Raw genomic sequence first — 144,179 nt, 5'->3', positions numbered from 1 at the left:
CAATATTTTAGTGTAAGCGGCGTTAGTTTGTCATAATTTTTTGTTTCAACGCATTCAAGTTGTGAAAGAAACGATAAAAAGTAAAATGTTTCGCCACTTCTATCAGCCCTCCTGCCTAAACATGGAAGCGCACTTGTATACTGAAGGAGGAAGGGAAAACTGAGCCGAGCCGCCATTTTAAATCCTCATTCAAGGCTGTAATGCAAATTGCTTCCTCTTCAATAAAGTGCACTTCCATGGCAGGGAAAAACACTACGTTTTGCCGCCTATGTAGTCCCCTATTTATACAAATAGGAGTCATTCAGGATTCAGCCATGTTTTTACTCGGTGTTTTTGCTCGACCCAAGTTCTACAGTAGGCTAGGCCGTCTGCTTTTAATGGAAGTAGCCTGGCCTAGGACGTTAAACCATATTTTCACGTTATTTCTTGATAAGGTGTTTTCACGTTATTACATGAAAATATCATGAAATAACGTGATGTTATGTTAAATATATTGTAAAAACGTGATAACTTTGTTAAAATCAATACTACGTTAAAACATTAGCTGAAATTTTAGTTCTAACAGCCACAGAAAACAGCACAGCAGGGTCACAGGGAGTCTCTTGACTCTGAAAAAAAGGGTGTTTTTCTTTCTATGTTAGACTTGCTGGGTAATCATAACCCCATCATTAAAAAAAGACTTGAACAATAAGCTAAAAATGCAAAATACACAAGTAAAACAATACAGAATGAAATACTTGAGTGCTTGGCTGCAATGGTCAAAGAGGAAATCATCCAGGAAGTTAAAACGAGCAAGCAGTTTTCAGTTATTGTTGATGAAACTAAAGATGTTCAGAAAAAAGAGCAAATGCCATTTGTTCTGAGATATTTTTTACAACGGTGTGGTTCATGAAAGCTTTCTGGAGTTTGAAGTGGCAGAACACCTGGATGCCACCGCCTTAAGTGACAAGATTATATGCTGCCTTGAGAAACATGGGCTGGAGTACAAGAAAAACCTTGTGGGACAGGGCTACGATGGCGCAGCAGTGAGGCGTGGGGCACATGCAGGGGTTACCGGTAGTTTGTCACCTTTTTCAACCCTCATGAGTTTGCAGGTATGCTCTTAACATGGATGGCACTTTACTGCAAACACAGCATAAGGAAGCAGGTGAATTGGACGAGCATGATCAGTGGCAATCTCCACATGGAACTACTCGGGTGAACTATGAACTGGGCGCTTACATGGACGGACAGTAGAGTATGTCCGAATGTAAAACATTCGCACGGAGGTGCGCTGTCATCGCAGCATGGGGATAACGAGAGAAAATTAAACAAAAGACCACATTTTTAAGTTTGTCAAGTCTTTTTTATTAGTGAGCGGTAACTTTTACAGACGTGTCGGCAATATTGTGGGCATAGCGGTAAGGAAACATTGCATATTGGACCGATATGCTGAAAAGGCCTAGTTAGAACCCTGAGATATATATGTGAATGTCAGTAATGGCGTTGTGAGTCAAAACTCTAACAGAACTACAAACATGGCTTCCCAAGACTACAACGGCCAAAGTTCACAGTGCCCCCTGTCTCCCTCTTAAGTGCAGCTGACTATCGTTAACTGTTAATCAGCAGTGCTACTTAAGCCTCTCCCTCACACACCTTTAGTGTGAAGCATTGTTGTGTGTTTACCCAGTCATACCGAGCCCTGCAGGCACGCACCTTTTCTACGTTTACCCGTTTAACTCTTTAGTCTGCTCTCTACCATTTCTGTTTGCCTATCAACCTACCCCTGCCTGCTTTCTATGAGTTTGCTTACTGATTTGACTATGCTTCCTGTTTGCATCCCTGCTCTCCCTTGCACTTACATCTGTGAGTGCCTGCAATCTGACAGGATACTTTGCCTTGTTATGGATGTAGTAGAGATGGCAAAGCAAACGGCTTTATATGGTCAGGGACACCTCTTAGGAGAACATCAGCAGATGCTCACTGACCTCAACATTGGCACAGTTAACTACTGTGATGCTGCAGGCCCTCCTAATGTGTTCTGATGCCTCTTTCAACTCACGTGCAGCTTCTCCCAACTCCCAAGAAATATGCCGGTAATGCCCTTAACTGTAGGGGATTTCTGCTTCAGTGCTCCTTGTACTTTGCTACCATGCCAAACCTCTCTGATGAATGTAAGATTGCAAAGTTTCTCTCTTTTCTCACTGGTACAGTGCTACAGGGGGCTAGTGTGGTATGGAAGAATGGAGAGGAGCATACCACTTCATATGAGCGTTTTCTAGAACTATTCAAACGAGTGTTAGATCACGAACCTGAAGGGATAGAAGTTGGCGAAAGTCTACTCACCATCACTCAAGGGGCAAGAGGAGTAGCCAAGTATATGCTGGATTTCCAATCTCTTGCAGCCACTAGTGGATGGAATGAGCCAGCTCTGAAAGCAGTGTTTCGCCAAGGTCTTCATCCCGAAATATTGAGTGAACTGGCTTGTAGAGATGAACATCTCACTTTGGACTCCCTCATACACCTTGCTATTTGACTGGATCATCTACTTTCCAGCCAACCCTCTCTCAAGGAGGACACCAGACCAGCTCAGTCAGCTGATGCATCCACACCCATGGAGGTTTTTCAAACTAGGCTGAAACACTCTGAATGAGAGAGAGAAGGTGATGCGAGGGGCTATGCTTCTATTGTGGGAGTTCCAACCATCATATAACACAGTGTCCAGTCTGCCCTACTTGCAACAACTCTGAGCCTGCTCCTGATATGGTGAGTCTGGTGAGAAACTTTAATTCACAATCATTGAAAGTACCTGTGTTGTTGAAACTGCCAGCCTTGACACATGTTATCTGCATTTGTTGACTCAGGGCAGAGGGGAACCTCCTCAACAGTTCAATCATCCAGGAGTTCAATCTGTCCACAACTCCTCTGCAGAGTCCACTCAGCATCAGGACCATCAACGGAGGACCTATAGGAGATGGTCTCGTCACAACTAGAACCACTCCAGTTCACAACCAAGTAGGAGCTCTCCATTCTCACTTCACTTCTACGGTTAACCACGACATCATCCTGGGTTACCCATGGTTACAGCTCCATGACCGTCTGATAAATTGGCAAAATGTGGAAATCCTCCGATGGTCCCCTACATGCTTTCAGAACTGTTTTTTGCGCCCCCAGCTATTCGTTTTGTCTACTTCTGTTGAAAGTCCTCAACCGGATTCACTGGACAACGTACCAGAATGTTATTCTGACCTGAAGGAGATTTTTAGTAAAGGTAAGCCTACCACCACATCGCCCTTACAATTGTGCTATTGATCTCCTCCCAGGCGCGTTACCTCCATGCAGCCGAATCTACCCACTTTCCCAGAAGGAACAGGCTGCAATGGAGGAGTACATTCAGGAAGCGCTCAACCAGGGTTACATTTGTCCCTCCAAGTCACCTGCCTCTGCAGGATTCTTCTTTGTGGAGAAGAATGGGTGAGGCCTTCAACCTTGTATAGACTTCAGCAGACTAAACCAAATATCTGTAAAGTACCCACATTGGTGAAAGAGCTTCAATGTTTTCTTGGTTTTGCTAACTTCTACTAATGCTTTATCAGAGGTTTCAGCACCATCACGGCTCCCTTAACCACCCTGCTAAAGGAAGGTCCCAAACATCTCTGGAACCCTGCAGCTGAGGATGCCTTCGGCAGACTTAAGACTGCATTCACCTCAGCCCCCATTCTGCAGCATCCTGACCCAACCAAGCATCTCACAGTTGAGGTGGATGCCTCAGAGACTGGAGTGGGAGGGGTGCTATCCCAGCCACAGACTGTGGCTTTCTTTTCTAACAAGCTCTCATCAGCTGAGAGGAACTATGATGTCAGGAATTGTGAACTACTAGCCATTAAGCTCACCCTTGAGGAATCGAGACACTGGTTAGAGGGAGCTACACACCCCTTCGTGATACTAACCGACCACAAAAACTTGGAGTATCTCAAGAAAGTAAAGAGATTGAACCCACGTCAGGCCCGATGGGCTCTCTTCATTCTGTCCTGGGCATAAGAACACTAAGGCTGATGCTCTGTCCTGAACTTTCAGTCCAGCACCGCATAACCCAGAACCTCATCCCATTCTTGCACCAGAATGCTTTGTTCAATCACTTGGGAATTGGATAAGGAGATACAGTAAGAGCCTCCCAACCCTGAAGGCACCCAGAGGACTGCCCACCTGACTTGCTATACGTCCCCAAACAACTTTGAAGTAAACTCATCACATGGGCACATGCATCTCCTGCCACAGGTCACCCTAGTAGTCAAAGAACTTACCAAATGCTAAGGAGTAAGTACTGGTGGAAGAAGATGCCAACCAAAATTAACCACTTCATCACTTCCTGCTCCGAATGCGCTCAAGCAAAGGTTCCACAAACCCTGCCCTCTGGCAAGCTGTGTCCCCTCCCTGTACCTCAGAGACCATGGTCCCACCTGGCCATTGACTTCATCACAGACCTACCACCATCTCAGGGTAACACAGCCATCATGGTGACTGTGGACCGATTTTCAAAGGCTGAGACTTATTCTCTTACCAGGCATTCCTACTGCATTTCAGACAGCAGAACTGCTGTGTCAAAATGTATTCAGGTATTTTGGTATCCCTGAGGATATTGTCAGCAACCGTGGTCCCCAGTTCATATCACGGCTATGACTTGTTTCATGGAATGTCTTGGAGTCTCAGTAAGCCTCACGTCTGGATATCATCCAGTCCAATGACCAGGTGTAACAGGCCAACCAGGAGATTGGTTGTTGTTGTTTTTTTTGAGAATCTTCTGCATGAGGAATCAGGGGGACTGGTCTTGTTTCATCTCATGGGCTGAGTAAGCACAAAATGCACTCAGCTACACAGTTAACACCTTTCCAGTGCATACTCAGCTACCAACCACCCTTATTCCCATGGGATGACTCACCAGCACAGGTACAGGTGGTGGAGGACTGGTTCTCCAGAAGGCAAGCAGTATGGGAAGAGGTTCACCAGCGCATTGAGGTGGTGAACGCCAAGTACAAGGAGTATGCCGCCAAACACTGAGGTAACAATCCAGAATTTTCACCAGGCAAGAGAGTATGGGTGTCCACACATGACCTAAGGGAACCCAGTTCATGTAGAAAATTTCAGGCATGCTACATCGACCCATACAAGGTGCTACGTTGCATCAATGAGGTCTCCTACAGACTAGAGCTCCCACTGCACAGTCACATTGCTCCTACATTCCATGTGTCATGTCTGAAACCTGCTATCCAAGGTCCACTTGCTGAAAATGCTCTCGTCCAGGAACATCAGCCTCTGAGTCTTGAGGGAGAACTCATCTATCAGGTAAACAAAATCCTTGACTTCAGAAGGAGAAGAGGACAGTTAGAATACCTGGTAGAGTGGGAAGGCTATGGACCAGAAGAACATAGCTGAGTAGAAGCTAAGGACATTCTAGACCCCCTGTTGACACAGGTATTCCACACCCAGCACCCTGACAAACCTGCATCAAGGGGGAGAGGACGTCCTAAGAAGAGTATGGCTCTAAGAGGGAGCTCCTCAGGGGGGTTCTGTCAGTAATGGCGTTGAGTTGAAACTCTAACCAAACTACAAACATGGCTTACCAAGACTACAACGCCCAAAGTTCATAGTGCCCCCTGTCTCCCTCTTAAGTGCAGCTGACTATCATTAACTGTTAATCAGCAGTGCTACTTAAGCCTCTCCCTCACACACCTTCAGTGTGAAGTATCGGTCTGTGTTTACCCAGTCATCTAGAGCCTTTCTTGTCTGTCTCTAGTTTCCTGAACCTTTGCTACGTTTACCCATTTAACTCTTTAGTCTGCCCTCTACCATTCTGTTTGTCTATCGACTGACCCCTGCCTACTTTCTGACAATGAGTTTGCTTACTGATTTAACTATGCTTCCTGTTAGCATGTCACTTACATCCATGAGTGCCTGCACTCTGACACACACATATACGTATGTGTGTGTGTGTGTGTGTGTGTAAAATTAGAGAAAGAGTTGCCCAGTTGCGCAAGGATATTAAATTTATGTTTGAGTGGTGAATATATTCACGAGTGAGCAACATGAATGAGTGAAAACATTTTCAACAGGAGAAGATAATGTTCATATCTTCATGCCATATGTTCTTTATATTATATGGATACATCCACATACAAAAAATATGCAAGTTAATCAAAAGAATTTTAATTTTGAACCGGTTCGCCATTTTGACAATGTCTAGTCAACGGGAAAACACTAGGAGTGACGTCATTGAAGTGAAATATCGGAAAATATATCACTCAGATCCACGATGTATTTTGGCTCAAAAATGCAAGTTTTTCAAAACGAGAAGATGAACTTCATATCACCATGCCAATTTTTTTTATTATATAGACACATTCACTAACAAAAAGTACCCAAATTTATCAAAACAATTCATCAGTTTCCTCATGAGTGACACAGAGATTTATCACAGTTTTGAATTTCCATGGTTGTAGCTCATATGAAAAATTAAGAGTGGTGTATTTCCCTTGAAAACACTCATGTCCTATAATTTTTTGTCTTGAAACAGTGAGAAATATCAGAAGATACAGGAGGAGAAGAATACAGAGCAGGTAATGACATGCTGTTTTAACATGGTTTATAGTGATCATATACAACCCTGATTCCAAAAAAGTTGGGACAAAGTACAAATTGTAAATAAAAATGGAATGCAATGATGTGGAAGTTTCAAAATTCCATATTTTATTCAGAATAGAACATAGATGACATATCAAATTTTTAAACTGGGAAAATGTATCATTTAAAGAGAAATTAGGTAATTTTTAAATTTCATGACAACACATCTCAAAAAAGTTGGGACAAGGCCATGTTTACCACTGTGAGACATCCCCTTTTCTCTTTACAACAGTCTGTAAAGGTCTGGGGACTGAGGAGACAAGTTGCTCAAGTTTAGGGATAGGAATGTTAACCCATTCTTGTCTAATGTAGGATTCTAGTTGCTCAACTGTCTTAGGTCTTTTTTTTGTCGTATCTTCCGTTCTATGATGCGCCAAATGTTTTCTATGGGTGAAAGATCTGGACTGCAGGCTGGCCAGTTCAGTACCCGGACCCTTCTTCTACGCAGCCATGATGCTGTAATTGATGCAGTATGTGGTTTGGCATTGTCATGTTGGAAAATGCAAGGTCTTCCCTGAAAGAAACGTCGTCTGGATGGGAGCATATGTTGCTCTAGAACCTGGATATACCTGTCAGCATTGATGGTGTCTTTCCAGATGTGTAAGCTGCCCATGCCACACACACTAATGCAACCCCATACTGTACCATCAGAGATGCAGGCTTCTGAACTGAATGCTGATAACAACTTGGATCGTCCTTCTCCTCTTTAGTCCGAATGACACGGCGTCCCTGATTTCCATAAAGAAGTTCAAATTTTGATTCATCTGACCACAGAACAGTTTTCCACTTTGCCACAGTCCATTTTAAATGAGCTTTGGGCCAGAGAAGACGTCTGCGCTTCTGGATCATGTTTAGATATGGCTTCTTCTTTGAACTATAGAGTTTTAGCTGGCAACGGCAGATGGCACGGTGAATTGTGTTCACAGATAATGTTCTCTGGAAATATTCCTGAGCCCATTTTGTGATTTCCAATACAGAAGCATGCCTGTATGTGATGCAGTGCTGTCTAAGGGCCCGAAGATCACGGGCACCCAGTATGGTTTTCCGGCCTTGACCATTACGCACAGAGATTCTTCCAGATTCTCTGAATCTTTTGATGATGATATGCACTGTAGATGATATGTTCAAACTCTTTGCAATTTTACACTGTTGAACTCCTTTCTGATATTGCTCCACTATTTGTCGGCGCAGAATTAGGGGGATTGGTGATCCTCTTCCCATCTTTACTTCTGAGAGCCGCTGCCACTCCAAGATGCTCTTTTTATACCCAGTCATGTTAATGACCTATTGCCAATTGACCTAATGAGTTGCAATTTGGTCCTCCAGCTGTTCCTTTTTTGTACCTTTAACTTTTCCAGCCTCTTATTGCCCCTGTCCCAACTTTTTTGAGATGTGTTGCTGTCATGAAATTTCAAATAAGCCAATATTTGGCGTGAAATTTCAAAATGTCTCACTTTCGACATTTGATATGTTGTCTATGTTCTATTGTGAATACAATATCAGTTTTTGAGATTTGTAAATTATTGCATTCCATTTTTATTTACAATTTGTACTTTGTCCCAACTTTTTTGGAATCGGGGTTGTACTCTCGCTACCCAGGCTGAGAGAAACTCTGCTGAGATATGATTTATAGAAAAGTGAGCAAGTATCAGAAATAGATTATATTCATGGATGCCATATAACTAAAGTAGGTATGTTTTTTATTTTTGATGAATATAATGATGGGGTTATACACTAATAACAGTAATCTTTGCACTCTGCTTTGCAAAACAAAGAGATGATGAGTATTGTTTTCTGTGGATTAATCTTGGTGCAGCCGATTTTCATGTTGGGCCATTGTTCTTAGTACAGCTATTTAAATGTTTGGTTTGATTTTCTAAGAAGATACAATTAAACCCTACAACCACAGTTTTAGTCTTTGCTGAGATGTAGAACTAATTAGGTGAGATGTTACTGATTGCTTTAGGAAGATGAACCTCTGGGTTTTCCTTTAGTTTGTCAGCTCAGATTATTTAGTTGATTACAGATGACTGCAGCTATGAACAAGCAGGATACTCTGCTTTTGAAGAAATTTCAGGGCCTTGTACATCAGCTCTGATGCAGAATTAATTTCATTTAAAAGTGAGGGTGACACGGTGGTGTAGTGGTTTACACTGTTTCCTCACAGCAAGAAGGTTTTGGGTTTGAGCCCAGTGGCCAACAGGGCCTTTCTGTGTGGAGTTTGTACGGTATGTTCTCCCCATGTCTACGTGGGTTTCCTCTGGGTGCTCAGATTTCCCCCACAGTCCAAAGACATGCAGGTTAGGTTAATTAATGGCTCTAAATTGACTGTAGGTATGAGTGTGAATGGTTTTGTCTGTGTGTCAACCCTGCGATGATCTGGAGACTTGTCCAGGGTGTACCCCACCTCTTGCCCATAGTCAGCTGGAATAGGCTCCAGCTTGCCTGCAACCCTGCACAGGATGAGCAGTTACAGATGGACTCCCATCAGTCCATCACAGAGCTTCATGCACACAGTCACACTTGTAGGCAATTTAGCGTCAGCAATCCCCTTTCAGTGTGTTTTTATAGGAGGAGGGAGAAAACTGAACAACCCAGAAGAAATTCATGCAGATATGAGGGGATTGTTCCCTGAGCTCAGGATCTAGCCTGGATCTGGAGCCATCACAAAGATTAGCATTTTCTGATGTTGTGCATTATCCCTATATTAGCTAGGCTCTGAAATAAATGCACCTAAACAGTATATAGAACTGTCAAGGTGGGTAGATCTACAATGTGGCATGGTTTTAGAGAAAGTGGAGATACAAAATATGCATAGTTAAAGGAAAATATGCATAATAAGCATCAATGTGAATTGGTATAAAGTGTTAAGAATCCATGCATTACAGTGTGAAATCAAATATTCATCAAATTGAAATTGATTCATGAAAATTCATCAGATTCAGTTCTTCCATATCCTTCATTCACATGTTTTTCCTCTCAGCAGAGCCCTTCTAGCTCCAAGTCATCCTGCCAAACAACACCCAGCTCTACCCTTCTTTTGTCTTCTCACACAGGGGATGGTAAAGACCTATTGTGTGTGTGTGTGTGTGTGTGTGTGTGTGTGTGTGTGTGTGTGTGTGTGTGTGTGTGTGTGTGAGAGATTTATTGTTTACAGTTTTGTTGTAACCTGTGTTTTAACCCTTTAGGCTCCAGACCTTCTGATATCACTTCAATGGACACTCCTGTCCCTTCTACTCCTAAAAGGTACTCATATCACTCCCTCTGTCTCATTCACCTTCACAATAACATGGCATGAAGCACACCTGAATGATTTTGGTTCTCCTTAATTTCAGGAAGAGATCCCTGGACCCAAATCAAAAGAACCAAAATCAGAAGAAAGCTAGACAGACGCCAGATAGTCCAACATCCACAGTCTCAGTTGGGACTGACAAGAACACAGTGAAGGAGGAGAGCAATGAAATCACACACACCAATTCTGAAGACCAGCAAAACTATGAAGCTCAGGACCTGCAGGCCAATGAGATGATAAAGCATCTCCAAAATAAGGTGAGAGAGCAAGAAAAATAACAAGAATAGTTAAATGGAAAAGTGAACGTTATAAATATTAGAGGGGAAAATGCAACCTAAATAACCTATAAGTCAAAATAAAATGCATTACCAGTGAGGTGAGTTTGTCATGTCCTGTTCCTGCAATTCTTATCTTGTCTTTCCCTCACACACAGGTTGACAGTCTAGAAGAGGAGAAGAGCACATTGTTGACCTGCTATGAGATCCTGCAGAAAGATTTGGAGGAGATAAAGAAAGACCTTGATAAGGTCAAGGTAAGTGTAGAAGATCAAGGGGTCCAGACAGATTTTCCTATTTTCTCCCATGAAGAAAGTGCAGCAACTTCAGCAGAAGCCTCCAACTCAGAAAGAGGAAGAAACTTTGGGACACAGGACCAACCAGAGATCAGACAAGAAAACAATAACATCCAGTAAGATCTCTCCTGGATATTTCTAGACATTGTACAGTACAATACCAATGAAATCTGTATGATATATCCGTATGATGATACAGTTTGTGCAGTTCAAAGTGTTGTTAAACTGTAGATTATCTGGTGTTTGAGACAGAAGCATAGCTCTGACATATAGCATAATAATTCAAAAAGACTTTCTCTTCTCCTTCACCTCAGATTAAGACAACTCAGACAAAGAGTAGCTCGTCTCCTTGTCGCCCATGTCCCTGTGCTGGACCTTCAGCAGGTGAACTACGATTGCGAAGTCATTGATGAGATTCTCACTCAGGTTATAGATGAAATCTCCCCTACAGAGGCAACCTCTACATAGAAACGTTGATGACCAGAAGAACACAATCTTTTAAAATACATTAATAATTTGGTTGTGTAATGCAAAATTACCTAACACAAGTTCTTAATATGCCTGGCTCTTACATATACTGTTTTGAATTATTTTATTTTTTTCTTGACTAAACATGCATGTTTTCAATAATATTGGGTAACCAGAAAAACAGAGTGAGATTTAGGCAACTACTGCTTCTTATTTATTGTGTTTTTGTTGTTTTTACTTCTTGTATTTAAAATAAATATATTTGTGTTTTAGATGAATGTGCAAATTATGGTTTTAGATGGTGGAAACATATTAAGCTCATGTGTAGGCTTTCAGGCTTCCGTTTTTTTTCTATTTTGATTTTCTTTTGGGGGTGGCATGGTGATGTAGTGGTTAGCGCCGTTGCCTCGCAGCAAGAAGGTCCAGGTTCGAGGGCCTCTCTGTGCGGAGTTTGCATGTTCTCCCCATGTCCGCGTGGGTTTCCTCCAGGTGCTCCGGTTTCCCCCACAGTCCAAAGACATGCAGGCTAGGTTAACTGGTGACCTCTAAATTGACCGTAGGTGTGAAATGTGAGTATGAATGGTTGTCTGTGTCTATGTGTCAGCCCTGTGATGACCTGGCGACTTGTCCAGGGTGAACCCCGCCTTTCGCCCGTAATCAGCTGGGATAGGCTCCAGCTTACCTGCGACCCTGTAGAACAGGATAAAGGGGTTAGAGATAATGAGATGAGAACTTTACCATGTATTTTGAGGATACCAAAACAAAAGTTTGAGAGAAAAAAAATTCATAAAATATTAAGGGAATGGGCTTACTCAATTTTACTGTTTTACTATTTAGCCTTTGGTTGCATTACTTTCCTCATGTAATCACTGTTACTAGAGTAATTTTCAGTCTTTTTAAATCATTTTAACAATGTTGACTTGATCGATTTGCATTTTGAATCAGCCTGCTAACTAAGGCAAACCTATGAAACAGAGGTGGTATGTTATGTTAAAGACATAATCTTCCATTAACTCTTGTTGGAAAATCAGTGTGTACACTTTTTGGTAAGTTTTTACACAAGCAAGCCTTTTGTATATCAGTCTGTGTAGAACACAACAATAAACTGTTCTATATGCTCTTTTTTTGTTGTTGCTGGTTTTTTGTAACTCGGTGCAACTTTGGTTCTTTGATTGTTTACTGTCAAGATGTTTTCCACAAATTAAATAAATGAAATACAAATTAAACGAGTGTCTTCCAAAAAAAATGAGCATCTTACAAAACAAATGCTCTTTAACTGTCTGACAGTAAAGTATAAATAACATTTTTAATAAGAACAGGTAATGTATTTATTTCAAAAACTGTTTTAATAATCTGTATTTCATCATGTTCTTTTCATTTCTGAATTTTCAAAGTTTACAGCTTTTTTTTTTCAGATGGATTTATTTTACAGCATTAAAACAAACAAAAACAGCAGTGACATAGGCTACAAGAAAAGACATGCTGCCCTTAAGCAGAAAAGTGAGGACAGAGAATTTCATGCCTAATCACGTGGCTGCCGAAGGGACATTATTCAAGCGGATTTCTTTTCTTTAAGAGTATATTATCTAAATACACTATTAGCAAACCCGTGCACTGTTTAAAGGCATGATAAAGGGTGGATCAAAAGTGTGTGTGCAGTGTGTGATGAGTTGAGATGTTGGACTTATACATTTGTATTTGATAATTCTGAATATTTTGGAAATTTATCAGGAAGGCAAGCATAAATTAAACACTTTTGGAGGTGTTAGATTAGTGTTACTCTACATATATTTTGAAACTGGACATTTTCTTTAAATGCTTTCTGCATTCATCTGGGAGAGAGAAAAAGTTTTAAAGTGCATATCATGGGTAAATTCAGGAGCAAGATCAATGTAATTCTATTTTATGTTAAACTTTGGTCAAATATCTGTCACATTTTGCATTTTTTTTTTTTTTACCTTGCACAATACCAGAAAAATTCAGTTGAAATCAAGCCATTTGAGGCGAATTTGTCTGCCTCTGAAAAAACTTGGCAGTTGCATTTCCCGGCAAACATTGATTTTCGTGATGTCACGTGCAGGACGCCTCCCTCTGAATCCTACGTCAGCGCTGGTTTGTTTATGAGAAAACGACCTGGTGGTTTTCTGCAAATTTCTTCAACGTTATCAAGTAATTATTAAAATGGTACAACCGCGCTGAACCGTGCTGGCTGGAAGTGGGTGGACACATTGGGTGGAGTTAGCGAAAGTGGGTGGACGTCACGTGATGTCGTTAAGCAGCGCAAACAGTGACATCAGTGAGCTTTTAAGCGGTAGTCTCACGACCCGAATAGTAAACAATAAACATGGAGGACATGGAGTTGTTAGTGTTGCTGGTCTTGGTGCTGTGGCTTGTTGTCACCGACAACGCCAACAGATACTGGCAAGAGCGTATAGATGAGGCGAGGCGCATAAGGCTTCAGAAATTCTCGTAATTCGTAATTATTCTTCTTCCGGGTTTGCGGTGTTTACAGATCCCAGCGTGCTCGCGGGGCGTGTGTGGGCATGTGAGGACACTCCTCCTCACCAATCAGTGCACAGGGGAGTGTCTGCTCATGCCCCCAGCCTCACTCGGCTCGCTTTGGCTCGCTTCGGCTCGCTTCAGCCCCACTCCAAAACAGTGCGAGTTTTAGGGGCTGAGCAGGGCTGAAGCAAGCTGAGTCATGCTGTTTTTTGGTAGTCGAAACGCGAGCCGTGTCGAGCTGAAGCGAGCTGAAGTGAGCTGAAAAAGGGTAGTGGAAAAGGGCCATTAGATTAGATTAGATAGAACTTTACTGATCCCTTTGGGAGGGTTCCCTCAGGGAAATTAAAAAGATACAGTCCACAGCCTGGTAAAAAGCAGCCAAAGTAGAGTCCAAAGTAGCATGTTTAAAGTCTCCAGAAATGATGATAAATGCCTCAGGGTGCTGTGTCTGCAGCCTTGCTGTGACAGAGTGAATCCTCTCACATGCAGCGGCTGCGTCTACCCTCGGAGGGATGTAAACACAGATGGTGATGCTAGCAGCTCCAAGTCCGGGCAACGTAAGGCTGTCTTTATGGAGAAATGTCCCGGGTTACACTGGCGGTTGTTCACGTAAATGATGAGTCCCCCACCTTTGCCTTTCCCGCATGCTTTAGTGTCTCTGTCGGCTCTCACAGCGGTGAATCCCCGCAGGTCCACGTTAGCATCCGGTACAAGGAGTGTTAGCCATGTCACCGTAAAAATAAATAAGCTGCTCTCCCGGTAAATCCACTGGTTGTTCAGTGCGGATAGCTCGTCAACCTTATTTGGCAGTGAGTTCACATTCCTCATAATAACGGAGGGAATGGATGGTTTGTAGCGCCGCCGGTTGTCCGCTAGCCTAGCTTTTAGCTTAGCCCCGGTGTCACGGTCTGATCGTGCACTGGTATAAATTTACCATGTGCATGCGCAGACCGATTTTTTCCCCCTGGTCAACTTCCGGGAAGTAGGGGTGGGCGAGACTGGGAACTTGGGTATCGATCCGATACCAAGTAAATACAGGGCTAGTATCGCCGATACCAATACTTTTTACTTGAAATGTGATGATCATTGAATAATTTTGTGATTTTGCCTTTTTTAGTTATGAGTATGATAAAACAGGACAAAGATTTTAGGCAAATAAAAATGTTTTTTATTAACTAACTACAACAATATAAAACAATGTAACAGTATATTAATAATAAAATAATTCCCTTATTACCTTCTGCTACACAAAATTGTTTAAGAAAAAAGTCACTAGTGCAAAATAACAAAAAAGCAACAATGTAACAAAAATATAAATATAACAATGTAACAAAAATATAAATAAAATGTCAACAACCCCACAAAAAATACCTTCCACTGCACGCAAATATTTGTGAAAAATAAAGTCAGTAATAAAGTAACAAAGTCAGTAGTGCAAAATAAGTAAACAAAAGCAACAATGTAATAAATATAACAATATAAACAGCACAACAAAAAAATACCTTCCATTGCACGCAAATATGTGTGAAAAATAAAGTCAGTAGTGCAAATCAGGTGTAAACTACAAGTGGCTCGTAACCTTTGGCTCTTCGCTCACAAAGCCCTCCAAGGAAGTATCCCTTGAGGTGCTCTTTTGGCTCTGTTCCCATGTTAATAACAGATTTAAAGGTTTTTGTTCAGGAACATGTTTACATTCTTCCCTTTTATTGCACTTTTTCTCTGAGTTATTAACTGTCCTGCCTTAGAGAAAATCCTTTCTGCAGGTACGGATGTTGCAATTACTCCCCGATGTTTTTTTGCAATCTTGCTCAGAGAGGGAAATGTAGGTTCATTCATTTTCCACCAAAGAAGTGGGTCTCCATCCCATGGAATTGGCTTCTCTTCTGTGCACTGGCACATTTCAATAGTCGCATTAGTGCCAGCTGTGCGATGTTGCTGCGATTCCAGGATTTGAGTGTCAAACTCTGTCCATATCCCGCCTTTTGCTGCAGCTGGGGATGGAGAAGCTCCTGCAGGGTAGTATGAGGTAGTTGCAGGAGCCATTGCTGAGGCAGTGCTGGTGGCAGAGCTTGTGCTAGGTTGAGGATCTGATTCTGAATAGACTGGGGACTGGCTCAGTGACTGCATTTCAGCAACAAGTTTTTTTTTCACATTTGCCATGTCCCGGAACCCAAAGTTTTTAAATCTTGTGTCCAGGTAGATGCTGGTACTGAGACCATAGTGGGTTTCAATATTCCTGAAACGGTGCTGGCACTGTGCTGACAGCACAGCAGCTAGCTTGCTGCCTTGGGCCTCATGAGATGCAGCTGATCTACAGTGGTGCTTGAAAGTTTGTGAACCCTTTAGAATTTTATATATTTCTGCATAAATATGACCTAAAACATCATCAGATTTTCACACAAGTCCTAAAAGTAGATAAAGAGAACCCAGTTAAACAAATGAGACAAAAATATTATCCTTGGTCATTTATTTATTGAGGAAAATGATCCAATATTACATATCTGTGAGTGGCAAAAGTATGTGAACCTTTAGGATTAGCAGTTGATTTGAAGGTGAAATTAGAGTCAGGTGTTTTCAATCAATGGGATGACAATCAGGTGTGAGTGGGCACCCTGTTTTATTTAAAGAACAGGGATCTATCAAAGTCTGATCTTCACAACACATGTTTGTGGAAGTGTATCATGGCATGAACAAAGGAGATTTCTGAGGACCTCAGTAAAAGCGTTGTTGATGCTCATCAGGCTGGAAAAGGTTACAAAACCATCTCTAAAGAGTTTGGACTCCACCAATCCACAGTCAGACAGATTGTGTACAAATGGAAGAAATTCAAGACCATTATTACCCTCCCCAGGAGTGGTCGACCAACAAAGATCACTCCAAGAGCAAGGCGTGTAATAGTCAGCGAGGTCACAAAGGACTCCAGGGTAACTTCTAAGCAACCGAAGGTCTCTCTCACATTGGTTAATATTAATGTTCATGAGGTCACCATCAGGAGAACACTGAACAACAATGGTGTGCAAGGCAAGTTTGGAAGGAGAAAGCCACTGCTGTCCAAAAAGAATATTACTGCTTGTCTGCAGTTTGATAAAGATCACTTGGACAAGCCAGAAGGCTATTGGAAAAATGTTTTGTGGACGGATGAGACCAAAATAGAACTTTTTGGTTTAAATGAGAAGCATTATGTTTGGAGAAAGGAAAACACTGCATTCCAGCAAAAGAACCTTATCCCATCTGTGAAACATGGTGGTGGTAGTATCATGGTTTGGGCCTGTTTTGCTGCATCTGGGCCAGGACGGCTTGCCATCATTGATGGAACAATGAATTCTGAATTATACCAGCGAATTCTAAAGGAAAATGTCAGGACATCTGTCCATGAACTGAATCTCAAGAGAAGGTGAGCCATGCAGCAAGACAACGACCCCAAGCACACAAGTCGTTCTACCAAAGAATGGTTAAAGAAGAATAAAGTTAATGTTTTGGAATGGCCAAGTCAAAGTCCTGACCTTAATCCAATGGAAATGTTGTGGAAGGACCTGAAGCGAGCAGTTCATGTGAGGAAACCCACCAACATCCCAGAGTTGAAGCTGTTCTGTACGAAGGAATGGGCTAAAATTCCTCCAAGCCGGTGTGCAGGACTGATCAACAGTTACTGGAAACATTTAGTTGCAGTCATTGCTGCACAAGGGGGTCACACCAGATACTGAAAGCAAAGGTTCACATACTTTTGCCACTCACAGATATGTAATATTGGATCATTTTCCTCAATAAATAAATGACCAAGTGTAATATTTTAGTCTTATTTGTTTAACTGGGTTCTCTTTATCTACTTTTAGGACTTGTGTGAAAATCTGATGATGTTTTAGGTCATATTTATGCAGAAATATAGAAAATTCTATAGGGTTCACAAACTTTCGAGCACCACTGTAAGAAGTAATGTTAACAGCAGGATCACCTTTGAAACTGACACGTGTTTTTCAGATGATATTTCCCTCGTGACTTCTTCAAATGGTCTCAAGGCATCAAGGGAGAGACGAACCATGGACCAATCCTCTTCACTCAAGCACAGTCAGTACGTTTACATGCACATCCAAATCGAGCTGCTGTCGGTAATCGAGCAAAGGGTCCCAGCAGGGGTGCCAGAGAAATCCAATCCTACATGCACAAGTGAAATCGGGCTATTGTGCAAGGTGCATTGTGCACCCGAGCCACACGTGGCGCTACATGCCCCATCGTGTTGGTACACTTCCGGTTGTCATCATGACGAAGAGCTATCCGCCAAAATGCACTTAAAACCCCCCAATCTGGCAACACTGGCAGTTCCGTGTTCAAGCTGTTAGGCTTGCTCTAACAGACTGTATGGCTACAAACTGTCCGGCGCAGACCACTGTTTTATAAGACAACTTATTTTGCACAATAATATTTTTCTAAAGTACATTTTTTGCTTACAAAAAATATTTTTTTTTTGCTTACAATTTAACTTATGTCTTAATAAACACACAAAAAGTTCAATTGTTTTGTTTTTATTTATATTCTTCAGATGTTGGACATATATATATATATATATATATATATATATATATATATACACACACACACACACACACACACAAATACAATGACTTATGTACACAATTCACAGCTATGCAACAGCTGTACAGATGTATTTGGTGATACAGTAAGTGAGCTAAATTTTTACAGTGCAAACAATGCCACAAAAAGAAAAGATTCATGCCGTTGTCATGATTCGTTGTCATGCTGACTGAGGCTGTTGTTTTTCCCGCTTTTGGTCTCGTCACTTCCGGAAGGGGCAGCGCTGAAGTAAGCGGCTCGACTCCGTAGCTCGATAGGGTATACATGACTAAGTAGCTCGGCTACCATAGGCGGTCTTTCCATTGGGCAAAGTCAGGCAATTGCCCTGAGCCTCGTCCAATCAGGGGCCTCATTGTCGCGTTACGGTATTCCTGTTTTCCTGCATGCTATACATCATCATTTACTATGTAATAATTCATTGTGATTATACATATTTTCCACTCGACATGAACCACATTGCTACGAAAATAATAAAAGCAATAAAGCATGATTCACGTGTAATCCTACAGCTAGATTCACAAGCAAAACCACCAGTATGTGACGTGATGTCACGCACAGCTATCTGGCTTCGCTCTTTCTCAGAGCCGTAGTGTCTGAAGTAACCTAGGCAACGATGCGAGCGGGCTGAATACATGCACCAGCATCATCTAGCTCTAGCTGCAGAGCCCTCGTAAAATTTTTTGTTAAAGTAAAATCAGAATGAAACGATTTCTAAGTGGCAGTGAGAAAAGGAAGAGGAAAAAGGATAGCAAGCAGTTTGTTGAAAAGCTACCGAAATTAACAACCTTCTTCCACACAAGTTCTTCCACCGAAGAAGAACCCAGGGCCAGCACATCTAATGAGCTGGGTTTTGCCAACAGCAATGCTAGTTGCAGTGGTAGTCGTACAGATATCGATATTATACCACCAGCATCACAAATTAACTCGTCTCGCAACGAGCATGAACCAGACTGACAGATGGGCACACTGACAGCAGCGCACATAGACAGACAGGCAGACACACACACACACACTCTCCTCTACTGACACACACACACACACACACACACACACACACACACACACACACACACACACAGAGCTTATATTCAGATATTCAGTTATCTTTATTGTTTTTTTTCAATCATTTCCATGTGTTCACAATAAATATTGTTCATCAGTACGTATGATTCATCATCTCATTATTATTACAGATGTATGGGTTGGGGTTGAGGGGGGGCCTTCAAATTGTCCTTTGCCCAGAGCCTCAGATTTCCTAAAACCGCCCCTGTCGGCTACAGTCGCATAATCTAGGTCATGTAGCTCGATTGCGAGAAATCAAGTTCGGTTCAATTTCAGCCTAGCTAAGGTGTTTACATGCCATTTAGAGCTTCGATTTCAGTCGAGCAACGGCAGAAATTCGATTTTCTCTATGTGCATGTAAACGCACTGAGTGAGCTCTTGCCAAAAAGGCAAAGTACGGTGGTCACTGCTTCCTTTTGCTCACAAAGTCTCTCAAACATGTAAAATACAGAGTTCTAGCGTGTTTCAACTGATTGGATCAGTTTGTGCTCTGGAAACTTCAATTGTTTCTGTATTTCTTTGAGCTTCTCTGTTGCTTTTGTGCTGTGATGGAAAAAAAAAACTACAATAGTACTGCATCTGTGTTGGATGTCGAGAAGCTCAGGGAGGGTCTTAATGGAGTCTTTCACTACCAGATTAAGGGTGTGTGCAAAACATGGATAATGTGCCCAACCTGCTTTGTGTACAGTAGCAACCACATTGGCAGCATTATCCGTGACCACAGCCTGAATTTTGGCAGTTATGCCCCATTCATCTGTGATTCTTTTTAATTCTGAGCAAATATTATCAGCACTGTGCTTTCCTGAGAAACTACTCGTTTCTAGCACATATGCTTGCATTTGCCAGTTTTCATCAATAATATGGCAAGTAACAGTTAAATAAGCCTCTGTGGCTCTTGATGTCCACATATCAGTGGTCAATACAGCACTGTCAGCAGCATCCAGACATTTTCTTATTTTTGAGCGACACTCTTCATACATTGAAGGTATTTTCTCTCCCGTGAAAAATTTCCTACTTGGAATTCTGTAGCGGGGATCAAGTGTCTTGATTAAACTCTTAAAACCCTCCTGTTCAACCACAGAGAGGGGTTGTCGGTCCTTCACGATCATCTCGGCAATGCTCTTCGTGATAGCCATGGCTCTTTGTGAATTATCTAGGTGACATAAAATGATTAAGATAATTAATTCTGTAACTGTAATCTGCGTGTAGCCTAAATAGGAATACTATTTTTCCTTCAACAGTTAACACAAAAGGGCTTTTATATTCAGCCATATTCATATTTCCGTTTTGAGACATATATCTTTATATAAGTGCATATTTTTTTAGTTTCAGTAAAACAACTAATTTTTTTCAACTGGCTGAATATATGATAATAGTTTAATTAGTCTGCTGAAATTGCATCTCTGATCACCAATTATGCTGTGAAAATATTACTTTATGCTGGAGATTACCTGGATATTCCTGAGTTTTGGGTTGAAGAGTGTCTTCCAGAGACTTCTGTCTCTGTGTCGGAGGTCTGGCCTGAGTTTGGGGAGGTCTGGCCTGGGTTTGGGGATCTCCCCCTTACTCAACTTTTTTTGCAGTTCAGTGTTCTCTCTGGGGTGAACTGCTTAAATATGTTTAAATAAATTGGTGGTGTTACCACAGTAGCGAATAACTTTTCTGCACACATCACATGTGGCATTGTCTTTGTCAACTGCAGTGAATAATGTCCACACAGCGCTCCTCTTTCTCTCCGCCATCACGGCCTGCTCTCAGTCAGTGCTCTGACTCTCCGCTCTCCGACACAGCAGGGAGGGGGAGGGGCAAGGTGTGAGCGGCAGAGAGAGAGAGAGAGAGAGAGAGAGAGAGAGGTGTGCTGCTTACACAGACAGATTTCGAGAGAAACTACGCTCGCATGAACTCTGAGTAAATACGAGTAATTTACTGGACGTATTGCAGAGAAACTGCGACGAAAGTATCGATCTCATCACGCTAGTATCGATTCGATTCCGATACTCACCTTGGTATCGATACTCAGATCGATATGCCCACCCCTACCGGGAAGTCTAAATTTACCATTTCTTGCTGCGATTTTGTACCGAGCATTTCAACACATTTATGGACTAATAGAACGCGAATTGTGACTACAATTGTGAGATTTGATTATCAGTAGACAAGAATGGTTTGGATTGAATTTTATTAGTATATGTGTAAATGAAGTTAATAAAGTTGTTCAAAACACTTTACATTCTGACTTCGTTCTTTCATATATACTTAAACAAATCAATATTCATGAAGATAAAGTTCATCATTCCTGGCTGCTGGCTGGTCCTGATCAGCCTACTTAGTGCATAAACTGGAACTAAAACATGGGTCATTCATTCATTCATCAAGATAAAGTGAAAATAATTTATTTGTGGATCAAGTATAATCATAAATCTCCTATCATACTGGGCTGGTAAATTCTGACTAGGCCCAATGACAGCAGTCTAATTATGCCAAGTTGGTAAATTTGAGAGAATGACTAAATTATTATAATCATGAGGAGTCTTACTTAAACAAATCAATATTCATCAAGATAAAGTGTAAATAATTCAAGTATGAGCATAAATCTCATATTAGGCTGGTAAATTCAGACTAGGCCAAATTATACCAAGTTGGTAAATTTATACTGTGGTAAATTCAGACCGTGGCTGCTACAGTTTAAATTTACCTGGTAAATTCAGACCGGTGGTAAATTCAGACCGTGACACCGGCTTTGCAGCCCCTGGATTTCCTCCTCAGCTCCACCGGGATGGGGTGTCGTATCCCGGCTCATCCCATTGTTTTTAGGGATAGCAGCTCCTCTCTTGAGTAAGCAAGAAAACTGACTCCTGGTTGCGTGTTAAAGTTAAAAATATCCATGGGTTATGAAGAAAAACACACTGTCTTCGTAAGAAGAGCAGAAAAGTAAAAAGGTGGAAAAAAGAGGTTTAAAGAGCTAAAAACTACTAGAGAGGCAGCCGTCTCACACACCGCCCAAGGTCACATTTTCTTTACATTTTACTTCACATGTATCAAGGGATATACGTGTCAGGGCTTGAGATCTTGGGACCTGTCAAACACATTAAATGTATATACAACCCTGCTTAGCCGATTCCATGTGTGTAGCTCAGGGCTTTTCAAAGTGTGGGGCGCGCCCCCCCTGGGGGGCGCCAGAGTTCTTCAGGGGGGGCGCAACGTGAGAGACAAAATGGATCGATTTTTAGTACCTAAAGCTACAGGGAGGGGGCGGCACGGTGGTGTAGTGGTTAGCGCTGTCGCCTCACAGCAAGAAGGTCCTGGGTTCGAGCCCCGGGGCCAGCGAGGGCCTTTCTGTGTGAAGTTTGCATGTTCTCCCCGTGTCCGCGTGGGTTTCCTCCAGGTGCTCCGGTTTCCCCCACAGTCCAAAGACATGCAGGTTAGGTTAACTGGTGACTCTAAATTGACCGTAGGTGTGAATGTGAGTGTGAATGGCTGTCTGTGTCTATGTGTCCGCCCTGTGATGACCTGGCGACTTGTCCAGGGTGTACCCTGCCTTTCGCCCGTAGTCAGCTGGGATAGGCTCCAGCTTGCCTGCGACCCTGTAGAACAGGATAAAGCGGCTAGAGATAATGAGATGAGATGAGACAATATATGCAAAGCTTCATGACAATACAATATTTTAACATATTTTAAACACTTTCTATTTAATTGTTTTTTTTGGTAAAAAATGAACACCATGTGACCTCATCAACTGGATTTAGCAACGACTAATGCCTATATCAGGGATGCGCGCTGCAAAAAAGCTCTTCGTAATGTTGCTATGAAGACTCCTTCTGATGAGTGAGTTTGGGAAAACCACGTACAGAGACAACGTTCGTTGCTTAACAGAGTCTCTCAGTTTTCTCTTTTGAATTTTTTTTTCCCTAAAGGGCAATGTTATCAGGAAATCGACCTCAGTGCTAGTGTAGATCTACTCTACTTATACACACACACACACCTAAACCAGGGTTCGAATTATGAATTCATGTTCATGGGGGTCTGTTGAAAAAAAGTGTGGGGGGGGGGGGGGCAACATTGCATGGATGCGGCGAGTAAATATATCAATAAATAGCCTAACCGGTGCACTTTCCATGAGTGAGAGGCTACATGGTTTGTTAGACTATACTTGCATACACACAGAGTAGTCTTTTTTTTTTTTTACATAGTTTTTGTTATTTTCCTATAGCCTACACTTTAAACAGAAGGAGAATGCATTCTGCTAGTACCGAAACATGTCAGGGCTGAGTATGATGTCAACACCAGAAGTGGCTTTTTTTTTTTTTCAGTGGCATGGTCACCAGTAGTCTCTAATTTATTGATCTTTTTCTTGAAAACTTAACCAACGAATGAAACCAAGGTCAAGTGGTTGTTCTTCTGAAAGGATCAATGTGTGTGTGTGTGTGTGTGTGTGTGTGTTAACGTTTGGGAACTCTCAAAAGGATAGTTTGCGCACATAGTGGCATGGTGGTGCTGCATTCACGAGAGTATGCACCGAGCTGTAATGCGTTCTTTTGGAAAGCATGTTTCTTCTTATCATTATTTAAGGCTATTTGTTTATCTTTAACGTATATATTACTCCATATATTGAAGGAAAATGAGCTTTATTTTTGATTAAAATATAATGATGCGACATTTTAACAGACCCCCACAGATATATGATTTTACTGCATTTATTTTCCTCACTCTATGGGAGCTCAGCTCCCACTGGCTCCCATGTAATTCGAACCATAACCTGAAGGCTAAAATAAAATATTTTCCCACTGTTCAAGCCTGTGTTTGTCATTGTTTTCAAGCATTTTCAACACTCAGGAGTAATGGAGTATGTGTACAATAAAATGCACCATCTGTCTGCCAGATTGCTTTATTTTCACGGTGTCCTAGAGAAGAATGCATTTATTTAGGTCTCAGTATTATTTTAAAATCTTTTCAGCATTGTAAAGTCCCACAAAGAAATACTGCATTAATACCACTTCCGGTTTCTGGAGATTCCCTGATCTACGTCACAAAGTGCTGCAGTTCGTGCTGCTTGATCGTGCCGTTTTTTCCCCACTTTTTTTTTTTTTTTTAATTATAAAGTTTTGTGATTTGCAATCGCATTGTGGATGAAAATTATCATAACTATATTTTCCCTGAATCATCGGAAAGAGTGAATTTATTTAGGTATTACTTTAAGTCGACTACGTAGGTTGCCAGATCCGTATAAACCCCAAATATACCTGTTCCTACAAACATGCATTCATGAACAATAAGTATTACTTAAGGGAAATACCACAATCAGGGTTTTCAGATAGCTTGTCCCAGACTCTCTGGATAACCAAGAAGTCCACAGTAAACTTTATGTAAGAAAATAAGAATGAACAATTAAGACCCCAAATACTAATCAGTGTGTAGATAAATTGCACACATTTGGGAACATATTGTTTTACAAAGAATACCTGAAAGTGTGAGGAAGCATGTAAATGAAGCATTTGCATGTAGCTAGCCTGATTTGGATTTCAAAATAAACTACCAGAAGAAACTGAAAATTTCCGTGCACACTGATGATAATTGATGAGACACCAAAAAAGAAAGGAGGAAAAAAATAGCTGGGTATAATTGGGTGAATAGGGATTAGCTGATCCTGTCTTTCAGAGATTAAAAAAAAATCCATAAAATTGTTTCAATTTTGCTCTCCACCTGAAATTATGTGTTTACAAATTATTTGTAATATATTATGGTGGATTATTTTGGAGTTTTGTGGGACCAAATGCAACAGCACCACCAGCAGTCATAAGAATATTACACAGAATGGTATGACGAAACGAGGCTGGGACTGATTTCTTTCTAGACCAGACAGTAGATTCATCCTGGCTGTCATGTACTAATTAACATGTAGACAAATTGCACCCACAGTTTGTTAAAGTATTGATTTATGAAAAATAAATACATGAACGATGTCACATACAAAGTAATCTAAGGAAACATGCAAATGAGACTTCTGCATGTACGATTCATCCTCAGAAGCCATGGCAAGTTTGGTCAAAGAAAATCCCTTAAGAGTAATCTGAACAGTAAAATTTTCCACAAATGTGAATTTGATGATAAATATCAGAAAATTCATCAAAATACAATATTAAAGTAGATTAAGGGCATACAACATGATTGTGGGTTTTGCAAGAGCTGAATACCCAGGGACAAAGTGTTGATTGAATTTTAACATTCCAAGAAAGCATTTCATGCATTTTTCAGATGGGGTTACTCCAGCGGCCTTTATGAAGTCAATCTGATATGCTCTCAACTTGACTTGGATGTGTAAAAACTCCATGCTCATCAGTGATGTGGCCAAAGAATTTGATAAACTTCCTCAAAAAGTAGCATTTCTTGGGAGCCAATTTAAGTTATGTTCACAAAGTCTACTGAAGTCCATTTCTAAGTGAGCTAGTGCAGTGCTTTCATTTGGAGCAAACACCACAATGTCATCCGAGTCACATAAACTGAAGAAATTTTCATCTCATCTCATTATCTGTAGCCGCTTTATCCTGTTCTACAGGGTCGCAGGCAAGCTGGAGCCTATCCCAGCTGACTACGGGCGAAAGGCGGGGTACACCCTGGACAAGTCGCCAGGTCATCACAGGGCTGACACATAGACACAGACAACCATTCACACTCATAGTCAATTTAGAGTCACCAGTTAACCTAACCTGCATGTCTTTGGACTGTGGGGGAAACCAGAGCACCCGGAGGAAACCCATGCGGACATGGGGAGAACATGCAAACTCCGCACAGAAAGGCCCTCACTGGCCACAGGGCTCGAACCCAGACCTTCTTGCTGTGAGGCGACAGTGCTAACCACTACACCACTGTGCCGCCTGAAGAAATTTTGATCACATTAAAAATATGAAAACTAACCAATCACTGAATGCTCATTTAGCATCCTTGTCTATGGTGGGCACCAAGGGGAGGAATTTGTGTTGGAGGAGTCAGTATAAAAGTCAATGCATCATCAAAACTGTACAAGAGTTTCCTGCTCCTTCTTCATACGAAGCTAATTTTGGATTTAAAAAGAGCAATTTTGAACAAAAATGCTGTCACTAACAAATAGAAGAATAGCTTTAAGCTCAGTAAATACTTAATGACACTCACTGGCCACTTTATTAGGTACACCCATACCCCTGCTTTATTATGCAGTTATCTAATCAGCCAATCCCTTGACAGCAGCACAATGCATAAAACCATGCAGATACAAATTAAGAGCTTCAGTTAATGCTCACTTCAAACATCTCATCTCATCTCATCTCATTATCTCTAGCCGCTTTATCCTTCTACAGGGTCGCAGGCAAGCTGGAGCCTATCCCAGCTGACTATGGGCGAAAGGCGGGGTACACCCTGGACAAGTCGCCAGGTCATCACAGGGCTGACACATAGACACAGACAACCATTCACACTCATAGTCAATTTAGAGTCACCAGTTAACCTAACCTGCATGTCTTTGGACTGTGGGGGAAACCAGAGCACCCGGAGGAAACCCATGCGGACATGGGGAGAACATGCAAACTCCGCACAGAAAGGCCCTCACTGGCCACAGGGCTCGAACCCAGACCTTCTTGCTGTGAGGCGACAGTGCTAACCACTACACCACTGTGCCGCCTGAAGAAATTTTGATCACATTAAAAATATGAAAACTAACCAATCACTGAATGCTCATTTAGCATCCTTGTCTATGGTGGGCACCAAGGGGAGGAATTTGTGTTGGAGGAGTCAGTATAAAAGTCAATGCATCATCAAAACTGTACAAGAGTTTCCTGCTCCTTCTTCATACGAAGCTAATTTTGGATTTAAAAAGAGCAATTTTGAACAAAAATGCTGTCACTAACAAATAGAAGAATAGCTTTAAGCTCAGTAAATACTTAATGACACTCACTGGCCACTTTATTAGGTACACCCATACCCCTGCTTTATTATGCAGTTATCTAATCAGCCAATCCCTTGACAGCAGCACAATGCATAAAACCATGCAGATACAAATTAAGAGCTTCAGTTAATGCTCACTTCAAACATCAGAATAGAAAAAATTGTGATCTCTGTGACTTTCACTGTGGCATGGGTGTTGGTGCCAGATGGACTGGTTTGAGTATTTCAGAAACTGCTGATCGCCTGGTGTTTTCACACACACAACAGTCTGTAGACTGCTCACTTCAGGTCCTTCCACAACATATCGATTGGATTAAGGTCAGGACTTTGACTTGGCCATTCCAGAACATTAACTTTATTCTTCTTTAACCATTCTTTGGTAGAACGACTTGTGTGCTTAGGGTCGCTGTCTTGCTGCATGATCCACCTTATCTTGAGAATCAATTCATGGACAGATGTCCTGACATTTTCCTTTAGAATTCACTGGTATAATTCAGAATTCATTGTTCTATCAATGATGGCAAGTCGTCCTGGTCCAGATGCAGCAAAACGGGCCCAAATAATACCAGGGGCACAGATACGTTTTTTGAACTGGGGGGGACAAAGCTGCCAGCAAACTAACCCCAACCCCACCCCCAACATGTGTTGTGCGAGGAATATACTCTGATGCTCTCAGGGCAGCGACATTACTCAGCTAAGACAAAAAAAACATCACTCCTTCATCCCTGCAACCGTTAGCTTAGGCCTACTAATAAATAAAGAGTCTCTACTCCGTATGATTTTACTTTCACTATGACATTACTTTGAACAGACTATCAAAAAATTGCAAGGTGATATGATAAAGTAAGGCACAGTTTACTTACAGTCGTTGTTTTTTGAAAAAAACGATGCAATCGTTTTCTGCCTTTTCAGTTTGGCACCCTTCATCATGCCGTGTTGGGGTCCTGAACTAGGAGCTGTCCCTGATATGCCTGTCAAACTTGTTGTGGGTAACCATAGCAACCAAGCTCGAGCTCGCAGCCTGTGCAGTCTGCGCAGCTCAACCAACCGAATATCAGTCTTTGTTTTGTTTTATGTGAGTTGTTGCAACTATGTATGTACTGCTGTGCACCTCAATAAACCGAATAGTAATTAGTCTTTTGATTTTTCTGTGAGGTTTGCCTTATGCAAAGAAAGACAGCATAGACGTTTTTTCCTCCCTATAAGTGGGGGGGACCGAACGAGGTGAATTTAAATCTGGGTGGGACGAATCCCACCCGTCCCACCCTCTATCTGTGCCCGTGATCTTGACTAATACATCATTCTATCATGTTATTTCCCAGCACTGTTTGTTATTTCAACTAATAGTCATACTTCATTTCACAGTGAAAAATTATTTTATTTAAAAAAATATGAAGTGATTGATGGAGCACTCCCTATCCACACAGTAAAATCATGACCTTTTAGCTAAATTTGTCACAAGTTGCCCATTTCAGAGCAAAAAACTCCAATCGATGGGCTGGACAGTTTTTCTGTGACCAAATCAAGCACTTATTAGCTAATGCTATCAGCCTAACTACTGTATCACCCTCCTGTACTTGAAACAAAACAGCCCCAAGACCATCCAAGGAAGTATCGCTTGACAAGAAGCATTGACCAAAGTCTGGGTGAGCCAAGACAGATGAATTAATGAAGGGTTTTTTTGAGCTCAGCAAAAGCATGATCATGATCAGCAGTCCAATCAGTTCACCCAATCCATTACAATCCACTACAGCACATACACCACACAAGGGGTGGAGTTTCTCCACAGTCAACATAAAAGTTGATATATCTTTCCTGTATTTTGTAATAGTGCCCAATCCAATGTTCAAAATGTTGATTAAATATGAAATCAATGTGTTAAATTAAGATAACAGTTAGGGTTGGATATGAACTGTGCAATAGCTGTGTACAGGGAAAGTTGGGAACTACTTCCAGAAATGAAATATACTGTCATCATAGATCTGACTGAAGGCTGCCATCTACTGTGCAGAAACCTACACAAACTGGTACGGAACACTGTATGCATCAAAAACCAAATCACTGAACGTAGAATTACTATCCACTCTCCATGGTGAGTCACAAGGGGTGGAGTTTCTCCACAGTCAGCATAAAAGTTGATGCATCTTTCCTGAGTTTCAAAACAGTAGTAGAGTCTCCTGTTCCTTCAGAAGCATAAAGATGGCAGCACTAACAAAAAGAGGAATTCCTTTATGCTCAGTAAGTACTTACAGGCTATAACTCAACTAAAAGAAGAATAATTATTTGTATAGTGTAGCAATAAATGTTAAATTCATGTTAATAAATAAATGTTAATTCATACAAAATTATAGTCACAAATGTAGTTCTTTATGTCAATGGATTTTTAATTCACTGCATTGCATATTTAATTTGAGATGTGTGAACTTCAACACTATGGCATCAAGATAAATAATTGACTTAATTAATAATAAATAAGTTAATATTTATCAAGTAAAATTATTTGAGGGTGGCACGGTGGTGTAGTGGTTAGCGCTGTCACCTCACAGCAAGAAGGTCTGGGTTCGAGCCCCGTGGCCGGCGAGGGCCTTTCTGTGTGGAGTTTGCATGTTCTCCCCGTGGGTTTCCTCCGGGTGCTCCGGTTTCCCCCACAGTCCAAAGACATGCAGGTTAGGTTAACTGGTGACTCTAAATTGGCCGTGAGTGTGAATGGTTGTCTGTGTCTATGTGTCAGCCCTGTGATGACCTGGTGACTTGTCCAGGGTGTACCCCGCCTTTCACCTGTAGTCAGCTGGGATAAGCTCTAGCTTGCCTGTGACCCTGTAGAACAGGATAAAGTGGCTAGAGATTTTTTGAATTGAACAACTGAAGCATACCTTTCAGTTTCCTTTTCTCAGAATTTTACTTCCTTGTGTTTGGTATGATAATTTTTATTTCTTCATTACTGTACTCAGGCGGTGTGATTGTTCAGGTAGGAACAAGTCTATACTGTGTGCTTGATTAGCTGAAATGAGACGGCTGTGAATCATCAGTACTCCGGTGAACTTGTGTGTTGTTGGGATCTGTAGTCTGTGTTGTCTGGTTTGTAAGCTGTTTGGATTCATGGGAAATTGTGTCCTGAACAGATTTCAGTGCAGATGTAACAACAATCGGCAATAGTTGCGTGGTGAGCTTTTCAAGTCTAGAAGCAGTAGGCATACAAAGCATATCTTCTATCTCAAAGTGTTCCAGTTCATTTAAAGCTTTAAAAACCAACAAACAAATCCATCTACTCAATCTTACTATTAATTGGAGATAATGAATGGAAGGCAAAACTGGGGTAATGCGATTCTTCTTCTTTGCACGTGAATGCAATTCAGATACAGAATTTTGAACTAGTAGATGTGCAACAGATGGCTGGCTGGTCTCACCATATGTTTTCTTGCTCATGTGAGGAACGATATGGTGATTGTTCTGAGCTGAAGCTGCTTTTAACAACTTTTCAAATTTTGTCTCTTTAAATTTAACTGTTAAAAATGACCCTAGGGTTTACTCCCAAGTGGCACAACACAAAAGTGTTTGCCCTGTTATTCAGAAAATGTGAGTTTGAATCCTGATGATGCTATTGTCATCTATGGCTGGAAAAGCCTCTCCCCTATCTAGCATAGTGACACTAGCTATTCATGGGCATCTGTGAGCTCATGTTTGCAGAAGAGGGCAGACAGCACTTTCTTGTCACAATTTTTCAAAGTAATGTTTAAAGAATCTTCAGGCTCCAAGAACTTGAACAGCCAAGTTTTTGAGATCTTAAACGGCACTTGCAGCCTGTCTTCCTTCCACCGATGATCAGCCCTCCTACAAAAAGGGAGTCAATTAGACTGGTAGGAACAAAGAATCAACATGCTTTTGCCACAATTTTGTGAGTCTTTTTTAAATTATAATTTATTTATTTATTTTTTAAGCAATTATATTGGTGCTCCCCAGTATTATCGGTGAGTGCAGCTTCATACTGAAGAGAATATGTTGATACATCAACCTGATTTTTGATGGCTTTTGTGACCACATGACATCCATACGTACATATGTGCATCCAAACGATGTATGTATAACACCAAAGGGGACCCAGTCATAAATGCAAGGCAATGTATTTCAAACACTTGACCACGAGACAATGAAATTTGTATCTTTATTTACACAAGATTAGATTATTTCTAACTTGCTTTTGAAAAAAATAATATGGGGTTATTTACTAACACATTTTCCCCTCCTTCTGTATCATGGCTGAAGTGCCCTTGAGCAAGACACCTAACCCCCAACTGCTACCTGGGTGCTGTAGCATAGCTGTCCACTGCTCTGTGTATGTGTGTGTGCTCATTGCTCACTTGTGTGTGCATGAGTGTGTTCACTGCTTCAGATGCAGGGGCGTCACTAGGAATTAAGCTTTACTGGGGCACTGTCGTCCCCCCCCGACACACACACAAAATGCCCCCCTCCGCACAATGCACCTTAACGTTCCTGATATAGACCCTTTTCAGTCACGTGACCTTCGTAAATGCGACCACCATTTTGGACATGTAGCGGACTTCGGCTCGAATTGGTTTGAATGCGAGGAAGGTGACAAACGGAGAACATACAAGAAAAAGGAGCGAGATGCAGAAAACACCTTCGCTATCCAGCGACGTAGGGCATTTACAGGGCGAGCAGAGGGAGAAATAACAACAGTAACGACACATTAGCAACGCCGTACAGAAATAACGGTTTATGGCACAGACCCTTTCGGTTCTCGCTCATCTAGCTGCTACAATGACTGCTTAGACTGCAACAATAATACCTAACGCACATTTAAGTATCCGTCGTAAAGACGTGAAACTCGTCGAGTGACGAGTGTGTTCAATGATAAGCTAACACAATCTAAAAGTAGACATACCATCACACTGCCCTGGCGCTGTGTACAGTTTACCTTCTATGGTTTGTGCACTCACTATTTGCCATTACTTTCTCCAACCGTTGTTAGAGATTACAGGGAACGGCCTGGATTTAAGAGACAAATACATGTTCCTCTTATTTTGAACACTTAGCCCATGTTTACATTAGACCGTATCAGCGGATCATCAGATTAACGTTTTTAAAAGCGATTAGTGTGCACACAGCAACACCAATACACGATTCGTCTGCACACAGCAACACCAATACACGGATACGCTCGGCTCCGCAGGCATCCTGCGCTCCAAATCACTCCGCCCTGAACAGCGAGTGCCCTCTGGAGGGTGCGCACTCCGGCCCTGCGCAGCTCACACAGCGCGCGAGTGAAGTGCACGAGCCACGATTCGGGACTGAGCCGCTGTGTGTGTGATCCCAGCGCACATCACTTACCACTCGCAAGTGGAAGGATGGCAAGCCTAAAGACAATCTTTTTTTTTTTTTTGTTACATAGTCAAGAGAGGTGTCGGATCACTGGATCCAGTGTAAATAGCTGCCGGAGCCAACGCCCGAGGTTCCGGAGCGCGCTCTGGCTTGCTCTCCCTCAAATTAAGCGCTGTTTGTAGAACACTGCCTCTGATCTGTCCTACAGTCTACCAACAGCAAAGGAACACAACGCTAACTAATGTCATTAGCTAATAGCTACTACAGAAGAACAAAGAGGTTACAATGGGTTATTTTAGCCTATTTGGTTACACACTCGCCGCCACAGAATGTTAACAGCAATGTAATGCCTTTTCTGGCTAATTTTATTCGTCTTACCTCCAACAAAGTGGTCACTACACAAGCACTGGTATGCCAAGGGCTGCCAATCTGTTAATGGCCGCTATCCATCTTCTCCGTCGGGATCTGATAAAATGATAACCCTTGCCTTGTTTGTTGATGGTTACTACATCCAGGTGCACAACAATATAGTGGCATGATGGAAGTCTTGCTGAAAATAAACACTTTCTTTGCTGCCGTTCCTCAATGCTGGCTGTGGTAAACTACTGGTAGTACATGTCCAAAATGGCGGCCGCGTTTGTCGTGACGTCACGTGAAAAGGGTCCATACATTTACTGGTAAAGTTAAAAAGGGAGAGTCTGTTCAAGAATGCAGTAAGATGTTTATTTAAACATACTCTATTGTCTTTCATATGCAGTAAACCTGCCAAACATTTCATGGAACAGCTGAATAACCTAACTAATTTTGTTATGTATTTGATTCAAGTTTTCTATTATGCATTTGTATTACATTCCACAAGAGTAAAGAAGCAATTTAGGGGAAAAAGTTAACCAAGGAACATTTCAACTTGTCACTTCATTTCATTTTCATTTTTTATATTGTCTGTTTGAGTGTTTAGTCTGTGTGTAGTTCTTATCTAGTGTTTACACTGTTTATATTGTCTGAGTGTTTAGTCTATGTCTAGTTCCTATCTAGAGTGTTTATACTGTTTATATTGGTTTTTTTTTTCAATTATTCTATTTTTATTTATTGCATTGCCTGTTTGCACCGTGGGTCAGAGAGGACTGATATTTCATCTGTGCTGTATGTCGAGCATGTATAGCACATTTGACAATAAAGTTGACTTGACTTGACTTGACTAAACAGTATAGTGTAGACTAATGCTTGTTTTTTTCAATCTTTTTTCAATCATTATGCAGCTGGTTAGTTATGACTGACTAGCACATAGCCTACAACCTTAATCTTACTTCTCTCACCCTCCTCCTCATCTGTCACTGTTTCCCTGCCCCTGTGTCTGTTTCGTGAGAAGAATTGTCTGATATCCATCTGGAAAAGTAATTTAATATCATTTAATTCAATGTAGTTTAATGGGTTTGTTAGAATATGGTTTGCTTAGTTTTGTTGCAAAAACTTTGCGCCACAGTAACTCATCCAGAGCCCGTTCTCTGACTCATCCAAAGAGTAGACTCATCTCTCCAGTAGGCTAAATGGACTCATGGCACGCCGCACGCACGCTATGTTTACAGTGAGAATCTCCCAGACCAATCAGAAAATTAGTTAGAAAGAAGAGGTGATAGAAGTTTGAAACACACTCTGTCCTACAACTTACAGTAGATAAATGATCTGCCAAAGAAACTAGTTTGTTACGAAAATCTTTCAACATTTTCTTACTGGGGCACAGCTGATTTTTACTGGGGCACGTGCCCCAGTAAAAAGGCCTAGTGACGCCCCTGTTCAGATGGTTGAAATGCAGAGGAGGAATTTTGTTGTGCTTGAGTACATATGACAAATAAAGGCCTCTTCTTCTTCTCCTTTACGGAAAATATTCACAACAGTTTAATATAAAACTAGTTCAAGCAGTTTTATTAATCTACTAGCTTGTTGGACAATTGACAGTCATAACTAGACACCTGTTTGACATCAACCTTAAAATATCAAGATTGCAGCTCTCACCCTTGGAGTTCGTACATTGCATTCAGTTAAGGAGTATGTTTTCTAGTAGCCCCCCCCCCCCCCCCCCCCCCCCAAAAAAAAAGGTTTTTATCCTACTGTTTTATTTATAACAGGCAACATATATTTGCAGTGTATGCTTTTGTACCTGAACAATTCCTTACTTTGCACTCTCATGGAAACATAATTATTGTATAGTTCAATAGCAATTATGAGCATCTTTCCTTAGTTTTAGATAATCTAAAATCTGATAATATTTGATTGTAACCATATAGTAAAGATGAAAATGTAAAGTGAAAGTGGTGGTTCACTGTTGTCCACCAGGCACCTAGCAGAGTCACACTATAATAAATGGTGTGGTGTTGTTTCTGGCGCATGGCATGCAGGTGTCAAAGAAAGGAATAAATATGTATTCATAAATGCCATGCATATCTCATTATTGGTCTCACTGTCACAAGACAATGCAGCAATTTATTGATGCGAAATACACAACCCTACGCAATTCAGTGGTTCATATGCTATAATATTATTCTATTCAGGTTGATTTTGTGCCCTTGAAAATATTTTCCTCAAACACTCATCGGGAGTTCCACTTTTAGGCAGTGCCTTTATATATATATATATATATATATATATATATATATATATATATATATATATACAACCCCGATTCCAAAAAAGTTGGGACCAAGTACAAATTGTAAATAAAAACAGAATGCAATAATTTACAAATCTCAAGCTGATATTGTATTCACAATAGAACATAGACAACATATCAAATGTTGAAAGTGAGACATTTTGAAATTTCATGCCAAATATTGGCTCATTTGAAATTTCATGACAGCAACACATCTCAAAAAAGTTGGGACAGGGGCAATAAGAGGCTGGAAAAGTTAAAGGTACCAAAAAGGAACAGCTGGAGGACCAAATTGCAACTCATTAGGTCAATTGGCAATAGGTCATTAACAAGACTGGGTATAAAAAGAGCATCTTGGAGTGGCAGCGGCTCTCAGAAGTAAAGACGGGAAGAGGATCACCAATCCCCCTAATTCTGCGCCGACAAATAGTGGAGCAATATCAGAAAGGAGTTCAACAGTGTAAAATTGCAAAGAGTTTGAACATATCATCATCTACAGTGCATATCATCATCAAAAGATTCAGAGAATCTGGAAGAATCTCTGTGCGTAAGGGTCAAGGCCGGAAAACCATACTGGGTGCCCGTGATCTTCAGGCCCTTAGACGGCACTGCGTCACATACAGGCATGCTTCTGTATTGGAAATCACAAAATGGGCTCAGGAATATTTCCAGAGAACATTATCTGTGAACACAATTCACCGTGCCGTCCACCGTTGCCAGCTAAAACTCTATAGTTCAAAGAAGAAGCCATATCTAAACATGATCCAGAAGCGCAGACGTCTTCTCTGGGCCAAGGCTCATTTAAAATGGACTGTGGCAAAGTGTAAACTGTTCTGTGGTCAGACGAATCAAAATTTGAAGTTCTTTATGGAAATCAGGGACGAGGGAAGAGGAGAAGGACGACCCGAGTTGTTATCAGCGCTCAGTTCAGAAGCCTGCATCTCTGATGGTATGGAGTTGCATTAGTGCGTGTGGCATGGGCAGCTTACACATCTGGAAAGACACCATCAATGCTGAAAGGTATATCCAGGTTCTAGAGCAACATATGCTCCCATCCAGACGACGTTTCTTTCAGGGAAGACCTTGCATTTTCCAGCATGACAATGCCAAACCACATACTGCATCAATTACAGCATCATGGCTGTGTAGAAGAAGGGTCCAGGTACTGAACTGGCCAGCCTGCAGTCCAGATCTTTCACCCATAGAAAACATTTGGCGCATCATAAAACGGAAGATACGACAAAAAAGACCTAAGACAGTTGAGCAACTAGAATCCTACATTAGAAAAGAATGGGTTAACCTTCCTATCCCTAAACTTGAGCAACTTGTCTCCTCAGTCCCCAGACGTTTACAGACTGTTGTAAAGAGAAAAGGGGATGTCTCACAGTGGTAAACATGGCCTTGTCCCAACTTTTTTGAGATGTGTTGTTGTCATGAAATTTAAAATCACCTAATTTTTCTCTTTAAATGATACATTTTCTCAGTTTAAACATTTGATATGTCATCTATGTTCTATTCTGAATAAAATATGGAATTTTGAAACTTCCACATCATTGCATTCCATTTTTATTTACAATTTGTACTTTGTCCCAACTTTTTTGGAATCGGGGTTGTGTGTATATATATATATATATATATATATATATATATATAATGTATGTGTGTGTGTATGTATGTCTTCGGACTGGGACTGTTTTGGCCTCTAGAGGCCGCTGTTATTTCCATCTTGTCATGTTTGTTTTGGCCTCTAGAGGCCGCCACTGTGTTTTTGTGTTTGTCTTCATTGCCTGTTTCCTGCCCCACCCTGTTCCTTAATTAGTGTGTGTATAAATACCCCTCTGTTTGTTCCCTTGTCATGGAGTCTTTTTCCTATGCTATGCTGTTAGTGCTAGTTCCCTCTGTCCCATGTACCTTGCCTGTGTCTTTGTATTCTTGGTTTTTGCTTCTTTCTTTTGGACTTTGTGGATTTTGTTTTGACCTTTTGATCTTCTGAGCGTTTGAGTTTTTGCCTCTTCTTTTCTTAGTTGGATTTTGGACTTTGACCCTTTGGATATTTTTGTTTTTTGTACATCTGAGCTTTTGGATTATCCTTTTGTTTTTTCCTTTGGACTGTATATAGTGTAAATAAATTGTTTTTGATACTCTACTTTTGCCTCAGGGAGTCATCCCCCTGGTGGCCTAGTGGGGGTTTGCTGGATTATCACGCCAGTGACCCGGGTTCGAATCCCAGCAAAACCCCAACAGAAAGACTCTGTCATGACCAACTCAGCTGCTTCAACTGTCTACCTGGCCAACCTTCAGGGAATTATGGTAGCTTTGACACGCTTCGGAGCGACCATGGACACTCATGGACGAACGCTCACAAGCCAACGTGAGGCCCTTGCTCGCCACGAGGTACTGCTTCAGCAAATTTGTAAAACGCTGACACCTCTGCCTGCATATCCAGCTCCTGTTCCTCCCACCACACAGTCTCCTTCACCTCGCGAACCCAGCCTTCCTGCACCACAGAGGTATGACGGCAAGCACGGTGAGTGCCGGGAGTTCCTTACCCAGTGCCAACTCACCTTTGAGCTCCAGCCTACCACCTACACTATGGATCCCCACAAGATCGCCTTTGTGATAACCTTGTTAGCTTGGGCAACAGCTATCTGGCAGAGACGGGGACCCGAGTGCTCTGATTTTGAACTGTTTACTGAAGAGATGCTTCGGGTCTTCGACCAGGCAGACATCAGTACCGACGCAGCCAGAAAGCTCATGTCCATCCGGCAAGGAGGAAGCGTCGCAGACTACGCCATATTGTTCCGGACGCTCGCAGCAGTCAGCGGATGGAATGAGGCTGCCCTGGTTTCAGCCTTTCACCATGGTTTGTCTGACCCCATCAAAGACGGCCTGGCCTCTATTGGATGCCCAAGTGACCTCGAAACTCTGATCTCACATGCTATTCATCTGGACAACAGGATTAGAGAACGCCGCCAAGTCCTGAGTCTCCCTGGCCTCACTGCCTCTACATGGAGCCCATCTACCTCCTCCAGTGACTGTCCAGAGCCCATGCAAGTTGGCCGTACTCGTCTCTCCATAGCCGAGAGGGAGCGCAGAAGGAGGGACAAGTGCTGCATCTACTGTGGCAAGTCTGGTCACTTCCGAGCATCATGTCCCGAGCTCTTGGGAAAAGGACTGGCCTGTCCAGCCGAGGGAGGGTTGTGATGGGGCCTACCCTCTCTCCCGGACTCCCTGGCCAAGGAATCTACATCCCGGTCTCCATCTCCTGGGGTGAGTCCGTCCACTCTTGTCAAGCCTTGTTAGACTCAGGGGCAGCTGGAAACTTTATGGATATCCACTTCGCCCAAAGCATCAATGTCCCGACTGCACCTCTTGAAGTCCCACTGTCTGTGTCTGCCCTCGATGGCCAAGCATTAGGTGATGGAAGAGTCACCCAAGTTACTTCTCCAGTCTTCCTCCAGTCTCAAGGTCACAAGGAAGACATATCCCTGCACCTGATTCCTTCACCTGAGTTCCCAGTTATTCTAGGTCTTCCTTGGCTTACCCGCCACAACCCTCATATAGACTGGGTCACTAGCCAGGTTGTGGAATGGGGCCCTGCGTGCCATGCCTCTTGTCTGCTCTCTAGCTCTCCTGTGTCTCCTGCCGAGCCCCCTGATCTCACCGAGCTATCTCAAGTTCCCACAGAGTACTGGGATCTCAAGGAGGTATTCTGCAAGAGCAGGGCCGCCGTTCTTCCTCTGCACCGGGCCTACGACTGTGCCATCGACTTGCTCCCTGGGACTACCCCTCCTCGTGGCAGACTGTTTTCCCTCTCTCAGCCAGAACGCAAGGCCATGGAGGAATACCTCAAAGACGCCCTGGTCTCTGGGTTCATTCGACCCTCCACCTCACCTGCTGGTGCCGGCTTCTTCTTTGTCGGCAAGAAGGATGGGGGGCTCCGACCATGTATTGACTACAGGGGCCTGAACAAGATCACTGTGTGCAACCGATATCCCCTTCCACTGATGTCCACAGCATTCGACCTGCTCCAAGGCGCCACCGTCTTCACCAAGCTGGACCTACGGAATGCATACCACCTCATCCATATCCGACAGGGAGACGAGTGGAAGACTGCCTTTAACACCCCGTCTGGGCACTACGAATACCAGGTGATGCCCTTCGGACTCACCAATGCACCAGCTGTTTTTCAGGCCCTAATCAACGACGTCTTGAGGGACATGATTAACCTGTACGTTTTTGTCTACCTCGACGACATCCTTATCTTTTCCAAGACCATGCAGGAGCACCGCCACCATGTCCGCCAGGTTCTCCAGAGGCTGCTACAGAACAATCTGTTCGCCAAGGCCCAGAAATGCGAATTTCATGTTCCCGAGGTCTCCTTTCTGGGTTTTATTGTATGGACAGGCCAACTCCAAATGGACCCAGCCAAGACCCTGGCCATCCGGGACTGGCCCACTCCCAAGTCCGTCAAAGAGGTTCAGCGGTTCTTAGGATTTGCTAACTTCTACCGCAAGTTTATCAGGAACTTTAGTTCTGTAGCAGCACCCATGTCGGACCTCACCAAAGGGACAGGTGGATCTTATGTCTGGTCTCCTCAGGCGGAAAAGGCGTTCAAAGACCTCAAGCACCACTTCTGCACGGCACCCATTCTGGTCCTCCCGGACAACTCCCAACCATTCATCGTGGAGGTGGATGCCTCGGACAGTGGGGTCGGCACGGTGCTCTCTCAACGTTCGGAAGGAAAGCTGCACCCCTGCGCTTACTTCTCCCACCGCCTGAGTCCTGCGGAGTCCCGGTATGATGTGGGGGATCGAGAACTGCTAGCGGTCAAACTGGCCCTTGAGGAGTGGAGGCACTGGCTGGAGGGAGTGCAACATCCATTCCTGGTTTGGACGGACCACAAGAACCTGGAGTACCTCCAGCAAGCCAAGAGACTGAACCCACGACAGGCTAGGTGGGCCCTGTTTTTCAGTTGGTTTGACTTCACCCTCTCGTACCGCCCCGGCTCCAAGAACATCAAACCTGATGCACTGTCCAGGCTGTTCTCTGCCACTAACAGGGAGAGTGAAGTCGGGCCTATTATCCCTGTGTCCCGGATTGTGGCCCCTGTCCGCTGGGGTATTGAGGAGGCCGTCCGACGAGCCCAATGCCAGGACCCCGGTCGTGGGACGGGACCACCGGGCCTCTTGTGCATTCCACCTCAAGCCCGGGCCAAGGTTCTCCAGTGGGGTCACTCTTCCCCTCTCACCGCCCACCCGGGAGCTCGGAGGACCCTGGACTTCCTGAAAAGACGCTTCTGGTGGCCTAACATGGAGAAGGAAGTAAGGTCATTTGTCCTGTCCTGTGAGGTCTGCACCAGAACCAAGAACCCGCGACAGCGTCCCCAGGGTCTCCTGCATCCTCTGACCATTCCCCGGCGTCCCTGGTCCCACGTGGCAGTCGACTTCATCACGGGTCTCCCTGAGTCACAAGGTAACACTGTCATATTGGTCATAGTTGACAGATTCTCCAAGGCCTGCCGCTTTTTACCACTGTGCAAGCTCCCTTCTGCTCTTGAAACTGCTAAACTATTATTCACTCATGTCTTCTGAGTCTTTGGTCTCCCGCAGGACATCGTTTCAGGCCGAGGGCCCCAGTTCTCCTCCCGAGTGTGGCACGGGTTCTGCAAGGTCATCGGAGCCACTGCCAGCCTCTCCTCTGGGTTTCACCCACAGTCCAATGGCCAGACGGAGAGGCTCAACCAGGACCTGGAAACCACCCTGCGAGGCCTGGCTATGGATAACCTGACATCGTGGAGCACCTGGCTGCCATGGGCAGAGTATGCCCACAACACCCTGCAGTCATCGGCCACCAAGCTGTCGCCATTCCAGTGCCAATTCGGGTTCCAGCCACCTCTGTTCCCGGACCAGGAGGAGGACGCGGGGGTGCCCTCGGTCAACCAATATGTGAGACGGTGTCGCAAGACCTGGAGCAAGGTCAGGAAGACCCTCATCCAGACCTCCAGAACCAACCAGACTCAGGCCAACCGCCATAGAAGACCTGCCCATGCTTTCCGCCCTGGGCAGCGGGTTTGGCTGTCCACTAAGGACCTTCCACTGCAGGTGGAGAACCGCAAGCTTGCTCCTCGCTACATTGGCCCCTTCAAGGTGGTGCGCAGGGTGAACCCTGTCGCCTACCGGCTCCAGTTGCCCCGGACTCTGAGGATCAACCCCACATTCCATGTTTCCCTGTTGCGGCCCGTACTGATGTCCACGTATGCCCCTGCCCCTAGGAACCCCCCCACCCCCCCACATCTTCCAGGGTCAGACTGTGTTCACCGTGCATCGCCTGCTTGACTCCCGCCAGGTCCGCGGCGGGCTTCAATATCTAGTAGATTGGGAGGGCTATGGCCCTGAGGAACGCTGTTGGGTCCCTGCCCGGGACATTCTAGATAAAGGACTATCCCGGGACTTCCATTCGGCCCATCCGGATCGCCCTGGGAACGTCAGGAGACGCTCCTAGAGGTGGGGTCCTGTTAGGACTGGGACTGTTTTGGCCTCTAGAGGCCGCTGTTATTTCCATCTTGTCATGTTTGTTTTGGCCTCTAGAGGCCGCCACTGTGTTTTTGTGTTTGTCTTCATTGCCTGTTTCCTGCCCCACCCTGTTCCTTAATTAGTGTGTGTATAAATACCCCTCTGTTTGTTCCCTTGTCATGGAGTCTTTTTCCTATGCTATGCTGTTAGTGCTAGTTCCCTCTGTCCTATGTACCTTGCCTGTGTCTTTGTATTCTTGGTTTTTGCTTCTTTCTTTTGGACTTTGTGGATTTTGTTTTGACCTTTTGATCTTCTGAGCGTTTGAGTTTTTGCCTCTTCTTTTCTTAGTTGGATTTTGGACTTTGACCCTTTGGATATTTTTGTTTTTTGTACATCTGAGCTTTTGGATTATCCTTTTGTTTTTTCCTTTAGACTGTATATAGTGTAAATAAATTGTTTTTGATACTCTACTTTCACCTCACGCCTCTGCACTTGAGTCATCCCCCCTGGTGGCCTAGTGGGGGTTTGCTGGATTATCATACCAGCGACCTGGGTTCGAATCTCAGCAAAACCCCAACAGTATGTGTGTGTATGCTCTTCTCAAAACAGTGTAAGGCTTTGCAAGGGACATACTGTTATAGTTAAATAAAAATGAATCTTGAAAAATTATTCCTACTTCAGGATGTGATAATATCCATAGCTTGGTGCTATTAAATATCATTTCATAGCAGTGTAAATCTGGAGAGCTGAGGTAGTATTGGAATATTTATCGATCTTTTATTGCAGCATTATGTGTCAAGGTAATTAATTATATGTTTTCTTCCTAAAGATCAGTCCACAGTATCTGCACTCAAACTCCACAAGCCACACCTGGCCCTTTGGTGCCATAGCAGAACTGATTGGTGAGTCAAAACGGCTTCTTTATTATTTTCTTCATTCCTTCATCCAACTGGTTACTGGACTGTTTTTCATAAACAGTTGAAACCCTCCACATTCTGAACTATAGGCAATAATCTGTTTAGTTGACAAGGGCAGTACTAGAGATTAACCCTTAGGAATCACGCACCTCCTACACACAGCCCTGAGACATCTGGATACCAGGAAGGGAAAATATGTGAAAATGCTGGGTTTTTTTTTTGTTTGTTTGTTTGTTTTAAACTAAAATCCAGCATTCATCACTAATTCCCTCCAAACTTTCCACCATTTTGGAGGACCTGAAACTTACTGTAGCCTGTCCCTGTGTCAGTGGATTATCAAGTTCATGACAGAAATCACAAGCAGAATGGTTGGGCAAACATGTCTCACCCTCAGCACTGGAGCCCTCAGGATTGTGTCCTGAGACCCTGCTGTCCTCATTGTACAATTATGACTGTGTGGCCACTTCCAACTCTACCAAAATTGTCAAGTTTGCTGACAACACTATTGTGGTAGGCCTGATCTCTGATAATGATGAGAAGGCCAACTTGAAGGAAATTAAAAGCCTGGAGAACTGGTGCCAGGAGAACAACCTTGTCTTGAATGTCAGCAAGACAAAAGAGTTGATAGTGGACTTCAGCACAAAGCAGGAGAGGAGCTACCAGCCCCCCCCCCCCTTTTTTTGTATGTAATTTGCACATGTGAACAATAGCCCAGCAGAGCAACAAATGCCCCTTTTCCACCAAAGCAGTTCCAGGGCTGGTTCGGGGTCAGTGCTTAGTTTGGAACCGGGTTTTCTGTTTCCACTGACAAAGAACTGGCTCTGGGGCCAGAAAAACTGGTTCCAGGCTAGCACCAACTCTTTGCTGGGCCAGAGAAAAGAACTGCTTATGTCAGTGGGGGGGGGGGGTGGAGTTGTTAAGACCAACAACAATAGCAAGACCACGAAAGGTCGCCATTTTTAAGCGACGAGAAGTAGCTGTACAAATGCAAAGTCATCCATTGTTGTTGCTGCTGCTTCTTTTCCGTGTTGTTGTTGCTTCGATGTTTGAGCCAAAGTTTATGCAAACGCAGCGAAGTAACTGACGTATACAGCGATGTAATGATGTGGCTCCCCTTAGCACCCTGAGCTATGGAAAAGCAAACTGGTTCTCAGCTGGCTCGCAAGTTGAACAAGTTGTGAACCAGCACCAGCATTGGCCCCGAACCAGCCCTGGAACTGATTTGGTGGAAAAGGGGTAAAAGAGGTTTCCCACTGGGCCAATCAAATGGTTCACTGCAGCTCCAGAAACACAAGAAAAGAAAATAATTCAATATGCTAAAATAAAAAATAAACAATAATGACTTAAGGTCTATTTAGGAGAAATCCATGTGCACATCCTTTAAAGGAGTCAAGGACAGATATAGATATCTTGTCAACAATGTGATCAGGAAGACTGTTCCAGACACGCACAGTTGAGTGGATGAAGCCTCTGTCCAGTCAGTTGGTTCTCGCATCCGGTATGGTGAGTGCATGGTCTGGCATTGAGGTACTAGACCTTGTCACATGTCTTTTCAGTGGAGGAGGGAGTACATGCGAAGATCTGTTGGACAGTGCCTGGTATAATACTGATAATGCAGTGACTTGGCGTCTGTGGGACAGGCTAGGAATGGAAAATTGGGTGTGGGCAGTGGCTTCATCTATACCTATGATCTTCAGATGTTGTCTAATAAGGATAGAGTAGCTGAGGAAGCACACATCCAGCTCAAACATGCATATTCCATTATGCTGTGAACCTGTGCTTTATATACTGTTGCTCTGCCTCTTGGATCAAGCTTGTTGGCAACTTTTCTCAGGGTGCCAAGCTTCTGTCCAGCTCTGGTAGCAATGTATGATATGTGCTTTGACCATGAATGTTTACTGTCAATAATAATGGCAAGGATTTCAAGTTCTTCTTGGACTGCTAACTGACAGTCACCAAAGTACAGCCTTATGGTAGGTGGAGTTCTCCTTCTTGACACTATCCTTGACTTACACTTTGCTGGCTCAATGTGACCTTCCACTTGTCAGCCCAGGCCTTCATCCTTTCAAGGTCTCTGTTGAGGCTGGCTGCTACATAGTTGCTGTCCTCAGGTGAATATATTGGAGCATAAAAATTTGAGTTATCAGCATACAAGAAAATTTTTTTCTCAGAAACATCTACAAGGTCATCAGTGAAGACAGAGAACAGAAATGCCCCAAGAATGGACCCCTGGGGCACAGAAGTGTTGATGGGAGATGCTTCAGAACTCTGGCCTGATAACACGACTGTCATTGACCTTTCACTCAGGTAGCTCTGCAGCCGTTTCAGCAGCATTCCTAATACTCCTTTTGACTTTAACTTGGTTAGAAGCCCATTATGCCACACCTTGTCAAAAGCTCCTTTTATGTCTATAGCTATCGCACATATTACCTCTCCCTTGTCCAAGGAGGTGTTCCATGTCTGTGAAAGAATGATGAGAAGTAGTGAAATAGGACCCATTTGGATGGGTCAGATTTGGAGCCCTTCTTGTGCATGGGAATAACTGTGGCAGTTTTTCACTGACTTGGGAATACTCTGTGTGCGAAGCAGAGATGAAAGAGGCGACACAGGACTAGCAAGTTCTGCACTGCACTCTTTGAGAACTCTAGCTGGTATATGGGCAGGACCAGTTGCTTTGTCTAGAACAAGTTGTTTCAACAAGCATTTGATGACCTTAGGCTTGAAGATGATGCTGCAACATTTTGTTTGCCCACCTGTGGGGAGGAAGCATCTCCATCGGAAAGGTGACACTTCTCTGCAAATGTCTTACAAAATACTTCAGCTTTTCCCTTGGCAGTGATGTGGGCAACACATCTTGTACAATAACTGGTATGTCAGATTGAGCAGCCCTGCTGGCAAGATAATTAATGACTCCCCACCATTTCTTGCTGCTGAAATTGTTGTCAGTTAGGTCCTCTTTAAGTTTGGCATCATGCTTCCTTTTTGCCTCTTTCTCAGCTTTACTGCAGTCTTGTCTTGCTTTCTTGAATTTCTTCTTACTGGAGTCATTCTGTTCCTTCAGCTTGAGGAAGAGTCTACGTTTCTTTCTAGAGGCTGTCCTGCATTTTCATTGAACCATGCTTTGTCTCCTGTTTTCTTAGTAATTGTTTTATTAGGAATGTACATCAGTGGGACCCCAGTGGAGAGAGTGGACAGTTTCCAGTACCTTCATCTTCACATCATGCGAGACCTGTCATATGAACACCCTGGTGAAGAAGGTCCGTCAGTGTCTTTACCACCATCAATGCTTAAGAGACTTTAAAGGTGCTAAGGAAATTCTACAGTTGCACCATTGAGAGCATCCTGACAGGAAGCATCACAGCCTGGTTTGGGAACAGCACCAAGCAGGATAGGTGAACTCTCCAGAGAGTGGGGCGATCAGCTGAGTATTCCATCCACAATGTCCTGCAGTCTGTCTACAGCAAGTGGTGCTGGAGCAAGACCAGAAAGATAATAAAGGGCATCAGAAAAATGGACTCTTCTCTCTGTTGTGGTCAGGGATGTGCTTCTGCTCCCTGAAGACCAACACAGAAGGAATGAGGAGGAGCTTCTTCCCACAGGCCATTCAGGCTCTCAACCAGGAAAACAACTAGGATTACACCTTGGACTTGTTTGCACAACACCCACACCCCCTGTATCCCTGTTAATATACCCATATTACCCCATATGTTTTAAATAAACTCTAATCAGTAAACTCTAAGCAGTATGGACAGTGCATTTGCTTTTAATACATTTATCAGACCAGTAGGTCTAGTTCTTAATTTAAATATCTGCTTATTTTCTCACCTGCCCAAAACAACACAACCTTGGTTTCCCCCTGAAGTAGTCTTGCCACCGCACAGCAGGAGAGTCCTGTGTGTGTGTGTGTGTGTGTGTGAGGGAGAGAGAGATATGTAATGTTTACAGTATAGATTACTGAAGATGAAATTAAGTGTTTGTTTTTTTTCAAGGTTAACTTAGGTTTATGATTTTTAGAGCTGGTTAAGAACATCAACACTCCTGAGAACACATGAAACAGTGTTTTCCCCCCTATTGACAGACAATGCTTATGACCCAGATGTCAGTGCAAAAAAAATCTGGATTAATAAAACAGAGGTCAAAGGTCTGGACTGCCTCACCTTCACAGACAATGGAAAAGGCATGGACTATGAAAAGATGCACAAAATGCTCAGGTATGATTGTATTCATGAAGACTGCCTTATCCTTCAGAGTGCAATTACATCATCCAGCAATTCATTTTAACAATGGAGACTAGATACTAACTGTAAACAGTATACTGTTTCTCTTTTACTGACCGAGTGCTTGCTCTCTCTCTCTCTCTCTCTTTCTCTCTCTCTTTCTCTCTCTCAGTTTTGGCTTCAGTCATAAGGAGGCAGTAAAAGGTCATGTTTCCGTGGGTCTTTATGGTAATGGTTTTAAGTCGGGCTCCATGCGCTTGGGGAAGGATGCCATAGTGTTCTCAAAGAATGGCGAAACCATGTGTGTGGGGCTCCTGTCACAGACTTATCTCGAGGAGATAGGAGCACAGGATATTATGGTGCCTATTGTCATGTTTACCCGCACAAAACAGACTGATATCCTTTACCTAGAAACAGATGGATCAATTTCATATGAATGTTGGACAGAAATATTGAATATAAAATTTGCATTGCAGGAACATTTATAACTGCAAGAGATAACATGGTTAAAAGTGATAAAACCAGTTATAGCCAACTACCTAACCACTTAAACTGCAAAATTGTTCTTCAGTTTATTGATTTTATATTATAGCATATTACACAGTAATTACTATAAATTAGTTGTATGAGTAAAAGTAATATGAAATATATGTAGCTACAGTGGTGCTTGAAAGTTTGTGAAACCTTTAGAATTTTCTAGATTTCTGCATAAATATGACCTAAAACATTATCAGATTTTCACATAAGTCTTAAAAGTAGATAAAGAGAACCCAATTAAACAAATGAGACAAAAATATGATACTTGATCATTTATTTATTGAGGAAAAGGATCCAATATCACATATCTGTGAGTGGCAAAAGTATGTGAACCTTTGCTTTCAGTAGCTGGTGTGACCCCCTTGTGCAGCAATAACTGCAACTAAAGATTTCTAGTAACTGTTGATCAGTCCTGCACACCAGCTTGGAGGAATTTTAGCTCATTCCTCCATACAGAAGAGCTTCAACTCTGGGACGTTGGTGGGTTTCCTCACATGAACTGCTCGCTTCAGGTCCTTCCACAACATTTTGATTGGATTAAGGTCAGTACTTGGCCATTCTTTGACATTTTCCTTTAGAATTTGCTGATATAATTCAGAATTCATTGTTCCATCAATGATGGCAAGCCGTCCTGGCCCAGATGCAGCAAAACAGGCCCAAACCATGATACTACCACCACCATGTTTCATAGATGGGATAAGGTTCTTATGCTGGAATGCAGTGTTTTCCTTTCTCCAAACATAATGCTTCTCATTTAAACCAGAAAGTTCTATTTTGGTCTCATCTGTCCACAAAACATTTTTCCAATAGCCTTCTGGCTTGTCCACGTGATCTTTAGGAAACTGCAGATGAGTAGCAATGTTCTTTTTGGAGAGCAGTGGCTTTCTCCTTGCAACCCTGCCATGCACACCATTGTTGTTCAGTGTTCTTCTGATGGTGGACTCATGAACATTCACATTAGCCAATGTGAGAGAGGCCTTCAGTTGCTTAGAAGTTACCCTGGGGTCCTTTGTGACGTCGCCGACTATTACACGCCTTGCTCTTGGAGTGATCTTTGTTGGTCGACCACTCCTGGGGAGGGTAACAATGGTCTTGAATTTCCTCCATTTGTGCACAATCTGTCTGACTGTGGATTGGTGGAGTCCAAACTCTTTCGAGATGGTTTTGTAACCTTTTCCAGCCTGATGAGCATCAACAATGCTTTTTCTGAGGTCCTCAGAAATCTCCTTTGTTCATGCCATGATATCTTCACAACACATTTGTGGAAGTGTCAGACTTTGATAGATCCCTGTTCTTTAAATAAAACAGGGTGCCCACTCACACCTGATTGTCATCCCATTGATTGAAAACACCTAACTCTAATTTCACCTTCAAATTAACTGCTAATCCTAGAGGTTCGCATACTTTTGCCACTCACAGATATGTAATATTGGATCATTTTCCTCAATAAATAAATGACCAAGTATAATATTTTTGTCTTATTTGTTTAACTGGGTTCTCTTTATCTACTTTTAGGACTTGTGTGAAAATTTGATGTTTTAGGTCATATTTATGCAGGAATATAAAAAATTCTAAAGGTTTCACAAACTTTCAAGCACCACTGTATAAGGTGAGGAATGTGCTGCGTGTATTGGACCTGCCAGTGGGATGGGAGGTTAAGTTTATAAAGGTAGAAAGCTAAATACATTTTTCCTGAGAGATTACCTCTGTACAGTTTGGTCTTTAACCTCACTGTTCACTCAGTCCTGCACCGGAGCATGTAGAGAGTCTCTCTGATATCCTGAAACATTCTCTCTTTAACACCAGTGAAGAACTGCTCTCTCAGTTCAGAATCATTGACAGGTTGTACCCCAACTCAAGTGGAACCCATATCATCATCTGGAACCTACGCAGGTGAACATGCAGAGAATCTGATTTGCTCTACTATAGTTTTATCAGAGAGACCTGTTTAGATTAAAGATGTGTTGGAATACTGGTATGGCATTTTATTGTACTCTAATATCGTTTTACTATATTAGTAGAACTAGTTTTGAGTAATTTGAAATGTGGTGCAAATATTTTTTATACATGGCCGCATACCTTATTAAGTTAAACTGCTTAGGGCCAAGAGCAATATTTTGGTTTGTAAGAAATTTGACCATAATTTTTGTTTCCACTTCTATTTATTCTGCTGCAGAAGATCTTCAGGAGAATTAGAATTTGACTTCAAGAAGAACCCCTATGATATCAAGATCCCTGTTGATGTGTACACGAAAAACAGGGAGACGCCAAAGCGGGAGGCAGCAGGTGGTGTTTTAGTGCCTGAGAGTGAATATTCACTGCGGGTGAGAATTTAACAACTATATTACTATTGAGCTGTTGGAGTTCACTGAGGTTAAAGGGGTCATTTCAGAAAGCAGGGTTTCAGCCTTGCTAGCGTTTACATCTGTATTCAGCGTGGAATACTTGTGTCCAGGTTGGACACATGGATCTAAGTGCAAATTGTTTATTAGCAAACTGTGATCAAACAGAGTAGGAACATCAGACAAACAGATAAAAGCAGCTTAATCAAGTGAAGGAGAAATTAGATATCCAAAAATAGAGATCATCAGCAGGGAAACGATGCTCAAATGCACGCAGGGATGCTGTCACAAAGAGTGCTGGAGAGAGATCAAGTATAGTGGATATAAAAATTCTACACACCCCTGTTAAAATTGCAGGTTTTTATGATGTAAAAAAAATAAAAATCAAGATGAATGATGTCAGACCAATTAATGTGACCAACAAAATTTCAGTGAAAAAGAAATAGAAAAGTTTACGGGGGAAAAAAATTATGTAATTGTCAAAGTTGCATAAGTGTGCACTTTTATTGATTTTCAATAAATCTCACATATAAATCATATAATTGTCATCAATCTGTACATACAGAATCATAACATCTGTCAAATATGGTGTTACAAATCACAAATCTCCCCATCCCTCCCTCCCACCCACCTTCCCTATCACCCAGTATAGGACTACAGATTGTAGAATATATCCACAAAACAAGACTAAACAATAATAAAAAAGGGGAAGAAGAAAGAAGAGAGAAAAAAGGAAAAGAGAGAAATGTGGTGTGTGTGTGTGTGGGGGGGGGGTGCTCTCTGCTGCATTCTCTGAATAAGAAAAATGGGGAGGGGGCAGTGTTGCATTACTCTACATCAAGAGGTTCTTGTAGAGAGTCATAGTAGTTCCAAAAAGGTCTCCAAGCTCGATTAAAAGTTTGTGAAGACCCTTTGAGTGTGTATTTAATTTGCTCCAACTTCAAAAAATACAACACATCTTTGATCCACTTTGAAAAGGATGGGGGAGCCTGTTGCTTCCATTTTAAAAGAATCAGATGCCTTGCAAGAAGTGTTGTGAAAGCTATGACCACATAGGCTTTATTTGGTAAAAGATCTTGGGATTCCACTGGTATTAGTCCAAAGAGGGCACAGATAGGGTCAGGGTCAAATTGTATTCCAAACATCTCACTAAAAGCTTTAAAAATATCTAGCCAAAAGAAGGAGAGGTTTGGGCATAACCAAAACATATGTATTAAATCTGCTGGCTGACCTCTACATCTAGGGCATGATGGTTCAACGTTCGGATAAATTCTTGCCAATCTAGCATTGGTTAAATGAACCCTATGTACTACTTTCAATTGTAATAAACCATGTAGGGCAGATGTAGATGATGTATGTACTAGGTCTAAGATTGACTCCCATTGGTCCTCTGTCAGGACTACTCCCAGATCATTGTCCCAGGCCATTTTTAAATGTTCAGTTGAATGTGGATTAATGTTACTAATAGACTCATAAATTTATGATATCAGTCCTTTCCAGTTTGAATTCAGCTCAAGAATAGAATCATACTGTGTCTTTAGTGGTTTCTCTGGGAATGAGGTGAATGTCTTCTTCACAACTTGTAATCTGAAGGTAACAAAAGAAGTGTGTTTTGGGTAAATCATAGGTTTGGGACAGTTGAGAAAAAGATGCAAATACATCTATATATAGGCTATGGATTGCTTTAATCCCTTTGTTAAACCATAAATTAAATGCAGGGTCTATACATGAGGGGGTGGACATATGGTTTAATGTGATAGGAGAGAGGGTGGAAGCTCCTTGGAGCCCAAAATGTCTTCTGAATTGTACCCAAATTCGTATTGAGTTGTTAACTATTACATTTGGACTCCAATTACTGCTAAGCAGAGGTAAACTTAAACACACTAGTGAGGTGAGTGTGGGACATGATGCAAATTCAAGTTGCACCCAATCTGCCTTTTTAGTGATGGATGCATCTTCCACCCAATGAATCAACTTCTGAATATTACATGCCCAGTAATAAAAAAGAAAGTTAGGTTACGCCAGACCTTCAGTGCGCTTTGATCTCTGGAGCATGGTCTTGCTGATTTGGCTTGATTTATTCCCCCAAATAAAAGGGATAATAGTTTTATCTAGTGTTTTGAAAAAATATTTTTTTAATTAAGATGGGGATATTTCGGAAAAGGGGCGGCACGGTGGTGTAGTGGGTAGCGCTGTCGCCTCACAGCAAGAAGGTCCTGGGTTCGAGCCCCGGGGCCGGCGAGGGCCTTTCTGTGTGGAGTTTGCATGTTCTCCCCGTGTCCGCGTGGGTTTCCTCCGGGTGCTCCGGTTTCCCCCACAGTCCAAAGACATGCAGGTTAGGTTGACTGGTGACTCTAAATTGACCGTAGGTGTGAATGTGAGTGTGAATGGTTGTCTGTGTCTATGTGTCAGCCCTGTGATGACCTGGCGACTTGTCCAGGGTGTACCCCGCCTTTCGCCCGTAGTCAGCTGGGATAGGCTCCAGCTTGCCTGCGACCCTGTAGAAGGATAAAGCGGCTAGAGATAATGAGATGAGATGAGATATTTCGGAAAAGATATAAAAACTTTGGCAGTATCATCATTTTAATCAGACTGACTTGCCCCGCTAATGATAATGATAATGAGGCCCAGCGGGTCATATCCTGTTTACACTTTTTTAAAAGGGCAGTGAAATTCCTTGTGAAGGTAGTTGAAAGACTGAGAGTGACCTCAACACCTAGATATTGGAAGCCCTCTTGGACTGTTTTAAAGGGGAAAAGGTCAGAGGGGAGCGCAGCTGCTATTGAGTTGAGAGGCAAAAGTTCACTCTTTTGAAGATTTATTTTATATCCAGATATTTTCCCAAATCGATTCAGGATATCTAAAATATAAGGAAGTGATAAGGCTGGATTAGATACATATAAAAGCAAATCATCCGCATATAGAGAAACTTTAAACTCTTGCCCCCTCCGCTGCACACCTTTAAAGTCCTTGCAGAGTCGAAGAGCTATCGCTAGGGGCTCAATAGCCAGTGCAAATAGGAGTGGGGAAAGGGGGCATCCTTGTCTCGTCCCTCTTCCTAGTGAAAAGTAACAAGACTGCGTGCTATTGGAAACAACAGATGCTAACGGTGAAGAATAAAGCAGCTTAATCCAGGATATAAAACTGTCCCCAAAGCCAAACCTTTTGAGCGTGAAGAATAGGTATCCCCACTCAACTCGGTCAAAGGCCTTCTCGCCATCAAGAGAAGTTACTACCTCTGGGCACTTTGACCCAGTTGAATGGATGATATTAAATAGCTTTCTTAAATTTGAGTACAAATGTCTGCCCTGAACAAAGCCTGTTTGGTCGGGTGAAACAACGTCTGGGACCACATTCTCCAAGCACTTTGCTTAAACTTTGAATAGCACTTTGAAATCAACATTTAGCAAAGAGATAGGTCAGTACTTTGAAATCAACATTTAGCAAAGAGATAGGTCAGTAGGACATGCACAGTAATGGATCTTTATCCTTTTTTGCCAACAGTGTAATAGAGGCCTGCCTCAGTGTCATAGGCAGGCTGCTTGAGGAAAGTGCCTCTTTAAACATTGCTTGCAGAATTGGGGCCAATTGATGGGGAAAGCTTTTTATAGAATTCAACTGTGTATCCATCAGGTCCGGGGGACTTGTTATTTTGCATTGATTTAATGGCTGTAATTATCTCAGAAGTCGAAATGTCTTCGCTCGGATTACTATTTTGTTCCTCTGACACAGTTGGGACAGTAAGATTTTCAAAGAACGTACATAGAAGTTCATCATTCCTACATTCTGATGTGTAAAGGTTCACATAAAAGTCTTGAAATGCTTTATGTCGTTATGATCTGTCAGAATCTTTCCTGTGTGTGACTGGATCTTTGTGATGGAGTGGGAGGCAGCTGCTTGTCTTGCTTGCCATACTAATAATCTACTCGCTTTGTCCCCATGTTCGTAGACATTATGTCTGGATTTCAAAATAAGATGTGTAGCCTCATCAGTAGAAAGAAGGTTGAATTCAGATTGTAGCCTCAAACGTTCCTTGTAAAGATCCGGGTCTGGGGAGTGAGCATATTTTGAGTCAATATCAAGGGTTCATTGTGAGATCTCTGTCAATTTTAAACTTTTTTCTTTTTTGACTTTAGATGAATGTTATAATTTGCCCTCGTATATATACTTTAAGCGTTTCCCACAATGTTGCATGTGAGATCTCTGGGGAGGTGTTTGTTTCTAGGAAAAACTGAATCTGGTTTGAAATTAGTTCTACAAATGTGTCATCTGATAATAGTAGAGAGTTCAATCTCCAAATCCTGTTAACGGGTGGTCGGTTTGGAATGTCCAAGTCAAGCACAATGGCACTATGAACAGAAATAACAATACTATTATATGAAATGGCCTTGACTTTAGATAACAGTTTATCAAATAGAAAGTAATCAATGCGGGTGTAGGTGTGGTGTACATTAGAGAAAAATGAATAAGCTTTGGTGTGGGGAAACTGAAACCTCCACACATCTGAGAGGCCACACTGATTCATGAAATCCTTCACCACTCCCGCAGATCTAGAAAGATTTTGGGAAGTGTTGGACGACCTATCCAACGTAACATCCAGTACAAGGTTGAAATCCCCTCCTATTAAAAGAAAATTATTGTCCAAATTAGGTATTAAAGAAAATATTTTCTCAAAAAACTGTCATCAAAGTTAGGTGCATATATTATGTTAACCAGAATCACATGATTGGCAAAGAGTTGTCCAACTACTATAGTGTATTGTCCATTAGGATCATTATCTCTTTGGACTCAAAAAATATGTTTTTATTCATTAAAATGGCTGGACCTCTTGCTTTTGCATTAAATGTAGAGTGGAACACCTGACCAACCCAGTGTTGTTTCAGACCAGCAATATTATTATTACAAAGATGGGTTTCTTGTAAAAACGCTATGTCCACCTTCAACTGTTGGAGATGAGACATGACTCTCCGTCTTTTAATTGGGTTATTGACCCCTTTTACATTCCAAGATATGAACTTAATGGGGTTGCCCATGATCTTGGTAGATCTACTTAAAGGGGGATAATAAGAGAAGCAGAGGCAGAGCTGGAAGACAGAGGGGAGGAAAAGATAGAAAAGACAAAGGAAAAGAGAAGAAAGAGAGAGGGAGGGGAAATAAGGAGAATAAACAATGTACCTGTGAGCCCCATCCCATCCCAGTTACCCTTATGCACTTGTGCTTACTTCTAGTTTGCACTTTTTACACTTTTAACCCTGTCTATATGAAAAAAAGGGGAACATGCTGTTTATAGTAAACCATTACCCTGTAGGTCTCAAAATAGCAGTGACATGAACATTACCTTGTCATATACGCTAGGCTATCTATGTTGTATATCAAACCAGTTAAGATGTATATCTCCAACAGTCAGCAGTTCACTGAATGAACTATTAGTCTAATGTGAGCTAAACTTAATATTAGTTGAGGAGGTAAATGAAAATAAATAAATAAATAAATAAATAAAATATTTATATTATTTCATTCATACAAAATGCATGATAAGGCAGTTTGAATAGCATTGAGTGCAACCAAGTTGTGGCCTATCACTCAGAAGCAGGCTTCTGCTAGTGGATATCAGTTAAGTGCTAATATCAAAGGTTAACATAGAGTAAAGATACAGTCCAGTTCCATAATGTAGCGGTAACAACTTTAAGAAAGCTATAACGGTAACCAAGTCCAAAATGGATGAAGCTTTCTTAATAATTTCAAACCAATTTCAACAAACTTTCACAACAAAATTCTTGAACTCTTGGCAGTGGCTACAATGCAGCATGAGGAAAAAAATATATATAATTATATATAGTAGTCTAGGCAAGTGCCTTTGCGCACTCACCGGACAGTCCAGCAGACCTGGATTAACTTTATTAGTAATCTTGGTGGTAGTAGTGTCATTCCTGTTGTGGCGGTTGTCTAGTTTCCAAAAGGGCAGCGGCTTCGGTTGGTGTATTGAACTCATGCTTGGCACCGTTGATGTTCACCCGGAGTTTAACAGGGAAGAGTAGACTGAAGCATAACCTAGCTTTTTTCAACTGGGCTTTTATCGGGGTGAAGGCGGCTCGCTTTGTTGCTACCTCTGCACTGTAGTCTCCAAAGATGTGGACCTCCGACCCCTTGTAATCCAGGGAGTCCCTCTCCCGGGCAAGCTGCATTATTTGTTGCTTCATCTGGAAGTGATGTATGCATGCTATGAAGGGACGTGGTGCGCCCTCTTGTCTTCTCCGGATGGCTAGTCTATGTGCTCTATTAACGACCATGGGACGGGGGAAGGCGCCAGCCCCGAATATTTCTTGCAGACAGGATTCGATAAAAGAGGTGGGTTTTGCCCCTTGTTCTCCTTCTGGTATGCCCGTAATACATATGTTGCATCTTCTGGATCTATTCTCGAGGTCCTCTAGTTTTAGCTTTAGGTGTTCGTTCTCCTTTGAAAGATAGCCAACAGTGGATTCCAGTGTAGTTATTTTGTCCTGAAAGTCATTCATTGAAGTCTCGATGCACTGGATTGCCTGGCCGTGTTTAGCGATATTTGCATGGTTGGAAGAAATTTGTGCTGTCAGATCTGTAATAATTCGCTCTTCCATGCCTGCAAGTAGTTTCTGTATGTTGACTAGAGACACAGGGCTGCTGTCTCCATCATCATTGCTAGTCAAGTTCAATGCTAGCTCACTACTTTCACCTTCAGGTTTTTTGCCTTGTTGTTTGCCCGATTTTACCATATTTGCAGTAAATATAGCAGGTATCAAGTTAGAAACCTGTACGGGCGGCTCCATGAATCCAAAAGCACTGATTTAGTCTGAAAATGTCAAATAAATGTTGAATGCAGGCAGAGCTGTTCCAAGTAGCTGCTTAACTGCCATTTTCTCTCCCAGCTCTCTGCACACACTTTTTTTTATAAGGGGGCATGTGACCGTGCCTGACAATTCACCAATCACATTCCAACTCATGCTTAAAAGTAATTATAATATGATACACCTGTCATCAATTAAATGATTCTCAATAACTCCAAATAATAGATCAGCTGTTTTCTATCTGATTTTCTTGACCTTTTTTGGTTTTATCTGCCTGCTGAAGATAGGATTCACAAAGAGCTTACAAAGCAGCTAGAGGATCTGATTGTGAAAAGATACTGATTAGGAGAGGAGTATAAAAGAATTTCCAAAACATTAACTGTATCATGAAACACTGTGAATATATTATCAACAAGTGGAGAAAATGGGGCACCACAGTGACATTACCAAGAACAGGATGTCCTGTCCAAACTCAGGGAGGCTGCCAAAATTCCCTCAACAACACTGAAGGAGCTAGAGAAGCATCTGGAAAATACTGGTCACTCCCTGCATGTGCCTGTCTGTGGGGTAGGGTGGCTAGATGATCCTCCCTCACTCACTCACTCACTCACTCACTCACTCACTCACTCACTCAATCAATGCCCAAATATGTTCTGCACTGTAAAAAATGATTTGTTGTTTTAATTTAAAAAAGTTAGTGCAAGGGTTGCCTTAAGGGCTGCCTTAAAATTTTGAGTTCACTGAAATTAATATAGTAAGTTCACAACAATTTAACTTACTATGTGAATTCCAGTGAACTCAAAATTTTAAGGCAGCCCTTGCACTAACTTTTTTAAGTTAAAACAACAAATTTTTTTTTACAGTGTGGTCTAATTCGGACAAGGTAGAACTTTTAGGGATTAATTCTATGAATGAATGAATGAATGAATGAATGAATGAATGAATTTATTTATTTCGAACATGTATAAAAATGTATGTAACTATTTGTACATACAAAAGAAAGAAAATGAAGTGACAAAAAAGAATAAATAAAATAACAAAGAGCTAAGACATTACAATACACCGCACATTGTTCGAAAAAGGAGTGGGAAGAAGTACAATACTTTTTTTAATTTCCCACCCCTTTTTAACTACCCCGAAATCCAAACTACATTAATACACCAATAAAAATTATACCATATATACACTTCATGATTATCCATATAAATATATAATTACAAAAATAAATATATACTACATACCATATATATATATATATATACATACACACACACATAGTATATATATATACACACACATATATACATATATACACACACACACACAGACACACATACATACACACACACACACTTCATAAATATCTATATAAATGTTTAGTTACAAAATTAAATATATACTTCATTCCATATATATACTTCATAAATATCTATATAAATATATAATTACAAAAATATATATATACTTTATACCATATATACACTTCATAAATATCTATATAAATATATAATTACAAAAATAAATATCTACTACATACCTATCCCTGTAAATATGAAGATATCTATCCCCATAAATAAATATATACCATATACTAAGTTAGTTCTAATATAACAATCCACCCTATTCTATTTATCCCTCATCATCCTCCGTTAACATACTTCCTCTTCAATATACTTATTTAAAAATATTTTTTGTACCTTTTTTTAAACAGATTTATATTTGCACTTTGTTTTATTTCTGTCTCCAGTCTGTTCCATAAAGTCACCCCACAGCTCGATACGCACATGCTTTTCATATTTGTTCGAACCTTTGGTTTTTTAAAATTTAGGTCTCCCCTTAGATTATATCCCCCCTCTCTCTCACTAAACATTCCTTGTATATTTTTCGGCAATAGATTATTTCTTGGTTTGTACATTATTTGTGCTGTTCTGAATTTGACCAGATCCATAAATTTCAACATGTGTGATTTTATGAATAGTGAGTTTGTATGTTCTCTGTATCCTGTTTTGTTTATTGTCCTTATTGCTCTTTTCTGTATTGTACATATCAGCTGCAGAGTGGTTTTGTAGGTGTTTCCCCAGACTTCGACACAATAAGTCAGATATGGCAAAAATAATGAGTAATATAGAGTATGCAAAGATTTACAATCAAGAATATCTTTTGTTTTCCACAGAATTGCTGAGCACTTTGCCAGTTTTGCTCATACATATCCTACATGAGGTTTCCAGCAGACTTTAGGATCCAAAATCACACCAAGAAATTTAATTTCCTGTACCATTTCTATCTTAGTATTGTCTATTATCAGTTCTACATTACAATCTATTTTGTGTCTCCCAAACAACATCATCTTTGTTTTGCTTAGATTTAATGATAATTTATTTTTGTCAAACCATAGTTTTAGTTTATTTATTTCAGTTGTGATTATCTCTAAAGTCTGCTGCAAATTCTCACCGGAACAAAAAATATTGGTGTCATCTGCAAACAGAACAAATTTCAGTACTTGCGAAACTGTACATATGTCATTGATATATATTATGAATAATTTCGGACCTAATATTGACCCCTGTGGTACCCCGCATGTAATGTTCATGAAATCAGATTTATGGTCACCCATCTGCACAAACTGTTGCCTGTTTCTTAGATAGCTCGACAGCCAACTCCACCCAACTCCCCTAACACCACACTTTTCTAGTTTACTTAATAATATACTATGATCAATAATATCAAATGCTTTTTTTAGGTCCACAAATACTCCAATTGCTATTTTTTTATTGTCTATACATTTTGTGATTTCCTCTATTAGTTCCATTAGTGCCATCGATGTTGATCTGTCCGTTCTGAATCCATATTGACTGTCCATAAGGAGGTTGTGTTTTTCAATGAATTTGTCCAATCTATCTGAAAAAAGTTTTTCGAGTATTTTGGAGAATTGGGGGAGTAAAGAAACAGGCCTGTAGTTTGTGAAATGGTGTCTATCTCCATTTTTAAACAATGGTATCGCTTTTGCAATTTTCATTTTGTCTGGAAATGTACCTGATTGAAAAGATAAATTGCAGATGTGGGTGAGTGGTTTCACAATTCCCTCAATAACTGTCTTTACTGTTAACATGTCTATATCATTCCAGTCTGTAGAGGTTTTGTTTTTACATTTTCTTACAATTTGGATAATTTCTTCCTCATCAGTTGCAGTTAGAAAAATTGTACTTGGATTTCTGTCCCCCATATCTTCTATGTCCCCACATTGTGTTGTCTCGGGTTCCTTTATTTTTGCCGCTAAATCTGGTCCCACATTTACAAAGAATTGATTAAAACCATTCACCACATCCTCCATAATATTTATGGTCTTATCATTTTCAGTGTAATACTCCGGGTAATTTGTAGTTTTGGATCCATTTCTCACAATACCATTTAGTACAGTCCATATACCTTTAATATTGTTTTTATTTTTCTCCACTAATTTATTATAATAGTCTTTCTTACATATCCTTATAATATTAGTTAATTTATTTTTATATTTTTTATATTTTTCCTCTGCCTCTATAGTTCGATGCTTTAAGAATTGTCTGTATAATATATTTTTCTTTTTGCAGGCATTTTGTAGCCCCTTGGTGACCCACGGACTATTTGTATATTTATGTATATTACTGTATTTCTTTATAGGACAATTTTTATTATATAGTTCATTGAATATTATTAAAAATTCCTCATATGCTTTATCAACATCTTTTCCTTTATAAACTACATTCCAGTCCTGTATTATTAAATCATTTTTTAGTGCAATCATGGTTTCTTCAGTTTTCACTCTTATATATTTATAATTTTTAGTATCCTTTTTCTTGCTATAATTACAGTAATATACATTAAAAATAGGTAGGTGGTCACTGATGTCTGTTAATAGTAGTCCACTCTCTATATTATTTTCCAGGATATTAGTAAATATATTATCTATTAAATTCTAAATTTAGATTAATTCTTAAAGATGTCTTGTGGAAAAACAAGAAAGCTTATTAGCTACCAAACCCTACCCATGGTGAAGCATGGTGGTGGCAGGATCATGTTTCTCTTCCACTGGGATCAGAGCTGTAACCAAAATAGAGGGACTCATTGATAGTTCCAAATACTAATCTTTTCTGGCACAAAACATACAAACAAAAAACAACCCTGCAGGCCTCTGCTAGACAACTTAAGATAAAGAAAGTCACCTTCCACCCAATAATGACCCAAAGGACAAATCAAAGTCAACAAGTGAATATCCTCAGAACAACTTGATGGACATTTTGCAGTAGCCCAGTCAGACCCCAGATCTAGATCCAATCAAAAATCTGTGGAATGACTTGAAGAGGGCTGTGCACAAAAAAAGAAGAAAAAACTCCACAATTTGATAGATCAGAAACAGTTTTGGATGGAACAGTGGAATAAAATTGCCAGATCAAGTTGGTAGACTTTTACCCAAAAAGACTGAGTGCTGTATCACAAGCAAAAGGTGCTTTAACAAAGTATTAGTTTAGGGGTGTGCATACCAGTGGTGATTGCTTTAAGATTACACAGGAAGCCTGGCTTCCCCTAAAATTTCATTAAAATGTAGCAATAAAATGTTTACCAAAGTGTCCATTATTTGTTAATCTTGCTGTCATTCAATATTATCGCAAATCAAATGATCAAATATCTTCCTGAAATATGACACTTCGTTCATTAAACTAAAACTCTTTTCTGGTGAAGAGCACATCTCCTTTGAAGCCCCTGTCACAGTGCTAACAGAGACCCAGTAAAGCTGATGCATCAATTAGTGTCTGTTAGGTGTTTGCGTACTTAATGTTTAATGGGAAGAAAGATAAAGGCTCATTGGACAGCAAGCTTTTAAGGCATCATTTTAAGTCCCAACCGGATGCACAGCTTCAAAGGGAGTGAATGGAGTGTGGGCAAGTATATTTTGTTCACTAAAAACAAACAAAAAAACCTCAACCTTTATGTATTGGACAATGCACCCTTCATTTGTCCTGCCTGGACGCACAGTTTCTGATTATGATGATCAGTAGACCTCTCAAAGGGATGGTGTTCTGATTTTTTTTCCCCTGCCTAACGTTTTCATACCTGTAGTTTAAATTTATAACCATATTCTCTTATTTTGCCCGACCTTGAGAGAATATCCTACCAAGTAAATCTGTGCTTCTCTTTGTGTTGTACTCCATTATTATAGATAAGACACACCATAAACCAGAGTTTTGTCAGAACCACTTTTGTCAAAGAACATTATTGACATTGCAATATTTGCAGCAAGTTGTATTTGGCAGGAGCTCTGTTCTGGGACCTTCCTACCCTTCCATGTGCATTATGTGGGAGAGCACACCTCCCTGCCCTACCATGTGCCTACATGGAAAGGCTAAAGCAGGGAGAACTGCAGCACCCCCCCCCCCCCCCCCCATAGGGTACAGAGCAGGCATCAATAAAAACAGATGACATTGATTAAGGTTGGAATATGGGACCTCCCTGCCCTTCTGCGTGCCTATGTGGAAAGCCTTGAGGCAGGGAGAGCACCTCCCTGCCCTTCCATCTGCCTGCGTGGAACGGCTAAAGCAGGGAGGGTGGCAGCAGCGGAAATGGCATGGATTAAATGACCTTCCTGCTCTTCCACATTCCTACATGGAAAGCCTTGGGGCAGGGAGAGCACCTCCCTGCCCTTCCATGTGCCTGCATGGAATGGCTAAAGCAGGAAGGGTGGCCAAATGCAATGATTAGATGACTGGGTCAACACCTCTCCAAAATTGTAGGTCATGGGGGTATGCAGTAATTATCATCTATCAGAAAGTGGTCCAAGGAAGGATAGTAAGCGAACTACAGAAGAGCACCTGAAGAAATTAATGCTGGCTATAACAGAAAGTGTTCGAGCACACAGTGCATCACATCTTGCTTGTATGGGCTGAGGAACTGTACATTGGTCAGGGTACTCATGCTGACTCATTTCCACCAAGGGAAGTGCCTACAATAGACATGTGAGCATCAGAACTGAACAATGGAGCAATGGAAGAAGGTGGCCTGGACTGGGTTGTGAGCTGGCATCAATGATACAAAAAGTACATTGATTAGAGTCAGACAGCATGAAAGGGGAAGAGTTGGAGTGGAGGTGTGTTGCAAAAAAGCTTGCAGAGGAAGCAGCAAAGGTAGGCAGGATAAAGCAGCTTAAATAAGGTGCTCTCTGAGAGATTTGCCAATAGAATGCATAGAAGGGAATCAGCTGAGCTGACAGCTGACATGGGCTGGCTTGAGATCAGCTGCAGTGCTGGGATTGAGGGCTGAGCTTGACTTTGTGGCCTGCCAGAACTACGCTACGCTCGATTTTATGGTCAGGTTAGGAGAAATATTCTTTACTTCTTTTATTCACATATTTGATACACTTAGAAAATGGCTCTGGATACTTAGTTTTGTGACAATATCCTCTTTGCAGCTAGAGGTTGCATGCTTGGATACCACATAGCAACACCATATTGAAGAGTAAGCTTTCAGGTAAACAAAACCCATGACAAAGGTCAAGCACATCTTGTCAAGAGCAAAAGTTTCAGCAGTTTATAACGCTTAACATCTTTCCTTTTCTAGAAGAAGTGTCAAAGTAGTTTACGAAATTTAGTTTAGGCTCATTTTTACAGGAAAAAATTTTTATCGTGAAGGTATTGACATTTAATGGAAAACATCTGGATCTTCATGGGCAAACATGGTGACTTCGCAAAGTATGTACACCAAAATAACCTTGTAAAAGCACTTATTTTAATTCTAACAGCTCAAAGCAGTTCCATAATAAGTTTCCAAGGTATATAGTTGTTTTTGTAAGGTTTGACTACATCTTGAAGATATAAATGGACAATTTACTGCGATACTACATACTTCTTACAGCACATTGATGGCTTTATACTGAAGTTGTTGTACTTAATACTTCTCTGTTTCACATTAAAAAATACTGTTGAAGAAAGATCAAGAACATTTTCCAGCCTAGGAGCCATCACCCACCTTTGCTGATATCTACAATACATGGCGTGGTTTTCTTCATTGAATGGTAGCTTACTTTAGCAGCATCTGTCAAATAGGTCACTGCCGAAAAAGAGAAAAAATGGTGGTTTTAGTTCAGAGCAAGGTGATAATTTAGGATATAGCTCAAAAATACCTTTTATGTCCTGCAAAATAAAGCTTCAGCCATGAACTTGTATGCTTTTGTTGTACTTGTGCACCCAGAGTTGTCTTTTGCGTATTTCCCATTGTCATCAAATGTTAAAGTAGGAAAACGAGAGATGCCTTGCATATCTCAATCAACTGGGTCTAGCAATTCAAAAAGAAATATCTTATTAAGTTTATATCCTTTACAAAGCTGTAATACAACTTGATGCACTGTAATAAGTACGTGCTATCATCACAGTAAATTGTTTGTTCTTATCTTTAAGATGTAGTCAAACCTTACAAAAACATCGACATACCTTGAAAACTTTTATTATGGAGCTGCTTTGAGCTGTTAGAATTAAAATAAGTACTTTTTACAAGGTTTTTTTGGTGTACATACCTTACGAAATCACCATGTTTGGCCGCGAAAATCCAAACGCTGTCCGTTAAAATTCAATGCCTTCATGATAAAATAATGTTTTCCTGTCAAAATGAGCCTAAACTAAACTTAGAAAACTACTTTGACAATTCTTCTTGAAAAGAAAATATTTTAAGCGCTATAAACTGCCAAAACTTTTGTTCTTGACCAGACATGCTTGACCTTTTGTCAAGGGTTTTGTTTACTTGAAAGCTTACTCTTCAATATGGCAGTGCTATGTGGTATCCAAGCATGTGGCCTCTAGCTGCAAAGAGGATATTACCTTGATAATTTTAGGGCCGCAGTTTTCATGAATAGTTTTGCACTCAAAAATTGTAAAGTTGTTTTTTATTGGTAAATCTCAAAAGGTGTTGATAATTATGGAATGTCTATAATTGTAGCCACCACTCTAGTGGCCTTTTTTTTCAGTGGCATGGTAGCCAGTAGTCTCGAACTTATTTATCTTTTTCTTGAAAACTTAACCAATGAATGAAACCAAGGTCAAATGGTTCTTCTTCTGAAAGGAGTAGTGTGTGTGTGTGTGTGTGTGTGTGTAAAACATTCGCAAGCTCTTGAACTTTCTTGTCAGACTTATTTGATAAGGAATGGCGTTATTTGCGCGCCATTTGGTTGCTGAGGCTGTGTACATGTGACTAGATAAAAGGTGGGAACCGATTGGCTAACCCTTCTTATACCGTTCAATCGTTTAGCATGTATTAAATTATAGCATATCATGTGGTTGTTAGGACTAGGACTGTTTTGGCCTCTAGAGGCCGCTGTTATTTCCTTTTCATGTCGTGTTTATTTTGGCCTCTAGAGGCCGCCACTGTTCCTGTGTTTTGTGTTTGTGTTAATTGCCTAATTATCTTCACCTGTGTCCTTAATTAGTTTGTCTATTTATACCCCTGAGTTCAGTCCTCTTGTCACGGAGTCTTTGTGCTGTTATGTTTATCTCCAGTTTCCTTTGTACTGTGTTTTTGATCTTCTTAGCTTTTGAATTTTTGCACTTTGCTTTTCTTTTGGATTTACTCTTTGGTTTTTTTTGTCTTTTGTTTTGCCCTGTATATAGTGTATATAGTTTAAATAAACCATTTGATTCTTTTTCTACTTCCGCCTCATGCCTCTGCATTTGAGTCATCCCCCTGGTGGCCTAGTGGGGGTTTGCTGGATTATCACACCAACGAACCAGGTTCGAATCCCAGCAAAACCCTAACAGAAAGACTCCGTCATGACCGACTCAGCAGAGGCTGCTTCAACTGTCTACCCGGCCAACCTTCAGGGAATTACGGCAGCTTTGACACGCTTCGGAGCAACCATGGACGCTCATGGACGTACGCTCACCAGCCAACGTGAGGCCCTTGCTCGCCACGAGGAACTGCTTCAGCAAATCGGGAAAACCCTGGCACAGCTGACATCTCTGCCTGCATCTCCTGATCCAGCTCCCGCTCCTTCTCCTGTGCCTCCTGCCATGCTGCCTTCTTCACCTTGCGAACCCAGCCTTCCTGCACCACAGAGGTACGACGGCAAGCACAGTGAGTGCCGAGAGTTCCTTACCCAGTGTCAACTCACCTTTGAGCTTCAGCCTACCACCTACACTACGGATCGCCGCAAGATTGCCTTTGTGATCACCTTATTAGCTGGTAAGGCGCGAGCCTGGGCTACTGCTATCTGGCAAAGACAGGGACCCGAGTGCCTTGATTTCCAGCTGTTCTCTGAAGAGATGCTTCGGGTCTTCGATCAGGCGGACATCAGGACGCAGCCCGAAAGCTCATGTCCATCCGGCAAGGAGGAAGCGTCGCAGATTACGCCATCTCGTTCCGAATGCTCGCAGCAGTAAGTGGATGGAACGAGACTGCCCTGGTGTCAGCCTTCCACCATGGTCTGTCTGACCCCATCAAGGATGGTCTGGCCTCTATTGGATGCCCAAGTGACCTTGAAAACCTCATCTCACATGCTATTCGTCTGGACAACAGGATGAGAGAACGCCACCAAGCCTTGAGCCCCCCCAGCCTCCCTACCTCTACCTGGAGACCGTCTACCTCCTTCAGTGACTGTCCAGAACCCATGCAAGTGGGTCGTACTCGCCTCTCCGCATCTGAGAGGGAGCGCAGAAGGAGGGACAGGTGCTGCATCTACTGTGGCAAGCCTGGTCACTTCCAAGCATCATGTCCCGAACTCTTGGGAAAAGGACCGCCCCGTCCAGCCGAGGGAGGGTTGTGATGGGGCCTACCCTCTCTCCCGGACTCCCTGGCCAAGGAATCTACATCCCGGTCTCCATCTCCTGGGGTGAGTCTGTCCACTCTTGTCAAGCTTTGTTAGACTCAGGGGCGGCTGGGAACTTTATGGATATTCACTTCGCCCAAACTATCAATGTTCCGACTGCACCTCTTGAAGTCCCACTGTCTGTGTCTGCCCTCGATGGCCAAGCGTTAGGTGATGGAAGAGTCACCCAAGTTACTTCTCCAGTTTTCCTCCAGTCTCAAGGTCACAAGGAAGAAATATCCCTGCACCTGATTCCTTCACCTGAGTTCCCAGTTATTCTAGGCCTTCCTTGGCTTACTCGCCACAACCCTCGCATAGACTGGGTAACAAGCCAGGTTGTGGAATGGGGCCCTGCATGCCATGCCTCTTGTCTGCTCTCTAGCTCTCCTGTGTCTCCTGCCGAGCCCCCTGATCTCACCGAGTTATCTCAAGTTCCCACAGAGTACTGGGATCTCAAGGAGGTATTCAGCAAGAGCAGGGCCGCCGTTCTTCCTCCGCACCGGGCCTACGACTGTGCCATCGACTTGCTCCCTGGGACTACCCCTCCTCGTGGCAGACTGTTTTCACTCTCTCAGCCAGAACGCAAGGCCATGGAGGAATACCTCAAAGATGCCCTGGTCTCTGGGTTCATTCGACCCTCCACCTCACCTGCTGGTGCCGGCTTCTTCTTTGTCGGCAAGAAGGATGGGGGGCTCCGACCATGTATTGACTACAGGGGCCTGAACAAGATCACTGTGCGCAACCGATATCCCCTTCCACTGATGTCCACTGCTTTCAACCTGCTCCAAGGCGCCACCGTCTTCACCAAGTTGGACCTACGGAACGCATACCACCTCATCCGTATCCGACAGGGAGATGAGTGGAAGACTGCCTTTAACACCCCGTCTGGGCACTATGAATACCAGGTGATGCCCTTCGGACTCACCAACGCACCAGCTGTTTTTCAGGCCCTAATCAACGACGTCTTAAGGGACATGATTAACCTATACGTTTTTGTCTACCTCGACGACATCCTTATCTTCTCCAAGACCGTGCAGGAGCACCGCCACCATGTCCACCAGGTTCTCCAGAGGCTGCTACAGAACAATCTGTTCGCCAAGGCCCAGAAATGCGAATTTCATGTTCCCGAGGTCTCCTTTCTGGGATTTATTGTACGGACAGGCCAACTCCAAATGGACCCTGCCAAGACCCTGGCCGTCCGGGATTGGCCTACTCCCAAGTCCGTTAAGGAGGTTCAGCGGTTCTTAGGATTCGCTAACTTCTACCGCAAGTTCATCAGGAACTTCAGTTCTGTGGCAGCACCCATGTCAGACCTCACCAAAGGGACAGGTGGATCTTATGGCTGGTCTCCTCAGGCAGAAAAGGCGTTCAAAGACCTCAAGGACCGCTTCTGCACGGCACCCATTCTGGTTCTCCCGGACACCTCCCAACCATTCATCGTGGAGGTGGACGCCTCGGACAGTGGTGTCGGCGCGGTGCTCTCTCAACGTTCGGAAGGAAAGCTGCACCCCTGCGCTTACTTCTCCCACCGCCTGAGTCCTGCTGAGTCCCGGTACGATGTGGGGGATCGAGAACTGCTAGCGGTCAAACTGGCCCTTGAGGAGTGGAGGCACTGGCTGGAGGGAGCACAACATCCATTCCTGGTTTGGACTGACCACAAGAACCTGGAGTACCTCCAGCAAGCCAAGAGACTGAACCCTCGACAGGCTAGGTGGGCCCTGTTTTTCAGTCGGTTTGACTTCACCCTCTCATACCGCCCCGGCTCCAAGAACACCAAACCTGACGCACTGTCCAGACTGTTCTCTGCCACTAACAGGGAGAATGAAGTCGGGCCTATTATCCCTGTGTCCCGGATTGTGGCCCCTGTCCGCTGGGGTATTGAGGAGGCTGTCCGACGAGCCCAACGCCAGGACCCCGGTCCTGGGACGGGGCCACCAGGCCTCTTGTACGTCCCACATCAAGCCCGGGCCAAGGTTCTCCAGTGGGGTCACTCTTCCCCTCTCACCGCCCACCCGGGAGCTCGGAGGACCCTGGACTTCCTGAAAAGACGCTTCTGGTGGCCTAACATGGAGAAGGAAGTAAGGTCATTTGTCCTGTCCTGTGAGGTTTGCACCAGAACCAAGAACCCACGACAGCGTCCCCAGGGTCTCCTGCATCCTCTGACCATTCCCCGGCGTCCCTGGTCCCACGTGGCAGTCGACTTTATCACGGGTCTCCCTGAGTCACAAGGTAACACGGTCATTTTGGTCTTAGTTGACAGATTCTCCAAGGCCTGCCGCTTCATACCACTGTGCAAACTCCCCTCTGCTCTTGAAACTGCGAAACTTTTGTTTAATCATGTCTTCCGAGTCTTTGGTCTTCCACAGGACATCGTCTCAGACCGAGGGCCCCAGTTCTCCTCCCGAGTGTGGCACGGGTTCTGCAAGGTCATCGGAGCCACTGCCAGCCTCTCCTCTGGGTTTCACCCACAGTCCAATGGTCAGACAGAGAGGCTCAACCAGGACCTGGAAACCACCCTGCGAGGCCTGGCTATGGATAACCCGACATCGTGGAGCACCTGGCTGCCATGGGCGGAGTACGCCCACAACACCCTGCAGTCATCGGCCACCAAGCTGTCGCCATTCCAGTGCCAATTCGGGTTCCAGCCACCTCTGTTCCCGGACCAGGAGGAGGACGCGGGGGTGCCCTCGGTCAACCAATATGTGAGACGGTGTCGCAAGACCTGGAGCATGGTCAGGAAGACCCTCATACAGACCTCCAGAACCAACCAGACTCAGGCCAACCGCCATAGGAGACCTGCACACGCTTTCCGCCCTGGGCAGCGTGTTTGGCTGTCCACTAAGGACCTTCCACTGCGGGTGGAGAACCGCAAGCTTGCTCCTCGCTACATTGGCCCCTTCAAGGTGGTGCGCAGGGTGAACCCTGTCTCCTACCGGCTCCAGTTGCCCCGGACTCTGAGGATCAACCCCACTTTCCATGTTTCCCTGTTACGGCCCGTACTGACGTCTACGTATGCCCCTGCCCCTAGGAACCCCCCACCCCCCCGCATCTTCCAGGGGCAGACTGTGTTCACTGTGAATCGCCTGCTTGACTCCCGCCGGGTCCGCGGCGGGTTGCAATATCTGGTGGACTGGGAGGGCTATGGTCCTGAGGAGCGCTGCTGGGTTCCTGCTCGGGATGTCCTTGATAAAGAACTATGTCGGGACTTCCATTCGGCCCATCCGGATCGCCCTGGGAACGTCAGGAGACGCTCCTAGAGGGGGGGGTCCTGTTAGGACTAGGACTGTTTTGGCCTCTAGAGGCCGCTGTTATTTCCTTTTCATGTCGTGTTTATTTTGGCCTCTAGAGGCCGCCACTGTTCCTGTGTTTTGTGTTTGTGTTAATTGCCTAATTATCTTCACCTGTGTCCTTAATTAGTTTGTCTATTTATACCCCTGAGTTCAGTCCTCTTGTCACGGAGTCTTTGTGCTGTTATGTTTATCTCCAGTTTCCTTTGTACTGTGTTTTTGATCTTCTTAGCTTTTGAATTTTTGCACTTTGCTTTTCTTTTGGATTTACTCTTTGGTTTTTTTTGTCTTTTGTTTTGCCCTGTATATAGTGTATATAGTTTAAATAAACCATTTGATTCTTTTTCTACTTCCGCCTCACGCCTCTGCATTTGAGTCATCCCCCTGGTGGCCTAGTGGGGGTTTGCTGGATTATCACACCAACGAACCAGGTTCGAATCCCAGCAAAACCCTAACAGTGGTTCCCACATGGTAAGATGGCAACCCTATCCTGTATGGTATAGTGTGATGGTGACCACAAAAAAATGAAAGCGAACGCTGTTCAATTTCGGCTTCGCAGAAAAAAATGGTAAGTCTCGCAGAAAATGCCCAGCAGTGTTCTCCCCGGGCGCTTTTAAAGTGGTGCACCACCACGTTATAATTCTGGCCCGCCACCCTTCCCTTGGCCAAAAAACCCCAAACAAACAAAAAAAATAAACAATGTAACATCATTAGTATACACCAAATAAATCAAAGTATTCACTTTATTATAATTTTGTAACTATTTAACACGCAGAAGACCATTAAACAAATGCATACGGGGCTACCTGAAGTAGCCAAAATAACTAGCCAGCAGCTAAATAACTTTGCGGGTGTTTGTAGCGTTATTGTGCAACGGTTATGCTTATGTATCATCTTTTCTGACCATACATAGTTACAGTAATCATATAACAACACACACATTAGTTAAGTTTAGGTCTTTTTTTTTATGTATCTGTGATTGTGTAGGCGAGAGCTGCATTTTCCCACTGCTTCAGTGTTTGTTTACTGCAGGACTTCTGGGCTCCTGGGTCAAAGGACCCGAACTACGGAGGCCGGGGTGGCTTTGTAGTGCCAGTCTTGGGCACATGCACCAGTTCGTGCATGGATTGGAGTGGTTTCACCCAATTAACATTATGTGTACTGTAAAAAATGTATGCATTTATTGTAATTGGGTATTTTATTTATGCATGGAAGTTCATTTATTTTTCACACAGAAAAAAATATAATTAATTCAGGGATGCACAACAGGCTCATCAGTCTCAACTGAAATGTCAAATGAGTCTCACATTGACAAAAATGAAATGTACAGTAAGAATGTGTGTTTTTTTTTGTAAAATGATTTTAACAATGATTTAGCATTTCAATTTATTGGCCTGTTTCACTGTCAAAAAAGCCCAAAGTCTGTCAGCTTCAGGGGGACTTCGTCCCCCTGGCCCCCACCACTTCCTTTTATTTTTGAAAAGTGGAGAACCCTGCCCAGTTTACATTTTAAAAGTTATTGCTATTTTGCATGTTTGTTGTTATACATTCGATTTCTTCGTTCTGCAAGCGTTCATGTTATGTTCTGATTTCCCAAATCTTGATTAGGCTTTGTGGCATACGAACTGTAATTGCCATGAGACCCAGGAATGACTGTTGAATTTCTATTTCAGATGGACCATGGAGAGCTAATGATTGGCTGTTAGAAATTGCGAAATTTGTTTTCGGCCTGGTGGCTTCGCCCCCCGGTTCCCCCACCCGGACATTGCCCTGGACCCACATGGGGGCCTAGGCAGTCCCCATGACCCATGGCCGAATCCGTTACTTTTCACATTTCATCTGTAGTTTTCCATACTCATGAAAACCCTGACATTCATGTACGGGCCCCAGGAATAATGTCCCTGGGGGGCACAACATCCACCCACCCCCTCTCTCAATGCCTTTCATGTTACATTTATCAACACAAACTCCCTACAGATCTTCACTAAACTTGGCACGTACTGTAGGTACAGGAGATAGCCACAATTCGGCAGAACTCAGAAATTCCATATTTGTGCCCAGGGGGTCCCCGGTGAGCCCCTGGGTGGTGGATGTTTGGATTTTTGTTTCTCTTGGGTTAACATAATTTCTCAATGGATGTTCGCCAAATTTGACATGGAAATCTGGGGGCAACCCAGAATTTTGCAAAGCCTAGGCAACGTTGGGTAGCCTGCTAGTTATGAATAAAAGAGCTTCACTATTGAAAGCTGTTTGATTCATAAAATGTCGTGGAAACTGAGTTCAGCTCTGAATCAGAAAAAAACTAAATAGACACAAGGAGTTGCAGTTTTAGGCTTTTATTATGTGATAATAATAAAAGTGTATTATATTATGTAAGTAGCAAACAGCCGTGCTTGTCTGCAGAGATGCCACTGTTTTACTTTTACACAGACACTATATACTTTTCAGCCAGGATCAGTACCATCCTTCATGTAAATAACCAACACCTTTTGGCAGTTTGCCACTTTTGTCTGTATCACTTAGCTCCACCCGAAGGCATGATCTTATGCCTTTAAATGTCTGTTGTTCCTTAAACTCAGTCCAATGATGTGTTCCAACTCCACTGGCTATTTGCCACTGTGTCTGTTTTGCAGGCTCAGCACCAAAGGCGTGGCATACATTCACAACCTATTTTCAGACCTTTGGTGTGTAAAAAAAAAAATGAGTGTAACATATTTTGTCCCATTCAGTGCTCATTACATATTTTCATTTAAATATGTGCATTTGTGTTGTGTTAATCACAAGTGTATGGTACCATATAATTTCACATTGTGCTTTTTTTTTCTACTCATACACTTGAAATGCATGAGGTAATACCAATTGCATATTCAGATGTTCATAGTGCCCATAATTCTTCATGTGGCAGTGATCACACAGTTTAAACACCACCATAAAAACGGTGACATTATCACCACACTATTGAAAAATGTAGTTAAACTAGTAACACTGCTACTTGTAGCAAAGCTACTGCTCAGCCTTGTGAGCTAGTGTGACTCACTGAGGAAATGGGGACTCATTGTTCACTAGGAATTGTGTGGCACACAAACCCTCACTTCACACAAACAAGCAGCTCTGTCTCTCTCACACACACAAAACTATCGCATGTGTGCTACTCAGAGGTGGACAGTAACAAAGTACATTTACTTGAGTACTGTACTTAAGTACACTTTTTGAGTATCTGTACTTTACTTGAGTATTTTTTTTTGGAAACTTATGACTTTAACTTGACTACATTTGAAAGGCAAATATTGTACTTTTGACTCCACTACATTTCTATCAAGGTCCTTGTTACTCGTTACTATGAAGCAATTTTGAAAGAGGATGTTTTTTTCTTTTCTTTTCTAAAACGTGACTGGTTTTTTTGCAGGTGACACCGAGACAGCCTATTAGTAATCACTAGGGTCCCGTCCCGTCCACAGACTGTATAAAATCAAGATAAATGATTTCTCAGCAGCATTATTTGAACACGATCAGTCAATGGCAGAATGGAAGGAGGTGGTTCTTCTGGGGAATGCACACACACCCAAAGCCATACCTTGAACCCATGTTTCAGTTTTCTAAAAGGAATAAAGATTTATTTCGTTTTAAATGTTTGCTTTGTTTGCCAAAAACGAACCACATTACAGCCTACAAAAACTCACCGTCTGACCTGCGGAAGCATATTGAGGGATATAAACGTTTTATTCCAAGAGAAAACTTGCAATGAAGTTGTCTGTGCTTTTACAGTTAGTGATAATGTTGCAATAGCTATGCAGTCTGGTTAGTCAAATTACTTTCTATGGATTTTCCCGCCAAGTTGCCATAGCCTTGTCCACGGCTAACGTTAACACACAGCTAGTTAACTTGGACACTGTTAGTTAGCATGTAAAAACGGAGTTACACTAACATGAATAATGTTAACTTATCTGAAGTCCTTTCAGAAATATGTTTTAGCATAATCTTGCCAAATAAACAGAATGTAGAAATCTTTCTTTTCTAGTAGCATTAGCTACCCAATATGATTTTGAGTTTGAAAAGTTTGCTAGCATGTCAGGTGGAGCTTCACTAACCAGCTAGCTTAATATTAAACCACCATGAGCATGATGGCACAGCATGTGTTTATTTTGTGAATTCACATTTCTGTCTTTGGTAATGGTGTTAGGTTTTGTAAGCGTTGTGGCAATAATACAAGGATGTGTTGACAGAAAATGTACTTTAATACTTAAGTATTTTAAAAGCAAGTACTTCAGTACTTTAACTTAAGTAAAAATTTGACTGTACAACTTTCACTTGTATTGGAGTAACATTTGACCAGTGGGATCTGTACTTTGACTTAAGTAATGAAGTTGGGTACTTTGTCCACCTCTGGTGCTACTGCGCTAAATTCATTCATCACACAGACGGATTTTTTTTTTTTCTGAGCACATCGCACTGTATAGCCTGGAATACTGCAAATATATTGGCATAAAGTTATATTACTTGCATTCATTTCTGAAATTTGTTGTAAACAAGTCTAACTAGCCAGTTGACACTTCCTTCAGCTTTTTGGCATGAAATGGCAGACTGTGCTAATGTTGATCTGGTTTTTGAAAAGACTTTTGATGCTCATACTTCAGGAGAGGAAAATGGGCAAATTTCCCATTTTACTGTGTGCCGGTCAATCCAATGAGTGCTGTAAACAAACCCTTTTTATGAAGCCACAGAGAAGCTACCAGCTGTAGTCAATCATGATCACTAGCAGGAAGTTAAGAGACCTCGGCCTTGGCAAGATAAAAGACGTTTTGGAAGTTTCAGCACCTCTGAATTAATAATCTAAGTGAGTGTATGTAAATTTTTGACCCTGTATATAATTTTGACCCTGTGTCAATTTCAGAAAACCCAAAGAAAATTAACTTGTGCACCAAATTCTAGTGTTTTTTTATTAAAGATGTATGCTGTACATTCTGCCACAGAAAAAGAACAGTTCAAAGAAATTACTGAAAGCCCAAATATTGCCATGACATTCATATCAAAGATGACATTCATGTCACTGTATGTAAGCTTCTGACCACAACTGTGTGTGTGTGTGTGTGAGTAATATATATATATATATATATATATATATATATATATATATATATATATATATATATGAGAGAGAGGATATTACACAGTAGCACGAAGATACTGTATGAAGTTTATTTCTGAATGGTAAATAGATTCGTGAGTGAACCGAACGAATGAAAATATTTTCAACATGAGAAGATAAACTTCATATCTTCGCACCACCGTATAGTGTTCTTTATATTATATAGACACATACAGTACATTAAAAAATACGCAAGTTAATCAAAAGTATTTTAATTTTGAACCGGTTCACCATTTTGACAATGCACATCTAGTCAGCAGTAAAACACGGAGCATGACGTCATCAGATTGAAATATTAAGAAACGTGTCACTCAGATCCACGATGTATTTTGTATGAAAATAATAAAAAGTACACAAATTTATCAAAACAATTAATCAAGTTAATGCTGACACCTTTCTATTTTAGTCAGCATTAACTTTTTCAGCAGTTTGTGCTACATTTAGCTCTTCTGTGGGATTGGACCATATGGGCTAGCTTTTGTGCCTCATGTAAATCAGTGAGCCTTCAACACCTATGACCCTGTCACCAGTTCACCGGTTGTCCTTCCCTGGACCACTTTTGCTTCGTAAGTTGTGGTATTATACAGTAATAACCACCCCATCACCCACCACTGGTATACACACAATCAAAACATTTCTATTTCATCTAAAGTTTGTTAGTCGCTATGTCATGTTAAAGGTAGAAAAAGCTCTAAGATGATTTATTTTAGCTTCTGTGATTTCACCAGATGTGTGTAGACTTTTCATATCCACTGTATATGGTAGCAATACACACATGCATGATTCGATATGCAGGTGAGTGAGAATGTGCTAATGTCTGAAATGAATTGAACTGAGGTTTTGCAGCAGCTTCTCCTCAAATCTGCAGGTGCAGTTTAATTCAGGAGTCAAAGTTACGTTTACCCACTGGTCAGTGCGTTGTCAAGTCTGCTTGTTTATTTTTCTCTTGATTCAGGCATACTGCAGTATCCTGTACCTGAAGCCAAGAATGCAGATCATCCTTCAAGACCTGGAGGTGGAAACCCTTTATTTCCCAGACATTCTAGCAGAGGTTCACATGGACACATACAAGCCTGCTTGTTTTGTATCCTTGTGCCAAATACTAGAGTAACAAAATGTAAAAATATATTTAGTGATGTACGTGAGAGTTTATTAAATTATTCAGAGATTTTAAATGCCATGATCCTTAAGTCTTTTTCTCAGACAAAGGGAACGAAAATCATATTTGGCTACAACACAAAGAGCAAAGAACATTATGGATTGATGATGTACCACAATAACCGCCTCATCAAAGCTTATGAGCGTGTCCCCTGTCAGCGCAAGGTGAGGATCTGTTTGTGTAATTCTTAATTTGTTTTACATTTCTTCAATAATCTGCATGCAGGAAGAGAACATGGAGAAGAAAAGTCTAGCCTGACAATGAGAGAGAGAGAGAGAGACTGTGGGTGGTAAAATCTTGAGGTGTATGTGTTGTATGTAAGGTGCACAGATTTGTATCCTTGTGCCAAATACTAGAGTAATATATTTTTATTAAATAAAAAAATATATTTTTACATTTTGTTACTCTAGTATTTGGCACAAGGATACAAATCTGTGCACCTTACACACAACACACACCTCAGGACTGTGCACCTTACACACAGCACATATACCAAGTCTTTGCACCTTACCTTACCTTGCAATACTTCATAATGTGTAATATTTTATCTTATGTGACTCTCTCGTGCAATAATTTATAATGTGACTGTCTCTGTGCAATACTTTATGTGCAATACCTCACTCCATAATATGAAACACAACACATACACCTCAGACTGTGCACCTTACCCCCCTTACACCCCCCTTTTTCCCCCTTCCTCTGTCTCTCTCGCTTTCTCTCTACACGCTGTTTGCACTGTTATTGGAGATGCTTTAATCTCATTGTACATGTGTATAGTGACAATAAAGGCATTCTATTCTATTCTATAAAAGAGAGCAACTGGACTTGCTTGAAGATTCTTAAAGACGTTTCACCTCTCATCCGAAAGGCTTCTTCAGTTCTGACATATGCTGTGTTCACACTTATACCGGTACGAAAGTGGTATAACTGTATCGATACAAAGTATACCGGTACAGTTTAGTGCATCTGTCCACACTAGTGAGAAATGTTTGTGGTTTTCTTTCACGGTAGTTGAAATGCGCGTGCGTGAAATGTTTCCGTGGTTACCGAGTAACTTCCTTCCGAGAATATATGGCATCCGTTATTTCGAGATCTCGAGAAAACAAAACAATTATTCCGTGATCTTGAGAAAACAAAACAATTATTTCATGATCTCAGCTGGATCACTGTGTCTCCGTCGGTAGAGACGAAGCCAGGCCAGTCTTCTGCGGAGGTGCCGCGGACTAATTTTGAAATTATCCCTTATTAAAAGACTTAATGCAATCTCTCCCTGTGTCAACCCCTGATCAAAATATTGCCTTATTAGGTGATCGATTATTCCAGACATTCTAATGACCAAAGTTGCGTCTATACAGAATGAGAAATAGCCCCAAAGTCAGCATATCACAAGTCTCTTGGCGCACCTGAATGAACCATTTCTCAGCTGTTTACTCGAGATCACGGAAAAATTTTGTTTTCTCGAGATCTCGAAATAACGGTTTTGTTTTCTCGAGATCTTGAATTAGTTGTGTTGTTTTCTTGAGATCCTGAATTAATTATGTCATTATCTCAGGATAACAAGGTGAATTAAAAAAAAGGATTATATGAAGGGCCTCTCTCGGCTTCCGTACGGATGAAACAACGTGTGTGCGCTTTTTGTCAATGTACAGTCTGTATTTCTGGTGGTCATTTATTCAGTCGAATCGTATAAAACGCGCGATGCAGTTGAGAAAGAAACAAATGAATCTCCGTTCTTCACTATTTTATTCAGCGAAGACATTGATTGAGGTGTGTGACTTTGCGCATGCGCATTATATTTGTATCGATACAGAGCCGCTTCATCTGTCCACATTACAGCGAAGCGCTACAGTACCGATACTGTACCGGTACGAAACCTATACATTTGTGGGTTTCGTACCGATACAGTTATACCGCTACAGTACCGGTATAGTTGCTAGTGTGGACAGGTGTTGCGGTACGAAAGGAGTTTTGTATCAGTACAAAATCCCTAGTGTGGACAGGGTATAATAGGGAGTATCAGGTATTTATCCTCTATGGATGAAAAGCAATCCTAAGGTGTCGTTGAGTCATCCTGTTGGTGTGGGTCACTGGGGGCTGGGTGTGAACGACCTCGAGAGTCGTTGGGGTGATCAATGGATTGCTGGTTTTTTCTGTCCTCCTGTGAGTCACTGACTACGTTTACATGCACGTCCAAATCGAGCTGCTGTCGGTAATCGAGCAAAGGGCCCCAGCAGGGGTGCCAGAGAAATCCAATCCTACATGCACAAGTGAAATCGGGCTATTGTGCAAGGTGCATTGTGCACCCGAGCCACACGTGGCGCTACACGCCCCATTGTGTTGGTACACTTCCGGTTGTCGTCATGAAGAAGAGCTTATAGTGTTGCCAGATACTGCTGACGTTTTCCAGCCCAAAACAAGTTCAAATCCGCTAAAATACACTTAAAATCCCCAATCTGGCAACACTAGGCCAGTTCCGTGTTCAAGCTGTTAGGCTTGCTCTAACAGACTATGGCTACAAACTGTCCGGCGCAGACCACTGTTTTGTAAGACAACTTATTTTGCACAATAATATTTTTCTAAAGACCATTTTTTGCTTACAAAAAATATATATTTTTTTGCTTACAATTTAACTTATGTCTTAATAAACACACAAAAAGTTCAGTTGTTTTGTTTTTATTGACATTCTTCAGATGTTGGACATGTATACACACACAAATACAATGACTTGTTTATGTACACAATTCACAGCTATGCAACAGCTGTACAGATGTATTTGGTGATACAGTAAGTGAGCTAAATTTTAACAGTGCAAACAATGCCACAAAAAGAAAAGATTCATGCCGTTGTCATGATTCGTTGTCATGCCGACCGAGGCTGTTGTGTTTCCCGCTTGTGGTCTTGTCACTCGTCACTTCCGGAAGTAGCTCGACAACTAGCTCGATAGGGTATACATGCACAAAGTAGCTCGGCAGAAATCGCATAAACTAGGTCGTGTAGCTTGATTCCGAGAAATCAAGTTCGGTTCAATTTCAGCCGAATTAAGGTGTATACATGGCATTTTGAACTTCGATTTCAGTCGAGCAACGGCAGAAATTCGATTCTCTCTATGTGCATGTAAACGTAGTGACTGACTACGTTTACATGCACATCCAAATCGAGCTGCTGTCGGTAATCGAGCTGAAGGTCCCAGCAGGGGTGCCAGAGAAATCCAATCCTACATGCACACAATGAAATCGGGCTATTGTGTGAGGTGCATTGTGCACCCGAGCCACAGGTGGCGCAACACGCCCCATCGTGTTGGTACACTTCTGGTTGTCGTCATGAAGAAGAGCTATTCAAGAGTGTAAACAAAGTTATCAGTTCCGTGTTCTCCATTGCGCGTTTTTCTCCCGTCCATGAATTTTAATATATTCAACTCCTTAAGCTGAATGAGCATGAACTCTGTCTCCTCATTGCTCCAGAAGTGCACGTTTCTGCTTGCCTGTGGCAGTGGGGGCGTGGTCAAGCGCCGGTCTGTGACAGGAGGGCGGACCCAGGGAAGGTGAGTGGCAGAATTACTACACCTGACGGTAATTAACCTGTGTTTGTGTGTCTTCCCAGTAACCGCGCCCTATTTAAGGAGGCAGAGGGAGAGCAGAGGGGACAGCTCATCCCGGGACTAGAACACAGCGTGCGCGCTGTGTTTTTCTCTCAAGAATAAAAGTAGGCTGTTAAACTGAAAAGTCTGACAATAAAAAGCCTATTAGTACCAGAAGCTTTGTCCTGCCGTCCTCTGTGCTCCACCCACACTTCAGAGAGCTCTACATCCACATTTTCTCTTCTTCGTTTGTTCCTCCTATCCTCTTCTGCTGCTCGCTACTACTGTTGTCATGCCGACCGAGGCTGTTGTGTTTCCCGCTTGTGGTCTCGTCACTCGTCACTTCCGGAAGTAGCTCGACTACTAGCTCGATAGGGTATACATGCACAAAGTAGCGCGGCAGAAATCGCATAAACTAGGTCGTGTAGCTCGATTCCGAGAAATCAAGTTCGGTTCAATTTCAGCCGAATTAAGGTGTATACATGGCATTTTGAACTTCGATTTCAGTTGAGCAACGGCAGAAATTCGATTCTCTCTATGTGCATGTAAACATAGTGACTGAAAACAGCTGGGTTTTGGTGTGCATTCAGTTGTCTGGGAAGTGTGCCAAGGACTGCATTGTAGGTGGCTGATAAATGATGTCTTAGACCACCACCTCTGTTCAGTGATGGCCGTTCCAGGTTGACAAAAATGGCTTCTTTAACTCCTCCCTCATACCAACGATCCTCTCTGGCTAAAATGCGTACATTGCAATCCTGAAATGAGTGTCCTTTGTTGTTAAGATGAAGATAGACAGCAGAGTCCTGGCCTGAGGAACTGGCTCTCCTGTGTTGAGCCATGCGCCTGTGAAGTGGTTGTTTTGTTTCTCCAATATACGAGTCCGTGCATTCCTCACTGCACTGAATTGCATCCACTACGTTGTCCTGTTTGTGTCTGGCTATTCTGTCCTTAGGGTGGGCCAGTTTCTGCTTCAGGGTGTTACAGGGTCTGAAATGTACCGGAATGTTGTGCTTGTAGAAGATCCTCCTGAGTTTCTCAGATAGACCAGAAATGTAGGGAATGACAATGTTCTTGTGTTTGTTCCTGTTGTCCTCCTTGTCCGTTATGTTCCTTTTTCTGCTCTTGAAGAAAGCCCAGTTGGGATACCTGCAGTTCTGAAGTGCTTTCTTGATGTGATTCTGCTCCTTCTCTTTTCCCTCTACCATTGTAGGAATGTTCTGAGCCCTGTGTTGCAAGGTACTAATGACCTCCAATTTGTGTTCCAGTGGGTGGTGAGAGTCGAAGAGTAGGTACTGGTCTGTGTGTGTGGGTTTCCGGTAGACCTCAATGCTAAGGCTTCTGTCTTGTCTAATGTGTACATCACAATCCAAGAAGGCTAGATTATTCCCACTGACATCCTCCCGAGTGAAATTGATGTTGATATCCACTGCATTGATGTGCTTAGAGAAGGCTTCCAACTCATGGGTTTTGATTTTAACCCAGGTGTCATCTACATACGGTATCTGAACCAGTGGCTGGGAGCAACTCCTGAAAAAGTGGTCAAAGCTTTATGTTCCACTTCCTCCATGTAAAGATTGGCCACAATAGGGGACACCAGTGAGCCCATGGCGCATCCATGCTTCTGTCTGTAGAAACTTTCATTAAACTGGAAATAAGTGGTAGTCAGGCAGAGGTCAAGCAGGGTGCAAATCTGGTCCGTGGTGAGGTTCGTTCTATCCAGTAAGGTGCTGTCTTGAAGGAGTCGTTTTCTAACAGATTCGACTGCTTCTGTGGTGGGAATGCAGGTGAAAAGAGAAGTGACATCGGAGGAAACCATGGTTTCATCGGAGTCTAGTTTGAGGTCTGTAACTTTAGTAGCAAAATCTTGGGAGTTTTTGACGTGATGTGGCGTATTCCCAACAATACGCCACATCACGTTTACGAGAGAGAGAGTAAATAAAGATTTTTCCCCATTTATAAATGGAAAAAATAGGGATTATTTTTACAATTTTAAATTAGAAATAAACAAAAGGTTTTAGAATTTTAAAATATTTTAAACAAAAAAGTAAATGTTCAGTATCTTGAATATTCAAAATTCTGCATTATTTCTTGGTCCCTATTTAAACAGAAGCAAATATGTGATATTGGTAATGTTTTAACTGCTTTTTCAGATTTTCCTCATATCTAATCTCTTCTACTGAAGCATGTATTCATCTGACACTGTAATGGATTTGATCTGAAATGTACGTTAAACTTTTGCACAAACTTGTGGACAGTGTGCACAAACAGTTCAAGTACACACTGTCATTAAAGGAAAAAGGGGACATGACGAATACTAAGAGATTCTGAAATTTATTTAAATACTTCAAAGATTTTACTTTTCAGGGGCGGCACGGTGGTGTAGTGGTTAGCGCTGTCGCCTCACAGCAAGAAGGTCCTGGGTTCGAGCCCCATGGCCGGCGAGGGCCTTTCTGTGCGGAGTTTGCATGTTCTCCCCGTGTCCGCGTGAGTTTCCTCCGGGTGCTCCGGTTTCCCCCACAGTCCAAAGACATGCAGGTTAGGTTAACTGGTGACTCTAAATTGACCGTAGGTGTGAATGTGAGTGTGAATGGTTGTCTATGTGTCAGCCCTGTGATGACCTGGCGACTTGTCCAGGGTGTACCCCGCCTTTCGCCCGTAGTCAGCTGGGATAGGCTCCAGCTTGCCTGCGACCCTGTAGAAGGATAAAGCGGCTACAGATAATGAGATGAGATGAGATGAGATTTTACTTTTCATTCAAGTTATTGTCAATAATATAATCTCATCTCATCTCATTATCTCTAGCCGCTTTATCCTTCTACAGGGTCGCAGGCAAGCTGGAGCCTATCCCAGCTGACTACGGGCGAAAGGCGGGGTACACCCTGGACAAGTTGCCAGGTCATCACAGGGCTGACACATAGACACAGATAACCATTCACACTCACATTCACACCTACGGTCAATTTAGAGTCACCAGTTAACCTAACCTGCATGTCTTTGGACTGTGGGGGAAACCGGAGCACCCGGAGGAAACCCACGCAGACACGGAGAGAACATGCAAACTCCACAAAGAAAGGCCCTCGCCGGCCCCGGGGCTCGAACCCAGGACCTTCTTGCTGTGAGGCGACAGCGCTAACCACTACACCACCGTGCCGCCGCCAATAATATAATTTGTAATGAAAGTTGTTTTAAATTAGAAAAGAATGCAAAATAGACACTTTTTCACAAGTGGTTTCAGACTCTTGTACTGTATATCTAAATAGATGAGAATAAGCACCTCCTACATTTGTGTGCAAAAGTCTGGGCACCCCTGGCATAATGCTTTTTTTTTTTATTCATGAAGTGGAAAGAAAAAAATACAACCTCTGCAGCAAACTTTAAAAAAAAATTCTGCAATTATTAACAACTGCACAATTATTTTATATTTGATGAGAGTTAAAAGTCACAGGACTGGTGGTGCACCACTCTGCTGTGAAATTAAAACTAAATACTTTGGCCACAGTCACTAAAGGTAAGTTTTGGGAGGGGATGTTTGTGTCTCAGCCAGTGACTCAGAAAACACTGAAATGATAGGTGAAAGAATTGGTTCCAGTAAATATGAACAAATTCTGGAAACAAATGTGAGTCAGTCAATAAACTGAAGCTTAAAAAATACTTCCACAACAGCAAATTAATCCAAAACATACCTCAAAGTCCACCATGAACTACATGAAATGCACGCTGAAGCTTTTGGAATGGCCTTCACTGTCCCTTGACTTGAGCATCGTTGAAGGTCTGTGGGAAGATCTTAAACATGCTGTGTATGAAATATCTGCCAAGGGGGTTGCTGAGTACTGACGTTGTAGGGTGTTCAAAATTTTGTAGGATCAAAACCTTCCTGTTTAGAACAAGGAGTTTCACTCAACATATTTTGTGTTGAGGCAAATGGTGGTAGCTTTTCCCTTATTCTTGATCCAACAGGACTGAATTGGTTTGTGAAAGTCCTCCACTTTTGCAAGCTAAGGTTGTTGGACATGCACGCAGCCACGAGAGTGATTCACATCAGTGGAACTTTGTGATGCATATTTCCATGTTCCCATTGCCCCAGAATGTAGGATGTTCTTGAGGTTCACTGTTCTGGGCTGTTCACTGACTAGATGTCAGTCATACTGGTATAAAGTTGACTGAGATGGATCAGCTGAACACAAGGCTTGATCACAAAACATGGCCTTGTCTTTGTGAAAGCAGCACAGACCCTGGCCCACTGGAGACTGGAACAAAGTTTTAGTTTTAACTAAGTAAACAATGAAAAGAAGAGCCTTTTTAATTTTAATAAGGTTTTACCACTGTACAACTAGCTGAGAAAATTTCAGGATGTGTAGTTCATTTCATACCGAGTTAGTTTTCAATCTTGCCATCAACAAAAATATCTAAATATTACATCGCCAAGACAAAGGAACTGGTTGTTGTCTTTCGTAAAGAACCTCCCAGTGTCCCCACTCTGTTGGTCAACAACCAGCAAATAGATACTGTAGGGTCGAGTCATATAGGTACCTTGGGACAACAATTGATCACAGACTCACCTTCCAAGCAAACACTGAATTAATCTTTTCTAAGTGTCAGCAGCGCTGTTTCTTCCTGAGGAAACTCTGCAGACTTCAGGTCCACCAATCAGTCCTGACAGCTTTTTACAAATGTTTCAATGAATCTGCAATTACTTTTAACATTTCAGCTTGGTTTGTGCCACTGTCTAACATTCAACCCATTGAACAAAATCTTAACACTGAGCAGTAAAATAATTGGATTGGAACAGGAACCACTTATCAGCATTTACAATAGAGGGACTAAATTCAAAGGAACGCAAATAGCCTTGGACACTACACAGTCAGTCCTGTCTACCTTCAGGTAAAAGATCACTCACCTTCAGGACTAAAAGAGCCATGTCAAGTTGTGTGCTTATACCCATTAGATTAGATAAAACTTTATTGATCCCTTTGGGAGGGTTCCCTCATGGAAATTAGACTCATAAATGGTTGAAACCCAGATTTGTTTTAAGACCAATATTTTAAATACTATTTAATTATTTATTGCTTTTTTTAGTATGTGTTATTTATTGTGCTTTGCAAACTTTATTTACTACTCTTAATTGTCCCATGGTGTATGTTGTATGTGATGTGCGTGTGTGTGTGTGTGTGGGGGGACTTGGATACACACTGATGCGTTTCACATATGATGTTCCTAACAGAAAAATTAAGTTCTTTGAACTGAATTGAATTGATAAACATTACTCCTCACACACACACACACTATATATAGAGGATGTGCAGTCACGTGACCCGCACGTGTGTACTCCGCCATATTGGACGGCATCAGGATTGTTTACTTTGCGTGAGCGTAATGGATCCAGGGAGTAATCCCCAAGAAAATTCAGAAAATACCCCATCTACATCGCGCAATTACTTGTCTAAGTTTGTTCAGCATCTTGAAGGTGACGTGAGGCAGCGTTACGTGGAAAAGTGTTCCAGGTTGGGGATTGCAGATCCGTACAACTTGCCGCAATCCTTATTCAGGGAAATTTGGAGCTGCGGTGCCGGCGATTTGCCCAATCTGGCCTACCACGACATTTACAATTTTCTTGTTAATCGTGATACACTGGCAAAGCCCTCAAAGCTTACAAGAGCCTGGAAGCTTATAAATATTTTGTTGCGGAATGGTTATCCCAACTATACCTCTGGAAGGTTCTGAAGAAGGAAGTCTACTTGATAACCTCACGGGTAAGTGGCATTAAGACGTTTATCATAAAGAGACTATGCAGGACGTTTTATCATAGGAATGTTCGAAATCTAAACTCAGTCCATGAAACATAGGAAGTACAGTATGAGAAGAAAACAGTAAATCAGAAAGCTGCGCACGTTTTCGCGGAAGCTGCGCAAATGTGCGCAGCTTCCGCGAAAACGTGCGCAGCTTTCTGATTTACTGTTTTTTTCTCATACTTCCTATGTTTCATGGACTGTGGCATTTGCTTATTTAGTAATTTTAATACACAATTTACTCTGATGAAATTATTCAGACACTCCAACGCCCCCCCCCCCAAAAAAAAAATCGGATCTGCACGATTCAGCCGTGAAAAAGGCGGCATCCGCCGTTTGCATCCCTGTTTAAACTCATAGGTTAACCGACTTTAACCGGCTAATGAGGCTCGGTGGTCGGTCAAGATTTTTTTTAGTTTTCGCCATCCCTACTATGGATTGGCCTTTCAAAGGCATATATGAGCCAAAAAGATAAAACATTGTCATAGACTAGGCCAGGGTAGTAGGGCTAGGCATAGCCATTTTAAACGTTAGAGATCAAGCAGACTAACGGCCACAAACACTGTACTGTCTAGTTTCTAAGTATGCAGTTATCATTCAATCCGAAAATCAACTTAACAGATGTACTAGGAGTATTGAATTAGAAGATTACACCTACCTGATATGAATGTTCACTACAAATTCGGCTGGTAGAACTGGGGTTCCAGTTTTCTCTTCGCACAGCGGACACCCATTTTGCGCGTCTCTCCTCGTCTGCGGGGAATCTATAAAATGACAGGCCCTCCTTTTGGCCCTGTCTATTGGTACAACCAAATGCTGAACAAGATATAATCATTCTCGAAAGATCTACTCCCACACACTTGATAATTAGAACGGGTTCGTCTAAGTTCTATGCACGGCCTTGCCGTCCAAGATGGCAGATAAACAAATATCACGTGACCTCGTGACGTCATGTGCACGCTCTCTATAGCTTCAGAAATGCTAAAAGCCTTTTAGTAAAATCTATTATTCTCATCATCAACCATATTTATACACAGTAAACCAGAAATCATAGTGATATAAAGATTATGTGTTAACACATCAATAAATACATAAATTAGTCAACAAACTTAATATTTAAATCAACCAATGCTTTAATATTTGTTTTAACATATTTCTAATGGATATGATTTATGCTTCTTATTTATGTAATTTGAGATTCTCATTTATATAATTCTCCCAGTTAACACATTTCTGTCATCTGGAATCGAGTAATATTATGCACGAGTGATATTATGAAAAATATACCAAAAAGTCCTTCAAGCACTCGCTTTCTGGATTAAGATGGAAAGCCCACAAAGAACATAATGCAGTGAAGTATTAGGATAGCCACATTCTGTAAGTGAATGACTTTTAGTCTGACTACTCAGTAGATTTATTAATAATAAAACCTGACATGGTTATAATGGCACATGACCATTTGTCATACCTTTGAAGCGTTACATGATAATTAATATAAGCATAGTAATATATCAATGTTTGGGTAACATACAGTACATAGTGCAAAGGATTCTTGCACCAAGTTAAAGACTTTATAGCATTTCTAAAAGTAAAATATGATAAACACTTCTCCATATCATATTCATAATCTCAGATGTAAGCCACAAAGTTACAAAGATCTTTTTGTAAGTTACAAATATGTCAGTTAGTAAAGCCTCTCTCCATGACCTTGCTCTGCCTCTCTCTCTCTCTCTCTCTCTCTCTCAGCAAGCTGTACTGTGTGGTCCGTGGGCCGCTATGCAATAGTGCAGGCTGCCTGGGTCACACACATCCCTCAGCTCTCCTTCAGCTCCTCCTGCTCCTCATGCTCTTCTCACTCCCTCACCTCTATTTGAATGAAAAATCCCATTTCTTTTTCCCTGTTACTTCCACTCATCTCGTGACCATCTTCGACATGACTATATATGGTACAACATCAAAGAATGAGGTAATGTCCAAGACAACCATCCCAAATTGCAAAGTGTTCACTGGCTGCTAAATAATCATCACATGGAAACCCCCATGCTCCTTCCTTAAAGCTACCGGTAGAATAGGTCATTTTGAGAACCCTTTTTTGTTATATTTCTTGAAATTCTCTTTACATCTCAACAGCAATGAATAAATCAAATGTTTTGACAATAAAAATAAAAATCTGTGATCTGTGGCACTGACAGGGCTGTAAAAAGCCTGTCAATTTAGTGTGAATGAAATGATTGGATGGCTACCTGCCTGTCTACCTACCTACCTACCTACCTACCTGTGTGCATTCTAGCTGTGCACTCATTGCGTGTGACTGGAGTCTTCCACAAGGCGAGGCAGACATATTGCTAAAGCTAACGAGCTAATTGACAGCTGTGAGTACTAACAATAGACCCTTTTCAGTCACGTGACCTTCATAAATGCGACCACCATTTTGGACATGTAGCGGACTTTGGCTCGAATTGGTTTGAATGCGAGGAAGGCGACAAATGGAGAACATACAAGAAAAAGGAGCGAGATGCAGAAAACACCTTCGCTATCCAGCGACATAGGGCATTTACAGGGTGAGCAGAGGGAGAGGTATTTTCAAAAATTGAGGTTAGCAGGCTTAGAGAGCGACGTTTACCATCACACTGCCCTGGCGCTGTGTGCAGTTTACCTTCTATGGTTTGTGCACTCACTATTTGCCATTACTTTCTCCAACCGTTGTTACAGATTACAGGGAACAGCCTGGATTTAAGAGACAAATACATGTTCCTCTTGTTTTGAACACTTATTTGTAGGCAGTGCTTAATTTGTAAAGTGGGAGGTCCCGGAGCGCAGAGGATGAGCGGCTCCGGTGCGGAAAAAAAGAGGGGGGGAGGGGGGCGCGGCGCTGCGCTGCGCTTCTGGGCATGTTTTGTAATAACACTGCAAATTAAGTTCATCTGCAGATATTTTGTGGATGTCGTTTCATGAGAGAAATCACCATCAAGACAGATATCAAAATCAGACATTAACACCAAATAAACTTGCATTTTTTTATTTAATTATTTGGGTTTTTTTTGTTGTTGTTGTTACATAGTCAAAAGAGGTGTCGGATCACCGGATCCAGTGTAAATAGCTGCCGGAGCCAACGCCCGAGGTTCCGGAGCGCGCTCCAGCTTGCTCCCCCTCAAATTAAGCGCTGTTTGTAGGACACTGCCTCTGATCTGTCCTACAGTCTACCAACAGCAAAGGAACACAACGCTAGCTAATGTCGTTAGCTAATAGCTACTACAGAAGAACAAAGAGGTTACAATGGGTTATTTTAGCCTATTTGGTTACACACTCGCCGCCACAGAATGTTAACAGCAATGTAATGCCTTTTCTGGCTAATTTTATTCGTCTTACCTCCAACAAAGTGGTCACTGCACAAGCACTGGTATGCCGAGGGCTGCCAATCTTTCCTGTTAATGGCCACTATCCATCTTCTCCGTCGGTCAGCATCTACCGGGATCCGTTAAAATGATAACCCTTGCCTTGTTTGTTGATGGTTACTACATCCAGGTGCACAACAATATAGTGGCATGATGGACGTCTTGCTGAAAATAAACACTTTCTTTGCTGCCGTTCCTCAATGCTGGCTGTGGTAAACTACTGGTAGTACATGTCCAAAATGGCGGCCGCGTTTGTCGTGACGTCACGTGAAAAGGGTCCATAGCCATGTTCATTGTTGACATTTATTTTGATAATGTTTGGTGTTTTCTTACATGTGAATGAGGCATGAGGTAGTTGAGGTAGTAATGGACTCATCCTCCAGCAGTAATCAGGCAGTATGAGTTCATGTGTTTTAGAGGAGTGGCTTTAAAGGGAAGAGGTGGGACTTTTCGGTTGGATACTTTCAAAATCTAGCTTGCTCTTGATGATTCACACCTGGTATTACCATGAATTCTGGGCCACAAGTGGTCATCTTTGAGTACAGTGTGTGAATGGGGTCAGATTCCTCACGAAGATGGATTGTAATTTGATCACTCACACCACATTCGGCGGTGGTCTGCGCCTCTTATGGCCTCATTCTTTTATCAGTGTGTATGCGAATGTGTCCTGGGCCATATTAAAGGACCACTTACTCATCTGAAGTCTTCTGTGTAAGCAGAACTACATACTCATTCATGTGCCAATGACATCATGTTAAGTGCAAAGGAATAGTCTATATCATTTTGATTTTTTTTCTTTTAATTTCCAGCAGGCTAGGCATGGGAAATGCATTGCTGCCTCCCATCAGTTAAAAACAATACACTTGGTCTTTGCAAGTGGAAATGAGGTGTTTATTTGTGTATAGAATGGGGAAGTGAGATCCAATCACAAGTGTTCACTTGAGACACATGTGGAGAGAAATTCTACTGCTAGGTGTGAATTGATGTTCTAAGAGCTGTCCTCTTGTGATTAGATCATCCAAGATGCAGGTTAATCCCAGGTGTGAACAGGGCCCAAATCCCTTTTTTTTCCTTTCTTATGGTGTAGCTCAAAAACCTCTCATGTTTATGTCCTTTGTTTCTCCCTTTTCCTTATCAAATTATAGCTCCATGTTATTTCTCTGGGTCAAGGTCAGACCAGGAACAATCACACATTATGATAACAGCAGTAGGAATAGGTTCCTCTCCATGGCCAATATCCCACAAAGTTATTTTGTTGATAACGTGTCTCTTAGGTTCTAACAGCTGCAGGCAAAGCAGTCTGCATACCTGAAGCAGTAACATGATGAAGTTACATCGCCTAAATTATATTGGCCATGCTTGACTAGAATCCACAACAAGGTGCAAACCCTTTCTCGTGAAAGGAGTACATCTAGGATGAGTTCCCCAGCAGTATGGTGTCTCTCACAGGCACAGGGGGCATATGGACCTGCAGTGTAAGGTTAGAACACAGACAGTAAATTCACTCAAATTTAATGCAGCCTGGGTGGCCTTTAAGTTCTTCCTAGCAGTTCTGAGACACCGTCACACCCAGATCTGGTTGAGACAATGTAATGATGGTCGGGTATGTAAATTCCCAAGGGTTGCATAAGGTTCAAAAGTCTGTCTACCTTATGTGAACGCTCCTTAGATAGGGCTATTGTTGACTAGCTTCATTGAGGCTTGCCTCATCTCCATGCTGTAGAGGCAGTGCATACACCCAGAAGAGTGGAGCTTGTAAAAAGATGTGCAAATCCAGGAAAATTTTGTCCAGACACAGAAAAGCCTCTCCTGATGCCAAATTGACCCTCATGGTGTCTTTATGTCCAAACTGACACATAATGGTGTCTCTACTTATGGACCTGAAAGAGTTGCCAGTGTTGGGGGTCTTGGCAACTCCTTCCCTGAGCGACGTCATTGTTGACTTATTGATGACTGTGATATTGGAGTTCAGATCACAATCCTCGTGAAAATTGTTCCAAAAATGGTATGCATTCAGTCAATTGGACCTGGTGCTAGTCTTTTTTGTAGGGGGTACTGGACAGTTATCAGGCCTCATACAGTACCAGTCAAAAGTTTGGACAGAATCATTCCTAGTTTTTTTTTCTGTATTTTGATTATTTTCAACATCTCATCATCTCTAGCCGCTTTATCCTTCTACAGGGTCGCAGGCAAGCTGGAGCCTATCCCAGCTGACTACGGGCGAAAGGCGGGGTACACCCTGGACAAGTCGCCAGGTCATCACAGGGCTGACACATAGACACAGACAACCATTCACACCTACGGTCAATTTAGAGTCACCAGTTAACCTAACCTGCATGTCTTTGGACTGTGGGGGAAACCGGAGCACCCGGAGGAAACCCACGCGGACACGGGGAGAACATGCAAACTCCACACAGAAAGGCCCTCGCCGGCCACGGGGCTCGAACCCAGGACCTTCTTGCTGTGAGGCGACAGCGCTAACCACTACACCACCGTGCCGCCCTATTTTCAACATTGTAGTACAATATTCAAGACATAAAAACTATAAAGTAACATATGGAACATGTATTGAAGAATGTGGTAAACAAAAAAAGTGTTTCAAAGCAAAATGGGTTTCATATTTTAGATTCTTCAAAGCAGCCACCGTTTACCTTGATGACACTTTGCACACTATGCATTATCTTAACCAGCTTCATGAGGTAGTCACCTGGAATGTGGGGTTTTATTTATTTATTTATTTATTAACAGGTGTGCCTTGTAAAAAGTTAATTAGTGGAAATTTTTTTGCCTTAATGCATTTGAGATCAAACAGTAAATAATAAAAATACAGTAAATAGCCATATTCCACAACTGTAGTAATCCATATTATGTCAAGAACCGCTCAGCTAAGTAAAAAGAAATAACAGTCCATCACAACTTTGAGATGAAGTGTGTTTGAATTAATAAACATGAAGAAAAACCATTGACTTAGGTGTGTCCAAACATTTGACGTATAATGTTTATGCTGAAAGTCCATTTTGCTCCCCTAAGAGCTCAGCATGAGCATGCAGCATTCTATGAAGGTAAATATTCAGAACATACCACACTGTGTCTAGCACACAACTTATTTGGGTACTATTTGAAACACACCCCAGGTATTCATTCATTGGACGAGTTATTCATCTGTCACAGTGAAAATACATGGGATGCTTCCCTGAATAAGCAGAGGCTGGCCCACTGCACATACGGCAAAATGAAAACCTTTCATGGGTAATGACAAACAATTGTGATTGAGTGCATGTAGCCCGTGATGCAGGACTACTTATTTCAGGGGCTTTCATCATGTAAGAGTCAGACTCAGTTCAGGGGTTATTTTATGAAGTAAACCAAACAGCATGTTTTTTTTTATTTATGACATTTACAGTGTTCATGTTCTGTTACCAGGCCGACAACACAGGAGAGGGAGTTATCGGGGTGATAGAGTGTAACTACCTCAAACCAACACACAATAAGCAGGACTTCGATGATACTGAAGACTACAGGTCTGTTTGAGTAGCATCTTCAGATGACCTATAACTTTCAGGAGTGCATTAATGATCTCTATACAAAAGGTTGATTATAGTACAATATACAGTAAGGGTATTATCTCAAGTATTTTAAAGGGCTGATGACACGAACATGACTCTATGCAATTTCTTAAATAAACTATACAACATGGCAAACATGTTAGATTTCTGTTATAATTACGTGAAAAGAAGCTGTTGTTACGCAAATATCCAACTTTTAATTGCACAGCGCAAGAAAACTGGGTCCGTGGCTCGCGGCCATGTTGTGACGTCAGCGGGAGAACACGCTGCGGTTCACTGGCTGTTCTACTCATAGACATCCTATGGTTCTACTCTGGTTCTACTCAATGGAAATGGCGCATGAAATCGCCGGTGAACTCTCTAGTGCTAGCTCTTCCTCTTCTGGGAGTCTAGAATTGTGTTGATCTCTTCCGAATAGAATCTATTATAGCCTACCCTCTTTACCCTTTGCCTCTCGTTGCTAGGCGGCAGTTACATGAAAGCCGGAAGCTTTCACAAGCAAATACATGACTGATATCACGCCGACTTTATGATTACATTTATGATTATCATGTAGAATCTATAGCTCTACGTACCTTTATCTTATGTCGTTTCACAACACATGTTCTGACAGGAGGACTGTCTTTGGATCCGGCATAGCTACTAGTAGACCCCCTCCGGAATACTGGCAGTGTTGCCAGATTGGGATTTTTCCCGCCCAGTTGAGCGGTTTCAAGTGCATTTTGGTTTTGAACATATTTTGGGCTGGAAAACTTCAGCAATATCTGGCAACAGATACTGCTGACGTTTTCCAGCCCAAAATATGGCAACAGATACTGCTGACGTTTTCCATCCCAAAATATGTTCAAAACCCACCAAAATGCACTTGAAACCGCTGAACTGGGCGGGAAATATCCCAATCTGGCAACACTATGTAGGCACTGCTGATGGTAGTAACACACGTTTGTGCTGAACTGAACACCGAAGAGATTCCTTTAAGCATGTAAAATTCTGCATTGAAAAATGATTGACGTATAACTTCTGAACGGTTTACCCTACGTGAAACCTATTTAGTAACTTTTGTCAGCCATGTCTGTAGATGATGTGTATCAATTTTGGTGACGTTCCTATGAACGGTCTAGGAGGAGATGCGCCGTGTTCGTGGCCATGCATTTCACACAAAAGTGAAATTACCTCACTTCCTGTAGGGCGTGGCTAAAGCATTGGCATTACATTTTTGTCCGGCTTGGTGAGATACATATGCTTACCAAAGGGCATGCCACTACTACAAACTACATGGCAACCAGGCACCTTAATGCGAGAGGCAAAAATCACAACACGTTAGGGGGCGCTATAGAGGCCCTGAGGCCCGCCTGGATCTGGGCTTCTGGTTCTCAGTAGCGGTGGCAGTCTAAGATAAAGGAGCCAAATTTCGAGCGTTGTCGACCATGGCAAGCGCCCCAATAAGGGTCTTGTAAAGAGTTTGCTTGCCAAGGTTGACAAATCAGAAGCTGCAATATCATTTCTGCCATAACCAGCACCCCCAGGGGCGAAAGTGCACAAAATTTGGCGTATATGTCAGGTGAGCTATGAAGAGTTTGCGTATGAAGTGTGATGAAAATTGAGTAAGTAGAAGATGAGATATAGATTTTTGAAGAATAAATTTTTTGGTTTTTCCCATGTCAGTAGGTGGCGCTATGCTGTACATGAGCGATTATGAGTTGGAAAAATAAGTGTCTACAACAGCAACGTACTATCACAAGGTAGTGGTGTGAAGGAAAAGCATTATGGAATTATTAACCAAAAACCCATTTTGGAGAAATTGCGTCGGCCAAAAACAGCGCCCCCCATGGACGAAAATTCCCAAAATGTGGTATACATGACATGGGAGGTAGTAAGAGGGTGGCCGTGAAGTTTGACCAAATTTGAGGAAAGATTGGATTTTTCGCCCAAAAATAGCGCCCCCAGTGGCGAAATATCACAGAAATTGGGTAACATGTCAGAAGCCCAATGAGTGATCAGCGTGTGAAGTATGAGCAGTTTTGAGCAATTAGAAGATTTGTAATGAATTTTTTAGCATGTAAAATTTTGAAGTGAAAATTGATTGACGTATAACTTCTGAACAGTTTATCCTACGTGAAACGTATTTAGTAACTTTTGTCAGCCATGTCTGTAGATGATGTGTATCAATTTTGGTGACATTCCTATGAACGGTCTAGGAGGAGTTGCGCCATCTTCGTGGCCAGTGCTCCCTCATCTGTAGCATGAAAAAATGTAATTATGAGCAATGGGAAATTCAAATGATATCACAAATGCAAGTATAGAAGCTAATCACTGCAAAAATGGTTTATTTTTCTAGTTTCAAGTAATGTAGTAAAAATCACCTCTAGTATTTTTTAACTAGAACTAGTAGTTTTTGGGAAATAACTATTATTTTTACATTGCAATAACTAATATTACCTGAAGACTGAGACAGCTCGGAGTCTGAATCCACCTGGAGATTGATGTCTTCTCCATCCGATTCGCCAGGGTCAGCTCCATCCAGGATCATTTCCAATGCCTGTTGAGTGCTGAATCTCTGCATCTTCGTTCCTTGGAGAGGAGCTTCTTTCACCACAAAATTCTTGAGGGAAATGAAGCAGTAGTCCACATGCACTGGTATTTATCCATCTAACAATTGCCAGGTTGCATTCACATGAGTCGTTATGGTCACATGGCATGAGAGATTCACACGCTAATTCAACCATTATCTGGTTGCAGTCATATGATTCGTCATGATCACATGGGACATTCACACGTTCATTGAACCATTGTGTGCACTCACATGACTCGTTATGGTCACATGGGACATTCACATGCAGACCCGTCGCCATGGGCATGCCTTGGGGGGCTGTGCCATAGAGAAACATAGGGAACATGAAGAAAGCACATCCGTGACTCCATCACAGAAAAGACTTCTGTGTCCCTCTGTGTCACTCTCTCTGGCCTCATCCACATATCCCTCTCCTTCCCTTCAAACTATCTGCCCTCCCCTCCTCTCCTCTCTGCCTTCCTCCATATTCTCCTCTCCTCTCCCCTCCTTTACTCTCTCCTGCCTTTCACTTTCTCCTCTGTGCCCTCCTCCCTCTCTTATCTGCCCTCCTCAAATCCAAACTTACTCAGTTTCCCTCCACTTCTCACCTCTATCCTCTGCTCTTCTTCTCTCTTCTCTTTCTCTACTCCTGGACCCCTTTCTCTCTCCACTCCACTCCACACCACTCCTTTCTCTCTTCCAGACTCTCTTCCGTGTCCTCTCCACTCCTCAGTTCTCCACCACCCTGCTCTGTGCTCCACTCCTCTCTTTGCCTCTCCTCATACCCCCTCTCCTCTCTTCTCCTCTCCACCACCCTCCTCTGTGCTCCTCTCCTTTCCTCTCCTCTCTTCTCCTCTCCTCTGTGGTCCTCTCATTTCCTTTCCTCTCCATCCCTTTCCTCTGCTCTGCTCTGCTCTCCTCTCCTCATCTCTCCTCTCTTCTCCTCTTCTCTCCTCTTTTTTCCTTTCCTCTACTCTCCTCGTCTCTTCTCTCCTCATCTTTCCTTTCCTTTCCTATCCTTTCCTTTCCTCTCCTCTCTTCGTCTCTCTTCTCTTCTATTTTCTTCTCTCCTCTGTGCTCCTCTCATTTCTTCTCTTCTCTTCTCTTCTCTTCTCTTCTCTTCTCTTCTCTCTCCTCTCCTCTCTCCTCCATGCTCCTCTCCTCTCCTCTCTCCTCTCTCCTCTGTGCTCCTCTCCTCTCCTCTCCTCTCCACTGAACCTAACGCTTCAGAAAATCAGTGATCATGTTTCATGTCCAAGCAAAACGTTTAATTCATAATATTATATGTATTATATACAGTATACTGTATTAGTTACTATTTACCTGTGGTGATTTCAGAGGCTGACAGCCCTTCGGAAGAAGCTGTCTGCCCCTGTTTGTCTTGGCTGTTACCAACACAGAAACAACTGTTTTCTTCAATGCTGGCTGAGAAAAGATTGCAAGTCTGTAATGGTCTACTAAGACTTTGGCTCCAATCCAGCTGAGTTCAGTGCTATTTGGCTTGAAGAATTCTCTGCGATTCCAGAAAAGGTTAAAATTGTCTATGAAGCTCATACCAAATGAAAAACAAGTTTTTCCAAGCCAGGTGTTAAGACTGAAGAGTCGAGAAAATGCAAAAATTCCTCTCGCTGGGAGTGGGCCACTAATAAAAGATTGTATTCCAGTCTTATAGAGATCAGAAAAAAGTTTTCTGAAATCATCTTGGACAAACAGCTGTTCTCTGAAAACATCATTTGCTCCCACATGCACAACAATACGTTTGATAGTTTTATGCTCGGACATTTACATACAATTACACACACATTGTAAGGTGTGACCCCCTCACCCCTCACCCCACACACTGCCCCTAACAGCCTCATTACCATAACAAAATGAGTGATTAGTGTATTCGGCAAAAGCTGTGTGGGTCAAATGACCCCTCTCTGGTCCTTCTAGGTAGGCAAGCTGTGTGGGTCAAATGACCCCTCTCTGGTCCTTCTAGGTAGGCAGAAAAATTGTGGTCTTTGTGGTGTTAAACTGGGAAGGGTGTCAAAACAATCCAAAGCGAAGTGTTCAGAGCACAGGACGGATGTTGGTGAGGGCTCCCACTTGTCACGAGTGCGCCTGACTTGCTTCACCCACTTCGCATGCAGCTCGGGATCTCTGGGAAACTTGAATAAACTTACCCCATCCTTGTGGGTTTTGGAGCAAAAGCCGGCAACACAACGGAAAGGCATAATAACTAATATATATATATATATATATATATATATATATATATATATATATATATATAATGTATAATAATAATAATACTAATAATGACAAACTGAACACCTGTCGCATCAACAATAAACTGGTAAGTTAGGAGGAAGATTCTTTCGCTGACGTCATATAGCTCCTCCTCCGTCTCCTGGGTGCTGCAGCCCCGTCAAATTTGCCCAAATAGCCGCGTTTTTTTATCATAACTTGTAAAATAGGCGCCTTCGTGAATTAATATATGGATCATCGGGAATTACTTTTTATGTTATAAAACATCGCCAAAGATGTCAAAAACGTGTCATCAGCACTTTAAGAGCACTGTTATTTTAGATTGATTTTTTTTTTAACATTTGATACAGTTAGGGATGCTTTTTTTTTTTTGGCTGTGTAGGAACACCATGACGAATGTAAGTAAAAAGCTAAAGGATTACTGGGGGAAAAATTGTTATAACTGGACTGGAACCTTTAAGGATACTGTGTAAGTTTAAAAGTCTCTCACTCTCTCTCTCTCTCTCACACACACACTGTCTCACTCACTCACTCACGTGTGCATGCATAGAGTTGCACATGGGGTGGTGTTTGGTAAAATTGGTTAACCTTTTTATGGTTGTAATTTTTTCATCATTTAGCACAATTTTCATACATTTGGAGATAAATTCATGCAAAAATTAACAATGTTACATTTCCTCACATTATTTTTCCTGTGTAAAATGACTTGAATATTGCTCATTATCTGTACAGTGGTGCTTGAAAGTTTGTGAACCCTTTAGAATTTTCTATATTTCTGCAAATATATGACCATCATCAGATTTTCACCCAAGTCCTAAAAGTAGATAAAGAGAACCCAGTTAAACAAATGAGACAAAAAACATTATACTTGGTCATTTATTTATTGAGGAAAATGATCCAATATTGCATATCTGTGAGTGGCAAAAGTATGTGAACCTCTAGAATTAGCAGTTAATTTGAAGGTGAAATTAGAGTCAGGTATTTTCAATCAATGGGATGACAATCACGTGTGAGTGGGCACCCTGTTTTAATTAAAGAACAGGGATCTATCAAAGTCTGATCTTCACAACACATGTTTGTGGAAATGTATCATGGCGCGAACAAAGGAGATTTCTGAGGACCTCAGAAAAAGCATTGTTGATGCTCATCAGGCTGGAAAAGGTTACAAAACCATCTCTAAAGAGCTTGGACTCCACCAACCCACAGTCAGACAGATTGTGTACAAATGGATGAAATTCAAGACCATTGTTACCCTCCTCAGGAGTGGTCGACCAACAAAGATCACTCCAAGAGCAAGGCGTGTACAAGTCGGTGAGGTCACAAAGGACCCCAGGGTAACTTCTAAGCAACTGAAGGCCTCTCTAACATTGGTTAATGTTAATATACATGAATCTATCATCAGGAGAACACTGAACAACAATGGTGTGCATGGCAGGGTTGCAAGGAGAAAGCCACTGCTCTCCAAAAAGAATATTGCTGCTCGTCTGCAGTTTGCTAAAGATCACATGGACAAGCCAGAAGGCTATTGGAAAAATGTTCTGTGGACAGATGAGACCAAAATAGAACTTTTTGGTTTATATGAGAAGCGTTATGTTTAGAGAAAGGAAAACGCTGCATTCCAGCATAAGAACCTTATCCCATCTGTGAAACATGGTGGTGGTAGTCTCGTGGTTTGGACCTGTTTTGCTGCATCTGGGCCAGGACAGCCTGCCATCATTGATGGAACAATGAATTATACAGTGAATTCTAAAGGATAATATCAGGACATCTGTCCATGAACTGAATCTCAAGAGAAGGTAGGTCATGAAGCAAGACAACGACCCTAAGCACACAAGCTATTCGACCAAATAATAGTTAAAGAAGAATAAAGTTAATGTTTTGGAATGGCTAAGTCAAAGTTCTGACCTTAATCCAATCGAAATGTTGTGGAAGGACCTGAAGCGAAGCAGTTCATGTGAGGAAACCCACCAACATCCCAGAGTTGAAGCTGTTCTGTCTGGAGGAATGGGCTAAAATTCCTCCAAGCTGGTGTGCAGGACTAATTAACAGTTACCAGAAACATTTAGTTGCAGTTATTGCTGCACAAGGGGGTCACACCAGATACTGAAAGCAAAGGTTCACATACTTTTGCCACTCACTGACATGTAATATTGGATCATTTTCCTCAGTAAATAAATGACCAAGTATAATATTTTTGTCTCATTTGTTTAACTGGGTTCTCTTTATCTACTTTTAGGACTTGTGTGAAAACCTGATGTTGTTTTAGGTCATATTTATGCAGAAATATAGAAAATTCTAAAGGGTTCACAAACTTTCAAATACCACTGTAAATAATGTGTTTTCATCCATCCATTATCTATACCGCTTATCCAGCAGATTCATGGGGGAAGCTGGAGCCAATCCCAACTGATATTGGGTGAGGGGCAGGGTCACTAGTCTATCACAGGGCTGACCTAGAGATTAACTACCATTCACACTTATGGGCAATTTAGATGAGTCAGGCTGACCACATGCCTTTGGACTGTGAGAGGAATCCAGAGCACCCATACGAAACTCAGGCAGGCACACAGAGTGCATGCAATCTACGCAGAAAGTCCCCAGTCGGCTGCAGGGCTCAAACCCAGAATTTTCTTGCTATGAGGTGACTGTGCACTGCAGGTAAATTAAGTGAATTTTTTTTCAGTGTAATTTCATCACGGAGACTAATTTCACTGACTGTCTGTTCAGGCACACTATAGTATCCATGACAGTACGGCTGCATATTTCTGAGTCGCCTTCTCAAGTGATTGGCACTAATTTGTAAATTATATACAGTGTCTTGCAAAAGTATTCATCCCCCTTTGTGTTTATCCTCTTTTGTCGCATTACAACCTGATATTAAAATGGATTGGGGGGGGGGGGTTAGCACCATTTGATTTACACAACATGCCTACATCTTTAAAGGTGAAAATTGTTGTTTTATTGTGACACAAACAATAATTAAGATTAAAAAAAACAGAAATCTGGAGTGTGCATAGGTAACCCTCCACCACCACCCAAAGTCAATACTTTGTAGAGCCACCTTTTGCTGCAATGACAGCTGCAATTCTCTTGGGGAATGTCTCTATTAACTTAGCACATCTTGCCAGTGGGATTTTTGCCCATTCCTCAAGGCAAAACTGCTACAACTCCTTCAAGTTAGATGGGTTGCATTGGTGTACAGCAATCTTCAAGTTATGCCACAGATTCTCAATTGGATTGAGGTTTGGGCTTTGATTAGGCCATTCCAAGACATTTAAATGTTTCCCTTTTAAACCACTTCAGTGTAGCTTTAGCAGTATATTTAGGGTCATTGTCCTGCTGGAATGTGAACCTTTGTCTCAGTCTCAAACCTCTGGCTGAAGTTTTCCTCCAGAATTGCTCTGTATTTAGTGCCGACCAGCTTTCCTGTCCCTGCAGATGAAAAATATCCCCACAGCATGATGCTGCCACCACCATGCTTCACTGTAGGAATGGTGTTCTCAGGGTGTTAGGTTCGCGCCACACATAGCATTTCCCCTGATGGCCAAAAAGATCAATTTTCGTCTCATTTGACCAGAGAATCTTCTTCCATGTGTTTGGGGAGTGTATCACATGCTGTTGAACAAACTCCAAACGTGTTTTCTTAAGCAATTAAATCACCCAGCCAATTTTGAAAGATGAAAACATCATGTATGAAATTAAGTTTCAAAATTGTGAAAAAATAAATGGTAGTCTTTGTTCTGGGATGCTGGGGGTGTGTCTGCTGAAGGTACTGAAACCATGCCCAACTGCAGGAAAGATGCAGCCTTTCTTAACTGTCAAATACCACTGCGACCTGAAAAATTAATGCCAGCAACTTTACTGGAGTTGAACAGTCATTCTATTGCATCTCAAAAAAAAAAAGAATATCATGAAAAGTTCGTTTTTTTCATAATTTAATTCAAAAAGATAAATTGATTGATCGATTCTTTGTCATTGCACATTACTATACAACGAAACACTGAGGGCTCAGATCACAGCAGCATATCAATAAATAAAAATGAAATAAAATAAATACACATACAGACGCACACACACACACACACACACACACACACACACACACACACACATAAACTTTTAAAAGCAGCATAATGGCATATAAGCAGTAGTATAAATTGTAGTATGTAATTATTTAATGTAGCCAAACACAGTAAGGCGCAGAGTGTGAGTCCAAGTCCGGATCAGGCCTCCAGCAGAGCTTTTACAGCCCTGGAGAAGAAGCTCTTCTCTCCTCTCCTCTCCTCTCCTCTCATCTCTAGCCACTTTATCCTGTTCTACAGGGTCGCAGGCAAGCTGGAGCCTATCCCAGCTGACTACGGGCGAAAGGCGGGGTACACCCTGGACAAGTTGCCAGGAGAAGCTATTTTGTTTCATATATTCATTACATGTAACGTGAAACATTTCAAGCCTTTTTTGTTTTAATTTTGACGATTATGGCTTATAGCTCATGAAAATCAGACACCCAGTATTTCAAATTATTAGAATATTTCCTAAAATCAATCAAAAAAGCATTTACGATACAGAAATCTCCAACTTCTGAAAAGTATGTTCATTTATACACTCAATACGTGGTTGGGGCTCCTTTACCACAAATTACTGCGTCAACGCAGCATGGCATGGAGGTGATCAGCCTGTGGCACTGCTGATGTGTTATTGAAGCCCAGGTTGCTTTGATAGTGGCCTTCAGCTCATCTGTATTTTTGGTTCGGGTGTTTCATCTTCCTCTTGACAATAACCCATAGATTCTCTCTCAGAGGTCAGGCGAGTTGGCTGGCCAATCAAGCACAGTAATATCATGATCAGAAAACCATTTGGTAGTAGTTTTGGTCCTGTGGGCAGGTGCTAAGTCCTGCTAGAAAAGGAAATCAGTATCTCCATAAAGCTTGTCAGCAGATAGAAGCATGAAGTGCTCTAAAATCTCCTGGTTGATGGCTGCATTGACTTTGGACTTGATAAAACACAGTGGAGCAACACCAGCAGATGACATGGCACCCCAAATCATCACAGACTGTGGAAACTTCACACTGGACTTCAAACACCTTGGATTCTGTGACTCTCCACTCTTCCTCCAGACTCTAGGACCTTGATTTGAATGAAATGCAAAATTTACCATTCATCTGAAAAGGGGACTTTGGACCACTGAGCAACAGTCCAGTTTTTTCTTTCCTTAGCCCAGATAAGATGCTTTGGATGTTGTCTCTGGTTCAGGAGTGGCTTGATATTAGGAATGTGACAGCTGTAGCCCCTTTCCTAAAGATGTCTGTGTGTAGTGGCTTTTGATGCACTGACACCAGCCTCAGTCCACTCCTTGTGAAGTACTCCCAAGTTCTTCAATTGACTTTTCTTGACAATCCTCTCAAGGTTGCGGTCATCCCTATTGCTTGTGCACCTTCTCCAGCCAACCTTTTCAGCAATGACCTCCTGTGGCTTACCCTCCTTATGGAGGGTGTTGATGATCATCTTCTGGACAACGGTCATGTCAGCAGTCTTCCTCATGATTGTGGTTGTGTGTACTGAATTAGACTGAGAAATACATGGTATTTATACTGTTTCATTCAAACTCAAAATGAAATATTTTGAAATTTTTTAAATTATTTTTTGCAGTATAGACAGGAGGCATGGTGGTGTAGTGGTTAGCACTGTTGCCTCACAGCAAGAAGGTCCTGGGTTCGAGCCCAGCAGCTGGCGGGGGCCTTTCTGTGTGGAGTTTGCATGTTCTCCCTGTGTCTGCATGGGTTTTCTCTGGGTGCTCCGGTTTCGTCCAAAGACATGCAGGTTAGGTTAATTGGTGGCTCTAAATTGACTGTAGGTGTGAATGGTTGTTTGTCTCTGTGTCAGCCCTGCGATAACCTGGTGACTTGTCCAGGGTGTACCCCGCCTCTCACCCATAGTCAGCTGGGATAGGCTCCAGCTTGCCTGTGACCCTGTAGAGCAGCTACAGATAATGGATGGATGCATTGTAGGCCATAATTATTAAAATAGAACAGTGCTTGAAACATTTTAGTTTACGTGCAGTGAGCTTAGAATATATTAAATTTTCACTTTCTTCAAGTGTACCTGTAGTGAATTTTAATTACTAGCTATTTTAGAAGATCACGTATGATACCAGTGGTTCCGTCATGTAATGTTCGTTATAAGCTCTTGTCAAGTATGCGCGAGTTATAATCACTGCTCCGCCAGTCAGGCATGGTCAGCAGTAGCCTGGGCCCGCCCATCCTAAGTGTGACGCAACACGAGGGCCTGTTGCGAGCTTCGTCTGGCCAGGCAAGCTATCTACAGCTCTTCCAAGCTCCCGAAAAATCGGGAGCCAATCAACTTTGAGCATCTCCAACGGCCCTGGGTAGAGGCGTGTTCAAGGCACTGACGTAGTAGAACTGCGACCGGAAGCCATAGATTGTTTACAGAATCTATGCCGGAAGCGCTTCATTCACGCTTCCGCATCTATTACGCATAGATGCTGTATTGAAAGCATTCAACGGGAAGTTCTCATTGAAAACGGAGCAAAGAGCAGCCCTGGAGGTATTTATTGAAAGGAAGGCCGTTTTCGCCTTGCTCCCGACCGGCTTCGGTAAGAGTTTAATCTACCAGTTAGCCCCGTCGCATCGCATACGTCAGAGGAAAGAGTGATGTGATTGGTTTAAGCTTCGTCACAGCCTTTTCTGGCTTCGACCAGTAGCAAACTGAGGCATTTCAGGGAGGCGGGTCAACCACGGGCTCTGGGAAACGGTTGGGCTTAATATCTTGGCCAGACCAATAGCTCGTAGAGCTTTGAAGTCGCGTTAGCCAGGCTAGGTCAGCAGCATTTGCCTCCTTCATGGGCTGTTCCAGCACTGGTAGCGATGCACAGTTGTTGGTTTGTTGGGATTGTCTGAGTTTCAGTGGACTGGTCACTGACTCTGTGTTGCAAAAACCAGTCTAAGATAACACATTATCACCCAATCGACTCATAAGAAATAGAAGAAATATTCACACTTACTTGAGATGATCTTTGGCTAGATCGAGTTGAAGTAAAAAATAAATAAATAAACGGCACCGTTCATCATAAGTGTCACAATTCTCAAGATTGAACTGAATCGCTGTCCTGAATCATGAAATTAATCACCCGAAGCGCATAAAAGCCGCATGCCATTTCACAACAACTTTTACCTCCAAATAGCCCAAATACATAAATGTTATTTACCAGCTATGAGGTTCGTATCGTGAAATACCGTGACCGAGGTCTTGAAAGTACTGGCCAAGGCCCTCTGGGCCGAGGTCTGTATTCAAGGCCGAGGTCACGGTGTTTCACCGTACAGCTCGACCTTAAGCTGGTAAATAATATATTTATTTTTTTCTTTACCAAATTCTAACAGAAAACGAGAATGCCCGAAAAGGAAAACCGAGCCGAGCCGCCATTTTGAATCCTCATTCACGGCTGTAATGCAAATTGCTTCCTCCTTGGTAAACAAGTGCACTTCCAAGGCAGGAAATAACTACATTTTGCCGCCTATGTAGTCCCCTATTTATACAAAATTGAGTCATTCAGGATTCAGCCATGTTTTTGCTCAGCGTTAGCAAGTTAGAGGTTTTTAGCTTTCTCCTGAAATTTTTTTTATTTCTTCTTCCTCAGGGTAGTAAAACTCGCTTTCGCTGTGAAGACTGTTGTTATCGCTATCCATGCTGTAAAATTAATGCTATTCTCCTGAGAAATGCGAAAATAAATGTTGACAAAAAATGCTACTATGTTTGTTGTTGGTGGTGTGAACGAGCGAGTCGCCAGAGGTCCGTAACCGGGGTCCGTATCATAGGATACGGACCTGCTCGCCAGCCAGTCAGAGCGGAGGATTTGATGGAAACTGGACCGCGAAAAAAATTAATCCCTGTATTCCCTAATCCCTAATGGGATGTCAGACAGATTTTTATCCTGTTTACGGTGGGCGTTCCCACCGCAAAAAAGAAACCAATCGAAACCAAAAGAGTGAAAGTAATTATCAGGCCATTACCGTGTGAATAGTCTTTTATGAATGCAGAAGTGCGTGCTCCGGTGTGACCGAGTAAGGTGACAAGTTTTATGTTTCATCTAATTTAGGTAATTTTAAAACTATAATATTATTTGGCAGTGGGCACATAGGAAAGTGTAAAATATAAAGTTTCTGCCAATATGTTTATCATGCTTGTATTATTGTATTATTATTTAAAAAAAACTCGTGAAGATACAGCTGTGGTCAGAAGCTTACTGTAGCAAATCCCTGATGTGGGTGGAGTACAGAAGCATGGCAGGCGGGAACTGAAGTTCTTACAAACTTTTATTTTTTGAAGTATAGACCCTTCCCACTGACGTCACCGGAAACCGGAAGTAAACAAACCCTGCGCCATACTGGAAGACCAAATCGGGTTTTCAGAAAAGGAAAGAAAATCAACGTAGGGTCGAAAATACAAAAAAAGGAGGCAGAAAAAGCAAAACGAGTTAAGGTAGGACAAATGGTTACTTTTCTGAGGCAGCCCGCTGTGGCTGCCTGCAGGCTTATTTATTATAGCCATTTAGTTAAAATAGTTGATCTAAAATGTTTATAGTTATAGTTATGTGATGGTTGTCCTCAGTGTTCGAACTATGACGATATTTTCGGGGGGGGGGGTGCTTGCGCTTGTCTCGGAGCGCGGATCTCCAAACACACGAGAAGCCTATCTTACGCACATATCACGCGGACTCCACACCTCCACACACGCATTGCGTCTGAAGTCATAACTCATCAGGGGAAATCGTGTCCGCATTGGCATGTTCAAAAAACAACCTCGCGTCAACAATGATACCACATGCAAGAAAAAAAAAAAACAGTCAGGCTACTCAACAACCAACATGGCAGCAGCAGTCGTTGTCATATCGGTTTATTTTATCTTTGATGTAAACACAACACTTCGGATATGCAAATGCTTCCCGTTACACACGATTGCTATGTCAATAAACATCATTTTGCCAATATTTTAGAGACCCCCCCCCAACATTTCCCAAATCATGTTTTCAAGGGATCTCATGTCTGTTTCAGGGGATCTCGGATCCCCCGAGTACCCCCGTAGTTCGAACACTGGTTGTCCTGATTTAGACTGGTGTTTTTTTTTGGGGGGGGGTTGCGCGATGTTGCACCCGGGTCCAGATTAGGGCAGAACCGGCCCTGGCTACATTTCAGGTGTAGTTTGTTTTATGTATGTATGTACTTGCATAGATGTGTACTTGGTCTTCCAATATGGCGACTACCGAAATCTCGCGGCGCGGTGACGTCATGCGGGAGCTTTTCAGCTGGCTGACTCACTCCCCCCCCACCCACACACACATTAATTGACAGCAGGTGGAATGACTTGGCCACTTACCTTCCCCAAACCCGCCCTCCATTCACAAACTGCTGCTTGGCCACGCCCCCGCTGCCACATTTACATACAGTGACATGAATGTCATCTTGGATATGAATGTCATGGTAATATTTGGGCTTTTCAGTAATTTCTTTGAACTGTTCTTTTTCTGTGGCAGAACCCTTACAGAAAAAACACATGAATTTCCCATGTATTTCACATGTGATCACGTGGTAACGTGGAATACATGGTATCTGATTTTATAACATGTTACCATGTAGAGCACATGTGGAATACGTTACCACATATGTAAAACATTCCCACATGTGATTCACATAAAATTGGGCCAAAACCACGTTTCCCATGTGCAAAACACATTTTCCACATTTTTCACATGTGAGAAATCACATGTGAAGTTCATGTGTTTTTTCTGTAAGGGAATATACAGCATACAGCTTTAATTAAAAAAAAAACACTCGAATTTGGTGCACAAGTTTTAATTTTCTTTGGGTTTTCTGAAATCAACACAGGGTCAAAATTATATATGCAGGGTAAAAAATGTACATACTCTCACTTAGATTATTAATTCAGAGGTGCTGAAACTTCCAAAATGTCTCTTATCTTGCCAAGACCGTGGTCTCTTAACTTCCTGTTAGTGATCATGATTGACTACAGCTGGTAGCTTCTCTGTGCCTCCATAGAAAAGGTTTGTTTACAGCACTCATTGGATTGACCAGCACATAGTAAAATGGGAAAGTCCAAGGAGCTCAGTGCAGATCTGAGAAAGAGGATCACAGATCTACACAACTCCAGAATGTCTCTTGGAGCCATTTCTAAACAACTGCAAATTCCAAGATCAGTTCAAACAACTGTATCCAAGTTATTGTGAGGTGTAGTCACTTTGCCAAGCCACTTTGCTTCAAGAAAACCCAAGCGGTCACCCTCAGCTGAAATAAATTGGTTTGGATGGTCAGGAACAACCCAGGAACCACCATGGCACAGCCCTGCCATGAACTGGAAGCTATAAACTTCCATAGCTATGCAGATGACACTCAGCTTTACTTAGCTATGTCACCTAATGACTATGCCCCTCTTGAGTCTCTTCATAGATGCATTGACCAAATTAACAAATGTGACCCCTCACCGAATCCAGGGACACATGTCGGCCGAAACGAATCGGAGATAATCGCAAAAGAAGCAATTTTTTTCGAAATTTATGATTTTTGTTTTTTTCCATCATGTGCAAGTTGAGATCTTGAAGAATGCAATCAGTATTTCAGATAATAGATTGTTTTGTTGGAAAAGCATACATTTTTTGTTGCAAATTGTCTCGTTTTTGTCAGGACTGTAGCCTGCTGGGGGGTGTGGGTAAATTACCATATGGGCCATTCACATGATGATTTAAGTCATTTGTTTTTTTTTTCCGCGAATCAGCTGTATGATCCGAGTTGAGCGCATGGCTACTTAACTGCATACAGGCATGTGATTTCACTATGGAATGAGTTACTAAACAGAGCGCAGAGGAGCAAACACCGCGAAGCAAACAGACACTCGGTATTTACATCGGAGATCACTATTTCTAGCAAAAAAAAAAACGCAACCTCGTTTTCCAGATTGAATGGAATACTTGAATGATTGGATGATACACGGACCGTTCTAGGATTACATTCCATCGGAGGCATTGGTGTGTGCAAGGCGCCGTTTCTCTTTCTGATGGGGTAAGTTTATTAATCTAAGGCTGTGTGGTTATTTTTGCATGTAACGGAGAGTGTTGTGGTTTGGTTAAGCCTAGGTCACAACCGGACGTACGATTTTTTGGCCATGTGATTTTTGGCGTTTCCCAAATCGCTGTGTTTTTGTTTTTTTTTGTTCACAGAGAAAGACGCGCGTTGGCCGTAAGTTTGTCTTGCAACCTGAAAAAAACGTAAGCGCCTGTAGAGTTTGTTTGACATGACAAAGAACTTCTGCGGCCAGTCTACGGCTCGAAAATCAGCACATCACACGCGCGCTCTCGTGCTTTTCATACGCGCGCTCTCGTGCGTTTCATGCACGAAAAAGCATTCTGGAGGATAGCTCTATGGTCATATGAGACAAAGATTGAGTTGTTTGGCCACAATGACCACCATGTACAGAGGAACACTGTACCAGCTGGTGGTGGTAGTAGGATCATCATGCTCCAAGGCTGTTTTGCTGCCAATGGAACTGGTTCATTGCACGTAATGGATGGAATAATGAAGAAGGAGGACTCTCAGAATTCTTCAGCATAAACCATCAGAAACTTGAACGCGACTTGGGACTTACAACAAGACAGTGAACCCAAACACGCATCAGAGCTGGTTGTGGAGGATAAAGCAGGCTAATATTAAAGTGCTGATGACACGAACATGACTCTATGTAATTTCTTAAATAAACTATACAACATGGCAAACATGTTAGATTTCTGTTATAATTATGTGAAAAGAAGCTGTTGTTACGCGAATATCCAACTTTTAATTGCACAGCGCAAGAAAACTGGGTCCGTGGCTCGCGGCCATGTTGTGACGTCAGCGGAAGAACACGCTGCGGTTCACTGGGTGTTCTACTCAATGGAAATGGCGCATGAAAACGCCGGTGAACTTTCTAGTGCTAGCTCTTCAACAACCAAATACTGGTACTTTAAGCAGTGATCATGATGGCATGATTTTATCTGATTTTAAATAAATGAGATTGATAATAATGTGAATGTTCACAACTAGTACATACAAACTCTGCAGCTTCTGATTCAGCAGCTGCGTCATACTCCGCAAAAACATCAGCAAGAACCTACAATATAAATGGAAATGCAATACACTAAGCTCAAATGACTTTTGGAAAGTATAATTTCTACATTTTTTCTACATATTCTTGAAGTCGGTCATTGGGGTACTTGCTACCGTTCCCTAACAATGCATGGCAAAGGGTAAAGTGTAGTGTTGCTACGAGTACTTGCTAAAGCCTCCAGTGGAAGATCCTCGATGTGCTGATAAGACATACAGTTCTATATAACACACAAGTGTCACGATAATCACAAAACAGATGCAAATTGTTAAAATACCTAAGTTTTAAGCAATCATGTGTTGATCTCTTCCAAATAGAATCTATGATAGCCTACCCTCTTTACCCTTTGCCTCTCGTTGCTAGGCGGCAGTTACATGAAAGCCGCAAGCTTTCACAAGCAAATACATGACTGATATCACGCCGACTTTAGGATTACATTTATGATTATCATGAATGTGTACTCTATGATGTGTACTCTATGAGCGCTCTGGAGCGAGTCACTTCCAAGATGGCTGCGCAGACCGCATGGTTGCTATTTTTAGCATCATGTCGGAGCACTCTATAGCTCTATGTACCTTTATCTTATGTCGTTTCTCAACACATGTTCTGACAGTTGGACTGTCTTTGGAGGAGTCGGCTTGTCCCAGGCGACTGCTGGATCCGGCATAGCTACTAGTAGACCCCCTCCGGAATACTGTAGGCACTGCTGATGGTAGCAGCACACGTTTGTGCTGAACTGAACACCCAAGAGATTCCTTTAAACTGGGAAGGGTGTCAAAACAATCCAAATCGAAGTGTTCAGAGCACAGGACGGATGTTGGTGAGGGCTCCCACTTGTCACGAGTGTGCCTGACTTGCCTCACCCACTTCGCATGCAGCTTGGGATCTCTGGGAAACTTGAATAAACTTACCCCATCCTTGTGGGTTTTGGAGCAAAAGCCGGCAACACAACACGAAGGCATAATAACTATATATATATATATATATATATATATATATGTATAATAATAATACTAATAATGATAAACTGAACACCTGTCGCATCAACAACAAACTGGTAAGTGAGGAGGAAGATTCTTTCGCTGACGTCATATAGCTCCTCCTCCTCTTTCATCTCCTGGGTGCTGCAGCCCCGTCAAATTTGCCCAAATAGCCGTGTTTTTTATCATAACTTGTAAAATAGGCGCCTTCGTGAATTAATATATGGATCATCGGGAATTACTTTTTATGTTATAAAACATCGCCAAAGATGTCAAAAACGTGTCATCAGCACTTTAAGCTTAAAACAAGTCCTGACTTCAATCCAATTGAAAATATATGGACCGTGCTTATAAGTCGAATCCATGCCAAGAAAAAAATAATAATTGAACTCTACCAGTTCTACCATGAAGAGTCATGAAATATCCAACCAGAATTCTGCCAGAAGCTTGTTCTTGGTAAACAAAAATGTTTGGTCAAGGTGAATCTTGCGAAGAGACATTTTACCCAAATATTATGTGTGCTGTATGTATATTTTTTTGACCCTGTATGTATTATTTTGACCCCGTATTGATTTCAGAAAACCCAAAGAAAATTAAAACTTATGCAGCAAATTCTAGTGTTTTTTTTTAAATTAAAGATGTATGCTGTACATTCTGCCACAGAAAAAGAACAGTTCAAAGAAATCACTGAAAGCCCAAATATTGCCATGACATTCATATCCAAGATGACATTCATGTCACTGTATGCAAACTTCTGACCACAACTGTATTTATCTCAATACATGACCTACTTATTTAAACCTGTCGAGCTTCACCGGCAAAGCTCTCGACCCCAAAGTACAACCAAATCTACTTGCACATAATGCCATGAAATAATAGATATGTGCCATAAAGATCTATTACAAGTATTAGATCTATATTTATTCAACGTGTTCTGAAGTTACTTGACTGGGAACTGGGAATCTCGATGCACAGAACACTGCTTGCTCACTCGCACCAGATAACCTGGAATCAACGACTGTACGCCACTTCCGTCCGGCAATGGCTGCTCCCTGTGGTTCTGCCTCTACAGATCATTCACAGAGTAAAATTGTCCACAGAAGTGCTTTTATGCTGTTTTTTTTTTTTGACTGAACATGCACGTTTTTGTCTATAAGTAATACAGAAAGCACGATTAATGTTGTAAGCATGACCAGTACACTTTAAAGTGATAAAATCTGTCTGACATCCCATTAGGGAATATAGGGATATATTTGGGCTATTTGGAAGTAAAACTTGTTGTGAGATGGCACGCGGGATTTATGTGCTTCGGGTGATTCATTTTATGATTCAGGACAGTGATTTGGTTCAATCTTGAGAACTGCGACACTTATGATGAATGGTGCCTTTTTTTTTTTTTTACTTCAACTCGATCCAGCCAAAGATCATCTCGGGTAAGTGTAAATATTTATTTTATTTCTTATGAGCCGATCAGGTGATAATGTGTTTTCTCAGACTGGTGTTTGCAACACCAAGTCAGTGACCAGTCCACTGAAACCCAGACAATGGGGGCGTCGTGGCTCAGGTGGATAAGGTGCCATACCATAAATCCGGGGACCCAGGTTCAATTCCAACCCGAGGTCATTTCCCGATCCCTCCCCGTCTCTCTCTCCTGCTCATTTCCTGTCTCTACACTGTCCTATCTGATAAAAGTGAAAAAAAAAAAGCCCAAAAAAAAATCTTAAAAAAAGAAACCCAGACAATCCAACAACTATGCATCACTACCAGTGCCGGAACAGTCCATGAAGGAGGCAACATGTCGCTGACCATGCCTGATTGGCAGAGCAGTGACTTAGAACTTGCGCGTACTTGACAAGAGCTTATGTTCGATGACGGAACCAGTGGCATCATACGTGATCTTCTGAAATAGCTAGTAATAAAAATTCACTACAGGTACACTTTAAATAACTGATAATAAATTTTCACTTTCTGAAATAACTGATATTAAACAATATTCAAATTTTTCGAGAGGGACTAGTATGTTTAAGTCATCAGAGCTAGAATGCTTCTTTTGCATGAATTTATCTATAAATGTATGAAAATTGTGCTAAATAATGAAAATATGACACCCATAAAAAGGTTAAACACACACACACACACACACACACACACACACACACACACACACACACACACAGGTATTAGTTGTAGTCTGCTGGCCAAAATTATGGGCCTCAGGTATTTTCTTTTTGGTCGTGTACCTTGAGACATCATTTGAAGCTCTTTTTATTAAAATTTAAAAACACTTTTAGTTTGTAGTTTCAAATCCTATATACTGTGATAAACAACTAATCTCACAATAACTTTCTCATTGTCCAAATATTTATGGACCAGTTAGAAAATAATTTTGTGTATGTGTTTTGAAACAGCAAGCTAACCCAGAAGTCTCAGCATGAGAATAGACAACATGTCATGCAGGTGATGTCATGCTGTTTTATGAAGCTTTATTGGGACAGTGTACTGTATTTTCTATTCCTGCTGTCCAGATCCAGGAAAAAGAAACTGCTCAGTAGTCTAGAGATTCATCCTGAAGTCTATATGCATGTTGTATGTGATTCCAGATCTTTGTAAAACTGTCAAACAAAACAGTGAGGAACTAAGTCTCCTTTTCTGTATTCATGTTTCATCATTGCAGTTGTTTAAATGTAGGAGATTGGTATGATTATCTGAAAAGACAATTAATCCCTACAAGCCATCAAATTTTGCTAGTCATAGGAGTACTTGAGTGGGTTGTTGTGCATTGATTTTACAAAATGAGCCCCTGGATTTCTTTTCGAAAATCCAGGGGCTTTTTCTTTATGAAGAGCTTTTTCTTTATGAAGTCAGCTCTCATTGTTCAGTTGATTTACTTTGTAATTAACTTAGTACAGTATTGATGTGCAGAGGACTGAAGCTGTGAATGAACAGCATGTTGCTTTGTTGAGGAAAGAACAGGACATGCATTTTGAAGTTGAGTGTTATCACCATATTAGCTAGACTGTGAATTATGTAAATACAGTTAAATGTTAATCATTAAGATGTAGCTCTAGAATGTGGCACATGACAGAAAGGAACGATAGAAATATATGTAGTCAAAAAATACTTGTAATGCCATCAACATAAATTGGTATAATGTGTGAGATATTTACAGATATGAGAATATATTCAGAGTTTTCAATGTTTATTCTTCATTCACATATTTTTTTTTTTCTCTCAACAGAGCAGTGATTCCTCTTCTGTTAAGTTTCCTAAAAGGTATTGTAGTCACCCCCTCTGTATCATGCTCCTTCACAATAACATGGCATTATGAGTACCTGAATGATTTTATTTCACTTTTATTTCAGGAAGAAGAAAACACTGAACCTGAATCAAAAGAACCCAGAGAAAAAGAAAGCTAGAAGAAAAGGTTTGATAACAACAACATACCAGATATATTGACATTTTTCCTGCTGTGTTCAGCCATTCTAGTGATGATTTAGAGCTGTTGGAATGTCAGAGGGTTTAGTCTAACTCTGGGTCTTTCTGACAATGGCAGAGTTGCCAACATGTACCTAAAATTTTCATGTTGAAGAAGTCAATCATAAAGTAGCCAGTCCATCTAGTGACATGTTTTTGGGAGACTGGATATAACCAGAGAACCCAGAGGAAACCCAGACATGCACAGGAAGAACATGTGAAAGTAACACAGTGTCACCCAAGCTCATGATTAATTATGTTTGTGTTTTGTTTTTCTTTGCATATGGATTTTATGGAATGTGAAGAAGACAGTCGCGTAAAATCTACACAGCACCCCCACACCAAACATGTAAGAATTGTTAGTGATGACACTGAAAACACAAACTCTCCCAAGTTTAGCTTCAATCATATCAGAGCAAGGTTTTAAATAATATTGCTTGGTATTTTGTTTCAGAACCTATATTTCATGCTATTTTTATTTTCAATTGAGGCCATACATACACAAGTTTACATATACTTATGCTAAAGATATTCTCAATTTTTCACAACTCCACACATTTTCATGTTCCTGTCCCATTCTCATCTCTCATTATCTCTAGCCGTTTTATCCTTCTACAGGGTTGCAGGCAAGCTGGAGCCTATCCCAGCTGACTACGGGCGAAAGGCGGGGTACACCCTGGACAAGTCGCCAGGTCATCACAGGGCTGACACATAGACACAGACAACCATTCACACTCACGGTCAATTTAGAGTCACCGGTTAACCTAACCTGCATGTCTTTGGACTGTGGGGGAAACCAGAGCACCTGGAGGAAACCCACGCGGACACAGGGAGAACATGCAAACTCCACACAGAAAGGCCCTCGCCGGCCCCGGGGCTCGAACCCAGGACCTTCTTGCTGTGAGGCGACAGCGCTAACCACTACACCACCGTGCCACCCCTGTCCCATACTGTTACCGTAAATGTTACAATAGTTAATGAGGGTATCTATCTACTTTTTTCACATTAGAAATGTGATAATTGTTCAAAGCAATTGATTGGATACAGATATATTTTAGTTTTAATTCACTGTATTAGAACTACAGTATCAAATATCTGGAAGATTTCAGAAATTAATTTAAAGAATTTAATTAATTTAGTTTAGACACGTCTTATTGGGCAGTTTTTTAAAATTAAGAGTTAATTGGAAGTGCATCTGTGGCTCTAAAAGGGCCTTCCTTTAGCCGTTTGTGCCCTTGATAACATGGGAAAATCCAAGACCTCAGAAAAAAAAAAAATTCTGGTTAATCCTTAGGCACAACTTCCAAAGAACTGAAGGTACCACAAATATCAGTATAAGTTATTATATGCAAATATAAAAATGTTGGATTGAGATTAGACTGAAATTTTTATGTGATCACCGGTTTGTTAAAAGCTTGTTCAGGTGAGACAAAAAATGAACTATTGGCCATAATAATCAGCAATATGTATGAAGGGAAAAGGGTGAGGCTTTTAAAATGAAGAATGATGTCAGGAATGTAGATGGGAAGAAGATGCAGTTGCAGTTAGAAGTTTATTAAAATACATGGTGGTAGATGACCACAACAGGGATAGTGAGAGTACCCCGGGTTTGGGTTCCCAGAATATACCATAATTCCATCTCCCTGACTCAGTATGTCAGCAGAGGCAGAGCCAATTCTCATCCTGGATGGGCGGTCACTGGTTGCAGGACCAGTCACACACAGCACCCAACCATTCACTCTGTGTGAAAATCTGATGTTGTTTTAGGTCATATTTATGCAGAAATATAGAAAATTCTAAAGGGTTCACAAACTTTCAAGCACCACTGTATTCCCTGGATGAAGAGAATCGCATCGAACATGTTAGGACAGTCCTCAAATGTCTACTCCATAACCACGTCTACATCAAAGCAGATAAGTGCGAGTTCCATCAGCACCGTACAGTATATCATTCCTGGGCTACATCATCAGCTCTGAAGGTGTTAGCATGGATGCATCCAAGGTCTCTGTGGTCGCGTCTTGGCCCACTCCCACATCAGTTCAGGAACGTCAACGTTTCCTAGGTTTCACCAACTTCTATTGCTGTTTTATTCAGGGTTCCAGCTCCATCGCCATCCCACTAACATCACTACTTAAGAAGGGGCCCAAGCGTCTTCACTGAAACCCCGTGGCAGAAGAAGCTTTTGCTTCCCTCAAGCAAGCCTTCACCTCAGCTCCCATCTTGCAACATCCAGATCCAACCAAACTGTTCATTTTAGAGGTTGATGCATCTGACACAGGAGTTGGAGCTGTGCTATCGCAACGTTTTGGAGAAAAACAGAAACTCCATCCAGTAGCATTCTTTTCCCAGAAACTCTCCTCAGCAGAAAGAAATTACAATGTGGGAAACCGGGAACTACTTGCCATAAAACTGGCCCTTGAGGAGTGGCGAGACTGGCTGGAGGGAGCCACGCATCCGTTTGTTATTCTCACCGACCACAAAAACCCTGAATATCTCAGAAAGGCCAAGCATCTAAATCCTCGCCAAGCCAGGTGGTCTCTCTTCTTCACCAGGTTCGATTTTACCATCTTGTTTCATCCTGGCTCCAAGAATACTAAGGCTGATGCCCTATCATGAAACTCTGCTCCCACACTCCCAGACCCTGGTACCCATCCCATACTTCCTCCTCAGTGCCTCATCCAGTCAATTACCTGGGACATAGATAAAGAAATCAGAGACTCTCAACCCCAAACACTTCCCAACGATCTTCCACCCAGTCTCCTATATGTACCCAAGCATGTTAGGAGCAAACTGATTATGTGGGCCCACGCCTCACCAGCCACTGGACATCCTGGCAGCCAATGCACCCATCAGATGATCAGGAATAAATACTGGTAGGAAAACATGTTTACAGAAATCAACCTGTTCATCTCCTCATGTTCCACCTGTGCCCAAGACAAAGTTCCCAGAATACCTCCAGCTGGCAAACTTTGTCCCCTCCCACTTCCTCAGAGACCCTGGTCCCACATCGCCATCGATTTCATCACTGACCCCCCCCTTCACTAGGTAACACAACCATCATGGTAACCATCAACTGTTGTTCCAAAGCCCTCAGACTCATTCCATTATCTGGCATCCCCACAGTGTCCCAAACTGCAGAACTGTTGTTCCAGCAAGTGTTCCGTTGTTATGGTCTCCTGGAAGACATTGTCAGTGACAGGGGCACACAGTTCACGTCACACTTCTGGAAGAACTTCATGGAGAGATTAGGAGTGCCGGTGAGTCTCACATCTGGATACCATCTTCAGTTCAATGGTCAAGTCGAAAGGGCAAATCAGGAGATTGGCTGTTTCTTAAGAATATTCTGTATGTGCAATCAGGGGGACTGGCCACACTTCCTTCCATGGGCAGAGTATGCACAGAACCCCTCCAGCGCTCGGCAACCCAATTAACACCATTTCAGTGCATACTCGGCTACCAGCCACCCCTGTTCCCTTGGGACGACTTGCCCAACCAGGTTCAAGCCGTAGATGCCTGGGTCTCATGCAGCCAAACAGTTTGGGAAGAAGTACACCAGTGTATTGAAATGGTCAATGCCAAGTACAAAGAGTATGCGGACAAACACAGAGCAGAAGCACCTGTATACAACCCAGGGGACAGAATATGGATTGCAACCAAAAATCTCTGAGAATCCAATTCCTGCAAAAAAATTACAACCAAGATGTATTGGGCGATTCAAAGTTGCAGAACGCATCAACAAAGTGTCATATCGGCTAGAGCTCCCCCCTCACAGCAGACTATCACCCACATTTCACATATCCTGTTTGAAACCTGCTATCCCGGGCCCTCTTGCTGAAAACACACCCAGCCAGGAACACCCAGCCCTCAACCTGGAGGATGAACCCATCTACCAGGTCAACAAGATCATCAACTCTAGACAACGGAGAGGGCAGATCGAGTACCTGGTAGATTGGGAGGGTTACAGAGCTGGGTTCCCATCAAGGACATCCTTGATCCACTTCTCAAGCAAGAATTCCATGCCACACATCCCAACAAACCTGCACCCAGAGGTGGGGGTTGTCCTAGAAAATCTGTAGCTCCCAGTGGTAGCTCCTCGGGGGGGCTCGGTCAGTAAACCTGCCGATTTCGACCAAACTACAAACATGGACTATGAACTACACTTCCCAGAACTCACAGTGCCCTCTGTCTCCCAACTATTAGCCACAGCTGTCACTCATCACCCTCTTAGTCCCTCTGCCTATTTAAACCCCACTCTCACACCACTTCACTGCAAAGTATCGGTCTGCCTTTCCCAGTACATACCGAGCCTTGTTTATTTCTGACTGACACACGGTTTCTCGACTTTAGCTTCTCCTCTCTCGTTTACTCTCTTGCTTGTCCTTGTTTGCTCTGTTTGCCGTTCTCCCGACCATTGCTAGTTCTTCGACCCTGATTCATGTCTCACGTTTTGGCTTGTTCACTGTTTGCTCTACACTCCTTTTCTGCACATACGTCTATAAGTGCCTGCACCGTGACAGTGAGCCATGACCCATCCTTGCTTGCAAAGTCTGAGCCTTTGGTGCATGCTCCTTTTATACACAATCATGTTACCAATTAACCTGCTTATTATGGAATCTTCCAAAATAGTGTTACTTGAATATCCTATAAACTTTTCAGTCTTATTTTGCCTCTGTCCCAACTTTTTTGAGTGTGTTGCAAGCATCAAATTCAAACTTCACTTATATTTACAAAATACATTTAAGTTGGTCAGTAATAGTATTGAAAATATTTTCTTTGTACTTTTATCAGTGGGCGGCACAGTGGTGTAGTGGTTAGCGCTGTCGCCTCACAGCAAGAAGGTCCAGGTTCGAGCCCCGCGGCCAGCGAGGGCCTTTCTGTGTGGAGTTTGCATGTTGTCCGCGTGGGTTTCCTCCAGGTGCTCCAGTTTCCCCCAAAGACATGCAGGTTAGGTTAACTGGTGACTCTAAATTGACCGTAGGTGTGAAAAGGGTGTCTGTGTGTTGGTCCTGTGATGACCTGGCGACTTGTCCAGGGTGTACCCCGCCTTTCACCCATAGTCAGCTAGGATAGGCTCCAGCTTGCCTACGACCGTGTAGAACAGGATAAAGTGGCTAGAGATAATGAGATGAGACTTTTGTCATTTAAATAAAGGTTTGCATGAATTAACAAATCACATATTTTTGTTTTTATTATATTTTGGAAAATATCCCAAATTTTCTGGAAATGGGGTTAGTAGGTCAGGATAAGACACTAAATTGTCTCATGGCCCACTTCCATTAGTTATGGATTTATGCCTGTGTCAGCCGGGGTGTGGTCAAGCGTCGGTCTGTGAATGGAGGGCGGAGTCAGGGAAGGTAAGTGGCAGAATCACTGCACCTGACGGGAATTAACCTGTGTTTGTGTGTCTTCCCCAGTGACCACGCCCTATAAGAGGAGAGGGAGAGCAGAGGAAGGGAGCTCTCTCCCCAACCAGAATGCTTGTGTGTGCACGTGTGCGTGTGACTGGGAGAGTGTAGAGTGAAGAGCTGAAAAGCTAAGATAAAGAGTTTGAGAACTCCATTCTGGCCTGCCGTGCTTCTGTGCTCCACCCACCTTCACCGATTCTTACAGTGGTGCTGAAACCCAGGAAGGAGTACAGAAGCACGGCAGGCCAGAACTGAGTTCTCAAACTCTTTTTATCTTAGCTTTTCAGCTCTTCACTCTACACTCTCCCAGTCACAAGCACACGTGCACACACAAGCATTCTGGTTGGGGAGAGAGCTCCCTTCCTCTGCTCTCCCTCTCCTCTTATAGGGCGTGGTCACTGGGGAAGACACACAAACACAGGTTAATTCCCGTCAGATGCAGCTTCTGCCACTTACCTTCCCTGACTCCGCCCTCCATTCACAGACCGACGCTTGACCACGCCCCCGCTGACACGATGCCGATGTCTGCAAGTTGTGTGCAGCTTGTTGTGAATGCCAGCTGGTGAATCCAGCAGCCAGTCCAAAAGTGCCACTGTGCCCATTACCTCTAATCTAGATCCCCTTTGAGAGACTTGGCATGGGTCTCATCAGGCCATTAGATCGATTTATACAAGGGTATCATTTTGTGTTAATTGAAAAGAAAAAATATACCTGCACACTGTTGCTGCTGCTCTCAGTGATTTTATTGATAGATACACAATGTTTCGACCGTAGTAGGTCTGTGTCAGGTGAACACCTGACAAAGACCTACTACGGTCGAAACGTTGTGTATCTATCAGTAAAATCACTGAGAGCAGCAGCAACAGTGTGTGGGTATATTTTTTCTTTTTAATTGATGGACTTTTTTACCCTGCACCTGAAAAAAGTTGGATGTGTGTGCACTCTCTACTACAAACTATCATTTTGTGTTAGTCATAGTGAATTATGCAATGCGATTCCCAGAAGCAGTGTCTTTTCACAGTATCTCTGCATGAAGTGTTGCAGAGGCACACTTCTTCATTATCTCCCGAGTCAGGATTCCAAAAGAAATCCTGACTGATCAAGGCACTATTTTAATGTCACCTACACTATGCAAACTGTATAAATTATTGGGGATTATATTGATTCGTACTAGTGTTTGCCATATGCAAATGGACCAGGGGAACCCTGGGATAAGTGGCTTGACCCTCTCTTGTTTGCTGTGCACAAAGACCCCTAAGCCTCCACTGGGTTTTCCCCATTTGAGTTGTTATATGGGTACAAGCCTCATGGCATCTTAGATGTCATTAGAGAAAATTGAGAGGAAGGACTTTCTCACAGCAAAAATTAAATTCAGTGCATTCTTGGCCTGAAAGCAAAACTCTCTGCACTGAGTCACATCACACAGGAAAATTTGCAATGTGCTCAAGAATGTCAATCCTGCCTGTACAACAGAGGGACACAGCTAAGGGAATTTACACCATGAGATAAAGTGCTCATTTTCCTGCCCATGTTGAGCTCAAAATCATTCACCAAGTGGCAAGGGCCTTTTGAGGTCACACGGTGAATTGGGGAAGTCAACTATGAGGTCAAGCGCATGGATGGGGCAATGCATTTCAAATTTACCACCTCAATCTCATTGAAACCATGGACAGATGAGGTTCCTGTTGCTCTGGCAATGGTAGTTCCTGAGAGGGTGGAGCTGGGACCAGAAGTAAGTCCAAAAAGTGTGGCCCAATTCACCCCAGTCCCCTGTGGAGACCACCTCTCACTGTCAGAGAGTACAGGTTACCAGATTGCAGGAGGGATTCTGCAATGTGTTTTTGCCCCTTACTGGTTGCACTAACCTCAGGGATGGTGGTGTGCAGCTGCCCATGTCAGCTCCCCGAACACACACAAAAAAAATGTGGTTCAGGATGAATTCAAGTCAATGCTCAACATGGGGGTAATTGAGGAGTCGCACAGCGAATGGACCTGTCCAGTGGTCTTAGTTCCCAAGACCAACAGGACAGTCCAGTTCCGTGTAGACAGTAGAAAAGTCAACGTGGTGCCGAAATTTGACGCATATCCGATGCCCCGCATTGATGAACTGCTCAAACAGTTAGGTGCAACTTGCTTTTATTTAATGCTAGATTTGAGTAAGGGATATTGACAGATCCCTTTGCCTACATTATCCTACAAAAAAAGGCCTTTTCCACTCCCTTTGGGTTATACCAATTTGTCACCCTTCTGCTGAGGTTGTTTGGGGTCCCAGCAATGTTTCAGTATCTCATGGACAGAATCCTCTGTCCCCACAGTACATATGCCACTGCCTATTTAGATTATGTCATTATTTATAGTAATGACTGGCAGCAGCATTTACAACATGTGAGGGCTGTCCTGAGATCACTGCGGCACGTGGAACTCGGAGCAAACCCGAAGAAGTGTGCAATTGGGCAGGTGGAAATACGGTATCTGGAATTTCACTTGGGTCATAGGCAAGTCCATTCTGAAGTTGATAAGACTGCAGCAATTGCGGCCTGCTGAGACCTAAGATCAAAAAGGGGGTGAGGCAGTTCCTGGGTCTGGCTGGCTATTATAGTTGGTTCATGCCTAATTTTTCAGATGTCATCAGCCCACTGACTGACCTTACTAAAAAGGGGGCACCAGATCTGGTCCAGTGGACAGAGCCATGAGAACGGGCTTTTGCATTTAAAAAGTTAAACCGGTTTTGTGTGGGGTCCCACTGATGTCGTCACCTGCCTTTTCTTTCACTGTCGTTTTGCACACTGATGTGTTGGACAGAGGGCTAGGGGCCTGTTCTCTCACAGGTTGTGGAAGGGGAGGAGCACCCAGTGCTGTACATCAGCCACAAGCTCTCAATGCAAGAGTATAAGTACAATAACACTGAGAAAGAGAGCATTTGGCCATCAAGTGAGCAGTCCTGACTCTCTGGCACTGCCTGCTAGGATGCCCTTTCACCCTTTGCTCCAATAATGCCCAGCTCCAGTGGAGCCATGAGCACATGGATCACTCATTGGTATCTAGCTCTACTGTTCTTTAAGTTCGAGGTAGTCCACAGGCCAGGGGCACAGAGGGTGGTGTCTGATTACCTAGACAGCTGGATGGCTCCCTGGCCCGAGTCAGGCAGTGGGAATATGTGGCAGCAGGGGCATGGTCAAGCATCTGCTGTGAACGGTGAGGAATCAGGTGAACCAACAGGTAATATGTGATGAGTTACACCAGAGAGAGAGCTGTGTCACCCAATGTGTGTCATGTGTGTTGTGTTGTATTGTGTGCATATGTATTGGTCTGGGGTGACACGGTGGTGTAGTGGTTAGCACTACAATAGTGCACTGTTGCCTCATAGCAAGAAGGTCCTGGGTTCACGGCTGGCAAGGGCCTTTTTGGGTGGAGTTTGCATGTTCTCCCCGTGTCTGCGTGGGTTTCTTCTGGGTGCTCCGGTTTCCCCCACAGTCCAAAGACATGCAGGTTAGATTAATTGGTGGCTTTAAATTGACTGTCAGTGTGAATGTGAGTGTGAATGGTTGTTTGTCTCTGTGTCAGCCCTGCGATGACCTGGCAACTTGTCCAGGATGTACCCCGCCTCTCGCCCATAGTCAGCTGGGATAGGCTCCAGCTTGCCTGCGACCCTGTCGAACAGGATAAGCGGCTACAGATAATGGATGGATGGATGAATGTATTGGTCTAAGCGTCGATGAAAAGTGAAAGTGAAAAATGAAAGTTTCTACAGACAGAAGCATGGATGCACCATGGGCTCACCGGTGTCCCCTATTGTGGCCAATCTTTACATGGAGGAAGTAGAACATAAAGCTTTGACCACTTTTTCAGGAGTTGCTCCCAGCCACTGGTTCAGATATGTGGATGACACCTGGGTTAAAATCAAAACCCATGAAGTGGAAGCCTTCTTTAAGCACATCAATGCAGTGGATATCAACATCAGTTTCACTCGGGAGGACGTCAGTGGGAATAATCTAGCCTTCTTGGATTGTGATGTACACATTAGACAAGACAGAAGCCTTAGCATCGAGGTCTACCGGAAACCCACACACACAGACCAGTACCTACTCTTCGACTCTCACCACCCACTGGAACACAAATTGGGGGTCATTAGGACCTTGCAACACAGGGCTCAGAACATCCCTACAACGGTAGAGGGAAAAGAGAAGGAGCAGAATCACATCAAGAAAGCACTTCAGAGCCGCGGGTATCCCAACTGGTCTTTCTTCAAGAGTAGAAAAAGGAACATAACAGACAAGGAGGATAACAGGAACAAACGCAAGAACATTGTCATTCCCTACATTTCTGGTCTAGCTGAGAAACTCAGGAGGATCTTCTACAAACACAACATTCCGGTACATTTCAGACCCAGTAACACCCTGAAGCAGAAACTGGTCCACCCTAAGGACAGAATACCCAGCCACAAACAGGACAACATAGTGTATGCAATTCAGTGCAGTGAGGAATGCACGGATTCGTATATTGGGGAAACTAAACAACCGCTCCACAGGCGTATGGCTCAGCACAGGAGAGCCTGTTCCTCAGGCCAGGACTCTGCTGTCTACCTTCATCTTAACAACAAAGGACACTCATTTCAGGATTGCAACGTACGCATTTTAGCCAGAGAGGATCGTTGGTATGAGGGAGGAGTTAAAGAAGCCATTTTTGTCAACCTGGAACGGCCATCACTGAACAGAGGTGGGGGTCTAAGACATCATTTATCAGCCACCTACAATGCAGTCCTTGGCACACTTCCCAGACAACGGAATGCACACCAAAACCCAGCTGTTTTCAGTGACTCACAAGAGGACAGAGAGAATCAGCATTCCATTGATCACCTTAATGGGCAATCCATTGATCACCCAAACGACTCTCGAGGCCGTTCACATCCAGCCCCCATTGACCCACACCAACAGGATGACTCAACGACACCTTAGATGAGCTTTTCAACCATGAGAGGATAAATACCTGATACTCCCTACTAGTCAGACAGAACTGAAGAAGCCTTTTGGATGAGAGGTGAAACGTCTTCAAGAATCTTCAAGCAAGTCCAGTTGCTCTCTTTTACCACCCATAGTTACTATGACCTGGATGACTGAGAATCTTCACAGACACATTCACTGGTTATGAGCACACTCTGAATGGCTACTCTACTACTAGGCTATCAGCTCATATACCATGAGTAGAGAAAAACAAAAAGGTAGAGCATTTTGCTGAACCAACCAAGAATGAAATAAAAACTCTACTCAAAACCAAAACCCCCAAAATACAAGAAAGCAACAAAATATGGAATGAAAGTATTTGATGGTAAGAACGTACCTTTTTATTTTTCAAGAATAATTATTACTGCATTGTTTACAAACTGCAACTGTCATTTCGGGGTGGCACGGTGGTGTAGTGGTTAGCGCTGTCGCCTCACAGCAAGAAGGTCCTGGGTTCGAGCCCTGGGGCCGGCAAGGGCCTTTCTGTGCGGAGTTTGCATGTTCTCCCCGTGTCCGCGTGGGTTTCCTCCGGGTGCTCCGGTTTCCCCCACAGTCCAAAGACATGCAGGTTAGGTTAACTGGTGACTCTAAATTGACCGTAGGTGTGAGTGTGAATGGTTGTTTGTGTCTATGTGTCAGCCCTGTGATGACCTGGCGACTTGTCCAGGGTGTACCCCGCCTTTCGCCCATATTCAGCTGGGATAGGCTCCAGCTTGCCTGCGACCCTGTAGAAGGATAAAGCGGCTAGAGATAATGAGATGAGATGAACTGTCATTTCGGCGGTTTGTTTACATTCTGAGCAGAAATGATTTTGTCAGATGTTTTGTATCAAGTTTTTTTATACATAGCATTTTTATTTCTTGCAAATTTGATGTTTCTCAAAATCCAATGAATGTAGATAGGATAAAACAATTATTCCACTCAATCTCATTGTACATGGCTTATAGGTGCTACGTGCCTTGTTGGCTATCAGTTCATGTACGCAACTTTATTTCGTGGAATAACTTGTATATAAACAGTTCACTGATTCTTGAAACTTTGGCAAAAATGTGTCCCACTACGAAAAGTGCTAAGTCTGTTGGAAATTAATAACATTTTCATAAATTAAAAAAATTAAAGTTATAATCAGGGGGTCCTTTGCACATATGTAAGGTTCTTTTATAGGATTGTTTTTATTTTTTATTAATTTAATGATTATATGCTGGCCACTGCCTACAAAATCAGTTGTCCTCGGATAGGAGCTAAGCATTTCAACTTGATTAAAAAAACAAAAAGTAATAATTTAATTGAATAATACCTTTACTACATGAAAGAATACATTGTTATATGTATTTAAAACTGCAAACAGTGAGTTTTGAACGATGTTTACTATTATTTTGTGGTTGCTCAAAATGTGTCCCACATATTCGTCACCACCGTCAGATATTTACAAAAAGCAATAAAATCAGTCAACTAGAAGGTCAACTATATTCCTGAGGACCTTCTTTTCAAACCTTCAGCTCTACTGCATGCTTCCAGATTACTCAAGCTCCTTTAAGTTTGGTATTTTCTCTTAAACTTGTTCATATTTTTGGACACTGCTACAGTCACAACCATAGCATGTCAACACCGTCACTTTTGTATAAAAAATATTAGATTAGATTATGACATAAATGTATACTTTTTAAGAAGAGGTCTGAAGTAGCTAGCAACAGAGGGAAAACAAGATGGCTAATGTGAACAACTCCTGCATATCATGTGAAAGAGTAGGTTTTTGTCACCACCGTCAGACGTCACCATCGTCAGGTTTTCTGTCTGACGGTGATGACGCACAGTCTGACGGTGGTGACAAAAACCTCCAAATGGCCCTCAACGGAGGCTAGAACATAATTGTTGATCACAGTAAATACCAATATGACGTGATGTTTCATTAACCTCTTTTTTATATTTATGTAATTCATCCTATATTTCTTCCCTATTGTCCAACCCTTAGGGGATGTAGTGTGCCTTTCCTCTCTCTCTCTCTCTCTCTCTCTCTCTCTCAATTCACTATTATGCCATGTTCATTTGGCTTATGTCATTTGGGATGCACATAGGGCACCTACTACCTACCTATATAGCACATAGTATACAGTATCCCTTCTCCAATGATTAAAGCCAAATGGAAATGGAATGACCTTTAACCAAATCCAACATTCATAACATCTCCCTCAATTTCATAGTCATTACACTCAACTTTGCTGACAGTTTAAGATGTTAGTGATGCATTGTACATTATTCCCACTGGTAATAACATTATTTCTTACTATGATGATTTGATATTTGATGATATGGGGATGGAGTACTTTTAAAAATGATATTGCTTAATTGTACCTTAGGCCTATATTCCTTGAAAAAATGTTATTACATTGCTCAGGATTGTTATTTTTTTGGACCAAATAGTTAAATAAAGTTGTTAAGCATAAAGCCATTGACTTTGGAATTGAAATTTGGAATTATATGTTGTAATGAGGCCACTGTCACCACCGTCAGAGGGAGTTTTATTTGTTTTAAATGAATATGCTTACAACATGTTTCTTCAGTGCTGTTGAGTTATGAAAGTAATAGTCTATTTTAATGCAAAAATAAGTTTGTTAAATAAAAAAACATTACTTTGTCTCCTTAGGCTGAAAGTAAATATTGTATAATATTAGATCTTTAAAGGAGTACACATGAAACTGTATAAAAATTGAATAAAAGTGAATATTCAACTTTTAACAGTGTATGTGTGTGCTAAGAATGCCAGATAATGATTTAAAAACTCTAAATACATATTAGACCAAATATATACAAAATAATTTGCTTTTTATTGTGTCTGACGGTGTTGACAAAAACAAAGTAACAGCTGAAAAAATGCCTATTTTATGAAAAAAATACAAAATGAGGAGCTTGCACCGGTACATTGCTGAACAGCCAAGGCCTTGTCCTATAATGGTATACCTTTAGATTGTGTAATTTAAGTAACTTCTTCAAAATTAAAATCTGTTTTATCCAAAATCCCAAGAATCAGTGAGTTATTCCACAAAATAAAGTTGTGTACATAAAGTTGTTTTATATTTCACAATGGCAAGAAAAAATAAGTGAACCTTTTGGAATTACCTGCATTTATGTATAAATTTATCTTAAAATATGGTCAGATCTTCATCAGAGTTAGAATAATTAATAAGCACAATCTGTTTTAACTAAACACATAATTATAATCTTTCATGTCTTCATTGAACACACCCATTAAACATTCACAGTGCTGGTGGAAAAAGTAAGTAGACCCTTGTATTTAATAACTGGTCAAACCGTGTTTGGCAGCAATAACCTCAAAAAAAGTGTTTCCAGTAGCTATGGCTCAGACTTGACCAACATTCAGGAGTAACTTTGGACCATTCTTCCTTACAGAACTGCTTTAGCTCAGCTATATTCTTAGTATATCTGTTGTGAATGACTCTCTATGGAGTTAAGGTCTGGGCTCTGACTGGGTCAATCAAAAAGGTGTACTTTCCTTTTTTTAAACCATTCTGTCATAGATTTGTGGTGATGTTTAACATCATTGTCCTGCTGCATTACTCAACTTCTACTGAGCTTCAGGTGGCGGACAGCCATCCTGACATTAAAATTGGAAACTCATTTTCCCCTCAAGCTGTCCTGGCCCCAAGGCAGCAAAGCAGCACCAAATTGTGATGCTCCCTCCACCGTACATCACCGCTGGGATGATTTTCATGTACCTTATTTACATCATACATAGTGCTGTATGTTCTTTCTGAATAATTCAACCTTTGTTTAATCAGTTCAAAAAACATTTTCCCTATAGCATTGTAGAGTGTCAAGGTGCTCTTTGGCAAATATCATGTACGTAACAGCTGATATATCCATCCATCCATTATCTGTAGCCGCTTATCTTGTACAGGGTTGCAGGCAAGCTGGAGCCTATCCCACCTGACTATGAGTGAGAGGCAGGGTACACCCTGGAAAAGTCACCAGGTCATTGCAGGGCTTATATATGTACAGTGGTGCTTGAAAGTTTATGAACCCTTTAGAATTTTCTATATTTCTGCATAAATATGACCTAAAACATCATCAGATTTTCACACAAGTCCTAAAAGTAGATAAAGAGAACCCAGTTAAACAAATGAGACAAAAATATGATACTTGGTCATTTATTTATTGAGGAAAATGATCCAATATTACATATCAGTAAGTGGCAAAAGTATGTGAACCTTTGCTTTCAGTATCTGGTGTGACCCGCTTGTGCAGCAATAACTGCAACTAAACATTTCCGGTAACTGTTAACCAGTCCTGCACACCGGCTTGGAGGAATTTTAGCCCATTCCTCTGTACAGAACAGCTTCAATTCTCTGATGTTGGTGGGGTTCCTCACATGAACTGCTCTCTTCAGGTTCTTCCACAACATTTTGATTGGATTAAGGTCAGGACTTTGACTTGGCCAGTCCAAAACATTAACTTTATTCTTCTTTAACCATTCTTTGGTAGAACGAGTTGTGTGCTTAGGGTCGTTGTCTTGCTGCATGACCTACCTTCTCTTGAGATTCAGTTCATGGACAGATGTCCTGACATTTTCCTTTAGAATTTGCTGGTATAATTCAGAATTCATTGTTCCATCAATGATGGCAAGCCGTCCTGGCCCAGATGCAGCAAAACAGGGCCAAACCATGACACTACCGCCACCATGTTTCACAGATGGGATAAGGTTCTTATGCTGGAATGCAGCGTTTTCCTTTCTCCAAACATAATGCTTCTCATTTAAACCAAAAAGTTCTATTTTGGTCTCATCCGTCCACAAAACATTTTTCCAATAGCCTTCTGGCTTGTCAACGTGATCTTTAGCAAACTGCAGACGAGCAGCAATGTGCTTTTAGGAGAGCAGTGGCTTTCTCCTTGCAACCCTAACATGCACACCATTGTTGTTCAGTGTTCTCCTGATGGTGGACTCATGAACATTCGCATTAGCCAATGTGAGAAAGGCCTTCAGTTGCTTAGAAGTTACCCTGGGGTCCTTTGTGACCTCGCCAACTATTACTCACCTTGCTCTTGGAGTGATCTTTGTTGGTCAGCTACTCCTGGGGAGGGTAACAATGGCCTTGAATTTCCTTCATTTGTACACAGTCTGTCTGACTGTGGATTGGTGGAGTCCAAACTCTTTAGAGATGATTTTGTATCCTTCTCCAGCCTGATGAGCATCAACAACACTTTTTCTGAGGTCCTCAGAAATCTCCTTTGTTTGTGCCATGATGCACTTCCACAAACATGTGTTGTGAAGATCACATTTGATAGATCCCTGTTCTTTAAATAAAACAGGGTGCCCACTCACACCTGATTTGTCATCCCGTTGATTGAGAACACCTGACTCTAATTTCACCTTCAAATTAACTGCTAATCCTAGAGGTTCACATACTTTTGCCACTCACAGACATGTAATATTGGATCATTTTCCTCAATAAATAAATGACCAAGTATAATATTTTTGTCTCATTTGTTTAACTGTATGGTGTTGCCCTAATAACAAGTCATAGATAACACAGGAAGTCAAAGCTGTCCTCAACAGGAAGAAGGCCGCCTTCAGGAGCAGGGATAGGGAGGCGATGAAAGCAGCACAGCAGGAAGTGAAATGCTCCATGAGGGAAGCTAAGGACAGCTACAGGAGAAAAGTGGAACAGAAGCTGAAGGAGAACAGCATGAGGGAGTTCTGGGAAGGTGTGAAAACCATCACAGGCCATAACACAAAGACCAGAGTTGTAGGGAGGACAGTGGAGAGGGCGAACGAGCTGAATGACTTCTTCAACCAGTTCAACCAGTCTACATCCCCCCACCCTCCGCCTCACTGCAGCCATCTCTCCATCTTCCCTCACCACACCTTCCCCCAGTTGTCGCAGCAGCCCCCTCCTCCTCTTCCCCCACCTCAACACAGACTTCTCCATGCATCACTGCAGACCAGGTCAGAGGTCAACTGAGGAAGCTTCATCCCAGAAAAGCAGCAGGCCTGGACAAGGTGTGTCCCCGACTATTGAAGACCTGCACTGCTGAACTGGGTGAACCACTCCAATGCATCTTCAACCTCAGCCTGCACCTGGGGAGAGTGCCCACCCTCTGGAATACATCATGCATCGTTCCAGTTCCCAAGAAGAACCGGCCCAGAGAGCTGAACGACTTCCGACCAGTGGCACTCACTTCACATCTGATGAAGACATTGAAGCGGCTGTTCCTCAGCCTCCTCAGACCCCAGGTGCAACACGCCCAGGACTGTCTGCAGTTTGCATACCGGGCAGGTGTTGGTGTGGAAGACGCCATCCTCTACCTGTTACACTGAGCCCACTTGCATCTGGATAAGGGAAATGGCACAGTGAGGATCCTCTTCTTCAACACCATCCAGCCCCTTATGCTTCAGGACAAACTGAACAGGATGCAAGTGGACCCCTGCCTGGTCACCTGGATCTCCAGCTACCTCATCAACAGGTCACAGTACGTCAGGCTGAAGGACATCACGTCTGACACTGTGATTAGCAGCACCGGTGCACCCCAGGGCACGGTGCTGGCCCCTTCTTCTCTTCACCCTGTACACCGTGGACTTCTGCTACAACTCGGAGCTGTGTTACATTCAGAAGTTTGCGGATGACACAGCCATAGTGGGGTGTATCAGGGACAACAGAGAGGAGTATAGGAGCCTGGTGAGGGACTTTGCCGTTTGGTGCAACAGGAACCATCTGCAGCTCAACACCTTGAAGATCAAGGAGCTAGTCATTGATTTTGGGAGGTCCAGACCAAGTTCACAACCAGTTCTGATTGAGGGAGTTGAGGTGGAGGCTGTGGATTCCTACAAGTACCTTGGGCTGTGGCTGGACAGCAAGCTGGACTGGACTTGCAACACCAACCACCTGTACAGGAAGTTACAGAGCAGGCTGTACTTCCTGAGGAGGCTGCGGTCCTTTAACATCTGCAGGAAACTCCTGTGGATGTTCTATCAGTCCGTGGTCGCCAGTGTCCTGTTTTACTCCGTGGTGTGCTGGGGGGGGCAGCACATCCAAGAAGGACACATCCAGGCTGGACAAACTGATCAGGCAGGCCGGCTCTGTGGTCGGCATGAAGCTGGACTCTCTGGTGACGGTGGCAGAGAAAAGGACTATGGACAAACTACTGAACATCATGGATGATGCCAGTCACCCTCTGCACACCGTCATCAGCAACCAGAGGAGCCTGTTTAGTGACAGAATGCTCCTTCCCAAGTGCAGGACTAACAGACTTAAAAACTCCTTTGTCCCTCATGCCATCAGACTGTACAACTCCTCTCTGGGGGGAGGAGGGGTAACAGGAGGACAGAGGACAGGAAGGAGCAGTAGCCTAGCCTGACAAAAAGCAATACTGGACAATGTGCAATATAAATGTGCAATATAATGTGCAATATAATGTGCAATACCTCTCCTGCTGGACTTTTTTTTAAATATATATATTTGTATATGTAAATAATTTATCTAGAAGTTTTCTCTATTTTCTATTCTCTGTTTCTCCTGTAATGATGCTACTGGAATTTTAATTTCCAGGGATCAATAAAGTTCTATCTAAACTAATCTAATCTAACTGGATTCTCTTTATCTACTTTTAGGACTTGTGTGAAAATCTGATGATGTTTAGGTCATATTTATGCAGAAATATAGACAATTCTAAAGGGTTCATAAACTTTCATGCACCACTGTATATACACACACACGTCTGGCTGGAGTCTCATCACATTGCTCCTGTGGAGGATGGCCTCATATGGACAGTCAACAGTCGCACTTGGAGTATGGCTCTGGACACTTACGGTTTTCCTCTGATAGCTGAGGACTACAATTGCCATGATAACTTTAGGACCGCAGTTGTCATGAACAGTTTTACACTCAAGTCTCCATCAATGAACAGCTGATGACTTCAACAAAATAGACTTCACACTAAAACTATAATGAATTTCCTGGTTACACAGTTGTACTTTGTGACTATATAGGATACAGTTCTAGAAGCAAGTTATTGATAATTATGCTTTCTGTTATCACCCAAATGAGGATGGGTTCCCTTTTGAGTCTGATTCCCCTTCTTCCTCATGTTGTTTGAGGGAGTTTTTCCTTGCCATTATCGCCACAGGCTTGCTCAGCAGGGATAAATAAATACATTTATTCATGATAAAATTAGCTTATATGTTTAAAGTCTTTAATTTTCTGTAAAGCTGCTTTCTGATGATGTCTGTTGTTAAAAGCGCAATACAAATAAACTTGACTTGGCATAGTTGAAGGAAAATATGCATAATAAGCATCAATATGAATAGGTATAATGTGTTAAGAATATTTAAGGATTCTTAATTGCAGAATCTATGCATTACCATGTGAAATTTCTTGATTAATCAAATATTCATAGTTTTCAGTCCTTCCCTATCCTTCATCCACATGTATTTCCTCTCAGCAGAGCCCTTCTAGCCCCAAGTCATCCTGCCAAACGACACCCAGGTCTGCCCTTCTTTCGTCTTCTCACACAGGGGCTGGTAAAGACCTATTTTATATACGTGTGTGTATCCTCCATCATTTATTGTTTATGGTTTTGTTGTAACCTGTGTTTTAACCCTTTAGGCTCCAGACCTTCTGGTATCACTTCAGTTGTCACTTGGGACACTCCTGTCCCTTCTACTCCTACAAGGTACTCCTATCCCTCCCGCTGTCTCATTCACCTTCACAATAATATAGTATGAAGAGCACCTGAATGATTTCGTTTCTCCTTCATTTCAGGAAGAGATCCAAAGACCTAAATCAAAAGAACCAAAATCAAAAGAAAGCTAGAAGGAAGAGTTTTTATAACATACCAAGTAGTTCATCTGAAGAACAGCAAAACTATGAAATTCAGTACCAGCAGATGATAAAGCAGCTCCAAAATAAGGTGAGAGAGCAAGAAAAAGAACAAGAATAGCTAAATGAAAGGCTAAAGTTATAAACGTTCAAAGGGAAAATGCAACCTAAATAACCTGTCAGAATAAAATGCATTACCAGTGATATGATGCGAGTTTGTGTCATGTCCTATTCCTGTAATTCTCATCTTGTCCTTCCCTCACACACAGGTTGACAGTCTAGTAGATGAGAGGCGCACATTGTTAACCTGCTATGAGAGACTGCAGAAAGATTCAGAAGAGATGAAGAAAGAAAAGGTGAAGGTAAGTGTAGAAGATCAAGGGGTCCAGACAGATTTTCCTATTTCCTCTCATGAAGAAAGTGCAGCAACTTCAGCAGAAGCCTCCAACTCAGGAACAGGAAGAAACTTTGATACACAGCAGCATGAGACACAGGACCGACCAGAGATCGGACAAGAAAACAATAACATGCAGTCATGCAGGTAAGAATCTCGATCATGTCTAGAAATATCCAGGATAGTACAATACCAATGAAATCTGTATTATATTTGTGTATGGTGATACAGTTTGTGCGGTTCAAAATGATATAAAACTGTAGATTATCTGGTGTTTGAGACAGAGGAATAACCATGACATGTAGCATAATAATTCAAATAGACTTTCTCTTCTTTTTAGCCTCAGATTAAGAGAACTCAGACAAAGAGTAGCCCATCTCCTTGTCGCCTTCGTCCCTGCGCTGGACCTTCAGCAGGTGAACTACGATTGCGAAGTCATTGATGAGATTCTCACTCAGGTTATAGATCAAATCTCCCCTACAGAGGCAACCTCTACATAGAAACAGTGGTGACCAGAAGAATACAATATTTTCAGGCACATTAATCATTTGGTTGTTTAATGCAAAATTACCTAACACACAACTTCTTAATATGCCTGTGTCTTACATATACTGTTTTGAATTTTTCTTGACCAAACTTGAATGTTTTCATTGTTTTCAGTGTGATGGGATAACCAGAAAAACAGAGTGAGGTTTAAGCAACTACTGCCTTTTATTATTAATTAATACATTGTTTATCTTTGTTTAGTTTTCCTTTTAATTTCTTGTATTTAAAATAAAAAATATATATATTTTGTGTTTTAGATGAATGTGCAAATTATGGTTTTAGATGGTGGTAACATATTCAGCTTATGTATAGGCTTTAAGGCTTCCATTTTTTTCTATTTTGATTTTCTTTTGAATCAGCTGTTTTCAAATTCTATGCTTAAAATTAATGCTGTCATACTTCAATGCTGGGTCACATTTAAATGAAACAAAATGGAAGCTGTATAATTAGTTGCACATATAATGCACTATAATATACTTTACATATTCAGGCCCATATTTACGATGAGCCCACATAAAGAATTCCAATTTGTGTGTGCATACAGGATGTGGACATGTTGTATGTCATTTACAGAAATATAAACTACAGTGGTGCTTGAAAGTTTGTGAACCCTTTAGAATTTTCTATATTTCTGCATAAATATGACCTAAAACATCATCGGATTTTTACACAAGTCCTAAAAGTGGATAAAGAGAACCCAGGTAAACGGACAAAAATATTATAAATGAGCATCAACAACAAGACAAAAATATTATAAATGAGACAAAAATATTATACTTGGTCATTTATTTATTGAGGAAAATGATCCAATATTACATATCTGTGTGGCAAAAGTATGTGAACCTCTAGGATTAGCAGTTAATTTGAAGGTTAAATTAGAGTCAGGTGTTTTCAATCGATGGGATGACAATCAGGTGTGAGTGGGCACCCTGTTTTATTTAAAGATCACGGAGCTATCAAAGTCTGATCTTCACAACAAATGTTTATGGAAGTGTATCATGGCACGAACAAAGGAGATTTCTGAGGACCTCAGAAAAAGCGTTGTTGGTGCTCATCAGGCTGGAAAAGGTGACAAAACCATCTCTAAAGAGCTTGGACTCCACCAACCCACAGTCCAACAGATTGTGTACAAATGGAGGAAATTCAAGACCATTGTTAACCTCCCCAGGAGTGGTCGACCAACAAAGATCACTCCAAAAGCAAGGCGTGTAATAGTCGGCGAGGTCACAAAGGACCCCAGGGTAACATCTAAGCAACTGAAGACCTCTCTAACATTGGCTAATGTTAATGTTCATGAATCCATCATCAGGAGAACACTGAACAACAATGGTGTGCATGGCAGGGTTGCAAGGAGAAAGTCACTGCTCTCCAAAAAGAATATTGCTGCTCATCTGCAGTTTGCTCAAGATCACATGGACAAGCCAGAAGGCTATTGGAAAAATGTTCTGTGGACAGATGAGACCAAAATAGAACTTTTTGGTTTCAATGAGAAGCATTATGTTTGGAGAAAGGAAAACGCTGCATTCCAGCATGAGAACCTTATCCCATCTGTGAAACATTGTGGTGGTAGTATCAAGGTTTGGGCCTGTTTTGCTGCATCTGGGCCAGGGCGGTTTCCCGTCATTGATGGAACAATGAATTCTGAATTATACCAGTGAATTCTAAAGGAACATGTCAGGACATCTGTCCATGAACTGAATCTCAAGAGAAGGTGGGTCATGGAGCAAGACAACAACCCTAAGCACACAAGTCGTTCTACCAAAGAATGGTTAAAGAAAAATAAAGTTAATGTTTTGGACTGGCCAAGTCAAAGTCCTGACCTTAATCCAATCAAAATGTTGTGGAAGGACCTGAAGCGAGCAGTTCATGTGAGGAAACCCACCAACATCCCAGAGTTGAAGCCATTCTGTACGGAGGAATGGGCTAAAATTCCTCCACGCCGGTGTGCCGGACTGATCAACAGTTACCAGAAATGTTTAGTTGCAGTTATTGCTGCACAAGGGGGTCACACCAGATACTGAAAGCAAAGGTTCACATACTTTTGCCACTCACTGATATGTAATGTTGGCTCATTTTCCTCAATAAATAAATGACCGAGTATAATATTTTTGTCTCATTTGTTTAACTGGGTTTTCTTTATCTACTTTTAAGACTTGTGTGAAAATCTGATGATGTGTTAGGTCATATTTATGCAGAAATATAGAAAATTATAAAGGGTTCACAAACTTTCAAGCACCACTGTACATATAAAAACTATATTTGACATTTCATGCAAAGCAGGGACAAGAAACAACTGACAGTTTCAGATCTTGTATATAGCACACTTCATTATGTCTCAAATAGAAACAGATTAAGGTGATGAGACACTTCAGAAAACTGCACAAAGTTACATTTGAAAACTCTTGAAAATTCTCTGTAATAATGCAAACATAATACAAACTGCAAAAATAAATTTACTATGTATTTTGAGGATACTGAAACAAAAGTTTGGGAAAAAGTTCAGAAAATAATAAGGGAATGGGCTTACTCAGTTTTACTCTGTTTTAATATTTGCCCTTTGGTTGCATTACTTTCCTCCTGTAATCACTGTTACTAGAGTAATTTTCAGGCTTTTAAAATCATTTTAACAATGCTGAATTGATCAATTTGCATTTTGCACCAGCCTGCATTTGGTCTTTTGGGCAGCATCCAAACAGCATGTTAATGAAGGCAAACCTATGAAACAGAGGTGGTATGTTATGTTAAAGACATAATCTTCCATTAACTCTTGTTGGAAAATCAGTGTGTACTTTTTTTTTTTGGTGTTAGAAAGTTTTTACACAAGCAAGCCTTTTGTATATCAGTCTATGTATAACACAACAATAAGCTGCTCTATATGCTCTTTTTTGTTGGTTTGTTTGTAACTTTGGTTCTTTGAGGGTTTGCTGTCAAGATGTTTTCCACAAATTAAATAAATGAAGGACAAATTAAACGAGTGTCTTCCCAAAAAGAGCATCTTACAAAACAAATGCTCTTTAACTATCTGACAATAAAGTATTAATAACATTTTGATAAGAACAAGTAATTTATTATTTCAAAAACTGTATGTTAAGAACCTTATGTGTATTTCATCATGTTCTTTTAATTTCTGAATTTGCAAAGTTTGCAGATTTTTTCAAGTGGATTGATTACAGTATTAAAACAAACAAACAAACAAAAACAGTGAGAGAGGCTACAAGAAAAGACATGCTGCCCTTAAGCAAAAAAGTGAGTATAGAGAATTTCATATGTAATCATGTGTGGCTGCTGGAGGGACAACATTTTTCAAGCAAATTTCTTTTCTTTTTTAAGAGTATTGTATCTATATACACTATTAGCAAACCCCTGCACTTTTTAAAGGCATGATAAAGGGTGGATCAAACGTGTGTGGGCAGTGTGTGATGAGTTAAGATGTTGGACTTACACATTTGTATTTGATAATTCCGTGAATATTTTGGAAATTTATCAGGAAGGCAAGCAGAAATTAAACACTTTGGGACGTGTTAGCAGATTAGTGTTACTCTACATATATTCATATTTTGAAACTAGACATTTTCTTTAAATGGGCATGTTTTTAAATGCTTTCTGCATTCACCTGGGAGGAAAAAAGTTTTAATCCGAACAGTCGGAGGTGTGAATATCTCCTGTGCAACTCCTATTCAATATGACTTCAATATGAAAAGTATTTACTTCTTAATAGGGTAGTCACACTCGAGCCGGAATGCCATCGGAATAAAAATTCTTCGTATATTCCGGGATATTTGAAGTGCATTCTAAAAATTCTAACTGCATTCTGAGTGCATTCCAAACATTCAGGCCCATTCTTGTGGCTGGCCTGAATGTTTTGCTCATGATCAAAACATTCGAGGTGCATTCGAAGAGGAGAAATATCGAACGGCATTCAAAGTGTATTCTAACTGCATTCTGACTGCATTCTGAATATTCTTACGGCATTCGAAACATTCTGATTGCGTTCGAGGGAAAAATAGAAATGGCAAGCCACTTCAAATCCTGCCAGAATGTCCCGAATGTGCCTCAAATTAGCCGGAATGCACCTCGAGTGCATCTCGATTGCTGCTGGAATCTGTTTCGATATTAAAATAGTTCAGCTGGAGTGCACTTCGAATGCCATCTGAATATTTCAATTGCCGCTCGAATACATCTTAAATGCAGTCGGAATGTCCCGATTGGCCCTCGAATGAGTCCAGACGTGATTCAGAACACCACCGAATCGCGTAAAAACGCAGCTAGCTGCCGCTGGAACTTCAATCTGCATTGAGGAGTCACCTGCTCAACATCAACCTTTTGTCCATTGTTTTAAAAAGTTTAAAAAGTTTCCCAAGTTTCTCATGTCATCCCGCCAAGGAAGAAGGGAGCCAAGGTCAAGAACTCCACCACTGGCCGTGGCCATGGTCGGGTCTGATACCTTCTGAGTTTTCTCCTCCTAATGTTTCTTCTCTAAGCCTCCTCCACATCTCTTTCAAGCAGGTCTTGCTGGAGGACAGCAATCTGGAGCAAAGCAACATGGTCCAGGGGGTCCATACTCTATGGTGTCTGGGCTAAGACTGATGAAAATGCTAGATTCGGCAGCGTTTTATACCCTATCGGGGACCATTCCGGTGGCATTCTTGGTACACTCGGGACATTCGTGTTACATTCGAAGTACATTAATTAGTATTCAAGCTGCATTCTCTTTGAATTCTTAGACGTTCGAAACATATTCGGTGGCTATTCTGGGAGCGTTCTGACTGCATTTGAGGTGAATTCATACAGCATTCGAGGCACCTTCCAACCCAATTTCGGGTGGTATTCGGGCAGCAATCGAACTGCACTCGTACGGCATTCGAAGTACTTTCTTAATATTCTTACTGCATTCAAAGAGCATTATTCTAGGTATTCCTACTGTGTTCCAACTACATTTGAACTGCATTCGAAAGCTAATACACCTGGAATGTGCAAGAATCATTTGAGGCAGGTTCGAAGTGCATTCTAAGTATTCGAACGGCATTCTTACAAAGCTGTAAGAATGTTGGTCAGTTTGAAATTCCCACCCGAATGTGGCACGAATTTTGAAAAAAAAAAATTCATTCCGGCCGGTTCTGCTTGATTCCTGCTAATTCCAAATGTGACGGAGGCTTAAGAATGAGTTTTAGGCATCCTTTTTAACTTCAGTATGATCATAAATCCACATTGCACCAGTGCTGTTTGCTCTGTATCTGGGTATCTGTGCTCTTTTCTTTTATGAGCTCCTCTGGCACTTTCATCACTTGGGACAAACCATTTCATGGGGGCGATAAATCCATCCATCCATCAATTATCCGTAACCGCTTATCCTGTGCAGGGTCGCAGGCAAGCTGGAGCCTATCCCAGCTGACTATGGGCGAGAGGCGGGGTACACCCTGGACAAATCACCAAATCATCGCAGGGCTGACACATATGCCCCTTTTCCACCAAATCAGTTCCAGGGCTGGTTCGGGGCCAGTGCTTAGTTTGGAACTGGGTTTTCTGTTTCCAGTGACAAAGAACTGGCTCTGGGGCCAGAAAAACCGGTTCCAGGCTAGCACCAGCTCTTTGCTGGGCTAGAGGAAAGAACCACTTACGTCAGTGGGGGCGGAGTTGTTAAGACCAACAACAATAGCAAGACCGTGAAAGGTCGCCATTTTTAAGCGACAAGATATCATGGATGCAGTAAAGCAGCAGTGGTCTGTGGAGGAGACAACCTGTCTCCTAGCGATATGGTCCACAGATGAAGTCCAGGCGAAACTGGAGGGTGCTATGCGGACCAAGCCCGTATTACACCAAATACAAAAAGAGATGGCTGCGGCGGGGTACGAACGTACTCTCGAGCAGATCAGCAACAAATTAAAGAAGCTGAAGAAAGACTACAGTGACCAGGACCTTGGTCGAAGCGGCAACGGGCGGCCGAGGAAGAACCCCCACTTCGATATTCTGGACTCGGTCCTCGGCGATAGACCAACAAATAACGCCACCGGAGCCTTAAATTCAGCGACGGCGATGGTGGACGACACACTGCCGCAATCAGAGCCTGGTAAGTTTCTTTTCAAACATTTTCGCCTTGCATAAAGTTTTTTTAGTGAGTGACCATTACTAGCTACTTCAGTTAATGTCTGTTTGTATAATGTTGTAATGAAATCTGACGCATAGTTTCATTCACTAGTTCATTTTTGTAACTGTGAACTTAGTTCAAAATTTTTCATTATGAACTGAACTAGCTCATTTTAAAATTTGTGAACTGAACTTTGAAATAGTTCATGTAGAAAGTGAACTTTCCCAACACTGGCTGTTTTTATGTGGTTTATAGAGTTGTCCACCATCGGGGATGAGGACCTCATGTCTCCACTCCACTGCAGCTCTCCTGCATCATCCAGCAGCTCAGGACAATCGCAGCAGACCAGACCTGGTAAGTTGTTGTGCTGAGTATCCAGTAGTCTGTCTCACCGGATACTATGCAAACATGGATATATACCGAATAGTGTGACTTTAAAATATAAATACATGCTGTGATAAGTGACCAGTCATTCATATAAAATCCCCTACCAACCGTAAACAGTTAACTAATGCTCTTATTGCTGAGCTGACATGTTTCTTATATTGTATTGCTGAACCTGTGTTAATCTACTTATGACGTAATAAAAACTTTTACTCATTATTCTGTTCTTGTACACAGCTAAGAGGAAGCGAGACAGCAACACTGAGCTCCTGGACTACCTTGAGCGGGCGGACGAGAGGTTCCTGCAGCACAGCAAGGAAATGAACGATGCCTTGCTGCACAAACTGGAGGCAGACAACAGTGCGTTCCTCAGTATGATGGGGCGCATGGTGTCTGTAATGGAGGTGCAAGCCAGAAAATAAATCACACCACTTTTCTTATTTTGCACCTTTGCACTGTTCGTCACTTTATGTTGTGTTTCTACGCACTATGTAAATAAATGTTTTTTCTAAAGAGACATATCTGCTTGTATATGTTTTCAATAGTGATGTAAAATTATTTTAACTGTGTAATAAGTACAAGTAAAGCTGGTTAGAGCTTGTGAAAACAAGTAATGAAAGAATTCAACAAGCTACCTTTTTCAGTCACTTTATTTACAAATAAACGACTCATTTCTATAAACTTATTGAACTGAACAATTAAACAACATTGACATGAAGTAAATAGCAAAATAACCAAACAAATTACTCATTCCCTCTGTTAAAGTAGGCCATTAAAGCGGCTCTAATGTCAGCCCCTTCTTGACTGCCATGTTCAGGTAATGCCTGAAGAGAAGGCTGGATGTTAGCATGTCTGTCTTGGTGCTCCTCAGTGAAATTGTCGCCATGTTCCTCACAGATGTTATGAAGGACACAACAGGTCAGCGCCATTTTCTTGCACAGTTCCAGCTTGCAGTCATTTCTTTTTAGTAGGCACCTCCACCGTCCGTTAAATCTCCCAAATGCCATTTCCACAACCAGTTGTGCACTGTTGAGTCTGTAGGTGTGTTGTTCAGGGGTCAATCTGCCAGTGTCAGAAAAGGGTTTCATCAGCCAGTTCTGCATGGGGTAGGCTGGATCACCTATCAGGTAATGTCCAACCTCACAGCCAGAGATGGTCACTTTGCTTTGACCTAGAAATTCCCCGTCACTTAGGACTTCCCACAAATGTGACTGTTTTAGGACTCGTGTCATGCACACTCCCTGGAAAGCCAACACACACATCCCAGAAAAATCCTCTGCCATCTACAACTGCTTGCAGAACAACCGAATGCCATCCCTTCCGGTTGTAGTAGTCTCGGGGATACTCTTCTGGTGCTATAATGGGAATGTGGCTTCCATCTATTGCACCAACACACTGTGGCACTCTCCAACGACTCTGAAAGAGAGCAGCCATTTCCGCTAACCTCTCAGCATCAGGGCATGTAATGTGGGCAGGGAGCAGCACCTTGATGACTGTGTTACAGAAATCCTGAATGCAATTAAAGACGGTGCTCACGCCTACTCCAAAAAGATGGCTGATGGTCTTGTATTCACCGCCAGTGGCCAGCTTCCAGATGGCAATAGCCACCCGCTTCTGGTTTGGGGGACACAAACGGTAATTTGTGTTCCTTCTCCCCAAGACATGCCTCACCCGACTGCAGATATACTCAAACGACTCTCGGGACACACGGAAATTCTGCATGAACTGGTGAAAGGTGAAATCAGGAACAATTGTGTCCCACCAGTAGCGAGATCTTGGGTGTGCCCAGATAACATGTGATCTCCGCCTTGCCATCAGTCGCAAGATTACCTGTAAAGAGAAAAATGTATAGGTAAATAAACATGTTGTGTGGAGAGTCATCAATACTCAAACAAATATTCATCATGGTACTTAACCCTTGTGCCTCTTTTTCCCCTTAGATGAGAGTGGGATGTGTATTGAGAAATAAATGTGCATGTGTGAGTGTTGGAAACATAAGTGCTACATTTACTTGTGGAGTTAATGTACAGCACATTTGCCATACTTTATATTCTGCTGACCTAATTATATTTCTATATGTATGAACACAGTCAAAATAATAAAGAAAATTAACAACTGACAAGCCAAAAATGTCCTTAGTGAGGCATAAGGGTTAAAGAAACGAGGTTAAACATAAATCATTCACTTGTATTTCCATGCAGTTTGTTTACATTCACTTCAATAAGTTAAGTTCATGACAGAGCTAAGCATCCTCATATCTACTGCTGTGGTAGATATGAGCGGCGACTTAAAATCACCAGTAATATGTTTGTGAATTTGTGACGATTCCAGCAGGGACATAACACCGGCTAACATAACCATCTCACATTCAGTGTAAGTAAGAGTCAAAACGTTATTAGGTTATTACCTGTCTCCTAGAACGTAATCGCCGTCCACTCAAAACCTGTTGATCAACACAAACATATTGGATCTGATCCCAATGAAGCACCGTAAAGCCAGAAGCAGCAGCTGTACAAACGCGAAGTCATCCATTATTATTGTTGTTGCTGCTGCTTCTTCTTCTCCTCCGTGTTGTTGTTGCTTCGATGTTCGCGCCAAGGTTTATGCAAATGCAGCGACGTAACTGACGCATACAGTGACGTAATGACGTGGCTCCCCTTAGCACCCCGAGCTATGGAAAAGCAAACTGGTTCTCAGCTGGCTCGCAAGTTGAACGAGTTGTGAACCAGCACCAGCCCCGAACCAGCCCTGGAACTGATTTGGTGGAAAAGGGGTAACAGAGACAAACAACCATTCACACTCGCATTCAGACCTGCATGTCTTTGGACTGTGGGTGAAACCAGAGCACTCGGAGGAAACCCACGCAGACACAGGGAGAACATGCAAACTCTACACAGAAAGGCTCCCGTCAGCCACTGCATGGGACCCAGAAACTTTTTGTTGTGAGGAGGCAATAAAATTATATACAATTTGTCTTTGGTTTTATTTTTCTTTAAAACATTAACTTATTAAACTAAACTAACGTATGCTATTCCCAGAAAAGTATAATTTTGTTTTTGCCATCTGAGGATTTTAATAACAGTTTTGCAGCCCCCTTCATCATAAGAAATGTGGACATTTTCCTCTGCTTGTTTAAAGTGATACTGACGCGAACAGGTCTCTTCAGTGTCATTTTATAGATGTTAACGCAAACTTTCAATTTTCAATGTAATTGCAAGGTGTGGAGATGAAAACTCAAAAAAAATAAAAGACCTCTCGTCACAAAGCGATGCCTGGAATTCCCTTCACTTCCACCAAGAATGTCCTAAACCGAAAATGACGTAGATTGGTGAACCCCTGCCTGGAAGGCACGCCGACAGAATTTGGCTTGGGGATTTTACCTTAAAATTTCAAACAGATTCAACTCACCTTAAAATCTGCTCTCTGTTAAAGGAGGCCCTAAGAAGAACATAGTTTTTGGAATTTTGAAAAAAATCTTTTACGGCTGCAGAGATACAGTGATTTTAGAAAAATCAATCACGGTAATTGCGCGCTGACCCCCACCTCTACCTAACATTGTAGCACAAAATAGAAAGGGTCTACATGGTCCTAATCAGTACTGTTAGAACCAGAAAAGGTTGCAGTTTTAGAGCAACGTAGTTTTGGAAGTGAACCCTAACAAATTCCTGGCTGCTGCATACTCGCTACACACAATGCATATGGTGCAACACGTCACCGGCTTCTGCTGGCTCCAGCACTGAAAGTGAAAGTTCCTACTTCATGAGGTGAGTGACTGCCACTCAGATCTCAGCAACCTAACAAGTGGACACGTTGGAGGGATGATTGTAACAGACCACCTGTTTTTGTTTACCTTAATAACTACCAATACCAGCTGTTGTTAGAATTTTTTACTGGTGTAATTGTTCGTATAATAGTAATTCCTGTCAATAAGTTATAACTCAGACCAAGATAAAATAATTGTTTTTGTGCCACTTCAGCAATTGCCT

General features: G+C 42.1%; 3 protein-coding genes across 6 annotated transcripts in view; all 3 read left to right on the top strand.

Moving 5' to 3' along the window:
- LOC132891659 (MORC family CW-type zinc finger protein 3-like) overlaps positions 1–11,090 on the top strand; it is an 85,201-nt gene extending 74,111 nt beyond the window's left edge. Inside the window, exons 12-17 of the mRNA XM_060929454.1 lie at positions 6,551–6,593; positions 9,641–9,719; positions 9,846–9,903; positions 9,993–10,206; positions 10,383–10,481; positions 10,835–11,090. Of these exons, the coding sequence (XP_060785437.1) occupies positions 6,551–6,593; positions 9,641–9,719; positions 9,846–9,903; positions 9,993–10,206; positions 10,383–10,481; positions 10,835–10,930 (589 nt within the window). The 3' untranslated portion in view covers positions 10,931–11,090. The remainder of the gene's footprint in view (positions 1–6,550; positions 6,594–9,640; positions 9,720–9,845; positions 9,904–9,992; positions 10,207–10,382; positions 10,482–10,834) is intronic.
- An 18,141-nt stretch (positions 11,091–29,231) lies between these two features.
- On the top strand, positions 29,232–134,333 carry LOC132891658 (MORC family CW-type zinc finger protein 3-like). Of its 4 annotated transcripts, none has more exons than XM_060929453.1 (19): positions 29,232–29,294; positions 42,388–42,460; positions 46,554–46,686; positions 46,865–47,088; positions 48,969–49,122; positions 49,406–49,553; positions 75,604–75,732; positions 75,852–75,971; positions 91,989–92,086; positions 97,315–97,401; positions 112,483–112,531; positions 113,313–113,347; positions 113,437–113,498; positions 113,857–113,897; positions 132,411–132,486; positions 132,572–132,638; positions 132,728–132,875; positions 133,054–133,325; positions 133,519–134,333. In XM_060929453.1, the coding sequence occupies exons 1-19, from the start codon at positions 29,256–29,258 to the stop codon at positions 133,676–133,678; spliced, it is 2,115 nt and encodes a 704-aa protein (XP_060785436.1). In that variant the 5' UTR covers positions 29,232–29,255; the 3' UTR covers positions 133,679–134,333. The 4 variants fall into 4 exon arrangements, with proteins under 4 accessions (XP_060785436.1, XP_060785435.1, XP_060785434.1 ...); XM_060929452.1 differs by having other exon boundaries at positions 132,408–132,486; XM_060929451.1 differs by having other exon boundaries at positions 113,854–113,897.
- Positions 134,334–136,885: 2,552 nt separating this feature from the next.
- LOC132891211 (uncharacterized) lies at positions 136,886–140,653 on the top strand. The gene is made up of 3 exons (XM_060928682.1): positions 136,886–139,791; positions 140,065–140,163; positions 140,431–140,653. Exons 1-3 carry the CDS (start codon positions 139,422–139,424, stop codon positions 140,613–140,615), a joined length of 654 nt encoding a protein of 217 aa, XP_060784665.1. The 5' UTR covers positions 136,886–139,421; the 3' UTR covers positions 140,616–140,653.
- Positions 140,654–144,179: the final 3,526 nt, after the last annotated feature.

Source organism: Neoarius graeffei, chromosome 9 (assembly GCF_027579695.1).
Source record: "Neoarius graeffei isolate fNeoGra1 chromosome 9, fNeoGra1.pri, whole genome shotgun sequence".
NCBI classification, from domain to species: Eukaryota; Metazoa; Chordata; class Actinopteri; order Siluriformes; family Ariidae; genus Neoarius; species Neoarius graeffei.
The sequence above is the reverse complement of the archived record's forward strand: the minus strand, read 5'-3'. Positions and strand labels throughout refer to the sequence as shown.

Bases quoted from the DNA above. Each gene is read 5' to 3' on its own strand.
- LOC132891658 (XM_060929450.1), top strand. From the start codon at position 29,256: ATGGCAGCACTAACAAAAAGAGGAATTCCTTTATGCTCA. The intron at 75,972-91,988 runs GTGAGGATCTGT...TTCTGTTACCAG, and splicing joins GTGTCCCCTGTCAGCGCAAG to GCCGACAACACAGGAGAGGG. The intron at 97,402-112,482 runs GTAAGTTTAAAA...GTTTTGAAACAG, and splicing joins GGAACCTTTAAGGATACTGT to CAAGCTAACCCAGAAGTCTC.
- LOC132891211 (XM_060928682.1), top strand. From the start codon at position 139,422: ATGGATGCAGTAAAGCAGCAGTGGTCTGTGGAGGAGACAACCTGTCTC. The intron at 139,792-140,064 runs GTAAGTTTCTTT...TGTGGTTTATAG, and splicing joins ACTGCCGCAATCAGAGCCTG to AGTTGTCCACCATCGGGGAT. The intron at 140,164-140,430 runs GTAAGTTGTTGT...TCTTGTACACAG, and splicing joins ATCGCAGCAGACCAGACCTG to CTAAGAGGAAGCGAGACAGC.